This window comes from Felis catus, chromosome B2 (assembly GCF_018350175.1).
Source record: "Felis catus isolate Fca126 chromosome B2, F.catus_Fca126_mat1.0, whole genome shotgun sequence".
Lineage (NCBI taxonomy): Eukaryota > Metazoa > Chordata > Mammalia > Carnivora > Felidae > Felis > Felis catus.
In genome coordinates, this window is record NC_058372.1 from 32018033 (window position 1) to 32130756 (window position 112724).

Below are 112724 nucleotides of genomic sequence, written 5' to 3' on the forward strand. Positions count from 1 at the left end.
AGCTGAATCGCCCAGCTTGAGATCCAGGATTTAAAGACCAAAGGGAAAGCAGGAAAGTGGCTCGAGAGTAAGGCATGTTGGTAGACTCCAACGGGACCCACCGTAGTGTTTGGAAGGAGGATAATTTTTTCTCACTGCAAGAAGCTAGTTTCCATAGCTGGAAAGACAAGAGGGAGGGAAGTGGGGAGCGCTGCCAGAACCCCCGAGCTGGACATCTCGGCCGCCTCCCAAAGAAGGCGGACAGGACCAGGGACTACAGTTCCCAGGAGTGAGCGAGCCGATGCCCGCTGCGCCGCGGGCTGAGTGGAGGGAGGGCCGCGCGGGAGGTGTAGTTCTGTGCCTGTCCAGGCAGCGGCCCAGAGCTGAGGGGTGGGGGCGTCAAGTGAAGCCATCGCTGGCTCCGGGCCTCGAGTTCCGCGAGCGAGCCGGGCCCCAAGTCTGGGCGGGGGACGGGGTGCTCGGCTGCGCGCCGGGTCTCGGGCACTGCGGGGGTCGGGGAGGAGGACCGGCCTCCCCAGGAGTAACTGATGCTCCTTCTACCCCCTTCAGCCTCTCTGCCCCTCACTTCCTGTTTCCGTTGCCCTTCGCGCCCCCACCCGACCCGCCCCAAATTCCTGCGGCTCGCTCAGTTCTCCGCCCCGCTGGCAAAGAAGTCAGCCTCTCGATCTGATCCACAGACCCGAGGGCATCCCAGCCCACGCTTGGGATTTCTCTTTTCCCCTGGTCCCTAACACCTTCAATACCGACTGAGGGGCACCTCGAGCCCCAGCAAGTCTCGCAGACCTGATGGCCTGGAGCTCACCCCCAGAGCCCTCTCGCCCTGCAGAAATAGACAACACCCACTTCACCCCTGTAGGAGCCTCTTTCTGTGCCCGCTCCCCGGAACCCCTGATCTTGGCTCCTCTCCTCTCCAACCGCAGGTATCCAGCGGCTGGGGAGCTCCCGGGACGGTGGGTGGGGCGGGAGGAGAGGTGGGCGTTGTTCCTGAAGTTTCGAAGAGAGACAGAAACTGATGCGGAGGAGTCGGGAAGGATGGAAGGATACCGAGGTGGAAGTTGATGCGTATGTAATGAACCCGGCTTCTCCTCTGGTTCCAGGCGCTACCAGGAGCGTCAGCGCAGCCTCACGTTGCTCATTCCCTCGCAGCCTCTTCGGTCTCTGTTCCCCCGCCCTCTTGCTGAACTCTGGAACAGCCAGCTGCCCCTGGCCCCTGTATCTCCCTTCCTATGGCTTCTCTGTCCCTCCGCGGCTCCCCAGTCAACACCACCCCACCCTCCCCTTCTGTCCACTTCTCACATTTCGACCCCTGTCTCCTCTCTGCTGCCTCCATGACTGAACTTTGAAGATGTGCCTGTTTATTTGGGTGACATCATATGGGAGACCTAGCAAACTGTTGCCCTAGGTAAATCTCCTTCACCCACGCAGGCAGGAAAGAATAACTACCCTACTTGACCAGGTGGTCTCCCTCCCCAGTGCTGGGAGAAGGAGGTGTTGTGGGGTGGGGGTTAGTTCAGATTCTGTTGCACCTCTAGCTTCCCTGCGTTAGTTCCCCAAATCTTTCAGCCTCTCTCAATTAAGCCTGCATATATAGATTAGGCAAAGCAAGAGATACAAAGTATACAAAAAAGCAATGGACTGTTTTGTTGAGGAACAACATACCTGCAGGAGGGTAACTAACAATGCAAAGGAGCAAGACAGAGAAAGAAAGGTTACTAGAGTCGGAGAGACCTGGGACGAAATCTTCACCCCGCCACTTAAACTGAGGGTGCTAACACATAAAACTCTGTAGGTGGGGCCATTGTGTTCTAACAAACCTTCCATGTGATTCTGATGTGCACCAAGGCAAAGAACCACTGCTGTAGGTGCTCCATGAGATGTTAGCTTTGTCCTTATAGGGTGAACGGCAAATGTCCCTCGAAGGGGCTCCATACCTCTGGAGCAGGGGGATCACTGGGAGCCTGTAGGGTGGTTAGGAAGGGCCTCACGGGGGAGGTGGGACCAGGCCAGCCAGGATCAATGAGAAGGGAAGAAGAAAGTCTTGGGTGGGGGAAGGGGTGGGGGGTGAGGGGGGAAACCTCTCTCTCTGTCTCTCTCTCTCTCTCTCATTTCTCTCTTTCTCTCTGTTACGCATCCACCTCCCCCCTTTTTCCTCGCCCAGGCTTCTCAGTCCCCAAACCGTGGCAGGTCGTGTGTCTGAGTGCAGAAAAACTTAGAACTCCTTCAGGTACAAGTGTCCCAAGGACGTCTTCAGTGCGTGCCTTGCCCCCCCAGTGTTGTCAAGCCCCAACACAAGCACTTCCTGTCCTGTTATCTCTACTTATTTCATGAAATTGTTTTCTTCATGTCCTCTTCTTGTGCTGGGAAGCTGTTTCTTGTGCTGGGAACGCTGGGAAGCGTCCCCTCCCCATGGTGCCTCTGGCCCCAGCCTGGCACTGAGGAGGGTGCTGTTATTATTTATTTGTCATTCACCTATTTATTTATTTATTTTTATTATTTTTTTTATTTATTTATGTTCATTCATGAGAGAGGGCGTGCCAAACAGTGTGAGCGGGGAAGGGGCAGAGAGAGAGGGAGAGACACAGAAACTGACACAGGCTCCAGCCTCTGAGCTATCAGCACGAGCTATTGATTCGAGGCTCAAACTCACGAACCGTGAGATCGTGACCTGAGCCGAAGTCGGACACTTGACTGAGCCACCCAGGCACCCCTACCATTCACCCTTTTAGAAGGTTCTGTTGGGGGAGTTGCTGCCTTGGGCAACACTTGCAGTAAGTTTATTGTTACCATTCACGTTAAAGGAAAAGGTAGACCTTAGTACTTGGGTTAACTCCCCCCTAAGTATACCCTTTAGAATTTGGCAGATTTCTCCCCATGATGTGTCAGAGAGGCTGATTATTGACACATAAAAGAAGCAAGGAAAGAACCTTTAGAGGCAAAAGGATCACTTGGGGGACTGCTGGTCAGTTTCACCTTTTCAGGAAGTGTGTACTGAGTCCACACCACCTGTCAGGGGCTGTTCTGGGACCTGGGTCTTACAAACAGGCATCCTATGATGTAGCCCCTGCCTTTGAAAAATTTGACGTAGAGGTGTTCATGGCGAGCATGTCAATACTGAATCCACCTCTAGTCTGATCAGTTGTATCCGTTAAAATATGTCTCAAGTCTGTCCCTTCTTGTCCATCCTTCCACCTCCCTGTTCCAGCCACCATCTGGACCATCTGGCTCCCCTCTGAATCACGGCAATAGCTGGAGAGGCTGGGAATGGCCTTCGAGAATACAAGCCCGCATACCTGTTAGGCCTTTTTGAAATGCAAATCCGATTGTTTCGGGCACCCTGCTTAAACCCATTCAGTGCTTTCCCATTGATTTTAGGTTAAAGACACAAGTCCTTAACCTGGCCTCGAAGGCCCTGCCTACTGTGATCCTGCGGGCCTTTCCGGACTCCTCTCCCACCACATTTCCACTCAGTCTGAAGACTCCACTTCCTGTCCGCTTTGCACTTCCTCCCGCAGACAGCCTTTGTGCAGGCTAGGCCCTCAGGCCTGAAAGGCTCTTCCTCCCATTTCTCTTTCAGCTAGCTCCTCTTCATTCCTCAGATCTCAGCTCCTCTGCCAATCCTCAGGAAAACTACCCTGACCTTCCTTCCTGGGTCAAATCCCCCTCTTCTGAGCCCCCACACCAAGGTGTACCTTTCCTCTGAGGCACTTGGCATAGTTGCAGTTCCGTGTTTGTTCATTATTTGATGGATGTCTGTCTCCCTGGAAGATGTAAGTGCTCTGAGGGCAGGGATCATGTCTGCAGATGCTCGCTCTTGTCATATTCAGGGGACCTCGAACTGGACACTCCATAAATATTGAGTTGAAATATTGGTTTAATGGATGCCTGCGTGCCAGGATCTGGAGTAGGGGGCTACATATTTCAGAATCTCAGAGAGGATTGTTTGAGGCCACGATTCTCCCTCCAGCAATGCAGCCCGGGAGTTCCATATGCCATTTTCTTAACACCATCACTTCCTCCATACTTCCTAGCATCATTCATCCCCACAGTCCCGGCTTCATCCCAGGCTTTCTCCATCTTGCCCATGAGACCCTTTCCTTTTAACTTTGTAATCCCCTTTTCTGGTCTTGCCTCATTGACTGCAGAAGGCAGCATGGAATAATGTGGCAACAGCCCAGGATTCAGAACCGTACTGTGTTCAAAAGTATTAGTGGTGTGGCCTTTCTCAGGCTCTTGAACCACTCTGAACCCAAGCTTTGTTATCTATAAAATGAGAACAGAATCAAGCAAGATGGAGGAATTAAAAATCTAAATGTACCATCACCTAGAAATACTGGATAAAATATGGGGGGAAAGTAAACATGACTGAGTTTTCAAAAGAAAAATAAAATCCCAAGTTCTAGAAATGAAGAGAAAACTGAAAGCCAGAGGATAAGCTGACCATGGTTGCTAGAAGGGGACTGGGAGAGAATTGGTTCTATTAACTTAGAAATGTTTTACCAGCCACCCAAGGATGGGAGAGGAGGTTTTGGTCCTGAAGAGGTAGGGAAATTAGATGAACAGCGGCCAAAGCTGACTCAGAAGAAACAGAAAACCTGAACAGATCTATAAATTCTAATAAATTGAATGAGAAGTTAACACACACACACACACACACACACACACACATTTTACAGATGTATTATTCTGCCAACTCTTTTTTTTTTAATTTTTTTTCAACGTTTATTTATTTTTGGGACAGAGAGAGACAGAGCATGAACGGGGGAGGGGCAGAGAGAGAGGGAGACACAGAATCGGAAACAGGCTCCAGGCTCCGAGCCTGACGCGGGGCTCGAACTCACAGACCGCGAGATCATGACCTGGCTGAAGTCGGACGCTTAACCGACTGCACCACCCAGGCGCCCCTCTTTTTTTTTTTTAAAGTAAACTCTACGCCTAATGTGAAACTCACGATCTTGAAATCAAGAATCACAAGCTCTACAGACTGAGCCACCCAGACATCCCTATTTTGCCAACTCTTACAAACCATTTGTTTATTTATAATACGTCTGTCCCAGACGATGAAGAGGGACAGTCACACTTATAAAATTAAAATCCTGAATAAAATATTAGCAAACTGAATCTGGCAGAATCCGTGCAAGTGTGTGTGCGTGTGTGTGTGTGTGTGTGTGTGTGTGAGACCAAGAAGGGTTTATTGCAGGAACACAGGGATGGTGTACTTTAAAAATCTATTAATGAAAAAGAAAGAAAGAAAGAAAGAAAGAAAGAAAGAGAAAAAAGAAAGAACAAAGAAACAAAGAAAGAAAGATATTTACAACTGGATGTAGTAAAAGGAAAAAAATGGGAGCACCTGGGTGGTTCAAGAGTCAGTTAAGAATCAGCTCAAGCGGGGCACTTGGGTGGCTCAGTCTGTTGAGCGTCCGACTTTGCTCAGGTCATGATCTCACGGTTCATGAGTTCGAGCCCCACATCAGGCTCTGTGCTGACAGAGTCTGGAGCCTGCTTCAGATCTGTGTCCCTCTCTCTCTTTCTCTCTGCTCCTCCCCTGCTCACGTTCTGTCTCTCTCTCTCTCTCAAAACTAAATAAATGTTTTAAAAAATTTTTTTAAAAAAAGAATCAGCTCAAGAGTCAGTTAAGCATCCAACTCTTGATTTCCACTCAGGTCATGATCTCACAGTTTCATGTGTTTGAGCCCTGTGTGGGCTTTGAGCTGAGAGTAAGAAACCTGCCTGCAATTCTCCCTCTGCCCTGCTCCTCCCCAGCTCATACTCTCTCTGTCTCTCCCAAAATAAATAAATAAACTTTATAATAAATAAATAAATAGGAAAAAATGATTGTCCCAGTAGCTTCAGAGAACACACTGGATGAAGTTTAACACTAATTCATTATTTTTTTTTTTTAAAAAAAATCCAGTTAACTAAGATGAGAAAATAACTTCCAAAGTCAAGACAAGGATAATGCTTTTTACTGTTTGTATTCAACTTGTTCTAGGGAGTCTGACCTGGCACAATAAGAAAACAAAGAAATAAAGCCATCACTACACATAGATACTTGATTAGTGACAAAGAAAATTTATGAAAACCCACAAATAATTAGAACTAATACACCCCTTTCTGGGGACAAGATTAATATGCAAATATCAATATGCCTATATTACAACAACAAATAGAAGATTTTGTTTTTAAAAATTGCCATTTGGGGACACCTGCTTGGCTCAGCCAGTTAAGCCTCTGGCTCTTGGTTTCAGCTCAGGTTATGATTTCGTGAGTTCGAGCCATGTGTTGGGCTCCACTCTGGCAGTGGGAGTCTGCCTGGAATTCTCTCTCTCTCCCTCTCTCTCTGCCCCTCCCCCACTCAGCACTCGCAAGTTCTCTCAAAATAAATCAATTTTTTTAAAAGAGAGAAAAAGTCATTTGTAATAACAATGAAGACTATAGAATACTTAGAAATAAATACAACATGATTTTTATGGAGAAAATGATAAAACCTGATTGGAGAACATTTTGAAAAGAAGACAAAAAATGACAGAGAGATATTCCATGCTCAAGAAGAGGCAAATTCGATATAAAGTTGGCAACTTTTCTCAAATATACAAATTTCAGTATAATTCTAATCAAAACCCCACCAATATATTTTACGGAACTTGACAAACTGTTCTTAACATTTTTATAAAGAAGTAAATGGCCAAGAAAAGCCAATACAAGTTTGAAGTGGAAGAATACCAGGGTGCTAGCCTTACCACATATCACAACTTTACTATAAAACCAGAGTGATTAAAGCAGTGTAGTCCTGGCACATGGGCAAATAACTAGACCACTGTTACAGACTAGAACTTCTTGGAATTAGACCTTTAAAGACATGTGAACTTGGCATATGACAAAAGTGATGTACAATCGGTGGAAAAGGATGGACTGTCTGTTAAATTGTCTCGGGGCAGGGGCGCCTGGGTGGCGCAGTCGGTTAAGCGTCCAACTTCAGCCAGGTCACGATCTCGCGGTCCGGGAGTTCAAGCCCCGCGTCGGGCTCTGGGCTGATGGCTCAGAGCCTGGAGCCTGTTTCCGATTCTGTGTCTCCCTCTCTCTCTGGCCCTCCCCCGTTCATGCTCTGTCTCTCTCTGTCCCAAAAATAAATAAAAAAACGTTGAAAAAAAAAAATTAAAAGTGCCTGCCTCCTGACATTGCAGAGAATGTTAAGTAAGTTACTGGCAAGTGCTTGGAACATTTCCTAACTTAGACTAAGTACTCTAGAAGTTTGTTCTTGTTGACAACGATGATGTTAGAGTTCTTAACTATCACCTCCAGCTGCATATAATTTCTTTTTTAATCTCAAGTTTTAAAATCTCATAAGAACCGCATTTGGCAATGAAAGTGCCCAGTATCTGAGATGACCCAAACGCTGCCTTCAAGGACCTAAATTAAGGACTGCAAACTCCCATTTCTGTGAAGGCCAGGCAGGTAATGTGCCAAGTGCCAGGGTAAGGTTATCTGGGGAGGCAGCAGCTCCTGGTCAGGTGCTGCCACGAAGGAATTCGGAGCCAGCATTACCACATTTAAAGCTTTTTTTTTTTTTTTATGAAAAGCTATAAATCCCAATTTTTCTGTAAAATTTCTCAATTTTTAAGTGTTATAATTTATTCAAAAGAATAATAAAAGCACATTGTGAACCAAATGAAATACTTGAGTGGGCTGTCAGTTTCTGAGCTGTGAGACGGAGGCTGGCACAGAGACAGATGTATGAGCGGGTCTTAAAACTACAGTGTAATTAGAGCTACAATAAAGGTGAGTGACAGAGTGCCATGGGAGTGGGGGGGGAGGGCGGGGTTGAAGATGGCAGCAGATTCTTTGTGACTCCTCCCATTAAGATGTATAGTCTGTCTCCCCTTCCCTTGAATCTGGCTTGGCCTTGTGACCTGTTCTGGCCAACAGAATGTGGCGGAAGTGAATGTGTAACTTCTGAGGTCGGGCCTTATGAGATCTGCAGCTTCCACTTTTGCCACTTGGAGCATGCCTCCTTGGACCCCAGTCACCATGCTGTGAGGAAGCCCAAGCAGCCCACTGAGAGACCCACAGGAAGCAGAACCAAGGTCCACAGATGCTGGCAGTGGCTGAGCCCCAGCTGGCAGCCAGTGTCAACTGCTTGCCAAACGATTGAGGCTCTTTTGAAACATCCAACCACCCCACCATCCCAGCCGACACTAACTGAAGCAGAACTGCCCAGTCAACCCGCAGAATTGTGAGATGCAATGCATTTCTGCCAACACGCTACATATTAGGGTGGCTTGTTGAGCAGCAGTAGATAACCCAAACAGGCAGCATTAGAAAACAGAGGTCTCAGGGCACCTGGGTGGCTCAGTCTGTTGAGCATCTGACTCTTGGTTTCAACTCAGGTCATGATCTCACAGTTCGTGGGTTCGAGCCGTGCATCGGGCTCTGTGCTGATGGGGCAGAGCCTGCTTGGGAGTCTCTCTCGCCCTCTTTCTCTTTGCCCCTCCCACACTCTCTCTCTAAAAAATAAATAAACTTTAAAAATAATAAATAAAATAAGAGGAAAGAAAAAAAAAGAAAAAAGATGTCTCATTCTACCTAGAAGAATCAAAGATGGCTTCATAGTATTTGAGAGTTGAGCTCATTCTTGAAAAAAGGCATGTGTTGGCTTGTGTGTGTGTGTGTGTGTGTGTGTGTGTGTGGAGGGGGAGTGGACAGTATGTAGTAAACTTTCCAGATAGAGGAAGAAGCACGCACACAGCATGGACAATGAAAAGTAGGACATAATTAAGAATCCCTAGTAAGTCAGTGTTGTGATTGAAGCACAAAGTACAAAGATGGGAGGGAAGGGAGACAACAATCTTTAACATTTATTGACCACTTACTACGTGCCAGGCACAGTGACAGATGATTCACAAAATCCTATAAATCATGAACCTTTACAACATCCCTGTCTCATTTTGTACAGGAGAAGGTTGCAATCCAGAGTAACTTGCCAAATATCACAGAGCCAAGAAATGGCAGAGCCGAGGTTTAAAGCCACTCTGTAAAACCTGTGCTCTTTCCACCATATTGTGAGGACATTACGGTTTCACAGAGGAAGTCAGATCCTGAAGGGCCTTGCGTGCGAAGTGAACAAGTCGAGTATTTTACCTGAAGGGGAGGGGCAGCCACTAAGGAACTGAGTAGGAGAGTGAGAGGTTCTGGTCTTCACGTCAGAGGCCGGGAGGAGCTTGGGCCAAAGAGGGACTGGCAAACTAGAAGTCAGAGGACCAGTAAGGAGACATCTTCAAAGGCCTGGGGGGGGGGGGGGGCCCTGAGCAGTGCTGCCTTCCCTCCTCGTGGGGACTAGCACAGGCCACCTGCGGCTGGCCAAGTGGCTAAGATTGGGAGTCGGGTTCAGGGGCAGAACTAGGATGAAGACTGTCTTTGAAGCACATAGAGCACTAGAGTCACAACCCAGTAGGGGAAACTGAGTCAGACCCTGGAATCCAAAAGTCCAGAGATGAGATTTAGGTTGGAGCCCTAGGCCCGAGAGTTAGGAGCTGGAAAGAAGCAAGATTAAGGGAGTAAGTCAAGAACGACCAGGGGAGGTCCTGAGCAGAGACTGCAAAGCCCAGGGAGCGTTTGTGATTCACCCATGAAGACAGTGGACATATGGTGCCCGGAGCTGGAGAAAGGCCAGAGGTAGGTAGGCAGGGAGTGGCAGCAGGGTTGCTAAAATAATGATATGGTGATGAGCTAGACAGTAAAATTGCTAGGACTTGCTTATTAGAATGGGAGGTGGGGCGGGGAAGGCAAGAAAGAGTGTGATCTGGGGATCCTTCCAGGTTTCTGGCTTGGGCAACTGTGTGGTTGGTGATTCTGTCTACGAAACCAGGGATAATGAAGAAGGAGTGGGTTTGGGAGAAGAGACAAGTTTCAAATTAACGAATATTTGGTGCTTGCTCAATAAGTTTAAATTGAAACATTAATTTTAAGCAACTGGGACATTCAGTTGGAGAGATTCATGAGACAGATACCGGGGAGTGAAGGTCAAGGGAGCAATCTGGGCTAAAAATACACATTGCAGAGTCACCAGCATAGCGATGGGTACGAGAGTGACTAAGATAAGTGTACAGATGAGGAGAGAAGGGAGCCTGGACCAAGTCATGGAAAGTAGCCTGAGAAAGACCAGGCAGAGAGGCAGGAGGCCAGATGAGAGGGAGAGAGAGAAAGAGAGTGGTTTCACAAAAGCCAGCAGAGAAAAGAACTTCAAAGGGCAGTCAGCAAGGTCAAATGCTCCTGGGAAGAAAAGCAAAGCAAAGATGAAAAATGTCCAGTAGGGGCACCTGGGTGGCTCAGCACCTGACTTTGGCTCAGGTCATGATCTCGAGGTTTGTGAGTTCGAGCCCCGCATCAGGCTCTGTGCTGACAGCTGGGATTCTGTCTCCCCTCTCTCTGCCCCTCCCTGGTGCGCTCTCTCTCTCTCTCTCAAAAATAAATAAACATTAAAAAATTTTTTAAAAAGAAAAATTTCCATTGGATGTGGCAAAAAGAAGGTCTAACTGTGTTACCCTAGTGAGAGCAGGTTCAATGGGGGAGGGAGGGAGGGAGGGAAAGGGAACGACGGTGAATTGAGGAGGTTGCATGACTTATCCATGTTGTTTAACAAAGTACTCAAATCTTAGTGGCTTACAACAGCAATAACCATACTTTATCCCATGGATTCTGCAGTTAGGAATGTGGGCAGGGCACAGGTGGGGCCACCTGTCTCTGCCCTACAATGTCTGGGGACTGTGCTAGAAGTGACTCCATGTCTGGGAGCTGGTACTGGCGGTTGATTGCAACCTTAGACGAAACTGTTGCCTGCAACCAGTGATGCCTGGGTTCCTGGGGAGCAAGCCTTCTGAGGGAAAGAGAGAGAACCCCAGACATTTGGGGGGCCTGCGTACAGACTACAAATAAGGAATATGAAGTTGCAGGGATTTAATCTCCCCATTCAGCTTGTGGATTTGATAAAAAATGAGCGAGAAAATGACTTCATGAAATCTACAACTTGAACACATAAAATTCACACAACTTCATATTCTTTGTCGGTTTAGTTATGGGTCAAAACAATGAAGATACATGTGGCCTCCATTTGTACGCTTTTCTCAGGTTTCGAAAACTTCAGTAGATTGCTTCCTTGAAGATCCCCATTTTTCTTTGAGTTCCACATTCATAGTTTCTACTTCTATCATGATTTGAGTGCGTGCTCATTCTCAGTGATTTATAATTAGACAATAAAATAGGGGCATCTGGGTGGCTCAGTCGGTTAAGCATCTGACTCTTGATTTGGGGTCAGGTCATGATCTCACGATCTGTGAATTCAGGCCCCGCACTGGGCTCCATGCTGATGGGGCAGAGTCTGCTTGAGATTCTGTCTCCCTCTCTCTCTGCCCCTCCCCTGCTTATTCTCTATCTCTCTCTCTCAAAATAAATGATAAATCAACATTTGAAAAACTAAAAATTATATAGTATAGTATAGCCAATGTTTAAAAAAATTAAATGTATTTTTACCAAAATATGTAAATGTAAATGTAAAAAAAAACCCTTAAAATTATTTATTTATTTATTTATTTTGAGAGAAAGAGAATGCAAGCAGGGGAGGGGTAGAGAGAGAGGGGGGAGAGAGAGAATCCCAAGCAAGCGCCACACTGTTAGCACAAGCCATACGTGGGATTCGATCCCAGGAACTGTGAGATCATGAGAGCCGAAATCAAGAGTCAGACGCTTAACAACTGACCTACCCAGGTGGCCCCTAAAATCATTGTAGTAGATGTCATAAAAGTTATTTTCTTCTAAAATATTCAAAATTATGTATTGAAAAGGGTAACATTAAAATTATAACTCATAAGTATTAATATGCTAAACCAAACTAATTTAAGTAAAGCTTTTTTGCTGACTTTAAAAATCCTTATTACATATTTTTATAGAAATTAAACTATTCATAATCCAGTATTCAATGTTCATCCACTTACTAAATAGAAAATCAATATCATACTTCACAAAAGTTATGTCTAGACCTACATGCAGACACATTTAGCAGTAATAATAATTTAAAATTGCAAGATATTGGGGCGCCTGGGTGGCGCAGTCGGTTAAGCGTCCGACTTCAGCCAGGTCACGATCTCACGGTCCGTGGGTTCGAGCCCCGCGTCAGGCTCTGGGCTGATGGCTCAGAGACTGGAGCCTGTTTCCGATTCTGTGTCTCCCTCTCTCTCTGCCCCTCCCCCGTTCATGCTCTGTCTCTCTCTGTCCCAAAAATAAATAAACGTTGAAAAAAAATTTAAAAAATATAAATAAATAAAATAAAATTGCAAGATATTCCTCAATTGTCATTTGCAACTATTGGGAATGCAGCACCGCGTAGATCATACATCAATACCTCCAGAACACAAAGAGAAGCAGGAAAAATGGACATTCAGCACTACTGGGAAATGATACTTTATTATGCTACATGAGAGGTAATATTTTTTAATGTTATTTATTTTTGAGACAGAGAGTGCGCGCAAAGGAGGGGGAGAGAGTGAGAGAGACAGAGAGAGAGAGAGAGAGAGAGAGAGAGAGAAAATCTGAAGCAGGCTCCGAGCCGTCAGCGCAGAGCCCCATGTGGGACTCGAACCCACAAACCATGAGATCGTGACCTGAACCGAACTGGGATACTTAACCGACTGAGCCACCAGGTGCCCCGAGAGGTACTATTTGACGAATTAATTAAGTTGCATTTGCTCTTGTCTAAGTGCTTCCAACACTTAAATCCTCCCGACACACCTCCGAATCTGGCAGAGGCACAGCCTAAACTTTCACAGAATTCGTTGTAGTCACCTTTTGTTTCCAGGATACAGGGCAAGAGATTGCAGAAGCCTCTCCCTGGGGCCCAGACAGTGTTAATTATGAGAGCGCACGTTCAGAGTTGCAGGTTGTGCTGCGCCAGCACTGAAGGCCAGATCCCAAGTGCCTGGGTGTCATTTAATAAGTGTTGTATGTGGTAAGTGAGTCCCCCTAAAGTACGTGAGCCAGGGCAAGGACCTCGTGGTCCAGATTTAATGGTGATACTGTTGGTGGGGGGAGACCATGGTTCAGTTTCAAATATGCTAAGTTTGGGGTACCTTTGAGACATCCACGTAGGGATGCCATGTGCGCAGCCAGATACAGAAGTCTGGGGATCGGAGGAAAGACACAGATTTGAGAGTGATCAGCTGATAGCAACTGAAGCCATGGGTCAGGTGTGATGGGTCCCCTGGAGGGAGAGTGTAGCATGAGAAGAAGAAGGGTTTGGGACTCACTGTCCTTGACGAACCCCAGCACGGCCAGACAGCACAAGATAAGCCCACAAAGAAGCAAGGAGTAGCCAGAGGGAGAGGAAGAAGGCCAGAGGAGTGCTCAGTCCTGGAAGCCAAAGCGTTTCAAGAAAGACTTGGTCAACACAGTTGACTACCGGTGGGAGTCCAAGCAGGGAAAAAACTTAAAAAAATGGATTTAATGACAGAAAGCCAATGGCAAAAGCAGTTGAGCGGCACAGGACAGCTGGATGCCCACCTGAAAGGGCTGAAGAGTGAGTGGAAGTGAAGGAATAAGGGATTTTCCCCCAACTTTTTATCATGACAAGTTGCAAACATACAGAAAAGTTGAAACTATAGCACAATTATCATTTGTGCATCTGCCACTTTACTTAGACTTAACAATCACCATTTACACGTACATACAGATATTTACGTATTTATATATATTCTTGAACCAGGTGAAAATCCAGGAAATCACGATGTTTCACACTTTACTATAATACTTCAGCATACGGGGACTTTCTCCTACGTAACCACAATGCCATCGTTACAGTAAGAGAATAACCATTGGTCCCTAATACCATCTGATAATGCAAAATATACTCAAATTTCACCCAGGTTTATGTATTTTTCCAAACCAGTATGCAATCAAGGCACACACAACGCTGTGTGTGAGAGTCAGGCAGGAGAAGGAGAGGTGCAGAAAACAGGGGTGTCCGGGCGGCTTAGTCGGTTGAACATCCGACTTTGGCTCAGGTCATGATGTCATGGTTCGTGAGTTCGAGCTCCATATCAGGCTTGTTGCTGTCAGCGCCTAGCCCACTTTGGATCTTCTGTCCCCCTCTCTCTCTGCCCTGCTCACGCACACACACACACACACACACACACACACACACACATTCTCCCTCTCTCTCTCTCAAAAATAAATAAACATTTAAAAATTAAAAAACCAAGTGGGGGGCTCCTGGGTGGCTCAGTCCGACTTTGGCTCAGGTCATGATCTCGCGGTTTGCGAGTTCGAGCCTGGCGTCGGGCTCTGTGCTGACAGCTCAGAGCCTGGAGCCTGCTTCGGATTCAGGGTCTCCTCCTCTCTCTGTCCCTCTCATGCTCATGCTCTGTCTCTCAATAATAAGTAAACGTTAAAAAAATTAAAAATTAAAAAAAAAAAGAGCTGCAGGGAACAGTGGGAAGAGGGAAGGTGGAGGAGTGGTTTGGTTTCTTCAAAGTGAGAGGCTGAAGATTTAGGAGGGGAAAGGGGCTGCAGAACACTGTAGAGAGACTGGCCTCGGATGGGAGAAAGGCAGCCCCCTCTACTCAAGTGGTTCTCAAAGTGAGGGCCCTAGGCCAGCAGCAAGCAACAATCATCATCTGGGAACTAGTTAGAGATGAAAATTCTAGCCCTCCCACCCAAACTAATGAATCGGAAACACGTAGTTTAACACATGCTCCAGGAACTCCTGGCACACACAAAATTGGAGAACTGTTGCTCTAACGAGAGGAACACGGAGGTGGTGTAAATTTGGTCACCAGGGTTGAGGGAGTTCACCTCTGAAGGCTTCGGTTTCCTCTGTGACATAAGTGAGATCATCAACTGAGAGTGAGGTGAGACAGAGAGAAGAGCTTCAGAGGTTCCAGGATGAGGGAGCTTAAAGTAACAACTGACCAGCATGATGTGGTTGGGTCACTAAGGAATTCTGGGGCCTCTTTTAGGGTTGGTGGCCATGAATAAGGAGCGGTAACTATTTCCTGGAGTGGAGACTTCCTCCAACGCTTTTTGGCTCTCAGAGTCAAATCCTGAAGGAAACAGATCACTGAGCTCATCTAGGGGGAGCACTCGGTATATGTGCTGCCGAAGCGAGCACTAGGGGGAGCACTCGGCCAGATAGGGTGAAAGGATGGAGGGGCAAGGAAGTCTGGGACACTGTCAAGGCAGTTGTTGAAATGAACAAGCCACGCGGCTGACACTGGGTAGGAGGGGCTGATGGGTTGGAAGGAGGGAAATATCACCACCCTCGAGGTACCGGCAGACTGAAAAAGGGTGGTGAGGGGGTCGACAGAGTGATGGGTGGAAGGTTCAGAGATGGTGCTGAGGCAGGCAGGCTGCTTGAATGAGGGATTCTCAAAGAGGGGGGGCTTCAGAGGACAAAGTCCAGGGGATGGCCAAGCTGGCTGGCTTTTAGTGCAGAAGGTCCTGGGACGAAGTCACCAAATTGTTGAGAGGCCAGGTGGGGACTGGGCCCTCCGTGTGGACGAGAGGGGAAGACACAGTCCGCCTCTCCGAGAGAGGCAAGGACTTCTGGCAGGTGGCAGACGGTGGCAAAGAGGAAGGAAGAAGGCAATTTAGCCTAATGGCCAAACAACTCAATACTGGGGACCGGAGGAGGTGTAGTCTGGAGGCAGCAATCTGGAGCAAGGAAAGCACCCTCCTCTGTAAGAAAACAAACAGCTCTCATTTCAGAGGGCTGCAGAGGAGGTAGTGCCCCCAGGGGAGAGTTCCATTTCAGTGAAAGCCGGGAAGTGAAGGAGCAGTTAAGGGTGTGAGGAGGTCTGCAGTTTATTCGAGGGCATGAGGGTAGCTTAGGGAGGGGGCAAGTGGAGGGCCGGTTAAGGACCAGAGTACAGAGGGTCTGGGGACGACAATGCAGTAGAGTCGGTGGGCTAGGGCATTTACATTTCCACTAGCAAAGGATCAAAACAGGGATAGGAGGGGAGGCAGGCTGGATTTCATTTAGTCTCTTGGAAGCTATAAAAAAGTGATTAAGGATGTGGCCTCTAAGGGCGCCTGGCTGCTTTAGTGTGAAGAGCGTGCGACTCTTGATCTCGGGGTCGTGAGTTCGAGCCCCACGTTGGGTGTAGAGGGGACTCAAAATTAAATAAACAGACTTAAAAAAAATAATAAGGATGTGGCCTCTAGAGCAGAGCCGCCCGCATTCAAATCCCAGCCTTGTCATGTTCCAGCTAACCCTAACCCTTGGACAAGGTCTCTGGGCCTCCATTTCCTCTTCCATAAAATGGAGGTGACAACAGTACCTGCCTCACAGTGCCTGCCGTGATCGTTAAATGACTTCGTGTGTTAAACGTTTGGGACAGAATCTGGGTAGCTGCCCCACATACACTTGGCGGTGGCTCCCAGACCTGGCAGAACAGCCTCTTTGCTCACTTGGACCCTGCCCCTGCACCAGGTGGAAAACATGAGTGGCAACCACGTGGATGGGAAGGGGGAGTTTCACGAGCAGTTGTGAATGCAAGAATTATACGGAGACGCCAAGATCCCGGTGGAAAAATGGAAGCTTTCAGGTTGCAAGCCAGCTGACACCGCCTATCACTGGGATCTGGATAAGGAGCCTTCACTCCCTAAGGTCACGGGAGGTTAGATTGCTACACATCAGGCCACTTATGGCTTCTCTAATGATGACACATCTAGCTCTCCTGCAAGTGTCCAAGGTATCGATGCTAAGGATGCGGAGGAACTCCTGCAAAGAAAAACCCCAAACCCACAGATCCCCAAAGAAGGGAGCTAAGAGAAAGGAAGAATCAAGATAGTTTCAGGTTGAGGAAGATAGGAATACAAATGTATTTTATCTTACAGTGGATGGGCTTATACAGCTTTTCCAAATCCTGCATTATTATGAGAGATCCTCAGAAGGATTCAAGGTCAAGCTTTACAAAGATAACCAAAAAAGTCTTACAGGAGATGGGCTTTGCTGTTACTTCAAGATCCTTACTTGGAGAGGGATCTGCAAACCTCGCATTAAATAAAGATGAGATTAGAGACTACAAAGTTCATGTCAGGGTTGCAAAGTTTCAAGCTGAAGGAAGAATATGATGTCTCAAAAAAGTGCAGAGGCTACAAGAAGACATCCTTACGCACCACGATTAGAGCAGCTCAGACGAGGTGTCTGCTCTTTGTAGGTCCTGGGTGAGGCCCTGTGGCTACAGGTCCAAGAATGAGAGAAAACTCAGAAACAAAAAATGGAGACAGTGACACTTCCAGGTAAAATGATGAGAAGTGTTCTGAAAGCAAAGGAGGAAAAAGGAGCTTGGAACCAGGGAGGATTTCAAAAGTCCAGAGATTTCTTGAAGGACAGGACACATCTGGAGATGAGGAACAGAAATCATGCAGTGGCAAAAGCAATTGCCAAGGGGCTCAAGCACAGGGGCGCAGGGAAGAGCTGGTGACAATGCCCACAGATGCTAAGTTTGTAGAACTTATACTGGACTATTAATGAGGCCAACGACTGATCCCTGTCCTGTCCTGATCCTGTCCCTGCCCCTGAGGGAGGCCCTCCACAGGGTTCTGGGATATACATGGGAGGGACAACATCTTCTCAGGTCTTCTCTGTGCAGATATGGGGATCTCCTACCTCCTGAACTAATAGCTCCAGGGGTGACCTATCCGTGTTTCCTTCAAGGAGCTGCTGCTCCCCGTCTCCTATAGGTGGTCTATATTGAGGATCTGCAGGAACCCGATGAGAGCCCTGGATCTGAACACTCCATGAACATCTCTGTAGCTGTGTCCTGATTTCTCTCACCACACCCCACCTCTCAGCAGCAGTGTCTGACTCTGATCAAGATCCTGAACTGAAAGTTGAACCCGGATCCTAATTCCATTTTAAAGACAATAGGATACTGCATTTCCGCAAAGTCATGACTCCTTCCCTTCCCCAAAACCAATTCAATATATAGCCAAAACATGTTAAAATATACAAAACAGAATTTGACAAAATGAAATGGAAAAAAAGCCCCAGAAAATTCCACATTCATAGTGAGGGACTCTGGCATACCTTCCTCAATGACTGATGGGGGAAAAAAAAAACACAAGGTAAAATCAGTAAGGATATAGAACATTTGAAGGACACAATCAACAACTTGATCTATTTGACAAATACAAGACACTTCCCCCAGCAGCAAAAGAATCCACATTCTTTTGTAAAATTTTGTTTACTAAAAATTACCCCATGCTATGTCACAGAACAAGCTTCAAAAAAATGTCAAAGGATTAAAACCATTCAGTGTATGTTTTCCAGAAGGTAGAAATCAAGAATAAAATAAGAAAATACTGAACTGCTCAGATATCAAGCCATATACTCCTAAATAACCCTTGGGTTATGGAAGACACCACAATAGAAATTAGAACATCTTTGGAGCTGAATAACAATAGAAAGAGACAAAGGATTTTGTGAGCCACAAGTAAACAGTGTTTAGAGGGAAAGTTATAGAATTACGACCATATATTAGAAAAGGAGACAAGGCTGGCAACCAATGATTCGAATTCATCTTAACAACGAAAAAAAAAGGCTAGCGTATCAAGCTCAAACACAGCAAATAGAAGAAATAATAAAGTGATGGCATGAATAAAATAGAAATAGCAATGCTCAATGAAGAAATTCAACAAAGTGAGGAGGAAAAAGCAGTGCCTTATACAGAGCAAGCATTTGATACGTGGCAGTCACATTACTGTCACTCAAGAAGGGTGGACACTGGGCTCACAGACAGATGGCTTGGACGCTCACCCTGGAGTAGAGTGGTCCAAAAGCTTGCAGACCCCACCCTGAGTGGAGTGAGATGAGATTTGGGATGGGGAGATTGAGGAAGTAAATGCAGTCTTTTCAAAAGCCTGTGTGTGTGTGTGTGTGTGTGTGTGTGTGTGTGTGTGTGTAAACAGAACACCGTTAAACTCCTGCATACCAAGCAGGATGAAGTGCAAGGAGATAGCACCACAAGGAGGAGTATTTTGTCACTAACAATGTTGTAGAATTGCTGTGGCACGGGAACAATAAAAAGTTGGTTTCAGTATCGTCTTAAAATGTTCTACAGACAACACACCCTCTTGCTGCCTGCCCTGGGGCAACCCTCCCTCTGCTCTGCCGTCAGTAAGCTGCAGCCCGGATGACCCATGTGAGTAAACGGTCCACTCCTCCACCAGAATGGGAGCCCTATGGGAAGCCATGGCAAGTGAGGGTTATTTTGCACACGACGGCAGAGTTTTGAGCAGCATAGCTTTGTACAAGAGAGGTGTTTCCTATATAGTTGATGAATGAATGATTGAACGGTGTAATAATGAAGACAAGAAAATATGGGCGCTTTGTTTAAACGTGAAGAAAACCTTCCCAATTACTGATGTTGTAAAAGAATGCAAAACCAGGAAACTATAACCATCTCATGAGAGCTCAAGGAGTTGTTAACCTTCTTGTTTGGAACCCCTTTGGCTATAATGATGAAGTCAATGGAGGGTAAACTGCATAAAATAAAATACATAGGATTACAAAAGAAAACAATTGTACTGAAACACAGGCATCAAAATAAAAAATCAAAGGTGTGATGGATACTAAGATTTAGTGTAGGTCTAATCACTATCGTAACTACGAAGTAACAATGAGCACACATGACATTTTGAAATTTCTGCAACTAGAAGGTGACAAGGTGACATAAAAATGACTGTGATGTCTATTGATAACAGTCACAGGTACTGCTAATTCTGCTGTGGTGGGTTGCCTACATTTATCATTGGAGGAAATGTTAAGCTGCAGCTCGAGGTTAGAGAAAATAAAATGTAATTTTTCCTGATCCTCATTCACAGAGCCTTAAGGATCTTGGTTAAGAGCCCTGCATTTGAACCAGGGATGTTTCAGCAGAAAGGGAGCCGGGCCAGGAGAACATGTTGCTCTCTGCCCGTGAGCCTTGTGACCCTTAGTCCCTGCTACTTAGATCCTGTAACTGTCCTGGCTTCTGTCTTTTCCAAAGCCTGCCTGTTCACTTTTTCCTTCACTTCTGTAAATATCCTTCCAATAACTTACTCTAACTTCTTAATTTGTTGCTTCTCCACAGATAGCTACTTCCTCAGCCCCATGACTCCCAGCCTGGAGTCATGGAACAAGAAGTGAATGTGGGCAGAGAAGGTTCAAACCACTGAGGGGCTGGGTGGTGCTGGACTCAACTTATTCAAGCATGAGAAACAGGAACAGCATCCTCTCACAGGGCAGGTGTGTGGATTTCAGTGAGACGAAATATCTGCTCCTATGAGATCAAGGACTTTGATTTATTCTCTGTTGAATCCTATCAGTGCCTATCACAGAACACAGAAGGGGGTCAATAAATATACCTTGGCTTAACGGGTGTATCTGAATCTGAAAACACTTGAGAAACTCCAAAATGTAACATGTATTGCTGTATCCATTATTCCCAGGATGAAGAGAACAGATTCCTATTCTTCCCCTCAAAGTTTTGTGTTGGTCTTGCTTTCTCCTTCTTTCCTTGAATCTTTGCCCTAAGTCTCTGTTGGAATCCAGCTAATTTGCCTTCTGACTGATTTCCTGAAATTAAAAAAAAAAAGCCACCCTTCTTAAGTGGAGGGAGGATGGGTCAATAATAGGATGGGGAGAAGTCAGAGTGGCCAAAATGAACAAATCAGGAGACTATAGATGCTGGAGAGGATGTGGAGAAACGGGAACCCTCTTGCACTGCTGGTGGGAATGCAAATTGGTGCAGCCACTCTGGAAAACAGTGTGGAGGTTCCTCAAAAAATTAAAAATAGACCTACCCTATGACCCAGCAATAGCATTGCTAGGAATTTACCCAAGGGATACAAGAGTACGGACGCATAGGGGCACTTGTACCCCAATGTTTATAGCAGCACTCTCAACAATAGCCAAATTATGGAAAGAGCCTAAATGTCCATCAACTGATAAATGGATAAAGAAATTGTGGTTTATATACACAATGGAGTACTACATGGCAATGAGAAAGAACGAAATATGGCCCTTTGTAGCAACGTGGATGGAACTGGAGAGTGTGATGCTAAGTGAAATAAGCCATACAGAGAAAGACAGATACCACATGTTTTTACTCTTATGTGGATCCTGAGAAACTTAACAGAAACCCATGGGGGGAGGGGAAGGAAAAAAAAAAAAGAGGTTAGAGTGGGAGAGAGCCAAAGCATAAGAGACTCTTAAAAACTGAGAACAAACTGAGGGTTGATGGGGGGTGGGAGGGAGGAGAGGGTGGGTGACGGGTATTGAGGAGGGCACCTTTTGGGATGAGCACTGGGTGTTGTATGGAAACCAATTTGACAATAAATTTCATATATTGAAAAAAAATAATACGATGGGGAGAAAGAAGGATGTCCTTTATTTCTTTTGTCCTTCCTCATTCAGTGGTCCGGAAATTGATGCCGAGATGAGCATGCCCATCTTGCACAGAAACAGAGCTGTGAAACACTAAGTAAATGTTTCTCTGAGAGCCCAATTAAGAAATAACTCAGGGCAAACCGAGGGTACAGTGGTAGAGAAATAGAGGGAAATGATATTTCTTTAAAGGACAGAGATCCCTGAGCAGTGTTGGAGAAACGCAAGGGGCATTGATGTTCATCAGAAGTTGAGTTTCAGCCTGGGGGTCACAAGGTTCTATCTAAGCCAAAAGGCTTGGGTGCCTGGCTGGCTCAGTCGAGCATGCGACTCTTGATCTCTGGGTTGTAGGTTCTGCGTGTACAGATTACTAAAAAAAACAAAAACAAAAACAAAAACAAAAACCTTTTGGGATGCCTGAGTTCACTCAGGTCATGATCTCAGGGTTTAGTAAGCTAGAGTCCCTCATCCGGCTCTGCAGCATGGAGTCTGCTTGGGATTCTCTCTCCCTCTTTCTGCCCCTCTCCAGGTCATGCTCTCTCTCAAAATAAATAAATAAACTTACAAAAAAAAAACACTTTAATGTTTATTTATTTTTGACAGAAAGAGAGAAAGAGACAGAGCATGAGCGGGGGAGGGGCAGAAAGAGAGGGAGACACAGAATCCGAAGCAGGCTCCAGGCTCTCAGCTGTCAGCACAGAGCCGGACGCGGGGCTGGATCTCACGAACCTCCAGATCATGACTTGAATCGAAGTCAGACGCTTAACCGACTGAGACACCTAGGCGCCCCCCGCTCCCCGCCAAAAAAAAAAAAAAAAAAAAGAAAAAAACTTTAAAAAGGGCGGGGCGGGGTGTAGGCTGAAGGAAAACTCTCAGTTGCTTCAGTGTGAAGGGAGCATGAGAAAAGCTTCCTAGTCTTCTTCAGCAAGACGAGGCATCAGAGCCTGTGAACTGGGAACGACCCCATCTCCTGGTCGATGCTGCCCCCTGGAGGTCGATGTGGATGTCGCGGCTCCCTTTCACGCAGTTATGTCTCCTCATCCGGGTCCCGAGAGACTGTTGGATGAGCGTTCTTATGGATTCTCCCGGCGAGTTCCATGTCCCCGAAAACTATGTGCATACCTCCGGGTTCCCTCATCAAGGGTCTCCTCATACTACAGCACTGCCCCTCAGTGAGCCCTGCAAAATAACGCGCTTACCGCTCGTCTGAATATTTGGGTTCGGAGATGGATAGAAGTGGTCTGTAGTGCGCGAAATCAAAGTGCCTGCCTGCACAGCCCTTGTCCCATCCGAACATTAGTTGACTTTCGATGCAGTCTCCTGTCTTGGAGGCAGTCCCCCTCGACCCTTTCTCTGGGAACCCGCTGTTTTGTCAAAGCGGCCTGTGCCTCCCCTGTCCCAAGTCCCAGACCCTGAGCGAACCTCCTTCTGTGCCCCTCACGCTGAGGCTGCAGTCAGATCAAATGTGATGAACATCTGGATCCGCTAAGGTTGAGAGCTAAAAGTGGGGAGGGTGTAGGTGGGCGAGGAATGAGAAGTGGGAAAGGAAGGCGGAGGGACAGAGTTCCGGGGGAGAGCTTGCGGGCCCCTCTGAGCCCAGCACACCACCACCACCGCCTAGCACGCGGCAGGCCTCAGGGAATGTGTGGGGCAGAGTCAGGCAGGGTAAACCTGGAAGCACGCCGAGAGCAGGGAGCAAGGGGCGGAGGCGCCGGGTGAGGTCAGTTAAGGACACTGCCCTGGTTCCGCCTCTGAAGCATCTGGGCCAATCAGGAGACGCCGACAGTCCCCCCAAATCACCCCGTCCCCGCCGCACTTTAGCCTCGGGCGCCCAGGCTCTCAAAGCAGTGAGGAGGCAGCTTTGATGTCCGGCTTCCAATCACAGTGCGGCTCTCGGAGATGGGGCGGAACCCAAAGAAGGCGGGAGCGAGAGAAGGCACACCATCCGCCACGCCCCCACCCCGCAGCAGCCAACCCAGAGAGTCTGCCAGGCGGTACAGTTCCTACTCGGCCAACCCGCACGCCTACCTTTCTCTCCACCTCCCGCGCCCTGGGCGGTTAAGGACCCAGCCTTCAGACTCTGGCGGCGCCTTCCAGGAACCCCCCACCCCGCCCCTGCCTTGGCAGGCCGGGCCCGCATCCAGAAGGCCTAAGCGGGAAGCAGAAATCATTTTCCTTCCATCACTCGCTGGCACCTGGGAAGGAATCCTCAGGCTATAAGGGGAGGAGGAAACATCCTCAATTACCATCCCTCCCACCCCTAGTCTGTCTGTGCCTTACCCCTTAGGACTTGAAGGCGCCTCCGAGTCTCTCCTACCTAGTCTGAGTTCAAACGAGGTGTATAGGTGGGAAGCAGCAGGAAGGCTCCAAGTCAAACATAGAAATGGATGAGACAGACACACTGCAGACCTGTCCTACACCTGCCTCAGTGGTGTAGGTGCTACAGCCCTCCATCAAGGGTTGTGCCAGCCAGAACCAGAGGAGCTCAAAAGCTGATGTTCAAGGAAAGGAGACAGTCCCAGGGTCAGTTTGGGGGCAGGGATGCAAGGAGAGACCGTAGTGGGGAACCAAGGCAGCCGTAGGACAGTGCCGGAGGCTGCACAGCCATGTTCCCAGCACCTGATGTATTGGCCATCTTAAACAGGGGCCACCTTCCTCCACCAGGCTGGTTACTCATGAAATAGTTCCTGCCTAAAACCAATGCCACCACTTCTTTGGCCTGAAGCAGTTAAGAGTCTATTATCTGGGGGGGCGCCTGGGTGGTTTAGTTGGTTAGGCATCCAACTTTGGCTCAGGTCATGATCTCACAGTTGGTGAGTTCGAGTCCCGTCGGGCTCTGTTGACAGCTGGGAGCCTGGAGCCTGCTTCAGATTCTGTGTCTCCCTCTCTCTCTCTGCCCTTCCCCTGCCTGCACTCTGTCTCCATATCAAAAGTAAATAAACGTTAAAAAATTAAAAAAAAAAAAAAAGTTTACTACCAGTACCCCTTCCTTATGGACACCCATCAGAAGGGAGGTAAGCCCAGGAGGTAGCCTGAGAGGAAAGGTGACCCTGGAACAGAGATGGGGCCACTTGAAGGCCCAAGGAGGAAAGAGGAAGGAAATGGGAAAGGTGTGTTACGTCATATTAAATATTTATTGTTTTCTGCAAACTGACCTTGGAGTAACTCTCAAGCCAGGAGGGGATTGGTTAGTGTTCAAGTTGCTGAGATCTTAGGTCAAAAAGCCATAGAAAAGGGGCACCTCGGTGGCTCAGTCATGTTCTCTTGGTTCGTGAGTTCAAACCCTGCATCAGGTTGCTGCTGTCAGTGCACAGCCCGCTTGGATCCTCTGTCCCCCCACCTCTGCCCCTCCCACACTTACACTCTCTCAAAAATAAATATTAAAAGAAAAAAAAAGCTACAAAAAACAAAACACTGGGGGTGGGGCCAGGGGAGAAGAATCAATGACTTGGAGGCAGTTTCACCTTGCCATCAATTCCAAGAGCTGGGGCTTTTGTGACTCAGGACATGGTGACAAGAGTTGAGTAAACCAGAGACCAAGGCAGTGAAGGTTTTACTGGGGAAAGAAAACTTGGGTGTATGTGTGTGGGGGAAGGATGGCGAATGAAATAGGGAAAATGATAAAGGTGTTTTGGAAGGCCAGGGGGAAGTGGTCCTGGGAACCTGAAAACAAGGAAATTCAGCTTATCCTGATAAGGCAGGGTCCGGGGAATGAAGGCAGGGTGAGGCATGTCAAGGACCTGGGAGGCAGAGGGAGAACTGGAAAGGAAACCCCAGGTGAAGAAGAGTCTGGGATAGGGTCCATGGAGAAGGCCGGTGGATCCCAGGGTCCGAGACATCAGAAGTTGGGCTTGTGCTTCTTGAGCTCCACCATTAGATGATGAATGTTGATGAGCTCAGCCCTGGCAGGGAGAGCTCGGAGCTGGGGCTGAGAGAGCACACGGTGGAACCGATGATAGAGCTGGATCAGCTGGGTCAAAGCTCCCTGGTCAGAGAAAGTCATGGAAGGATCATGTAGGGTGGTGAAGATGATGTTAGGAATCAGGCTAGGGCTCATCCAGAATTCTGGGCATGCTGGTAGTTGACGATCAAGGGTCACTTGGATGATGCGAGCCCAGGGAAAAAACTAGTGACAGAGTGGGGCAAAGTGAGGGCTGGGAGTTGTAAGTCACCTGGATGATACTGGTCCCATTTCTGAAGTTGGTGAAACTCCGCATTACATCCTGACTCAGAGACTCCACTGATGATTTCCAGGAACTACCAAAGCCACGGATCAGCTGAGTAACCCGGGCTGATGGCAGGAGGAAAGAGAGAGGGTGTCAGAGAAGAACTTGGCTAGGGTGATCTTTGTCCCAAAGTCCTCCCCCAGGCACAGCCTTCCTCGGCATCCAACCCCATTTTCCTACTCTACCCTCCTCATGGGATCTGCACCCTCTCATTTTTCTTTTCCACTCACCTTACCACTGAACCCACCACTACCACATCATCCTCATACCTTCTTCCCCTCGAAGCCGCTCAGCCTGTCCACGCTCAATCAAAGCCTCCGCTTCCTTCACAAATGCCACCAGACCTCCAAAAGGGGGAGACAGCAACTCTTCAATGAATTCCTGTAGAAATACACATATACACAGGGTCAAGGGGCCCTGGTGTCAGCACCTTTCCTTGCGGATCATGACTGACCGGGTCCTCAGAACACTCCCAGAGCAAGTTATATACTTTAAGACACCACTGGTCTCAGGGGTAGGGGAAATCTCCAAGGATCCCCTTCTTCAAAAACAAAAACCAAAAAACTAAACTGGAGCTGGAAGCAGAGTAATAATAAATTGGGGTCAGGGCCGGAACCAGAGGGGTGGGCGGCTGGGAGAGGCAAGGCTACCAGAAGGCAAATGGCCATAGCAAGTCTGCTATCTGGAAACGGAGGGAGTCTGATGGCAGACTCAGGTGGAGAAGCAGAGCCTGGGTCTCTCATGAGAACCTCAAAGAGGTACTGATGTAGATCTAAGTGGATTGCGTCTTTCAGCTATTACAAAGGCAGAGACAAATCCTCTTGAAAGAAAACATCCTCAGGGTGCCTGGGTGGCTCAGTCAGTTGAGCTTCCGACACTTGATTTCGGCTCAGGTCATGATCTCAGGGGCATGGGCATCAAGCCCTGCATCAGGCTCCATGCTGAGTGTGGAGCCTGCTTAAGATTCTCTCTCTCTCCCTCTGCCCCTCTCCCCAGCTCATGTGTTCCCTCTCCTCTCTCTCTCTCAATCTCAAAAAAATAATTAATTAAAAAATAAAATTACTGAAAAAAGAAAAATATCCTCAATCCCATTTTAGGCCCATATGACTCTCCCTGATCATAAGATCAGGCAATCAACTCAAAGATCATCAGACACATAAGAAAGGAAAAACTACCATAAGAATCAGTATAGGTAGTAAGCAATGGACTTAGACCTGCAAAGATTGCCAACATCAGAACTATCAGATACACAGTGGTTGTGCATTCTGTATGAAACATTCAAAGAAGCTAAAAATAGAGACACAAAGATGACCACTCAACAAGATTAGGAATGGGCTGGTGAGGTGGCCCCCGATTCTAAACTTTTTTTTTTTTAATTTTTTTTTAACGTTTATTTATTTTTTTGAGACAGAGAGAGACAGAGCATGAACAGGGGAGGAGCAGAGAGAGAGGGAGACACAGAATCCGAAGCAGGCTCCAGGCTCTGAGCTGTCAGCACAGAGCCCGACACGGGGCTCGAACTCACGGACCGTGAGATCATGACCTGAGCCGAAGTCAGACGCTTAACCGACCAAGCCACCCAGGCACCCTCCGATTCTAAACTTTTAAGAATTTAGATAAAATAAGCTAAAACTATGTAAAGCAAAATTTGATAGAACTACAGTAAAAAAGTGACAAGTCTACAAATTTCAAAGCATCTCTTTCAACTACTGATAAGTACACGCAAAAAAAAAAAAATCATTAAAGATGTAGATAATTTGAACAATACAATTAAAAAGCTTGATCTCCACACTGAGCAATTACAGAATACACATCCTTCTCAACCATGCATGGAGCATTTATAAAAGTTGATCATGTACTAGGCCACAAGTGAATCTAAACAAATTTCCAAAACTCAGTACCAAAAAACCCCACATTCTCTACCCACAATGTAATTAAGTTAGACATTAATTAAAAAAAAAAAAAAAAACCTTTGATAAATAAGAAAACCAGTTTTGGAAATTTTAAAATACTCCTCCAAAAATCTCATGGACCTAAAGAAGAAATAATTGAAATATTAAAATTCTTAGAACTGACTTATTTCAAAAATGCTACATATTCAAACCTACAGAATTCAATAAAAGTGGTACTTTGAGGGAATTTCATTGTTTTAAATCTTCAGAAATGCTTTTGTTGGCAAGTTCTATGAAAACTTTCAAGGAAGAGATCATTTCAACCTTAAACTCTTTCAGAATAGAAAGAAAGAAGGCATATTTCCTTTCTACCTCCTCCTCCGAATCCAGTATGACTCTGGTACCAAAACCATACAAAGACAGTACAAGGAAAGAAAATCAATGGCCAGTATCACCTATGGACAAAGAAACAAAAATTCTAAATGAATTAGATCAAATCCAGAATGGTTTAACATTCTTGTTTTTTTTTTTAATTTTTTAACGTTTATTTATTTTTGAGAGACAGAATGCAAACAGGGGAGGGGCAGAGAGAGGGGGGAGACACAGAATCCGAAGCAGGCTCCAGGCTCCAAGCTGTCAGCACAGAGCCCGATGTGGGGCTCAAACTCACAAACCGTGAGATCATGACCTGAGCTGAAGTTGGACGCTTAACCAACTGAGCCACTCAGGTGCCCTTAACATTCTTTTCTTTTTTTTTTCCTTAAGTTTTTTTTAATGTTTATTTATTTTTGAGAGAGAGAGAGAGAGAGAGAGCACGAGCATGAGTGGTGGAGGGGCAGAGAGAGAGGGAGACACAGATCCAAGGCAGGCTCCAGGTTCTGAGCTGTCAGCACAGAGTCCGACATGGGGTTTGAACTCACGAACTGTGAGATTTATGACCTGAGCCGAAGTTGGACACTTAACCAACCAAGCCACCCAGAAGCCTCTGGCAAGGTTTAACATTCTAAAGTCTACAAATGTCATAAACCATAAAACTGATAAAGAAGAAAAACCATGTAATTACCTCAACCACTGCAGAAAAAGCATACGTTCTTGATTAAAAATTCAACACCCATTCATGCTTTTAATAAACAGTAACTTCTGGCCTACTGTAAATTAAACACCAAAGTGTTGGTGAGGATGTAGAGAAAAATGAACCCTCGTGCACTGTTGGTAGAAATGCAAACTGGTGCAGCCACTGTGGAAAACAGTACGGAGGGTCCTCAAAAAATTAAAAATAGAATTACTATATGATCCAGTAATTCCACTACTGGGTATTTACCCAAAGAAAACAAAAACACTAATTTGAAAAGATAATATGCACCCCTATATTTATCGCAGCCTTATTTACAACAGCCAAGATATGGAAATAACCAAAGTGTCCATCAACAGATGAAAGGACAAGGAATATACAATGGAATATCAGCCATAAAAACAAATGAAATCCTGCCATTTGCAATAACATGGAAGGACCCTGAATGTATAATGCTAGCTGAAATAAGTCAGTCAGAAAAAGGCAAATACCATATGTGATTTCACACATATGTGGAACTTAAGAAACAAAACAAAGTCAAAAAAAGAGACAAACCAAAAAGTAGACTCTTAGACACAGAGAACAAACGTGGTTGCCAGAGGGATGGAGAGTAGGGGGAAGGGTGAAATAGATTAAGGAAGTTCAAAGTACACTTATCTTGATGAGCACTGAGACATGTATTGAATCGTTATATTGTACACCTGAAACTAATATAACACTGTATGTTAGTTATGCTTGAATTTTTAAAAATGAAGTAATTATTGATAGGTAATGAAAAACTAGTAATGATAATAACTCTTGGCATGCTAGGGATTGAAAGGAATTTTCTCAACCTGAGAAAGGGTAACTATAAAAAGCCTACAGCAATGTTACCCTTAATGGGGAAATGATGAAAACATTCCTTTTAAAACTAAGAAAAGATAAGGGTTCTCACTGTCATCACTTCTACTCAACTATTCAGCTTTGTGTGGAGGTACTAGCCAGTACAGGAGGAGAATAAAGACATAAGAAATTAAAGATTTAAGGATTAGGAAGGAATAACTAAAACTGTCATATCTACATAGAAACACGCACACACTACCTCCAGAAATGTTTAGAAATAAAAAGTTAAGGAGGTGGCTTTGTATATGGTTGATACACAAAAATCAATAGCATTTCTTTTTTGTTTAAATACATTTTTAAGTTTATTTATTTATTTGTCTATTTATTTAGAGAGAGAGCATGTGCACGTGAGCAAGGGAGGGACAGAGTGAGAGAGAGCATCCCAAACAGGCTCCACACTGTCAGCACAGAGCTCCATGTGAGGCTCCAGCCCACAAACCAGGAGATCACGTGAGCCGAAATCAAGAGTCAGACACTTGGGGCACCTGGGTGGCTCAGTCGGTTAAGCGTCTGACTTCGGCTCAAGTCATGATCTGGAGGTTCGTGAGATCCAGCCCTGCGTCGGGCTCTGTGCTGACAGCTGAAAGCCTGGAGCCTGCTTTGGATTCTGTGTCTCCCTCTCTCTCTGCCTCTCCCCTGCTCGTGCTCTGTCTCTCAAAAATAAATAAACATTAAAAAAAAGAGTGTGACACTTACCCAACTGAGCCACCCAGGCACCCTCAAGAGCATTTCTACACGGCAATTCAAACAACAAGAAAATTTCTTTTAAAAATGATAATATTTAAGTAACAAGTTTATTTAAAAGGCAAATTCTAAAAGAATAGATCAGGAAGTCTGAACAATTTGAAAGGAAAAAAGTTAGCAATTATTCCTAGTACTCCTAGTAATTATTCCTGAATGTGGGTTTATTCCTAATAGGAATAACTACAGTAACAACTCCCAGTACACTAGGGATTGAAAGGAATTTTCTTCAACGTTTATTTATTTTTGGGACAGAGAGAGACAGAGCATGAACGGGGGAGGAGCAGAGAGAGAGGGAGACACAGAATCGGAAACAGGCTCCAGGCTCTGAGCCATCAGCCCAGAGCCTGACGCGGGGCTCGAACTCACGGACTGCGAGATCGTGACCTGGCTGAAGTCGGACGCTTAACCGACTGCGCCACCCAGGCGCCCCGAAAGGAATTTTCTTAACCTGATAAAGGGCATTTACAAAAACACAGCAGCATTATTCCTAATGGGAAAGTGATGAAAGCATTCCTTTTAAAATCAGGAACAGGACAGGGGTTCTCACTATTGCACACTATTCAATTGTTCAACATTGTCAGAGAGGTCCTAGCCAGAACAGTAAAAGATCAAAGATGTAAGAAATTAAACACAGAGAATTAGGATTTATTTACTCCTAGTAGGATGAAATCTATATATTACACCTACCTAGGAATAACTGACAAAAGATCTGCAATGTCTTTGTGTTGAAAATTATAAAAGGTTATGAAAGGACATTAAAGACAGGGCGCCTGGGTGGCTCAGTTGGTTGAGCGTCCAACTCTTGATTTCGGTGCAGGTCATGGTCTCACAGTTTGTGAGATCAAGCCCTGCAATGGGCTCTGCACTAGCAGCTTGGAGCCAGCTTGGAATTCTCTCTCTCCTTTCTCTCTGCCCCTCCCTTGCTTTCTGTCTCTCTCTGTCTCTCAAAATAAATAAACACTAAAAACAAAAAGTTAAAAAAAAAAAAGACATTAAAGAATATCCTGAAAAATGGGGAGCCCATGTTCATGGATGAGACGTTTCAATACCATAACTATCAATTCTTCCAAACTGATTCAAATTGATCAGTGCAATTCCAATCAAAATCCTTAACGGACTTTTTTAAATGTCAAAATTTACAAGCTGACTGTAAAATTTATATGAAAAATCAAGAGGTCAACACTACTCAACATACTCCTAAAAAAGGTAGAATTTGTGTAATAATATAGCATAATATTTGCATAATCATAGAGCATGTTTGCATCGTTATAAAGCACAATTAAAACTGCATTGCAGGTTAGACAAATTGATCAGTGGAATAGAATAGACAGGCAAGGGGTGCCTGGATGGCACAAGTCAGTTAAGCGGCAGACTCTTGATTTGGGCTCAGGTCATGATCTCGTGATTTGTGAGATCAAGCCCCGTGCTGGGCTCTGTGCTGACAGTGCAGAGCCTGCTTGGGATTCTCTCTCTGCCCCTTCTCTGCTTTCTCTCTCTCAAAATAAAAAAAAAAAAAAAAACATAAAAAAAAAAAAAAGAACAGAGACAAAGACACATTTTGCTATCTGACAGAAGCACACTGTGTATGGAGAAAGAAAGGGATTTTCTATAGTTCTGGTTCCATCATTTTCTATACATAAAATATTAAATTAGATTCCTACCTCACATCATACACAAAATCAATTCCAGGTAAATTTAGGGCTTAAATGTAAAAACCAAAATTCTACATTAACAGGAAAATGTAGTATAATATTTTTCTGACCCTGGGATAATGTAAGATTTCTTTTTTTTTTTTTTTTTTTCAAATTTTTTTTCAACGTTTTTTATTTATTTTTGGGACAGAGAGAGACAGAGCATGAACGGGGGAGGGGCAGAGAGAGAGGGAGACACAGAATCGGAAACAGGCTCCAGTCTCTGAGCCATCAGCCCAGAGCCTGACGCGGGGCTCGAACTCACAGACCGCGAGATCGTGACCTGGCTGAAGTCGGACGCTTAACCGACTGTGCCACCCAGGCGCCCCTCTTTTTTTTTTTTTTTTTTTTTTTTAAGTAGACTTCACACCCAGCACAGAGCCCAGTGTGGGGCTTGACTCATGACCCCAAGATCAAGACCTGAGCTGAGATCAAGAGTTGGACGCTTAAACGACTGAGCCACCCAGGCGCCCCAACATTTCTAACAAGACAGAAAAATAAAGATCAGTAAAGTCAATCATATTAAAATTAAGATTAATTTTAAGACAATTAAGACAATTAAGATGGACAATTAAGATGTCCATCTTAAGACAACATAAAAAAAAATAAAAAGGTAAAACACCGAAAAATATCTACAAACTATATGATCAAAACATTGGTTTCATAAATAAAATTAATACAAAAAAAAACTTTTATAAATCGAAAAATACACAGGGGCTCCTGGGTGGCTCAGAGTCAGGTTGTGAGTTTGAGCCCCACACTGGGTGTAGAGCCAACTTCAAAAAAGAAAATAAATAAAAAACAAAAACTTTAGGGGAGCCTGGGTGGCTCAGTCAGTTAAGCGTCTGACTTCGGCTCAGGTCATGATCTCGCAGTTTGTGAGTTCAAGCCCCGCGTCGGGCTCTGTGCTGACAGCTCAGAGCCTGGAGCCTGTTTCAGATTCTGTGTCTCCCTCTCTCTCTCTGACCCTCCCCCATTCATGCTGTCTCTGTCTCAAAAAATAAATAAACGTTAAAAAAATTAAAAAAAAAAAAAAAAAAACTTTAAAAAAACAAAACTAAATAATTATTGCCTTACCATACATATATATATGTGTGTGTATGTGTATATACGTATATATATATATTTTTTTTTCTTTCTGTTATGTATTTTTAATTTTTTTTTTCCAATGTTTATTTATTTTTGGGACAGAGAGAGACAGAGCATGAACGGGGGAGGGGCAGAGAGCGAGGGAGACACAGAGTCGGAAACAGGCTGCAGGCTCTGAGCCATCAGCCCAGAGCCTGACGTGGGGCTCGAACTCACGGACCGCAAGATCGTGACCTGGTTGAAGTCCGACGCTTAACCGACTGCGCCACCCAGGCGCCCCTGTTACGTATTTTTAAAAGCAAAAACATGGTAAACACAACATATAGGTCAAGGGGAGACTGTGAGAAGTGAGGAAATGGAGTGAGGAAGAATTCAGTGTTTGATGCTGGTTATTGCCAAGGCACGTAGTGGCTTCAGGAGCACGTATATTATAAAAAAAAAATACAAAAGAAAATAAAGCTGACCAATAGTTGCAAGTCTGTGTACCTAAAATACTTTAACTGCCACATCCTACACACACACACACACACACACACAGAACTGAAAACAGCACACAAGACCATCCTTTCTTCTTCCCCACACCCCTACCTGCGTCCGAGCATTGAGCAGCTGCTGGAAACTCTCAACCTCTTTGCTGTCATCTGCAGCCCGCTCCTAAGGGACGACAAAGGGAAATCTCAAGTGTGGGGAGAAGCAGCCCTTCACTTCAGGATATCCCCTTCCTTCCTCATTTACTGTACTTGGCCAGGCACTGTGCCAGACGCCAAGAATAAAACATGGAACAAAACCAACATCATGTCTGTCCTCAGGGAGCTAACAGAGCAGTGGGGGAAGCCAAACTCTCCGGGTGGGGAGGAAGGGAGAAGCAGTGTCTGTACCATCAGCACACCCAGCATCATGTCGTAGTTGTTGATCAGGAACACCAGCTGCTCCTTCCTTGAGGAGAACTCAGCTGCCACTCGGAGGACAAAATTCTCCACTTCCACCTGGAAAAGTCAGAAGAAGGAGGTGACACAAGTGGAGGCAAGGGCGCACGGCCCTCCTCACACTCAGGTGGCTGCGGCAGCTGGGCTGCTGGGAAGGCTGTCCTGCCCGCCCTCACCTGTAGCTGTCCCAGCAGCTGCATCGTCCGCTCGTTGGGAATTGTCTGATTGATGCTGACAAGAGCAGAGGAGAATTCTGCATATCGGCGTGTGATCTTGGGGAGACAAAGTAGGAAGAAAATTCACACCAACCCCCTGCCCCTGGGAGCTGGCCAATTAACCTTTATGACTCCTACTTCCCATCCCTCTAACCAACAGTGCCCAGCTCACCCTGAGTTCACGCGCACTCCTACACTGCCCCCTCACACAGTGTGCCCAAATATCCAGCCAGGCCCACAACACAACTGGACACCTGGCCAACCCCACAGTGAAGCTAAGAGCCCTGCCTTTCAGAACCCCTTTGTTACCCTTGTCCTGTCTTACATAGTGGGGCCGAGTATCCAGCCCCCCAAGGCGCTGAGGGTCAGTGCTTCGGACACTCTGGACGTTCATCTCCAGGATCAGCTCAAACCGTGGCCAGAGCAAGGCAAGCACCTGCTCCCAGTACCTGCAGGCTTAATCAGAATCAGAGATCAGCTGGCAAGAAACAGGGGGGTCGTGAGGAGCAGTGGGTCATGTATGGAATTGTTGAATGACCATATTGTGCACCTGACACTAACAGAATGCTATATGTTAGCTAACTGGAATTAAAATAAAAACTTAAGAAGTCAGTAAGAAATGGGGGGGGGGGGGGGGGGGAGGCAGGGGAAGAGTTTCTGTGGGGGGGAACCCAATTAACAGCTGATGGCTGGTGGAAGCAGGACTGGTATGAAAGGTGAATCAGAAAGCAGTACTATCTCCAGGCAGATGAATGGGAGTAAGAATCAGGTATCAGGTCAGTAGCAGTCCAAAGGTCAGGGCAGGGTCATGTAAGACTATGGGTTCAAGGGCAGTGGGCATCAAGGACCAGAACTCAGTGACCTGTCCAGGGCAGGAACATCCCTCTTCGCTGCAATGTTGCGGAATCGGAGAACAATGTGGATACAGAGAAAAACAGCAATGGCATCGTAGCAGTCAGTGAGATAGGACTCCAGGTGTTTCTATGATTCAGGAACAAACAGAAGATTGGAAAAGAATGTTACTGTGTCATTCCCAGCGGCTATGGACAAACGCATGTGCTCCTATGGGGAGGTGGCACTGGAAGGGAGGGAGAGGTGTGATCTCTCAGGAAATGCTCCCTCCTTCCCCGTCCACTGGCCACTCACATGGTCCTGCTGCCTTGCCCATCAGGATCTATGATCACAAGCCCATCACAGCAGAATTCAGGGCTGAGCACTATTTCGGGGGCCCCTCTGTTTTCAGATGTTACTGCCTGAATGTGGGTCAGTAGTAGGGGTAACCTCAGGACCCCAAGCTTTGAGGGTTTCATATACTCTGCGAGTACGAGGTATAGACATTTTAGAATAAGGAAATCCTGGTTTCAGTAACACCACAGCTAGGACTCCACTAAGGTGTTAAAGAGGACTGAGGACAAAGAGGTCTAAGGGCACAGGAGCTGGGGATCTCACCAGGGTCATGCTGAGTGTACGGCCCATGACAGCATTGAAGAGCTCGTGCGCAGCTGAGCCAGACACAACAAAGAATTCACAGATGAAAAGATATTCACGGCAGGAATTGTCTAGGAGGGCATAGTGCTGGCTGCGGAAGAGGGCCTCGAAGGGATACTAGGATGGGAGGGGTAAAGAAGAGAAACAGAAGGGATGGATCCCAACACTGACTCCCCAGAGACAGAGCTGGAAAACCATTGAGTCTGGGTAATGAGAGCTCAGGAGGCCTTTCCCATCTGACCCAAGTGCAGACTGAGAAAGAGCAACCTGAATGTGTACTGAAAGGAGGAGGGGGGACAAGGGGCACAAGAGAAGAACCTACCCCCACCTGCCGTTTTTATGCGTGCATTCACCTCCACAACCTGCCTCATGACATGTCACGCCCCTCAGACAGTCTCTCCCTCTATATGCCCCAAAGTCAACAGTCTTAACCCTCCTCACATCACAGAACGCTCGGGTGACCTGAGAAGGCCACTCCCAGTTCTAAGGAAATTGATACAGGGACCTACAGCATGGGTGGCTTTGCCCAGTCTGGCCTCCCCCACCCAAGGCTCAGCGTCCCCTCGTGACAGACTCTTGTTCCTTCTCCTACCCTCTGTTCTCCCCGCTGTGCAGTGTGGGGCACCAGGATGGGGGCCTCCAGTTCAGTGGGGGAGATGACAGAGCCACGAGTCCCCAGGGTGAAGATGGTGTTCCTGCTGCGGAGGGAAGGCTTCGAGAAGAATCGTGAAGGGTCAGGGAAAATAATAAGATCACAACTGTGACAGACTCAGAGACCCAGTGCCTTCAGGGACTGGAGGCAGCTAGACACAGCCTAGATGTCCTTCCTTCCCAGTACCAGGACCTCACTCTACCTGATACTTGTGAATAGGCTTCAGAGAGCTTCTATCCTCCCTGATACCATATGCAAAACCATGTGTCAAAATGATGTGTGCCTTTTTCTGGGGAGGAAGGCCACAGCCTTCATCACATTCTCAAAGGTTTTGGTTACAAAGAAAAAGGCAAGAAGCAATGCCTTTGAGGCTGAGCTGGAAGTACCCTCCCTGTCAAGGGCTAGTATGTGGGTTTCTCAGGTCTAGGATATCTTTCTTTGCTGTGTCTTCCACGCCCATTAGATCATCCTTCTCAGCCACTTCCTCGTACTAGAAAAAAGAGAAAAGAGAACTGATAACCATCTCTTCCTATAGTGATAAAAAATTTTTGTCTACTGTCCAGCCTTGCCCAGAGGTGGTCCCTCTTCCCAGCCCACGTTCCTAGGAATGCCTCTCTCCCTGGCCTCACCTGCACTTTCATGAGCCGCCCCAGGTAAGAGCGATAATAAGACAGGTAGATCTTGCTCAGTGTTTCCACATATTCATCCCTGATCTCCTTTGCTGTTGCTCGTTCATTGCCCAGTAGAAACTGATAGAAGAACCTGGAGGGGCCAGGGATGAGTCAGTATCCCTGCCTCCCCAAGAAAGCAGACACTACAATGGGCTGCTCAATACTTCAGAGGCCATCCTGAGCCCTTCCTTCAGGTGGTGACCTGTATTTCAGCAGTGCCGTCTGGGGGATCTGATAGTTGGTCATTGGTTTTCTGAAGGAATAAATCTTCTGCAGGATGAATTCTCGGATCTTCGTCACTGCCTAGACACGGGGAACCAAACACAGGGCATGAAGCTGCAACCTTATTACTGTTCAGGAAGTGGTGGGGGAAGTACCAAATGTTAAATACTGGAGGATGAAGGGTAGAGAATACCTCTTCAGTATTTCTTTAAATTTTCAGGGGAAGCCAGAGACGTGAGGATGAGGTCTGCCAGGTAAAGGTAGGGTGAAGTTTTGGGGAAAAGCTACAATGAGCGCTGCCAGGGAAATCTAAGTTGAAGGTGTCAGGAAGAGTATTATCATCTCTGGGCTATCATCCCCATCTCTCACCTTGACCCGGAGCCGGTCGAGTATGCCTCTGACATCTGCACAGGCCGCTGTGCCTCTAGCCTCCTGCTCTCGGACTGCAGCTGCCTTGGCATCCAGTTCCTGTAGCTGTTCCAGGAACCTGGGCTCTGTCACTGGGGCCTCCAGAATTGCCCTGGGTAGCAGGGATGGGTGGAAGGGGTTAGGAGGGAGACCCAGACATTCCTAGATCCCAAACCGTATCCCTTATATCCACCGTCTCCTCTCCCTTCTCACACTGTATCACGTAGTCAGGATACATGCACAAAGTTCCTGGAACCTCTCCCCCTGCTCCCATGCCCATAAGCCTTGAAACTGCTCACTACATGCCTGACCCTGGATGATTCCTAATCTTGGATGCCTAACGCATGCATCAAGATTGAAAGGGCTGTCAACCCACCCAACAGTTTCTGGAAGGCACCTGATGACATGAAGCCAGGAGACCCACGTGATAAGTAAGGTAGGTCACCCCAGCCCATCTACCTGCTACAGACATTGTGACTCTTCAAACTGGCAACTCACGTGATCAGAGCAGAGGGCACTATCAGACCATCGACAAGTTCCCCAAGTTTCCCCCGAACTGCCTGGCGGTTTCGAAGCCGAATGTTCATGGCTCCTGACTGTTCCTGCAGTGTCCGGATCTCAGAGCTGATAGAGCTGAGGTCACTCTGAAAAGCTCCCAACATCTGCTCCATGCGCTGGGGGGAGGACAGAGATGTTGCTGGAGCACCACAGGGTAGGTAGGGGACAAATGGGCCACCTAAGTTTATTGAAGTCTTCAGTATCAGTCCATGAGGGTAGCAGGTGATGAGGTAAAAAGCACCCCAAAGGTCACTGGCAAGCAACATTAGTTATGGCAGTAACAACAAGAAAGGCTGCTGAGGTCACCCTGAAAATGAATCTAACTATCCCCATCTGAGGCTGATGACCTAAAGAATGGCACCAGACACCGTGATCTGGTTCAGGGTTATTAGGGATCACAGGTCATGGTTACTAACCTCAAGAACAGCATCGCAGGCTGTAATCTGGTTGTGCAGAGATGCTATGTTCTCACTCTCTTGGATATCTGACCCACAAAAAGTCAAGGGGCCTCGCCATAAAGTTGGAGATTCTCAGACCTGCAGGACCTCTCCAGTTTCTCCCTGAGATGACAGAAACTTCAGAGACAAGATGTCAGCCCCCACCCCCACCCCAGGCTGCCTGCACCATACTCCACAAAATCCCTATTTTAATAACATCACCCATTTTCTCTACTGGAGGATACAATCCCGAATGGACTTCTGCTCAATCTGCTGTAGCTCCAGCTCAACCTGCTTTGAATAGTGTCGGAGATCCACGCCCTGGGAGAACAGAAACATGGCAGCTTAGGAGAAAGTCACAGTGAAGGGACACTGGGACAGAATCAACACAGGACTAGAGAATAAGACACCAGGGTAACATTATAAGTCCAAGAGACTGTTTCCTTTTTTAATTATTTGAAGGGAGGGTAAGTGGAGGGGCAGATCAGTATAGCCGAAAGCCTCACCGTTTTAAGAGCTTCCTTTACTAATTCATCCTCCAGATTTGCCTGAATGTGAACTGGAAATAGAAGTTTATCGTAAGGGTCCAGCTCCACAGCTCCCTCTCCCCCAACTGAACATCTGTCCACCAATCCCAGCCTTATTATTTCCAGCCCCCTTGCTTCTCAGATCCTCATAAGCAGTCTGCATCCACCTCTATCACTTACCATCCACTTCATCCAGGATGAATTCATCAGAGGAGATGTCCAACTCTCCAAGTTGCAATGGCTCCTGAAGACCAGGACCACCCCCCTGGAGAGGGACAGGTTAATGGGAAAGGACACAGGAAGAACATAGGGAGAACAAATATAATGGGATAATCCGCAAACCTTCATGGCATGGTGGGAGAGGGGAGAGGAGGACGGGCCGGAGTTTACTAGGGAGCCATACGTACTGAGTCAAAAAATTCCAAGAGTTTCACATTGTACCCAATCTACTACTTGGGGCTTATAGGTAGGGAATACGACAAAGAAACAGGCAACCCACGGAGAGTAGAGGTGTCCCAATGGGAAAAATCAGGAGTTGCAGAGGACAGATCAAAACTTACAGTTGAATGCAGGCTTTTCCAGACTCCTGCTATCTCAAGTGTTCTATCAACAATCCCTCTGGGGAGCACCAGCCTTTCTAGAAACGTCAGCTAACACATAGCTTTTACCTGCGTGCCAGGTGCCACCCTTCATATACTCATTCATCTCACCATAATAACCAACAATCTATATGGTACGTCTTATTATTTCGTTCACTTTACATGTGTATAAAGCACGACCGAGAGACTGGTTAACTTGCCCCAAGACACACAGCGTGTAAGTGGCAAAACTGGAACTGGAACCCAATCTGACTAGAGAAGCCATGTTCTTAACCTTTACACTACACTGCTTCTCCATCCTGCCCCCAAATCTGGAAATTAATTGAAATTGTGCCTCTGGGAAATTGACTCTTGGCCACTCTGTTTCCGGCTCAGACTCAAGTCGGGTCCCAAGGAGGGGGTATGGAAAGCCAAACAGGTAGCATCATCGGTAGCAGTCGGGCTCCCACCCTTGTGCCTAAACCCAGCCCAGGCCTTTCTGACTCGAGGACGACCGGACAAGACTCCGTAAGAGAAAGAGCCCCGCGTTCTCACCAGCGGGCCCTCCTCCTCCTCCATATCTGAGGCCCCAGCCCGCAACATCAGCTCTCGGGCAGCTGCCGCCATGGTCGCAGCGGCGGCCATTCCGCGCAGCCTCACTTCCGGCAGCTGTCAGTCGCCGAGTCCGTCCCTGGAGTGGAACTACAAATTCTAGAAGGTCTTGAGGAGCGCGAAATCGTTCCCAGATATTTGAATTAAGTTGTTTGACTCCAACCTTCCCTCTTCAGCCCTAACCACTTCACCCAACTGAAAACGGGAATTGGAAGTCTTAAGCACTATTCCATCCCGGAACCTTTGCCGCTCTCACACCAAAGAACTTTACGAATTGTAAAGGGAGGCAGCACCGGAAGTTGTAGCCATCAATAGCGACTCCCAGAAGTCGACTAGGCTCTGGCACAATTTCCTGAAGCGCTCCTGCAAGATAGCTCCGCCTCTTCCGTCTGGTAGCTATATAAGGGTACGACGTCACTTCCGTTCTCTCTTCCACAGGAGGCCTACACGCCGCCGCTGGGGCCGCCGCCATGGTAAGCTTGGGGTTAGTGGCGGGATCTGGCGACATCGGAACTGGGACACAGAAAGTCTGCTATTAGGAGGCCGGAAATGGCCTATTCTCCGGGTTCGTAACTTTCTGTGCGAGTCTTTGGATGGCGCCCCCCGGGGAAGAATAACTAAAGACATCTGGGGAGTGGGCCAAAGGAAGAGTCCCTCCCAGAGCGCTCGAAAGCGGCGAAAAGGTTGGGCGTGAATGGGGACCTCCAGTGTCTGCCACTCAGAGTGTACTTTTGGGAACGGGCAGAAGACCTCCCCCCTCCTAAAGGTTGCGTTTTCCTGGGCCTGAACACTTCATGTCCTGTTGTCTGCAGCACTGAGGAGAGTTTGTTGTGAGAAAACTGAAGGGGGGGGAGGGGGTCGTTGCTCCCTGTGTGACAAGCTTAACGTTACTGTTTGATAGTAGTTCATTCGTGATGTCTGGTTTCTCCCCCAATCTCTGTCAGTCTCTAGTAATCCCTGAGAAGTTCCAGCACATTTTGCGAGTACTCAACACCAATATCGATGGGCGGCGGAAGATAGCCTTTGCCATCACTGCAATTAAGGTAAAGTAGAGTAAGGAATGGAGACTGAAAAATGATACTTAGGTTAAGACAGCTGTAAGTGAGGCAGGGTTGAAGAAACACACGTCCCAACTAGCTGGGTAAAAACAAAAGAATGGTTAAAAGAGTGATTAATTCCCCTAATCCCTGGCCACATTCACCCCAGAAGGTAAGTAAAGAAAGCCAGAGAACAGTCTGAGTAGAAGCCAAGATAATTTTAGGGGAAAGGGAGTGGGTTCCTTTGTCTACCAGAATTCACTAAAATTTTACTGGACCATCAGCCATGATCCTCTTGTGAGGTTTGTTCTAAATTTGGTTTCTGATTCCTACAGGAGTGCATCATAACAGCAGCCATCACTGTGGGAATACATACACCCTAGAAATTGTATAATTGCACATTGGGGGGGGTGGGGGGTACATAGAAATGCCAACAGATTCCCAGCATGAAGAAACCAATAGTTGGGAAGTAGGAGGGTGTCACTACATCATGAGCAGGTTGTTTAACTCTGATGCCAGAGGTGAATGAAACGCATTTCCTGTTTCTGTTGATGGGAACAAGTGTTTGGTTCATTCTGTGAATTAGGTCAGGGAGCACAGGCTTGGATGATTCCCTTCACCAACCTGATGAATTGGCCTTCCAGATGGAGACATTATTCTATTGTAGTTTTTGGCCCGTACGTATAATTGTGGAATGGCTGAGTGTGTTTTCTCCCCTTCTGTGGACATCATGGGGGCGGGTATAGTCCCTGTCTTGCTCACAATCCCCTGCTTCTGGTGCATAATTGGTGTATTTATGCAGTGTTAGGGAATGGATCCAGGATACTGTAGCCTGGTTTCAAAAAATTTAAAGGAGACAAATACAAAATAACTTGTTAATTTAGAATTGTATATCCTAGCTTTGATTCATCACATCAAATTCCTTTGCTTTTTCATGTTATACTGCAGGAAGCACAGCTTTCGTTTTTTCTTAAACGGTGTATAAAAAGATTGCTTTCTTTGGTTATTATGTGAAACTAGTAAGATGGTGTAAAATATAGTACCCTTTTCAAGCGTTGTTATGAGGCTAAAATGGGATAGTGAATACAGACAGGCACAGCATACAGATGTATATGGCAGGCTCAGTTCCAGGCAATAAAGTGAGTCAAATGAATCTTTTGGTTTCTTGTTGCATATGCAAGTTATATTTACACTGTAGTCAATATTAAGTGTGTAGGATTATGTCTAAAAAAATGTGTGTACCTTGATTTAAAAATACTTTATTGCTGGAAGAAATGCTAATCATGAGTTTTCAAGGAGTCATAATCACAGATCACTATAATGACTATAATATTTAACTAAAAAGTGAAATATTGTGAGAATTACCAAAATGTGACACCAGCACAATGCTTTTAGGAAAATGGCACCGATAGATTCGTTTGACACAGAATTTGCCATAAGCCTTCATTGTGTAAAAGAACAAAAACCACAATATCTGCACAGTGCAATGAAATGAGATGTGCCTGTATAAAAGATGGTGATGGCTAATGGAATGCTTGTGTTAATCCCTTTCTCTCTGCCTCTTTGAAATTAACTGGTTTTGTATTTACTTTCATTAAATATGTGTTTGTAGTCCACTTAACAATTTAACCAAAGGACTTAAAGGTAATTTGTGAATTTTGTAATAAGTCTTATTACACTTTGCTTATCACTGGGAAAGGTTATTCCTAGAGATAGACGATACAGAGGTTTTTGCTAATTGTGTGGAGAGCCAGCAAATGCACCTAGCTCTTTGCTGAGAGAACTAAAGCTTGGAGAAGATCTTTTCTAAGGATCCATAATTGGGGGGGGGGGGTTAATAATTAGAAACTGGAAGAAAGTGGAGGCTGGGTATGAGGGATTCCTCAAAAAAAAAAAAAGGTAAGATTAATTGGATGGGGAAGGATGAAGAATGGAAACTGACTCAAGCAGAAGAGGATATTGAGAAATAATACAGACCTTATCAGATTATTGTATACCAACGATCCTTTCCTAATTGTTTCGTTTCCACTTGAAGACTTTTGCTGTGTCTATTTAAGGTTCTCTGGTTTTCTGCCTTTCCTCTAAATCAGGGGGATACTGCCATCTGTGGGTTACTTGGAAACCTGGGAAGTAACCCACTGGCCATGTTTGAAGAATTCAGGTCCTGTCCCATGAGTAACACCGCATTAAATACTTTCTGAGAGTAATATTAATTTGGTGCCAACTCTTCTATTATATGGTCTAGGCCATTGGGCTACAAATAATGAGTGATGGTTCCTTGAGTATACTCTTCTGGATGGAGAAAACAGAGGTGGTCTCCTTGGCTGAGAAAGGGGGATCTAGGGTCCTAACTTAGGAAGTTGGCGAGTTTGTATCAGTCTGCAAACAGGGCTTTCAAAAATTTTAGCTTAACAGCAACTTTTTAACTTGATTATGGAAAAATTTTAACATTGAAAAGTAGAGGGCAGGAAATTACTAGCCCCTATGAATATCGTCTAAAAATATGAACTCTTGTTTCATCTACACTCTTCCCTATCATTTTAAAGTAAACCTCAGACATACTATTTTATCTGTAAATCTTTTATTTTTTTCACATTTATCTGTTTCGAGGGAGAGAGAATGCCAAACAGGCTCTGCACTGTCAGCGCAGAACCCTATGCGGGGCTTGAACCCACAGACTATAAGATCATGACCTGAGCCGGAAGTCAAGTTGGACGCTTAACTGAGCCACCCAGGCACCCCTATCTGTAAATGAGAGGCTTAGACCTTAATATCTTCTGATAATTTGATATTCCAGGTCATTTCTTACAGAGAGGAAATAAGTCTTCGTTTCCTGGGGCAACTGAAACAAGCTACTTCTTGGCTTAAACCAACAGAAAACTTATTCCTATAGTTCTGGAGGCCAAACATCCAAAATCAAGGTGTGAGCTCCCTCAGAAGGCTCTAGGAATCAATCTTCTGGTGGTTGCCAACAGTCCTTGCTATTTCTTGTCTTGTAGCTGTGTCGCTCTTCTTATTACATGGCCTTTGCTCTTCGTCTTCTCTTTTTGTGAGGATACTAGTCATTGGATTCAGGGCCTGCACTAATCTGGTCTAACCTCATTTTAACTAAGTATATTTGGAATGACCGTTTTTCCAGATAAGGTCACATTCTAGGTGGACATACAGTGGAGTGAGGGGAGGGGCACTATTCAACCTGGTACACCATCCTTCACCATTCAGGTGCAAGTTTGGGTGGCAAAGTACCCGTGTTGATGCCGGCACAATGCCACCAGTGTGTTAGTTTTCTTGAGTTTGGTTTGGGTGGTTAGCTCCCTGTGGCCTGCTCATCTCTGAGCACAGACCATCAAGTTTGTGATCTTAGAAAACTAATCATTGCGATGAGGTGACCTGCCCAAAGGACTATGGCCCTTAGAGACCCAGAGCACCACAATCCCACCCCTTGATCAACCCTATTACCCCAAAAGTCCTTACTCTTGCTGCTGCATCCACGTTGAGAGCCAAGCCTTTGGTCCTCCACAATGCAGAGACTAGAAGGTACCATTCTTGGGTGCTGCTGCAGTGTCTTAAGAGCCATCACTTGATGAATGTATGTGTTGAGCAGTATGAAAAGATGTGCTTTCTTTTGGACCCGCTCCTGAATAAAACCTTTTCTGTTTAATGGTTAGGCTTTGTATCTAAAAAAGTATAGTGCAGTGGGTGGTTGAAGGCTGAATAGTGGGGCTTACAAACAATAAAAAAAAAAAAAAAAAATCAGACTCAACCCCAAATTACAAAACCTCTCCTCAGGGTGTAGGGCGAAGATATGCTCATGTGGTGTTGAGGAAAGCAGACATCGATCTCACCAAGAGGGCAGGAGAGCTCACTGAGGATGAGGTGAGGACAAGGAAGGGGGTGCTGTGGGCTGGGCCTGCCTTGGAAGGGAGGCCATCTGTATCTGACCTTTGTCCTGCTTGACAGGTAGAACGTGTGATCACCATTATGCAGAATCCACGCCAGTATAAGATCCCAGACTGGTTTTTGAACAGACAAAAGGATGTGAAGGATGGAAAATACAGCCAGGTGTGTATTGAAATGGGAGAGATTAGAGAAAGGCAGGGTGTCCCCTTAGAATTAGTCCTAGGAGGTCAGTGGGTAAAACGTTGCTCTTCCAAATCCAGGTCCTGGCCAATGGTCTGGATAACAAACTCCGTGAAGACCTGGAACGACTGAAAAAGATTCGGGCCCACAGAGGGCTGCGCCACTTCTGGGGGTGAGTGGGGTGGGAGTCTCCTCTCCCTGCCTGCCCCTAGACTCCCAGAGGTTTCTCATGCCCCCCAAGTGTTTCCTTTATGTTGTGTATGACCTGTGACCTTTCTCTCTTCTCACCTGCAGACTTCGTGTCCGAGGCCAGCACACCAAGACCACAGGCCGCAGGGGCCGCACCGTGGGTGTGTCCAAGAAGAAATAAATCTGTAGACCTTGTCTGTTAATAAATAGTTTATACACCTAAGTCTTCTTTGTATGTAGTTCTCTCCTTTATTCTGGGGACACTGATCCGGAAAGCTACCACAGTGGGCCCTTTGGGTGTTTCTCCTCTCAGTTGATGGCCTCACTCAGCTACCCAAACCAGGTGCCCTGGGTCTAGGGTAAAGCAATGGCGTTGCTACTCCCCGTCCTACCAGAAGTGGCGCGCCCTCTTTGGTTCCCACCCTCTAAGGTGTGAGGTAGAGAAAACACTCGGCCTAGAGGGGGAGCCTAAGCCAATTTCAAGACAGCCAAGGCTCTCGGGTTAGCGCGTGGGGCGGTGTGGCAAGTGTGAGCACCACAGGTCTTGACCAAACCTAGGTTTCTTAAGGAAAAAAAGAAGTAGCGCGCGGGGACCCGGAGAGTTGTGAGCTTCCCCTACCGAGGCAACCCTATAAACCGCTGACCCGGAAGAGCTGGGCTCCGCAGCAGAGCGAGGGGGCGCTTGCGTACTTGGGGAGGGAGGCCGCGGCTGGTAGGCTGCCCCGCGCCCGCCTCTGCGTACGAGGCACACAGATCCCAATCCCATTCGCGGTCGCACAGAAGCCCCGCCACCGGTATTTCGCTTGCCTCTACCCTTCCGGGAAGGCGGTGTGCACGCGCCACTACACTCTCCGAGGGAGGAGGGCGGGAACCAGCCGCCACCGCGGGTGGAGGAGGGGCGACTGGCGCTGTGGCGAAACCCCGCCATGGAGCCGAGCTTTGGGACGGCGGGGCCCCGACAAGGTAACCTCCCCGCAGCTCCGGCTATGCTACCCCACACCCCCCGCGGCCGCGCCGCCTCCTGGGCTTAGGCGCCCCCACCCCGCTCCCGGCGCCGGTACTGGCCGCGCGCTCCATCCCAGGCGTGGCCGGTTACGGACCCAGATCACGGAGATCTGGGGCTTCCGCACTCTAACCGCCCCCATCTTTCCCTCTAGGTCCCTTCTGATTACGCCACACCATGCCCCTCAGCCTCTTCCGGCGCCTTCTCCTTGCTGCCCTGATGCTGGTGATTATTTGGACCCTTTTCGGGCCCTCAGGCATCGGGGAGGAGCTGCTGAGCCTCTCACTGGCCTCCCTGCTCCCGGCGCCGGCGTCCCCCGGGCCGCCCCTGGCCCTGCCCCGCCTCCTGATCCCCAATGAGGAGGCATGTGGGGGTCCCGGCGCCCCACCCTTCCTGCTCATACTGGTGTGCACGGCCCCAGAGAACCTGAACCAAAGAGACGCCATTCGGGCTTCGTGGGGCGGGCTGCGCGAAGCCCGAGGGCTCAGGGTGCAGACACTCTTTCTGCTGGGAGAGCCAAGTTTGCGGCATCCCACCAGGGAATCCCACGAGATCGACCTGGCACGAGAGGCAGCGACTCGGGGAGACATCTTGCAGGCGGCTTTCCGGGACTCTTACCGGAACCTTACTCTCAAGACTCTCATCGGGCTGAGTTGGGCATACAAACATTGCTCCATGGCCCGCTACATCCTCAAGACGGATGATGACGTGTTTGTCAACGTCCCTGAACTGGTATCGGAGCTGGTTCGGCGAGGGGGCCGTTGGGAACAATGGGAGAAAAGCATGAAGCCTCCAAGAGAGAATAAGTTTGAAGATGAAGAGTGGGAAGAAAGGTCCATCTTCAGGGGCCAGCCAATGCCTCTTTTGTACCTGGGCCGCGTGCACTGGCGGGTGCACCCCTCTCGGACACCAGGGAGCAAACACCAGGTATCAGAGGAGCAGTGGCCTCCCACCTGGGGCCCCTTTCCACCCTATGCCTCTGGCACAGGGTATGTGCTGTCAGCTTCTGCCGTGCAGCTCATCCTGAAAGTGGCCAGCCGGGCACCCCCTCTACCACTGGAAGATGTCTTTGTGGGGGTAAGTGCCCGACGAGGAGGCCTTACCCCAACCCATTGTGTCAAGCTGGCTGGGGCCACCCACTACCCCCTGGACCGGTGCTGCTATGGGAAATTCCTGCTGACATCCCACAGGTTGGACCCCTGGAAGATGCAGGAGGCCTGGAAGCTAGTGGGAGGCTCTGAGGGAGAAAAGACTGCACCCTTCTGCTCCTGGCTCCAGGGAGTCTTGGGCATCCTGCGGTGTCGGGTAATAGCCTGGCTTCACAGCTGACAGTGTCTGGGGCCACAGCAGAGTGAGGAGCTCAGGGTCTAGCCAGCACCCCTCACAGCCGTCTCTCGCCCAGGCCCACGGCAGGGGCCCTAGCTGGCTACAGATGGCCACTTTCCGCTATCAGATGCTCAGTCTATCACTGAAGATAGAGAAATCGAGGGGCCTGGCCTGCCAGCCCCAAAGATGGTCACCAGGAAGAGCAAAACAATGCTGGGGTTGTTCTCTCCAGCCATAGGAGAGGGGCACAAGCTCCTCAATAAACTTGTCTCTCTACCGCTTCGAGTACAGCGTGGTCGTCACCAGGAGTCCAAGAACACATACCCGGGGAGCCTGGAGGCTGCCAGACCATGCTGGATGGGAAGGACCTCTCCAGGGACATGGGAAAGAGAGGAGGAAGGGCCCTAAAGAACAAGGCTAAGGCTATAGTGACGAGATATGAGGTGGGGGTAGAAGCAGGACACCGTGACCCCTCAGATCCTAGAGTAGTCCCACGCTGGGCACAGGGAGGGGAACAGGTCCTGAGAATGATCTAGACACATTATCCAAAAAAACCCCACCTTCTTTAATCCCAACCCAGCCCAGGAGCCAGCTGTCTCTACCCAGCTGGGGAAGAGGCATACTGCCCCCTCCTTATTCCAAGGAATAGGGTCATTTCCCCATGGGCAGTCGTGGGGGAAAGTGTTGCTCTCAGTCCATCCTTGGGCACGGCTCAGCGCAGAAATCTGTCCAGGGCAGATGGTCGGGCCCTCGTGGGCTTGGCCTTCTTCTCTTGCTTCTGCGGCTGCTGCTCAAGGCTCTGTCGGACTTTATCCTGGGTGGTGAGAAGGCGGCAAGGTGAGAAGTGGCAGGCTGGCAAGGGCAGAGGCCCACGGGACGCCTGGTCCACCCCCCCAGTGATCATTTACCCGGTGCTCCTCATCCATGACCTTCCTCTTCCTCTTCACCAGGCTTGCTGTAGAACTGCGGCCCTTCTGCTTTGGCTTTGGCTGGAAAGGAGCCTTGGCCTCGGGGTCGTAGCCCTAAGAGAGGAGACAAGGGTAAAATCCATAAGAGCCTCAGAGACCAGGAACCGTGGCAGTACCATGTGCTGTGCCATACTTCTGGGGACATGGCACGGGGGAGGCTGTGAAGGGGGGAAGGGCCTGGGCACTTGGGCCTGATTCATACCAGCCTCTCTATCCGCTCCTTCTTTTCTTGCTCCAAAGAGATGACATCAACCTCTGCCAGGGCTCGTGGGTCCAGACAAATGAGCTCTGCAGGTACCTGGAGGTGTCACGGAGGGACAGGAATGGGTAAGGAACCACAGGAGCCACAGGAGGATGATCCAAAGAGGGACAGAAGCCAGGGGGCTGCTGAATCCCACTCTTCCCAAGACCCCTGGGGCCATGGGGAGCTTTTCCTACCCCCAGCCCAAACCACATGCAGGTACATGCTCACCTTCTCCAGCAGGGCCTTCACCTCCCACTCCTGGCGCTGCTTTTGGCTCCTGTAAGGATTACTCTCCAGGCCGTCAAAGTTGGGCTCAGCAGCCCCTAGAAAGAGGGAGAAGCATGGAGCTATAAACAGAACCAAGTCCAGCCGCTCCAGCCCAAGCCCTTTTGCTCCTGGCTATCACAAGCCAACCCACACTTCCATCCAGAGTTCATTCACTGGACCCCATCCTCTGGCCCACTCACCAGGTACCAGCATGCTGGTGATGCCCCCAGTGTGCCCCACCCCCAGCACATCTTCAAAGGGGCAGAAGTGAAGGCCATGCACGTGGCCTGAGAGCCGGTGGGTGAGGTAAGGCTGCTCCAGGGAGGGCAGGCTGGCCTTGCCCTGCCCCGCCCATATGTTGACCACGTCACCCATGCCTGCAGCCAGCAGTCCCCGCTGGGAAAAGACCAGGTGCCCTGCTCCCTGGGGCAGGGTCCGAGCACTCAGAGGCTGGAATGTCCCTCGTAAATCAAAGATCTTCAGCTGGTGGTCCAGGCCAGAGGTGGCCATGTACCTGGTAGAGATGGGGAGGTCAATTAATCTGCAGTGTGGGCTTACTGTGCAGGTCTATAGCCAAGTGCAAGCATAAAGTCTCGGTGGGGAGAAACAATTTTTATTTCCCTTTTCCAGATGAGGAAACTGAAGCTCAGAGGAAGATAATCAAGTAAGAGTGAATGGTAGGTACAGCTAGAATTCAAGTCCAGCCTGTCTCTTTAGTGTCTCTTCTCCTGCTTTTTTTGTTTTAATATTTTAACGTTTATTCATTTTTGAGAGACAGAATGTGAGGGGGGAGGGGCAGAGAGAGGGAGATACAGAGCTCTGTCAGCACAGAGCCCAATGCGGGGCTCAACCTCACAGACCATCATGACCTGAGCTAAAGTCAGACACTTAACTGAGCCACCCAAGCGCCCCATTAGTGTCTGCTGTCTTAATCAAAGGGACAGTGCACACACCCATCTGTACCTAAATGAGATGTTCCACTGTACCCACAGGGAGTACAGTGGCTCAGCAAAGAGAAGGATCAACAGCAGTGATCAGGGAGGACCTCTAGGAGCTGTTCTAGGTCATTCTCAAGAAACATAGCAAGTACAAATGAATTAATATCAGAGTATGGAGATGGTGAAATGGAAGCAGAGGTCTGTTTTTGGGATCAGTGGGAAATGTCAGGAGGATCACAAGGGGACAAACAGCAGGGGCTCTTTAAACTCAGACTGAGGACCCAGAGTCCCCAGCACTGCTCTCCAGCAATGACAGACCACAACTGAAAGATTGTGAGGACCTGAGAAAACCTTAGGAAGTAATGAAGTAATAAGCTAGGAGGCCCTGCCCCACCCCCCTTTTCCTGGAAAAAGGGAGGGCAATCCTCTCAAGGAATCGTGCACTGTAGTTTGTTTTCCAAGGTTGGAGTTTCTATGTTCATGATGTTCCTCAGAGAGGGAGGCTAAAGGGCGACCAGCCAGGCCAGGGTATGTAAGTTTGCTAAGGGGCCACAGACTCTCTTTTTAGCCTTGGCTGTGAGCCAAAGAAGAGGGTACCAAAGGACTCCTATGAAAGGGACTAGCCTAGTGATGGGGCTGAATAGAGGCCCAGCTGGACACTTCTCCTCACAAGACAATCGGCCCCAGCTGCATCAGATGGAAAGACCATCAATGCAAACCAGGAATTACGGAGGGCTCCTGGGACACAGGTCATACCCTTCAGTCAACCCACAATTCAAGGGAACATACTGGCTTCTCTCCCCACACATACCTGCCTTTGGGATCCCTTGCACAAATACCAGCCCACTGACCAGAGGGCATCCAGGCTACACTACCATGCTACTAACCCTGCAGAAAACAGTCTAGTTCTAAGAGTCCCATCCAGTCCTAATGCCAGCTTCCAGAATGCCTCGAGGAAGCCAGTAAGCCTCATCTTGAGCCCCTGTGGCTTATCTGAGGTGCTCTTGAGAAGGACCAGAGATTAAGCAGAGTTGGGCCAAGATCAAGGACCAGAGCTGTACTCAAGGTGTTGACCAAATCTCAGGAAACTACGTGATTAGGCCTCGGGCACAGCAGCAGCTGACCAAAGCAGTCTAGGGAAGGCAAACGACAACATAGGTTCAATGGCCCACAGAAAGCATTCTCCTAAAGCCAAACTGGCACAAATACAGAGTAAAAATGGTTGAAGCATATCTCTCGGCCCCTAAGGTACAACTACGGGAGGGCAAGGGGGTCTGAGCATCTGGAAAGTTTTTATAAGTTGGGGACTACTGGGCTATTCCTTTTCCAGACTTTTAAAAAAAAAAATTTTTTTTTAACGTTTATTTTTGAGAGAGCATGCAAGCATGCAACTGGAGGGGCAGAGACAGACAGAGACACAGAATCCAAAGCAGGCTCCAGGGTCTGAGCTGTCAGCACAGACCCTGATGCGGGGCTCGAACTTGCAAATTGTGAGATCATGACCTGAGCTAGGGTCAGACGCTTAGTGACTGAACCACCTAGGTGGCACCCCTCCCCCCCCCTTTTTTTTACAGACTTTCTTTGAAACCATTTGAAAATAAAGTGATGGAGTTCACATTTCATGTACAAGATTCCGGAGCAGCAGTGTAAAAGAAGGAAAGCAGATTAGTCTGCCAGCAGCACCCGGGACTTGCCAGCAGGAGGAACAATCAGAGGCTGGAAAGTGTCTGTGAATATCACATGTGTTCAATAGGAGGCAGCAAGAATGGACAGAAATGGACCTCAGAGAGGCCCTTGAGGGGAAAGCAGCCAGGACCTCAAAGGGGAGCATGGGCAGTAATGAAAGGATGCCACCAAAACAAGCAGTAGAGCCTGGGCACCCAGAAAGCACCCAATCAACAGCAATTTGGTTCCTGCCCTTACTGACGGCTGAAGATCACAGGGCAATGGAGCTAGCTGGAGGTGTCCAGTCAAATTCTGGGTGACTGGAAAGTGTGGCAGAAAAGGAGCAAGCCTGGAGGAACTCTGGAGAGTGGGGTGACCTATCCCGCGATGGACACATTAAATCTGGGGCAACAGAAGACAACTTAGTAGGAACTAAGCGTGTCTCCTGGCTAATCGTTTCCGTCAACCACAGTCCCGTTTCTGAACATAAAGTAGAATACTGCCCCATGACAGGCTCAACAGCCCATTCACCCTTGTACCCCCAGAACCTCAGCACAGAGCCTAGTCCGCAGCAGGTGCCCAGTGAGTGCCTGACAATGAAAGGAATTAAGAGGAACATCCACTGGTCCCATTAGAGGGAACTCATGCGGAAAACAGTACACCAGGTCCACACATATGTACGCATCAGACAGCACAGCTGGGCAGCTGCAAACTCTCAGGAGAGGTAGCAATTCGAAGCAGGCCCCCTACTCCTACCCCTCACATCACCAGCCAGAACTCAAGAGAACGATCATCTTCAAGGATGCCAGTGGTGAAAGCCAGTGCTCCGTACTCCCTGGGCACCACGCTAAACCCTACAGGCTTTAACTCGTGTTGACACGGGCCGCCTGTGACAGCCTATGAACTAAGCCCAGGGCTTGGCAAACTACAGCCCATGCACCAAACAAATCCAGCCCACCACCTGCTTCTGTACAGCCCTGGAGCTCCAAATGGTTTTTACATTTTTAAGTAGTAGGAAAAAATAAAAAATCTTTTGAAACAGGTGAAAGTTACAGGAGATTCAAATTTCAGTGTCTGCAAAGTAAGTTTTACTGGAGCACAACCACATGCTTTCATTGGCTTCTTCTGGGGCTGCTTCTGCACCACAAGAGCACAGGAGAGTGGTCAACACCAACACCACATATGGCATCTCATCTCTGCACCACTGTGGGCACACCACAACTCACAAGGACACCATTATAACTGGACAAGGTTTCAAGCGCCACCTATCTCACGATCTGTGTGAAAGAGGTTTTCAAAGACAAATAGGTAAAATCTCTTCCCAGATCAATGCTAACAAGCATTTGCAAATGAGTTTGATGATTTAGAATACTGTAACTTTTAACCTTAACTGAGCAAAATGTTATCCTCAAAAAGAGGAATCCAGTTCTTCCCATCAAACCTGTATTACAAAAATGCTATATTCAATTATTATATTCTAAGTTTTATTGCCTAAAAATTTGTGACGCTTTGTTTTCTCTTAAGTACCTACATAACATGCTCGAATTTCCCTCTAGGCTAGCAAAACCTAAAGTCTTTCTATTTGGCTCTTTACAGAAAAAGCTTCCTGCCGCTTGAGCTAGATACTCATCCCCACTCTTGGGGTGATGAAAGAGTGTGTGGCACACAGAGGTTATGGAGTGTGCCCATGCTTACGTGGCCCATCAGTGGCTAACACCAGGATTTAAACCTGGGCAGCTTGACTGCAAGTCTATGCTCCTAAAGGCATACTGCTTTCTATACTCTTCTACCCAGCGGCGACCTCCCCAACACCTCATGACCAAACAAGTGACTTACGTGCCTGTAGAATCTACTGCCACAGCCCGGACCCCTCCACGATGACAGAGAATCTTTGCCAGTGGCTCCTTCATGGCTGGACTCCATAAGGACACAGTCCCTGGATGTGAGAGAAGAGGAGCTGAAGTTATCAACAGGCGCTAAGGGGATTATACCTGGGAAAGATGGGGTCTCAAGGCCAACAGGTATCAAGAGAGAGGAATAGGGGCTATCTAAAGGGATGTGCAAAGTGCAAATATAGAAGCAAAGCAGGTCAGGATGATCAAAGAGTCAAAGCTCAGTTAGAGACCAACCGTTGCTGTGTCCGAGATGGATAACGGCATTGTAAGGGTTCTTAGTCATGACATCCAGCCGTCCAGCCCGAGCATTCAGAGCTGCCACGATCTTTCCCACTGACACATCCAGGTAGGTCAGAAACCCTGTCTCTGACTGAGAGAAAGAGAGAGATCAAAATGAGTCCTGATTGCCCTCTGTCCTTCTAGTGGGATCCCAGAGAAGAAGCAGTCTTCTCAAGGGCTGCCGCCCAGTCCCCGTGTTCCATTGCCACTCACGGCCGTGGCCAGAAGGAAGTGAAAAGGCAGGAACTCAAGCCGCGTGACACGGTCACAGCGGCGGATACAGTGGAGCTCGATGCCCTGGTTGTCATAAATGTGAAGCCAACGATTCTGAGCGACGGCAAACAGTGCCTCTGAATGCAGAAACCTGGGAGGAAGGCAAGAGTGGTTCAGTGGGATGGGCTCAAGGGACCGTCATTCAATCGAGAATGGGATGCCTCGCCCCCCCCCACTGACCGGATGTCCCGCACTGCCTCCATGACGTTGATCTCGCACATGAGCCTCTTTGTTACCCAGTCAAGGGTGGCCACATGACCCCGGCGCCCTCCAAAAGCCAGGTGTCTGTTAGAGGTGGGGAACAGGCAGTGTCAGTGCAGGGAAGCACCGTGACTCAGACCATCTGAGGTATGCCCCACACCAGCCCCACCTCTCCAATGAGACATTTTACATGCTCAACCTCACATGCAAGCAAATCACAGGACCACCCCCCCCTCCCCCAACCACCATCATCGGCCTAAACATACACTGGCCTGGCTGAGGTGAACATGGCTGAAGTGTTTAAGCAGATGCAACCATATCCTAGTTCAAGAGTCACTGACATCCAGCCTTACCTTCCAGTTCGGGAGTAATTCAGTCTGTAGGGTCCAAACTGCCGCAAGTTCAAATCAAAGTGCTAGGAAAGGGAATATCATTAAAAAAAGGGGGGGGGGGGAGAGAGAGAGAGAGAGAGAGAGAGAGAAAGAAAGTCAAGAAATAACTGGCTCCTTTCAATAATTCCCTCTTGTAGTCCCCACTTCCGTCTTGCTCTGCACCACCAATGTAGCCAGTAGCCCCTTTTCCAATCTCAGACTCACCTTGGCTGCACTTGCAATATCCACAGCCTCCACAATGTCCACCTGGCGTATCTTTGCCGTGTCCTCCCCATCCTCCCCTTCCAGAAACCTAGAGTGAGTATTAGCAGTAAAACTTCCTAATATGAAGTGGGTGTACCAGCGTGAAAATGATAAGGGACAGCCCCATAAAGCAGGGCCTGGGGAGGCCCACACGAGAGTCCACTTACCCGGGTTCCTCAGCCAGAAGCAGCTCAGAGCGAGCAGCTTTAATGCTTATTTCCTGTTCCTCAGCTTCAGCCACTTCAAGTCGGCTTCGGGTTTTGGATTTCGAATGCGGCAGCTATAATATCGTTGGTGGCGGAGAGGTGAGAGAAGAACTGGACATTATGTAGGATTCCGCGAGAGCCACACAGCCCCCCTCCATTCCCACTCATATACTCTCGGGCTGCAACCCTTCCCCACTCTCTGGCTGGTCCTCACCTTTTTGGATTTGTCAATGCGACAGAACTTCTGAGCCACCTCCACAGGGACGGGGGCAGGGCCTGGAAATGGATCCTGGGCCTGGGGAAGGAGGTAATAATTAGAAGACAGGCTAGGGCTGACCCCCAACCCTCGCACGCATAAAGTACAAGGCGACTTGCCCCACCACCTTATCAGGTCCCAGGCTCACCCCGGACAAACTCCGCTGAGGCTCCGGATTCCTCCGCTCTCGGGGTTTCTTCGGGAGCTGAGGCTTTCTGGAGAACCGAGACTTTTTTGGGATGTTAGTGTTCTTTGGCCTCTGGTGGCGGAGCTCACGATTCCTTTTCTTGTTACCAGGGGGCCCCGGAGAAGCTCCGGCAGCGGTCAGAGTGGTTTCTTCCTCCCAGTACCTCCGGGGTTTCTACGGGCAGAGCAGGAGCTCTTAACACTCCGCAGCCCGCGCCGCGTCCCGCCCCCCGCGACCCCACAGCTAAAAACTTCTCTTCCACCCCAGGGAGGTCTCTACCTTCTTCTTGGCCTGAAGTCTGTTCTTCTTGGGCGGGACATCTCTGCTCGGTTTGGGGACTGTCTCCATCTAGCCCACCCGAACGACGATCCACGTGCAAAACTCCTCTCAGCTGTCCCACAGTCGGCTTGGAAACTCCCGGAAGTCGGCCGGCCCTCATCCAATCAGCGCCGTACCAGATCTGAAGCTTTCTAAGCGCCATCTTAAATGAGGGCTCTTGCGTGCGCGCTCTCTCCCTCGCGCTCGCGCTCTCGCTCTCGCTCTCGCTCTCGCTCTCGCTCTCGCTGTCTCTCTCTGTCTCTGTCTCTGTCTCTGTCTCTCTCTCTCTCTCTCTCTCTCTCTCTCTCTCTCTCTCTCTCTCTCTCTCTCTCTCGGGGCGGGGCTGGCGTTGGCCCCGCCATCTGGAGCAGCAGCTTATGCCCGAGTAATGAATGAAAGGTAGTCTGAGGCTGAGGCCCAAGAAACAATAGTTTCTCTTTCCGGCTTCGTTTCCCCATCTTGCCTAAACCTTCCCGAGTCCAGTCTTTTTTGGCGGAACACCATTCATTAAACCTGCCCAAACTACAGTTCCCGACATGCGTAGGAGGACAACTTCCGGCACCCTCTTTTCCCAGCATCCTTTGTTTACTTCCAGGTTTAGTAATAGTGAAGGGAGAACGTGAGTAGGGCTGGGTTACGGTTGAGGGGTTTGGGGGTCTTAGCCTCAGCCGCCTCCCCCTGGGACCGGGATAGAGTGGCTCTGCGGGACGGGGAGAGGCTGCGGCGCCCCGGGAGGGTGTCTCTCAACAGTGCTGTCATTTCCGCAGGCCAGGCCAGAAAGGGGAGCTTGAGTACCTCCCAGAGTGAGACCCTGCGCCCCTCTCCCGCTCCCCGCAGGCCTTCGTCCCCGCCATGGCTGAGCTAATCCAGAAGAAGCTACAGGGAGAAGTGGAGAAATATCAGCAGCTACAGAAGGGTAAGGGAGCAGGGTCGGTGTGGCCTCGCCCCAATCCCTTCACTCACAGTCCAGAGCCAAACTAAGATAATGTTTCTGCCCGAGTCCCTGCGGGCAGCTCCTTCCCCCATCTCAGTGTTCTTCCCCACCCACTGACCAGCCGCCTCGTCCTTGCCTACTTCCTCAGCTCCATTTTGTTCTCTCCAGCATTGGGGTCAGGCGGCACATTTGATGTTGCTAATCAAACCTTTCCCCCCCAACCCCCAGACTTGAGTAAATCCATGTCAGGGCGGCAGAAGCTTGAGGCGCAACTAACAGAAAATAATATTGTGAAGGAGGTGAGAGAGGGATTTGCGGGGCGGGGTGGGGGGGGGGGCGGCGAGGAAGGACCTATACTGGCAGTGATTGATCATTTATGTCCCATCCCTCCACCAGGAACTGGCCCTGCTAGATGGGTCCAACGTGGTCTTTAAACTTCTGGGTCCTGTGCTGGTCAAACAGGAGCTGGGAGAGGCTCGCGCCACAGTGGGGAAGAGGCTGGACTATATCACAGCTGAAATGTGAGTCTTTCTTCCACCAGCCTGCAATGCACCCGACAGGGCTGGGGGAGAGGTGTTCCAAAACCATTATAGTGTAGCTCCAGAGTACCCCCCTCCCCCCGGTTGTCCAGTTCCTCCAAACCCTCCCCCAGATCTCAAAGTTACTCCCCATCAATCTCTTCCTTGCTTTCATCACCTTCCTTAGTAAGTCCCATTAATTTCTCCTTATTTGCTTGTCTCTCTTGCCTCTCTTCAGTAAGCGATATGAATCACAGCTCCGCGACCTCGAACGGCAGTCAGAGCAACAGAGGGAGACCCTGGCTCAGCTGCAGCAGGAGTTCCAGCGGGCCCAGGCAGCCAAGGCAGGGGCTTCTGGGAAGGCCTGACCCCGTGGTGGGGGGAGGGGGAGGGGAGGGAATGAGGCAGCTCTAGGGTCTATACTGTAGCTAATAAAATGTGAAAACACCTGGCTGTTTTCTGACCAGCCACTTCTGTCATAATTGTCTCCCATCCGTCCCCCGGGCCCCTTTCACTTTATATATACACCACCTATATTACTCCCTCAGGTCCCAAATTCTTGTAACTGGAATCTCTCTGTGGCAGAGTAATCCTTTCTTCTTTCTTGAGAGTAAAATCTGAAATGTCTCAAACCTACTTCTTGCCTGTATGTGCAACGCTGAATTCTCCCTTATCTTGGGTGGCAAACCCCTTTAAGAAACACGGGAAGGGAAGGGCATTTGCATCACAACAGTTGTTGGGAATGTCAGTTCAATTGCCGGACTCACAGTAATCTAAACTGAGACCGCAGGGTGAAATGTGGTGACCCTCCTTGCTATGATTTCTTGCCATCTTCCAAATAGCCCTGGCATCTCTCGTCAGTCTCTTTCTGGAATGTGTTTGAATGTAGCTTAGACGGATTTGAAATCCCAACATGGAATGCTCCAAGTTTAGACAGTATCCACAGAGTTGTTCTTCCTTTTCTTTGTCCTAAAATTGTTTCTTACAAATTTTCAACCGGGGGTTGTCCTTCATATGGATCACTTTAATTGAGTGGGTGGTACTTGACATGGGTCTGTGACAACTGCGGAGAAAAACTTAAGAGCAAATAAAAGGACTGGGGTGGAGGGGTTGCTGGGGAGCAATTTCCTCACAAAAACTTGTGAGGAAACTGTTTTCACCAACACCTCACTTTCAGCAATGGGATAGAAATGGGGAGAAAACAATGGCCTCCTTCTTGTTACTTGGCGTCTACCTTCAGCCAACTCTCTACCCCCACTCCCAGCAGCTAGACCATACACACTGCAACGACAAGGGAGTAGAATTTACGTAGTGTTTTGGTTTATTATCTTAGTGTTGTCACAGTGACAGGAAACCCCACAGTAGGAAAAAGAACTCCTACTAGAACCTACTTCTTGCCATCCCCTCTCCCCAGGGCTCAGAGCCTCTAGGCTTTTCTTCTCTCCCTCCTTGCAGGCCTTTCCTTGGCCCTTGGCATGCTAGCATGTGGCCAGGAATCAGAAACCGATTCCATTTTCTACCACTAGCTGTGTGCCGCATTCATGGAAAGTAGGGAGCTACACACAGGTATCCAACTTGGTTACCAAGATTACCAGTTCCCCCAAAGCTGAATCTCTCAGCCGTCTGGTAAACCAGTGGCACTTCACTGCCCCAGGGTGGTTGGCCACCTTTCTGGGTTTCTTCCCAGTGCAATATGACTGCCACCTTTCAGGATGGCTACCCACATCTGCTATGGCCACCATGAGTTCTGTTGTGCCAGCAGGGCTTCCTCCTCAGAACAGTGCCCGGGCAATCTTCCTCCCTGTGGCCTTGATCCTGGGAAAGGAACCCCCTCCTCCCTCACTTGGGGGAGTTCCTGAGGCAGAGGGGCTGCTGGTGAGACCCAGTGTAGCAAGAGAGGGCCTTCGCCGCTGCCGTAGGAGGAAATCGTGCGAAGCTCCATCCATAGCGTAGAAGACGTTAGCCGAGGGTGGGATGGTCAGCTCTGTGTGTTCAGAGAGGGAGTGTCGAGAACAAACATGGTCATTCCCCCCACAACCACCTGGCTGTGGACGCCTTCCCACTGCTGGGCATCCCTCTCCGCCCAAATCTGACTTCCTTCATGGCCTCTCACCTCGCTCCCCCGGTAGCAGCTGCACTAGCTCATACTCCGAAGCCACTGCAGAATCACGATTGTTTTTTTTAAGGACACGACTGATGACACTCGGAGCCTTGTCCTGGCTTGTCACCTGGCAGGACAGAGACCAAAAGGACAATAAATTGGCCATCACCTCTGCTTTCTAGCCTTTCAGTTCTAACCACTGATCCCAACCAAAAATGGTTACCGGTGTCAAACACTTTAGAATGAACAGGGAAACCCTATACGGTGGTTCCCTGTACCGCACAAGCCTATACTCCATGGTGTCCAGTGAAATAGGGCTGCTTCCCTATGACAAAACTGCTGTTGGTTCTGAAAATCTAATATGGCCACCAAAATTCAAGGTGCAGCAGCTAATGCAAAGTAGCCTTTAAAATAAAACAGCTGCCATAACCTTGGGGAGCCTGGGTGACTCAGTCAGTTAAGCATCCGACTCCTGGTTTCAGCTCAGGTCATGATCTCACGGCTCTTGAGATCAAGCCCCGAGCTGGGCTCCGCACTGACAGCATGGAGCCTGCTCGGGATGCCCTCTCTCTCTCCCTCTCTCTCCCTCCCTCCCTCTGTCCCTTCCCCACTTATGTGCGCACACTCTCTCTGTCCCTCTCAAGGTAAATAAACAAACTTAAAAAAATAAGAAAACAGCTGCCATAACCAAAGGTCAGAATTAAAACTAGAATCATCCTCTTCTTGGCTATTCAAACCTAAGACAACACCTGTAGCCCCACAAGGCATCATCCTTCACCCCTACCCCCAGCCCACAGCTTCCTCACCAAGATGCTCTTGTAGACACTACCATCTTCCCCCAGCTCCATCTGGACTCGGATGATTCGGCAATCAGAGGCCCCTGGCCCAGGCCCCCCTCCCCCACATCCAGTCCCCCTGGAGGCCCCCTCTGCACCCCCACTGAGTGGGGAGCCACAGGAGGCGGAGCGGCGGTGACCTCGAGAAGGCCTGGGAGAGGACGCTGGGGGAGAGAGGTGGCTGGGGTCAGCCGGACTGTGCAAAGATGGAGTGCTTTCCAGGGCAGAGTCCAGAGATGAGACAGACGGCCACTTCATGTGCTGGGGACAAACAACATGGGGGACTGGCATGAAGGCAGAGAAGTCAAGCAAGAAACATTCACAAGGGCAGGTTCAGTGTTGAGTCAGAGGTCAACAGGAACAGGGCTCACCTGGGCCAGCCGCGTCAGCAGAGGGGCAGGGGCTCCAGGTACGTCACCTCCCCCGACGCTGGGCCGGTCCCAGGAGACAAGAGGGGTGGGACCTCCAACAGAGCCCAGAACCCTGGAGTGGCAAGAGACGGGGAGGGTCAGAAGAAGAAGGACTCTTCTCCCAAGTAGCTTCCCCAAGATGCTACCCCCCTACCCGCGGACTCCCTCACTCTGTCCACTGTGAGATGACCAGCGTTGGCCGAAGCACCCGTGGGGCAGGAGGGTCACTGGTACCAGGTGGCTCCACCTCACAGGACACTCGATGGCTATGAAGGGGGGGAAATGGGCAGAAGTCAGGACGTGACACACCGATCCCCACACTCAACCCCAGCCCTGGAGTCCCAACCTTGCCCAGCCAGTCACCTCTGAGCCTCTGTCAGTGGCCGGAGCCCCTGTAGCCACCGCTGAATATCAGGGTCAGGTCGGAGGTCATAGCCACGACATTCGTTCTGGAGCCGCCGCAGTTCCGAAAGGACAGCAAACTCCTAGGAAGGAGCCCACAGTCTGCAGGAGCCAAAACTCAGGGACCCCCGACTTTCCCCATCTCCCTCCCCTTCCTGGGACATGACTAGAGATGTCTAGCATCTGGCCCATGCACTCCCCTCACCTTCCTCCGCTTGTCAAAATTGATGTATCCGTTCTGCAAAAATAATGGGGATGGGGTGAAGCCCAACCCTGCCACAGAGAGACTACCCCTTTCCAAGCACATACACATCCACATTCAACTCACACACACTTCGTTCACTAGGCCTCTGACTCCTCCGTCCTTTCCCTGGCTCCCCCTCACTTCCGTCATGCCCTAAGCCCCCTACTTTACCCTTGAAATTGAATGGTCACAGGTAGAAAGGGTGTCCATTTCATAGATGAGAAAATCAGGGCTCAGAGAGAATGAGGAACTTGCCCAAGATCTCAATGTTTGTTTATTTAACAAATGCTACATATGCTTACACTTAGGGCATGTTCTAAGCACTTGCCAAACATTAATTCACTTAATCCTCATAATAACAGACTGACATAGACACTGTCACTGGTTTCCTGTTTACAGATCACTAGGCACAAAGAAGTCAAGCAACTTGCCCAAGTAACAGAACCAGAATTCTGGCAATCTGGCTCGAGCCCTGGAGTTCAAGCGCTAACACCCCACGGCACCTTTCTGGAAGGTCTGTCTGGCCCTGAGGCCCATTTGTTCCCTCATCACAATGCACACATTAACACACACACCACCGACCTCCAGCTCATCCTTGGAGGCTGCATCCAGCATCACCAGGTCCTTCAAGAAGGTGCCAAGATATGGGACCACACCCTGAGGTCAGAGGTCAGGATTAGACCCCCCGCCCCTGATCTGAGGGCTCTCCATTGCTCTGCACTTTCCTATCCCATTGTCTTGAAGGACAAATTTAATTCCCCCACCCCGCTATGCCTCCCCTCTATATCCCTCAGTCTGCTGCCCCCCACACACTCCTTACTCCTTCACAACCACCCCCCAACTGGTCACTCACCCCACCCCGGGAGCCAGACCTCGGGGCCTTCTTGGAATTTGGCTCCAGAGAGGGCTGCAGCTTCGCCTCCTGGGCCGGGGGGAGGGAGGGGACAGAACGAGGAGATATAGGTGTGGCACGTGTGGCACAGGGAGCAGGGGTGGCTGGGAACACCAGGGAATAGGGCCTCACCTGCAGGAGGAGCTCCCGGCTCTGGGAATAATTATCCTCCTCGGAGAAAATCTGGCAGAGGCTGGAGAAGACTCTGAGGCTGTCCCTGAGGGGTGGAAGGCAGCAACCTTGAGGATGGGCCAGGCTCACCCCCACGCCTCTTCCCAGCCCTCAGCTCCAGACCGGTGCCCCATCCTCCCCACCTGGCTGCTTCCCCCCAGGCTGCTCGAAGCCTGTGGATGGGGCTGGACTGCAGGGCCGACACAACAGCATAAACCGAAGAGAAGTTTCGGAGCAGACGACACTCCTGTGGGGGTCACAGAGGCAGGCCACAGCTTTGGGGCCTCTCTCTCAACACCAGGGTCCCCAACGAGGCCAAGCCTCTCTCTTACCTCTGCCACACGGATCCACTTCTCCAGGAGCCGAGCCCTCTGGGGAGGACGGAGTGGCCGAATGGTCACCTCTCCAGGCCCCTCTCCAGTTGAGGTAGCCCCCAGGACAGAGCTGACCACAGCCCCTGCCACCTTGTTGAACTGTGTGACAGTAGCTCTGACGGATGGGCAGAGGTGGGAATGTCCTGGCCGGTCTCTATGACCCCACAGGCTCCCCAGGCACTGAGAGGGGACCAGATTGAGAAACAGCTCCTGCAGGGCAGAGGTCAGAGGTTAAGGTTCATAGTCAAGCGAGGTCAGCCTTCCAATATCAAAGGTGTGAGGATCTCAGGTGGCCAAGGAACCAAAGGGGCACAGGGTGTGAAGGGTAACAATCAAGGGGAAAGGGAGAAAGGTCAAAACTGAGTGGACAGAGGAAGCTGGGAGCTGGATCAGGAAGGGTTGGAAGCAAGGAAAGGATCTGGAGTGAGGGAGAGGTTAGTAAGGGGGCGGGGGGGGGGTTGGGGGTCAGAGGTCAGGGTCTCACCGCATCTAGCAGGGTCAGCTGTTCGGCCAAGTGGTCAGCGAGGAACACCAGGACATCCGTGGGGTCAGCAGGGGGGTCGCCGGGGAGGGCCAGGGACTTAGGAAGGTCTGGGGCCTGGGGGTCCACCCGGGACCGGAGGTTGCGGATGAGGTCAGCGCTGCCCCCCCCAACACCCTCCCCTGCTGCATACCCTGTCCGAAGCAAGAAGCTCTCAAGCCGGTCAAGCTGACCCTTGACCTCAGAGCCAAAATCCTCAGGGTGAGAGGCCAGCCAGGTTGACAGGACAGAGATGGCTACCCTGGGAGAAGGGGAAGCAGCCAGGGGTCAGGTATCAAGCTGCAGCTCAGCCAGAGGGAACTATGAGGTTAACAGTCGGGGTCACTCACCCTATTGTCCTCTCTAGTTCATCAGTAGGATGAGATTCAAGAGCTTCCAGCCTGGAAGAAGAGATTCTATCTGCCCATTTTTTCCCAACCCCCAGTGGCTTTGACTACTTTGGTGGGATTTTCTGGCTTTAGAAAGCCAGATACCATCTTGGTCCCTTATGACCCTGACCTGTCAGCCACAAGCCCTAGCAGGGCAGGCGTGGAGGTGAAGGCCCGGTGGGTGGCCAGGAAAGCTGATGTGAAGGTCACGTCAGCCCCTGATGTCCGAGCATCCAGCAAGTGTCTGACCAGGGCCTCCAGAGTGCCAGCTCGGAGCCTTCGAGAGGAACGCGGGGGAGGCGTTGGGGCCTGTTGGAGACAGAAGGACAATTACTGACCCTTTTTTCACCTTTGCCCCTAGATCTCTGGGGAAAATCCCAGACCTAGGAGATGGTCCAGGCTCGTCATATGAGATTCAGAGAGGGCAAAAGACTTGATCTAAGTCACATAGCAGAGTCCAGGTCTCTAGACCTCCAACTTAGCACTCTGGCCAAAAAGTTGGCCAGAGGAAAGGGGGCTGGGTGGTGATGATGGGTCAGAGGTGAGAAGCCAAAGTCAGGATCTCACCAGGGGATCAAGAGGCCGATACTGGCGGCTTGTGACAGTAAAGATGGCACCATCCTCCTCCTCATCCCAGACAGACACAGGGGCCTGGAGGAGCAAGGAAGGGGAAGTCAGACAATCCCACACCACCCCCCACAGGCCCCAGCCCTCACCCCCAGGCCCTACTCCTCCCTCTGTACCCCTCACCTGTGGTGGCGGGGGACAGTACCAGCGAGTGCGAGGGGTGGGGGGGGCTGGTGACCCCAGGTCTCCCCCACTGGGGCCCAGACAGCCCCCCCCAAGCCGCCTCAGGGCCCGGTGGAGTCGAGGGGGTGGCAGTGGGGAGGTGGGTGGGATGCACGAACCCTGGGCCTGGAGACCGCTGTGGCCCTTTCCCCCCAGAGCTGAACCCCAACACAGCACAGAAGCAAGGTGCAAGGGGAAGCGAGAGAGGCAGAAAGCCAGAGGCAGAGACCTTGAGAAGCTGGAACCTCAGTCACAGGCACAGCCGCAAGCTCCGCCCTCCCCCCCCTCCCCCGCAGGAACTGACCGAGCCCTAAGAGATAGTCCTTCCCCTTAGCCCCCTTCCCCCTGGTCCCTCAATGCTGGAGACCCCCTCGAGGTGGCGGCGCAAATCCCAGTACAGGAAGGAGAAGGGGAAGTTGGGATGATTGGGGGGGAGGGGGGGCGCAGACTCAGAGTCACGTGGCCCCAGCCCCTCCCCCAACCGATCCCGAAAAACCAGCCCTGCCAGTCACCCTGCCCTCACCCAGTCTCTGGACCCAGGAGTCCAGGGCCTTGGGGCCCCGAATCCAATTTCTGGCCCCTCCTGAGGCCCCGAATCCTGCTTCTGGCCACCACCATTAGTCCCGGAGGAAAGCTGGTTACCCCCCCACACACACTCAATCTGGGATCTTTCCTCCAAAGTCGGAGAACCTGGGCTTCCCGCCTCCACTCATTGCCCAGCAGGAGAGGGGGAGGGGTCACAAAATCGAAGGGTTCCCTCCCAATCCCAGAGTCAGAGGAGTCGGTTACTGTGGAAACAAACCCCTCCCCGCCAAACAAAAACAAGGAGGGAGACAGGGACCAAGACACAATGCCCAAAGAGGCAGGCACACTCTGGCATAAGCTGGTAGAGCGTGAGACCCGCAGGACAGAGAGCCAGACGCTCTGGCAGTAACAGGGAAGGTTCCTGCGGGCAGGTCCTGAGTCACACTGCCACAGAGAACCACAGAAATTCCGGGACTCCCCGCAGCGGGGAGACAGGCAGCCACCCAGCAAGAGGCGCGGAAATTACTGAGGCTGAGGGAAAGAGATGAAGGGACACACACACACCAGAGAAAGGTGGAGAGTCTCCGAAATTTATACCTCCCCGACTTCCCACCACCCGCGTCTCACCTCGTCTTCTTCCTCCTCCTCCTCTTCCTCCTGCCCCCCGCCCACGCCCTGGCCACTTGGGCCCCCACCCTCTTCGGGGTCTCGGCTCCGGAAGCTGCTCAGCACGACTCCCCCGGGGGGGCTCGTGTCCCAAAGCAGCCGCAGGGGCCGCGGGAGCATGGCCGAGTGAAGGAATCAGCGGGGTCGGGCCATGGGGGCGCCTGGGGAGAAACGGAGGGGGGGGGCAGGTGGAGAGTCAGGTTGGCGCGGGGGATCGGGGAGGAGAGGGATGCGGGTGGGTGCCTAGGTAACCGTATGGAGGTCCGGGGGGGGCAACATAGGAGTGGAATATGGGGGGCCCTGGTGCATTTGGGGGATGAGGGGGTCACGAGTACGGGAACGGGCAGGGTCACAGGGTGTTCTGGCTCTGACCTGCTCGGGAATGGTGGGAGCAGCGCGGGTCCCGGGCCGCTGTTCCCGTCGGTCTCCAGTCCCCAAACGAGTCCCTGGACCGAGTCCCCTCCTCGGCTTTTCCGCACCCCCGTTACCCCCCCGCCAGGCTCCCGGGCCCTCCCGCCCTTTCCGCTCCCCCCCACGTCCGCCCGCTCCGACAGCAGGAGCCAAAAAGGGAAGGAAGTGAGGACAGGAGCCAGGGTTGCGGACTAGGGGAGCCCTGGATGCCCAGCGGCCAGAACCCAGGAGCCCGGGTCCCCAGCTCCGCTGTGCTCGGGACCCCCTACTCGGGGATCCTGGAGCCCTCTTCGCCCCACACTTAATTGGAATGGATGCCGGTCTCCAGCTCCCGAGGGAGGACAGGGGCCGGATTTGACATTCCCCTCCCCACTACACAACGCCGAGGCTAAAACAACCGTGGGAAGCGCTTTAGGTGGAGAGGGATTGGTTACTCCACCCCGCGGGGTTACACTCCCCACCCACACCCACGCGCGTAGCGGACCGGAATCCACTCCGCGTTTTCCGAAGAGCGCTGGGTTCCGGCCCTCTCGCAAGGGGGCGGAGCAGGAAGTCGACATATCCGGTTCCAGATTCGACACTCCCGGGTTTCCGGCGCTCGGCGCTGGTATCTGCGCTCCCTTCTGCCCACCCCCAGTGCACTTTGCTAGAGGGCGTCCTCCCCGCCTTGGGTGGCGCCCGACCCCGAACTGTTCCGGAGGATCGGGTGTCGCCAAAACGTTTGAGAGGTCGGGGAGATTGGCAGGAACCAGAAGTGACTGTAAGAGTCTGTGCTTGCAGAGGGGACCCGTGGGGTGGAAGGAGACGCGGTGTTGGGAGCATCAGAGTATAACTTTATTCCAGCGGCCTGGCCGACTGTCCTGCCCCTCGGACGTCCCTAGGCCAAGCCGCCGCTTCCTTCGTCCAGTAGTTACCTGACCCAACACTTGCTGTTCAATACTTAGGATGTAAAAAAGACTAATTTCTTCTGATGAGCGCCCTCCAGTGGGCGCCCGGCCCTGTGCCGCAGCGGGGACACAGCAGTGGACAGACAGGCACGTCCTTGCCTTTGAGGAGCCGACGGTCCGGAAAGGGAGACAGGCATTTAACAACGACTCGTACAATCACTTAAATACAACTGATGAACCGCACAGGAGGAACACGCAGCTGTCTGAGGGAATAACGAGGCTGTCCTGGAGCCCAGAGAGGGCGAGGGCAGAACAGACAAAGGGAACAGACCAGGGAAGGTGGGAGCCGTTGGAGAAAAGGAATAGCCATCGGTGTGGTGAACACTGAGGGGAGGGCTGGAGGGCAGAGGTGGGGTTGAAGAGGCAAGCAGTGGCTCCAACGTGGGAGATGCACAGGCCAGGACAAGAACGGATTTAGCTTCTAGAGCACTGGTTCCCCAAATGTGACGCCTGTCCCAGTGGTCCTGGAGACTGTTTCAGTGGGTTTATGAAATTAAGGCTATTCATAACAATACTAAGATGTTACTTGCCTTTTTCATTCTCATTCTCTAAAAACAATGTACTGTGGAGTTTTCCAGCAGCTGAGTATTGACCTCATCGTCCTCACAGCTAATGGAATGCGTGCTTATGTGTTCTTGTGTTAAATTTTTCTCAGTTTTAAGTTCTAGTATCATTAATATCTAGTTTATAACCCACATAAGCAAAGGTCCTTTAGAGTTCCTGACCGTTTTTAAGTGGTCCGGAGATGAAAAACAACAACAACAAAAATCGAGAACCACTGCCTTAGAGCTCTAAGAAGGGAAATGCTATAGATTTGTGTCCTTTAAAAAAAGCATTCCAGCCGCTCCTTGGAGAGAGAGAGGTTGGAGGGAGCATGAGCAGATGATGGTGTACTATTTGGTGGAGCTAGTACAGTAGCTCAAACCAGAGATGACGGCAGCTTCCCCAGGATGGTGGTGAGTGTTCTCACTGGGCTTTCTGGAAGAGAAATAAAAAGGAGGTGAGGAATGCCGGATTTTAGGAAGTGACATGAAATGCTCATGATCAGTCCAGAGATAAATGCACCATCATGGGCACAGAGGGTGGCAGAAGAATGGGGCTCACAGTTTCAGGGGGTTTTCTGCCTGGCAGATACTGCCAAGGGCTTTTGCTTAATCCTCCCAACAGCCTTCAGAGACTCTGCTGTCTATACAGTAGCCACCATCCACATGTGTCTCTTGAACATTTGAAATGTGCCTAGTCTGAAAGAGTATTATTAAAATTAATTTTAGGGGCGCCTGGGTGGCTCAGTCAGTTAAGCATCTGACTTCGGCTCAGGTCATGATCTCGTGGTTCGTGAGTTCGAGCCCCACGTTGGGCTCTGTGCTGGCAGCTCAGAGCCTGGAGCCTGCTTCGGCTTCTGTGTCTCCCTTCTCTCTCTCTACCCAACCCCCAATTTGTACGTGTGCACATGCTCTCTCTCTCTCTCAAAATTAATCGCTTAAAAAAATTAATTTTACCAGGTTTTTTTTTTTTTGATGTTTTTTGTTTTTTGGGTTTTTTTTTTTTTTTGCTTTTCTTTAAGTAGGCTTCATGCCCAGTGTGCAGCCCAATGCAGGACTTGAACTCAAAACCTTGAGATCAAGACCTGAGCTGAGATCAAGAGTCAGCCGCTTAACTGACCGAACCACCCAGGTGCACCTCCTTACCTTTTTGATGTGGCTGCTAGATTATTTAAATGTACATATGTGGCTTGTATCATATTTCTGTTGGACAGTGCTGCCTAAGTAATTTTTTTTTTTTTTAACCCTCACACCCAAGGAAACGGAGGTGTTGGTTAAGTGGAATATTCAAAGTGGCAGGAGTCAACCCAGGTGTGTGTGAATTCCAAGTTCAGGTTCTGCCCGCCATGCCAGTGGAAGCCAGAGCCTTCCTCTACCAGTGAGGAGTTGCAGGGAGGGTCTCAAATGAAAAGGGAAAGAAAAGAAGAGGAGAGCTATTACCTTCTCCTTTGAATCCTTCGAAGTACACATGTAGGCAGCTGTGGAGAGAGATTGAGAAGGGATGGGATGGGGGAGTGAGGGATGGGATGGGATGGGGGAGATGAGATTGAGAGGGATAGGTGTCAGGCTTCTGGGAGTAGGCAGGGACTGTCATGGGCACAGTGGGGGTCAGGGTCTAGGTGGGACTCACACTCACCAGCCCAGCCCAGTGCTTTGATGAGCCCGAGGAGGAGAAAGGCAGACAGGAAGAGGCCCACACCATCCTCCAGGGTGGGCCCAGACAGACCTGGCAGGTAGAAGGGAGAAAAGTGAACCCCTTAGTATCTTCTCGGGGCGCCCGCCCCCTCCCCTGTCCCCCTTTCCCTGCCCCCCCCCTCCCTGCTCCAGTCACTCCATCCTCCTCCTGGCTCTTACCTGCCACCTCCAGGGTGACCTCTGCGCTGCGCCCCAAGGCCGGCAGGGTGGGGTGGTGGACACGACAGGCATAGCGTGACCCATGATGCTCGGCAGTTATGGGGACCGGCTTCAGGTGCGCGGAGAGGCTGACGGTGCCGTCTGAGTGGTGGAGCAGGGCAGAGAGCCACTTCTGCCCCTCAGCCTTCTGAAAGCTGCCCTCTGGGCCACCTCGGAGCTCCCACTCCACTTCCAGACCCTCAGAGGGATAGAAGTGGGACACGAGGCATTGCAACTGGGGGGGTGCCTCCCCCCGGGTAGCCCATACAAGAGGTGCAGGTGTCAGGGATACTTTGGGTGGCTCTGGGGAGAAAACATGAAAGGAGCATGGGGGCAATCAATCCACATTGTCCTCCCATGGCTTCCCCCAAACTGGGTTTGAGTTTTTCTCTCCTAGGATGGGGAACCCGCTGTCTCCCCACTGGTGCTTCAGAGGGATTCCCACGCTAAAACCCTCAATCCCAGGGACGCCTCTTCCTCAGATTTGGGAACCTTTATCCCAGTCACTCAGATTCCCAGGGACTTCCACCATTGCCCCTCTGAAGCCCAGGGACCCCAATCTACCTCCCATCACTCGCCCAGCACCCTCTTCTCCCCTAGCCCTCTTCCATCATGATGTCCCCATAATGCCAGTGCCCATCCTTTACCCGTGGGGACCCCTGGACCCCAACTCACTCTGTACAGCAAGCTCCAGAGCGACCTGCCCTTGCAGGTATGGCAGGTGTACAGTGGCCAGATAGGTGCCCTCCTGGAAGGGCTGCACTGCAGGCAGCCAGAGGGTCCCATTTCCAGTCCACGGACCCCACGGCTCATCATCATCCCAAGCAGCAAATGCCACTGCCCCCTCTTGGGCAGGTGGCATTTGCTCACTCAGCCCAGGCGTTGCAGCCAGGAGTAGGTGCCCTTTGCCCAGGTGCTGGCGTCGCCACTCCAGCCCAAAGGGAGGGGGACCTGGGGCCAGAGATGTAGCGGCCTCAGAGGTGGGGGGCGTGTAGGCAAACTTCAAGTCCAGCAGAGCATCTTGTCCCAGTCGGATCCGAGAGGTGGGGGTGTGGGTGAGGACAGTCAGCACAGCTGGGGAAGATGGGGAGAGGAGGGAGGGGAAAGGGCATGAGGGAGAGAAAAAGAAAGGGAAAAATAGACAAATAGAGTTATAGGGAAGATACAACTAGAATTCACCCAGCCCTCAGAGAACACCTCCTTTTCTGATTCCATCTTCTAGTCCTCCCTGCAAATCCCCTTTGTTCTGGGACTGGATGGGACCCAAAGTAGCTGAGAGTGAGCAGATACAGCTAGAGATGAATAGGGGCAGGGAGTGGGGACAGTCCTTGAAGGCTGGGCTGAGCACACAGCCCACTCAGTGGGCTCTGAGAGCACTTCTGACACAGCCTGAACCAGCCCAGTCCCCATGCACCACCCTTCAAGAGCCTTTAGGCTTTAAAGAGCTTTTGAGGCCTTAAAGCCTTAAAGCTCACTCTTGTCACTAGTGAAGACTGTGAAGACTCAGGATGTCAATCCTATGGTGCCGTACAGAGTACTTTTTGACTGCTATTTATATGGTCCTGTAGACCAGTTGTTTCACTTTTCCGTGGCTCAGCTGAATCTCTTAAGTGGGAATAATGATGATGATCACAGTGCCTATCTTACGGGGTTGTAGTGAAGGTTAAATCATATAATGCCTCTTGCTACCCGGAATTATTCATTTCCTGATTCTGGATAACAAAGGCACCTATATATGAAAGGCACTTAGAACGGTACCCAGAATACAGTAAGTCTACCAAAGTGTTTGCTGTGGTTACACTTGACCATCAGCCAGACCAACCAAACGTGCCCCAACTCGACAGCATCTCTCCCCATCAACATTCCCTCCCCCTGCTCCAATGCCCATTCTCTCTGCCTTGATGAATGATCACCACCAGCCCCACACCTGCCCCCCCCCCACTCCCCATGCTAAAGGGCTTGGAGTCACTAAGACTCCATCCTCTCTAATGCTTTCACTCAACTAATATTTATTGAGTACCTGTGATGTTCAAGGCAGAGGACTGAGCAGTGACAGGCAGTCCCTGCCTTCAGATTTCTTACAGTCTAGTAAGGGAAACGATGAGTAAATTGCCAAACATAACATACTGTGTACTATCCCAACCAGGCCCTAATTCTGTCTTCCAAATAGACCTCACTTGTTTCCAACTCAAGTTCTCACCAACATACATTTGGACAATTACAGCCTCCTCTCGGGCCTTCCTATCCTTGGTGTCTCTCTTCTTCGATTCATCATCCACACTGGAGCCACACAGTGTCGCTACAATTCTGATCCAGTCACTTGCCTGTTTAAAAAACCCAGCTGCCTAGGAAGCCAGCAACTAAAGGCACAGGCTGAAGCTAAATGGCCCAGGCTTCATTCCTGGCCTAGCTTCTTACAAGCTGTTCTTGGACAAGTTACCAAAGTGCTCTGTCTCAGATTTCTTCATCTGTGACATGGAGATGATATCAGTACCTAGTTCTTATGGCTGTTGAGAGGAATAAATGGGATCATGTCTATAAAATGCTTAGAATAAGACCTGGCCATAGAAAATGCTCAGTGAATGTCAGGTGTTACTATTTTCATTACTGTTGTCGTCATCATCACCACAGACTTGCTGGGTATCTCGAAGAAATCATTTAATCTATATTCTTCTCATTAGTCCAGTGATCTGATCCTTGCCTACTTTTGTAAGAATTAAGTTTAAAAAAGCCTGGCTTTTGGGACAATGGCGCACACACTTCTGATGGTTCACTATCACTTATAAAGCCCAGATCTCAGGGTACTTGATAATCCACCTGCCAACCCATCTGTCCAGACTTCTCTTGCACCCTAAGGACCGGCTCTAGAGAATCCCTTTCTTGTGACTAGTAGAAATTCTAATCAGGCCGCCTGGGTGGCTCAGTTGATTAAGCGTCTGACTTCGGCTCAGGTCATGATCTCACAACTCGTGAGTTCGAGCCCCGCGTCGGGCTCTGTGCTGACAGCTCAGAGCCTGAGCCCGTTTCAGATTCTGTGTCTCCCTCTTTCTCTGTCCCTCCCCCACCTCTCAAAAATAAACATTTTTAAGGGGCGCCTGGGTGGTGCAGTCGGTTAAGCGTCTGACTTCAGCCAGGTCACGGTCTCGCGGTCCGGGAGTTCGAGCCCCGCGTCGGGCTCTGGGCTGATGGCTCAGAGCCTGGAGCCTGTTTCCGATTCTGTGTCTCCCTCTCTCTCTGCCCCTCCCCCGTTCATGCTCTGTCTCTCTCTGTCCCAAAAATAAATAAACGTTGAAAAAAAATAAATAAATAAAATCAATGCATAGAAATTGGTTGCATTTAAAAAAAAAAAGAAAAAAAATAAACATTTTTAAAAAAAATTTTTTAAAAAGAAAGAAACTCTAATCATTGGGCCATTCTTTGCTATGGTCATAGGTTCCTTTGGTTTATAATGTCCTTCCCCATTTTCTCCCAAACATCTAAATACTTCATGTCCCACAAGGTCAGGTCCACTGCTACCTCCTCCCAGGATGTTTGGGTCCTTCCCATAAAAGTCCTCTTTCTTCTCTTGTGATTATGCAATTTTTAATCCTAGTTTCTGAGCACTACAAGGTTAAACTTCTCTCAATGTTATGGGAGTTTTTGTTGAATAAATTAAAAATAAAGTAGGTAATTCACTTAGTTTATTAAAATCCAAAAACAGACTCTTGAATTGTCAAAAACCCATACGATTTTAATAAACAAAATCTGAAGGTTTTACAGGTTAACCCTGAAGCTAACAGTGCTCTTTAATATGGGTTGATGGAGGGGCACCTGGGTGGCTCAGTTGGTTGAGTGTCCAACTCTTGGTTTGGGCTCAGGTCATGATCTCACGGTTTGGGGGGTTCAAGCCCCACACCGGGCTCTGCGCTGGCAGTGCGGAGCCTGTTGAGGATTCCTTCTCTCCCTCTCTGCCCCTCCCCTGCTCTCTCTCACTAAATAAATAAATAAACTTTAAAATGGGTTGATGGAGCAATTTTAGACCTGCATCCTACAAACTGGACTCTGAAAAATACAAATGGAAATTTGTACCTGTTTTTATGGCTTGTATTACATAGGTTTTTGCTTTGCTGTTAATAAAGTGAATGGTAACAACTATTATAAAGTATTACAGAAAAAAATTTAAATCCAAACCTAATCAAGTGACACGATGAAGAAATACTTGGCCAAATACAGAATGTAGGAAATTCTACAGAACAAGTGACAAACCAGTACCATTTGGGGGGCTGGGGGGAGCACTTATAGAATAAAAGAGACAAGAGACAAAACTGTTGTGGACTGAATGCCTGTGATATGCGCCCCACCCCACCCCCCAAGTTCATTGTTGAAGCCTTCCTGGCCAGTGTGACTAAACTGTTGACTCTTGAACAACACAAGTTTGAACTGTGAGGGTCCACTTATATGCAGGGTTTTGGGGTTTTTTTTTTTACAGTACAATACTATAAATGTATTTTCTTTATGATTTTCTTTTTTTTTTTTTCTAATGTTTATTCATTTTTAAGAGAGAGAGAGACAGAGCACAAGCAGGGGAGGGCCAGAGAGAGTGGGAGACACAGAATCCGAAGCAGGCTCCAGGCTCCCAAGTCATCAGCACAGAGCCCAGCGTGGGGCTGGAACCCACAAACCGCGAGATCATGACCTGAGTCAAAGTCGGACGCTTAACCGACTGAGCCACCCAGGCGCCCCTATGATTAATTTTCTTAATAATATTTTTTCTTTAGCTTACTGTAAACATACAGTATGTAATACATATAACAAAACATATGTTAATCATTGTTTACATTATCAGTAAGATTTTCAGTCAACAGTAAGCTATGAATGGTTAAGTTTTGGGAAAGTCAAGTACACAGAGATTTTCGACTGCTGGGGGCGGGGTCAGCGCCTATAGCCACCCCCCACCCCCAATACACACAGTTGTTCAGAGTAAGCTGTATTTGGAGATAGGGGCTGTGAAGAGGTGATAATGGTTAAATGGGATCATTAACATAGGGCCCTAACCTGATATGCTGGTGTCCTTTTAAGAAAAGGAAGCAACACCAGAGCTCACTTTCTCTCCTCCATGAGGACACAACCAGAAGTGGCCATCTGCAACCACAAGGAGAGAGCTCTCATCAGACACCAACCCTGCGAACACCTTAATCTTAGACTTGATCTCAGACTTCTAGCCTCCAGAACTGTGGGAAAATAAATATTAAGACATCTATTCTGTGATATTTTGTTAAAGCAACCCAAGTAGATGCAACAACCAAATATGATATATAGAACTGTTTTTGACCCTGATTCAAGCAAACCAGCTGTAAAATAACATCACTAAGACAACTGGGAAAATTTTAATATGGGCTAGGAATTAACTGATATTAAGGAATTATTGTGTGGTTTGTTTATGACAATGTTTCTTTTTTTAAGTTTATTTATTTATTTTGAGAGACAGAGTACGAGCAGCAGAGGAACAGAGGGAGATGGAGAGACAGAATCCCAGGCAGGCTCTGAGCTGTCGGCGCAGAGACCTATGTGGGGCTCGGTCTCACGAACAGTGAGATCATGACCTGAGCCTAGATCAAGAGTCAGAAGCTTAACCAACTGAGCCACCCAGGTACCCCAATGGTTTTCTGAATTTTTTTTTTAACGTTAATTTATTTTTGAGACAGAGAGAGACAGAGTATGAATGGGGGAGGGTCAGAGAGAGAGGGAGACACAGAATCTGAAGCAGGCTCCGGGCTCTGAGCTGTCAGCACAGAGCCCGACACGGGGCTCGAACTCACAGACTGAGATCATGACCCGAGCTGAAGTCGGATGCTCAACCGACTGAGCCACTCAGGTGCCCCTGTAAATTCTTTTTAAGTCCTTATTTGATAAAGATGCTTACTGAAGTAACTAGGAGTAAAATCATATGGTGCCTGGTATATATATACTTTAAAACACCAAAAAAAGAAAATAGGTGGGGGGAGAATTGGTGGAACAACGATATCTACACAGATGGGTGATGGGCCTATGGGGGTTCATTATACCACTCTCTCTACTTTTATAGGTCTTTGAAATTTCCCATAACAATTGTTTTATTGTTTTTTTTAAAATTTTTTTTAACGTTTATTTATTTTTTTTGAGACAGAGAGAGACAGAGCATGAACAGGGGAGGGGCAGAGAGAGAGGGAGACACAGAATCTGAAACAGGCTCCAGGCTCTGAGCTGTCAGCACAGAGCCCGACGCGGGGCTCGAACTCACGGACCGTGAGATCATGACCTGAGCCGAAGTCGGATGCTTAACCGACCAAGCCACCCAGGCGCCCCACAATTGTTTTTTAAAAAATGAGAATTAAATACCATACACACAAACTGCGTTAGGACAGTGTATTTGTCAACAAACATTTTGAAGTATTTGATAAGAAATACTGTCTAAATGTGTATTAGCAAAATTACCAATGATCTGTGACACTAGAAAGATTCATTTTAAATTTTACGTTAAGACAACAACTTTCATTTTCTTAAATCCCTAATCAAGCAGAAATGCTTGAAAAGGAAGACTGAGCACAGCAACTAGTTTTTACCCCCAGGGGTCTGTGAGAAGCAGAGAATTGTCCCACCTGGGCGCTCTCATGGCTCCCTATCTGTACTACTCTAATGGCCCAAATTGCTTTCTATTCTACATTACAATTACCCATGACAAACCTGCTGAGAACCTTCTAGAGAGCAGAATCTACATCTGATCACCTTTTTTTTTTTTTTCCCCAGAGAGAGAGAGGAGAGAGAGAGAGAGAGAGAGAGAGAGAGAGAGCGCACACACAAGTGGAAGGGGCAGAGAAGAGAGGGAGACAAACAGGGTCCTGCAGAGCCTGACCCAGGGCTCAAACTCAGGAACCCTGAGATCATGACCTGAGTGGAAATCAAGAGTCAGCAGCTTAACTGAGTGAGCCACCCAGGTGCCCCCTGATCGTGTTCTTGACTCTTAAAAATGTCCAGGGCTACCCCAAGATTCTGACTTAATTCTCCTGGAGTGGTAGGATTCAGTGTATTTTATTATTTTTTTAAGTTTATTTATTTATTTTGAGAGAGTGAGTGAGCTCTGGTACATGAATGAGGGAGGGGCAGAGAGAGAGAGAGAGAGAGAGAGAAAATCCTCTCCTCGGGCCGGAACTCACCAACCATGAGATCATGACCTGAGCCTAAAGCAAGAGGCTAACACAACCGACTGAGCCACCTAGGCGTCCCTATATTCAGTACATTTTAGAAACTTCCAACAGGACTCTTACTTGCAGCCTGGACTGAGAACCACTGGGCCCTAATTTATCCTTGGTGCTAATAAATATTGAACCAGTGAATACATTAACAAAGTGATATGATAGTCACATGATAGTCACAACAGAAAGGCGGATAGGAAACAGCATCCACATTTTACAGTTGGAAAAACAGACTCAGAGAAAAAGTATGTTGTCACCCTCACCTCAGTGAAGCCAGAAGCCCTGGGAAATACTCCTTGCCACTGGAGAGAGCTACTATCCCCACAAGGAGCAGTTTGCCTCTGCCCCTACCTAGGGTGGGTCCTGGGAGCTAAGAACAGAAGTGTAGGCAGAGGTGATTAGGCAGTTGCTGAGTCCCTTTCCCTGGTCCTGTAGGTGATTCACTTTCAGGGAGGAGGGTAGCAGGAAAACTGTCCTGGGGAAGGGAAGGGAGGGTACAGCCCTCAGCTGGGGTTTATCTGCTGGTTGGGCTGTGTCATTTACAAACAATGGCACAAGGGAAGCCTGGCTGGCTCAGTCCAAAGAGCAAATGGCTTTTGATCTCAGGGTCTTGAGTTCGAGCCCCAGGCTGAGCGTAGAGATTACTTATACATACATACATACATACATACATACATACATACATACATACATAAAATTTAAATCAACTTTAAACTTTAAAAAAAAGTCGCACAAGATTGAGGGAAGCCAATGACTACTCATATCCTACCCACCTTCTGCTGCGAGAAAGGTGAGCTCCTAGATACCCAGTTGATTGTTTTTATCTGCCCACTTCCTTCTCATGCCTCCTCTCGGCAAAGTGCCAGACCCCTGGGCGTCAAAACCGCGTTGCACCATGCACAGAAATGGGTCTTTGCAGTGGAAACCATGAGGTCTCCTGCCCTGTCTCTTCCTCCAAGTCCACCATTTGGTGACCACAGAATCAGCGCATCCTCACGAACTATAGGAAAGGGGCAGTCAGAAAATGTCAACGCTCTAGATAGCAAGAACCTTTGTTTTGCTAAGTGCAGAAGTTCCGGATGTGGGCACGGATGGGGCTTGAACCCTGGTTTTTGAAACAGAGTGAAACGCAAGATAAAGATCCAGGAGGAGAGGAGAAAAAAAATTTCCTGCTTCTGAGCCCCTCCCAAACCCCATTCCCTTACAAGTTACTCAACGTCCAGTGTAGGCAAAGTCAGCCACTCTTCCCAAAGCTCTGCCCCTGGGAACTCCACGAAGCCCCACCCCCAAACCGCAGGTTGTGGGTGGTTGTTTTCAACTGGGCAGGAGCTAGAATAAGCTGTTAGCGGTAGATTGTTTAATCTTAGCCGAACCGCCTTGCTTTACAAGTAAGGAAACTAAGCCCCAATTAGTTCCAATTAAGTTACACAGAGCGAGTCACAGGCAGATCTAGACCCTTAGAATCTACCCGTTCACCTCTACTTCCCCGTCCCAGCTACCTGTTACCATGGTGATGAGATTAGGTTCCGGCTGAGGCTCGGACTCTGGTCTCAGGAAGCTGGAGAGACTTAAGATCGGGCTGGACACGCTGACCATGAGCCAAGTCCCATCCAGGGCCCGAGGGCAGCTCTGCTCCGGGGTCAAGCCACTGGCCCAATTCGCTGAGGCAGGGAGCGGGAGGTAGCGGCTCATCTCGCAGTGTGGCGCAGGGGCGTCCGAGGGGTACCGCCTGAAGGCAGCCTGCAGGGCTCCCGCGGGGTCTGTGAGCGCGGACAAGGGAATTGCTGCTGTAGTCACCACCAGGAACGCGACGGGGAGGGCAGCGTCCAGGGAATTCCAAATGCACAAACTACCCAGTAGTGAGAGATTTACAGGTAATCCAGGCTCATTTTACAAGGGGAAACTGAGGCCTGAGGTCACAGTGCGACCTAAAGAGGAGGGGGTTTCGGTGGAAGTGGGAGTTGAAGGCGAGTCCGGGATGACTCACCGCGCACTTTGAGGTAGAGCTCGGGTTCGAGGTCCGGCCGGGGAGGTAGTCTCCCTGGGCCCTGGCGTAGCAGCAGTGCGGCGGGTTTCTTGGTCAGGCGGCCCCCGCCCGCGTCCTCCACCATCCAGCACTCTATCACCGCGGGTCCCGCCGAGACGGCGGTCACCAAGCCTGGAGGAGAGGGGCGCGAGTGAGGGAGCGGTCCAGAGGTCAGGCGACCCTCGTCCCGCACCCCCGCGTCTGGCGCGTGGTGGGTCACCTCCCTCCGCCTCTTCCCTGTTCTTGAGCAGAGTCTCGGGGTTCGCTCACCCAAAGCCACGGAGAGGAGCAGAGACAGGGGCTTCATGGCGCAGCGATCTGCTCAGCTCTGAAACCTCCACTTCTCCCTTTCACTTTCATTTTCCTTGAAAGGCCGGCTGGAGAGTCGCCGGAAATCCCCTCTGGTTGGGTGAGGCCACGTGGGAGACAGGTGCTTTCCGCACTGGCCAGGCACAGATCCCGGAACACTATCTCCAGTTCTGATCTGGGGACCTCAGCCCCGCCCCGCCCCGCCCCTCCCTCTTGGACCACACAGCACCACCCACTTCCAGAAACCCTCCCCAACCCTAGGCTCCCCCTCGGTGCCCTCCTTCCAGAAACTACTTCCTAGAGAACCGTTACTCCGCTTTCCCCAACCTGCTTCGGATCCCCAGCAAACACATAGGGCCTGTTGGCAAGCCAAGTGAAATGACCAATAAATATTTTAATCACCATTTTAAAAAAAATAAGATTTAAAATAAAAACCTTGTATTCTTACAACTTATATTCCCTCCTTGTCTTCACTCCCTCCTCAATGAGAATCCAGTTGGAGGTCCCCCAAGGAGAGATAGGAGGGATTAGGGTGGAAATAAAGGGCACGTCCTTAGCGGGGTGGGGTAGGTTCTAGGACAAGGGTGGGGCTCAAAACCTGGTCCCCACAACAACACAAACACAGACTTCAGGTACAGACTACAACCACCTGACCCTTGACCCTGTGACTCCAGGATGCTCCATAGCCCCTTTCCCTCCCCCCACCACCATATGCGCCCTAGTCTGGAGCTGAGGGAAAGGAAGGACTTAGTTCCAGGGATACTTTGTGGGAGAGGGGCTGAGGGATGGAATGGGGTGGCCGATGGTGCAACATTGTTCCCCCTCCAAAATATATACAAGTCCGGTAGAGATAAGGAAGACAGTAAGCGTGGTGGGAGATCACCTGAGGGCCACAGCGCCCCTGGCTGGTGCTCCCGGTTTCCTCTTCCCCCAAAGCTGCCTCCAGGAGCCCCCCTTCAGTTTGTTCCTCCTCCTCCACCAAAGCCCATCTCCACCTTGTGGACACTGGGTGGGGACCAGACCCTTCGGCTGGACTGGGGCGTGGCCCCACTCGCCTCGTCGCCGCTGCCCCCACCCACTCCAGGAGACTCTCTCTTGGGCGGCAGGGCTGGCCCAGCGGGCCCTCCGGGTCCGGGTCCGCCCCCGCCCAGGCGGTGCCGGCGCTCACAGTGTCCCCGGTGGCGCATGAAGCTGTCTCGCCACATGAACTTCTTGGCGCAGACGCCACACTCATAGGGTTTCAGACCTGTGTGTGTCTTCATGTGCTCCGTCAGGTGGTGCTTCATCTTAAACTTTTTGTTGCACACGGGGCAGTCAAAGGGCCGCAGGTTGAGGTGCATGTTCACATGCCGATCTCGCATGCTCTTGTGGGAGAAGGCCTTCCCACAGTGGCACAAAAAGATCTTATTCCCATCCCCACTGCCTGCCCCTCCAGGGGTCCCTCCAGCACCAGCCGGCATGCCCAGGCTCCCTGCTGAGGTGCCCCCCAGGGTCACCGCCCCGTGTTCAGCTTGGTTCCCTGGTGGCTGGCCTGGGGCCTGTGAGGAGGAGGAGGAGGAGGAGGATGAAGACGATGGGAAGACCAGGATCTGGTTGCCCTGCATGTCCAAGGGAAGCAGGGGCCTCGGAGGGTGGGAGGGGGCATAGGAGGAAGGGGTTGGCCCCCCAGAATCATCAAGCCCCGCCCCAGGACCCCCACCCTCATAGGAGCCAAAGTCATTGGAGGACTCACAGAAATTGACCTGCTCCTCTCCCTTGTCCGGAGGCTCAGTCAGGGTCCGGACATCACTTATGCTAAGGGTAGCCTCTGGTCCTCCAGCCTCGGGAACCCTGGAGCCACCCCCGAGCTCTTCATCTTCATCATCCTCACAGGTCAACACCAGGTCTTCCTCCTCCTCATCCTCTTCCAGATCTGGGTCTTGGGGAACGAGGGGTGCTGGTGCTGGGCTGGTTCCACCCCGCTTCACATATACCCAGTGTTTCTGTGGCATGATGCTGGGGGGTGCATAGGTGGGCCGCCGGAGCCCACCCCCAGGGACCACAGCACCTCTCCCATCCCCATCATCGCAGAGCTCATCTGCCTCCAGCAGCAGCTTCCCAGAGGTAGCCCCGCCACTGCCAACCACAGGGGCTGGGAATACAGGGCCACCTCCTCGACGTTCCCCACTGCCCACTGCAGAAGCTGCAAATGCCTCTTGGGAAGAAGATGAGAAATCAGTGGACTCTCGGGGGCTGAAGTAGTTGCTGCTGCTGGGGGACTGATTCTCACTGGCTCGGCTGGAGGCATGGGAGCGCACAGAGCCCATGGTGGCAGGGGCCACAGTGGCCCCACTCCCTGATGGGACCCCAGCACCAGGGACAGTGGCAGAAGTGGCAGCAGCAGTGGTGATGGTGGTGGTGGTGGCTGAGGCCCGGCCTTCGCGGAGGAGTTCAGTGCACTTATCCACGATGTGCCACATTTGGAGCACCGACCCCACTGTGAGGAAGTTGACAATGTCAGCAGCAGCCATGCTGAGGCGACCAGTGTAAGCGGAAGCCAAGACAGTCTCGAAGGCGCCCGGGTCCATGACGCTGGGCAGAGAGATGGAGGTCATGCCCTTGAGTAAAACCTGGTCGTGGAAGTAAGGGGAGGAGGCAGCCAGGACAGCACGATGAGCCCTGAACTCCCGGCCCTGCACTCGGATGGACACATCGCAGAGCTGGCCCTGTAGCCGCTGCTGATTGAGGGACTCCAGAAGGGCACTGGTCACCTCAGGGAAGGACACGTGGACCACTGCAGCTGCAGGCAGGGGCAGTGGGGGTGGGGCCAGTGACAGAGGCAGGGGGAGTGCTGCCCCACTGGGAGAGAGAGGAGATGGCTCCATGGCGTGGAGGGAGGGGGTACCCCCCCAGCCACAGGAACAAGGGAAGGAGGAGGGCGGCCGGGGGGGTCTCTGGGAAGAAAAAGAGAGAAGAATGATAACATCTCATAATAACACAGCCCTTCCCTCTACAGTTTAAAAACATGTTCATACCCTTTATCCGAGTAATTCCCCACAACACTGTAAGGTAGGTATTCCTCTCAACCCCATTTGACAGATGAGGAAACTGAGGCTCGGAAAGATTACGAGATTATCCAAGGTCACAGAGCCAGTAAGTGGCAGTGCCAGGAAACACAGATGTCCTGACTCCTAATCCAGTGCTCTTTCCTTGGAGATTAGAGAAATAAGGTGTTCTTGGGGAGTGGGGTGCCTCCCCTCGGAATTTCCCATTTGCCTGAAAGCCTGAATTTCCAAAATTTACCTTACTGGTGTTTTGCAACCTTTTCTTAGGAGGGGGGCAAGTCTGTTCCTGTACCGAAAACCATCCCTCCCTCCATGTCTTTTTAGGCTATGCCCTCCCCCCCCCAGCTCTGTCGGGAGCAAGGGCCCCTTTGCCCCTCAGCTTACCTCTAGCCCCGCCCCTTCAAGGCACGCCCCTTGGCCCTTTCGGCCCCGCCTCTTCAAGGCCCACCCCCGTGGCCCTCTCGGCCCCGCCCCTTGCCTACCCCCGCCCACACAGGACCCCGCCCCCCTCTGCTCCGCCCCAAGCGCTACTTCGACCTCCTCTCCCACCCGGAAGGCGCCCCCCAACCCCGCGCGTCCCCGCTTACCGGGCCGCGCGCCCCCGGGCCCCCCCGCCCCTCACTCGGCGGCCAGAGCCGCAGCCTGGGCCCCTCCCGCCGCCATCTTGCGCCGACTCCCTCCGCCCTCCGCCTCCGCTCCGCCTCCCGCCCCTCCGGCTTTAAAGGCACAGACGGGTACCCCGCCCGTGCCTCTGGGCACTACTCGGCCGACTAGACCACTTCTCCTTTAAAGAACAGCCGTCTCATTCCACCTTAAAGGTACCAGGTCTCTTCCTCTGCTGAAAACGCAGGACTTGGTGTTTCGGCCGAAGCGCTCATTCCCCTTTAATTCTGTAAGCCTGCCCTTCCCATTGGCGAAGGGTTTTGGCCGTCGCTGCTTAGGCTCCGCCCCTGAGCTGTGGCCATTAGCAGGTTTGCGGGATCTAATCGCCCTGCTCTCCCAGCTTCAGACAGTCCCCCTGAAACCCCGCCCCCTTCCTCCGGGTCTGGATTGGCCAAATAACCTGGAGTCGGCCCCTGATTGGCCTTTTTACTCCAACCGCTCGAAGTGAGAAAGTAAAGCACATTCGGGAGGCTGGAACACATTTCTTTTTCTTTTTTTCTTTCTTTCTTTCTTCTTTCTTTTTAGTGCCTGGCAGAGGGCAAGCGGAAGGCCTGAAGCCGAGGGAACTCAAAGAGAGGCAGGCTAAGGACAGGCTACAAAGGACAGCTCCAGGGGTAGTCCAGGCCCAGGCTAACCTTGAACCAGAGAATAGCCGGTGCCAATCGGCTGTGAGAGTAGAACAAGGAAAAGGAAAAGACAGAGAGAGATACAATAAGAAAAGAACTTTATTGTTTATTAATGTTTCTGTGTAAAACTTAAGGTTTTGTTTTTTTGTTTTTTTTTTTTTTAAAGAAACACCACCAAAAGGGGATTAGCCCAGTCAATCCCTTCCTCAGTCATCTGTTTCCCACCATCCTCCAAATACTATTCCAAAACATTTTGGAGGCAGGGAGTGGGGGGTAGAGGCAGCTAATCAGAGTCTGAGAGCACGATGATCTCCTCTGGATCGCACTGTGTGGCCACACTCATCTGCAGGGAGTGAGAGACAGAGTCAGAAAGAGACGTCTGGAATATAGGGGTAAAAGAAGCAAAGGGAAGGATTTCTCAGAGATTAAAAACTGGGGTTAGAAAAAAGGTCGAGAGAGGATGTGGTGGGTGCAAAATTCAGATGGAGTGCCTGAAACTGAACAGACAATGAAAGACAAGTCAGGAAACAACTGCCTCCCCCTCTTACCTTGTAAGTACCAGGCCGGGAGGGTTGTGAATGGGGGGCTTGGGACAACTGGGCTGGAGATGGGCTACAGAGGGAGCTGGTCACCAGGCCATGGCTAGGAGAGTCCACTCTTGTCGAGGAATCAGCAACTGGGGCCATAGAAGTCAAGGGAGAAGGTGGGCTGGGCAGGGTAGATACCTTCTTCCCATTCTTCTCATGCACTGCCCTTTGCCTTTCTACATAGCTAGGGACAGAAACACAAATATGTGGAGGGGTATGAAGAGCCTGAGGCCGGAGGGGAATCATCCAGTCTCTTCCCAGCAGACCCAGTTCCTCAATACTCTCAGAAAGCCCCTTGCAATCTGTCCTTGGCCTCCCTCTTCTCCTCCTTGTCATTGTTACCTGTTTCCTAATGACCCTGCTCCAGTTTGCTTCTCCTTCCGGGATTTCTTGCACGGGGGACAGGAATCTCCCCAGGTGTGAGGAGACACACCTCCATTGAAGGAAGTGGAGGTGACCATGGCTGCTCCATTCTCCAAGACAGTGGTGAGGGGGTCCTCTGATTGCTTCCTGGAAGAAGAAACGTCCCTCTCCTCAGGGGAAGGAGTGGTATCCAGGGGCAAGGCTTCGATCTCGAGCTCAAAGAGCTGAGACATGGGGCTCTCTTCCTCCAGGGGTAACTCCTCAAGGTGTTCTCCGTTGCTTTCAGCATCTATGCTGGAGGGGGCCAAGGCGTCTTCTGACAGTGAAGATGGTGACATTATGAGTCCTTTGTTCTGCTGCTCCCCCACAGACTTGCTGATCCCTCTGCTAGATTCCAGGTTTTTTTCAGCGGAGATCTGCTGCAGTGGGGACATAGGGCTCTTGTCTCCATCCTGACCTGGAAAAGAAGAAAAGAGGGGAGAGGCAGCATGAGAACTAAGGGAAAGAATACTGCTGAGAGTGAGAGGAGGGAGGGAAGGGTCTCAAACAGGTGGTTCACATCCAAAAGAGTAGAGGGAACCGACACATGAGGGGACTGTTTCCTTGACATACCTGCTTCCTCCTCCTCCTCCTCCTCCTCCTCTTCATCGTCCCCCTGACCTTCCTGCATCTGTTCGAGATCCTCCTCTTCTTCAGAATCTGTGGCCTCCTCCTCTTCTTCTTCCTCTTCCTCTTCTTCCTCCTCTTCCTCTTCTTCCTCTTCCTCATCACTTTCCTCATCTTCTTCGTCATCTGTCTCAGCCTTGGAGGTGGTAGGGCATTCCTGGGACACCATTCCACTAGGGCCCTGGGGGACAAAGGAATTTCTCTAAGGAATCCCTTGTCCCAGAGGGTCTGGTTCTCGGGTTCCTTCTGCACTTTTCCCAGTCAGTCACCCTAAACTCCCTGCTAGCTAGTGCAGGGGAAGGACAAGGTCTGTCTGAAGGGTTTATCCCTTCCATACCTCACCAGAATCCAAGGAGGCTTTGGGGGAGTCTGCAGAGTGGGAAGAGGTGGCTTGGGGAAGCCGAGCCCTTCTCTTCTGTCTCTCGCCCTCCTCACTCTTGTCTTGCATCATTGCATATTTGGAGATGACCTCATCCAGCCGGCTCATAGCCAAGCTCCGGTTTTCTCGCAGGCGCCGGGCTAGGGCGGGATCTGACAGTGCAGGGTCAATGCCTACGTGGGAAGATATAAAGTCAGAGTACTCAGCCCAAACCCTAGAAGAAGGGACAAGAGAGATCCCCCCTCCACCAAACATCTGACATATAAGGGTTGTTGACAGGCATCTCACTAATCCCTACCTGGCCTATAGTCATCTGTGAGGTGACAGCCAAAGTTGTAGATGAGATCAAGGTGGCGTCGTTCCTGTAACCTGATGCCCACATCTCGGAAGGCATCCTGAGCCATGAGCTGGAGCTGCTGTCGTGGGAGGCCGAGGCTGTGCCTAGCAGCTGCCTTCTCCACAGCCCGCAGTACATCTCCATAGTCAGGGAAGGTATCAGGCCCTGGTTTGTTGATGAGCCGCTCAATGCGCCTGTTAACCTCTGGGTAGCGGGTGCCACGGTAGGGGATGCGCTGTTCTATGACACGGCCCGTCAGTGAAGAGCAGTCTTTGAGTTCACACAGCCGCCCAAAGAGGCGGATCAGCTTACGCTTCAACCTTGCCTCCTGCAGGTATGTGGAGTCTGGGTCATCCAACTCTGAGAGATCCAACTCCTTTTCCTGCAGCCGCCGGATCTCAGCCACATAGAGCGCTAGCAGCTGCTCCAAGCGCTGGATCTGCCGCCGGGAACCACGGGTCCTTGGGGCCTCAGAGGCAGTGGTCTCGGCATTTGTGGGGTCCGAGGAGGGGTCTGTGGGAGGGTTATTCCCAGAGGGTTCACTAGAGGTGGTGGCAGCAGGGGCCAGGTTCAGCTTCTTCTTGGCTGAATGGGCCTTGAGAACAGTGCAGAGCTCATTAATGTAGACATAGAGCTTAGCTGGCCGGCTCTGGGCCCGAGATAGGACCCGAGAGAGGATGTTGCAGAACTCCGCCGAGGCCAAAAACAGAGAGTGGGCACGCTGCTGCCGGTTATAGAGGAATGGGACCACCTCAGGGTGGTCTGCTGTCTGCGTCTTACACAGCTCAAGGAACTAGAGGATTCAGGGGAAGAGGTAGGGGGAAAGAGACAAGGGGAGGGGTTGAGAGAAAGAAGGCGAGGTGGGGTTAGTGGGGAAGAAAGGACAGGAGGGCCAGTCAGCCATCCCCCTCCCTGGGGTACAAGAATCTTCTCCCCTAAAGCTCACCTCTTCAAACAGCTTCTCATTCTCCAACTTGTAGCATTTCTTGCCGCCAGAACTACTGCTTCCTCCAGCCCCATGGGGCTGAGAGGAGCCAGGGGCTTCTGGCCGGGGTGAGGCCGGATTGGGGGGTGGGTGGGAGGGACCTGGCTGAGCAGCTGCTTCATCTTCGTCATCATCATCCAGCACGATGATGCTGTTAGCGGTGGCCATGGGGGATCAAATCCCCCGGAGGGAGGAGGTGTTGGGGATTTCGGAACTCCTGCTGGAAGGGGATGGGGCCTCAGAAAGAGCCCCTCCAGCACAGCCCATCCCTCATCTCACACACTTTCCAATCTTCTTGGGTTTCAGTAACACCCAGCCCTGCCCAACAGTGTCCTCAACTGCCTGTCTTCCAGCAACTGTTAGTACCATATGCTTTTCTGGCCCTTTGCATAAGGAAGCCCCAAACCACCTGAAACCCTTAAGTCCCCACCCCCAGCTCCACCCCTCTTGTCGATATCCAAGCTTTCTTTCTGTTTCATTGCCCCACTTCTCAGACATTCATTTCCCCAATTCTCATACTTGCCAAGTTGATTCTTCCAACCCCTGGACCGCCTCCCACATTGCACTCCAGATTCCCTCGACGTTCCCTCGCAGATACCACACCCCCGGCAGCACCACCTCCTGAGCCTTCCCCGTTTCGCTCTCAAACACGTCAAATCCACACCCTCATCCCATCCTGAAGGATCACCCCCAACTCCTAGACACTCTGAGGTGAAGGAGGTTCCCTCCCAATAATCCATTCCCCTTTCTCCTCCTTGAATTATCTTCATACTCCGCCCTCCGACGGGGCTCCTTAAACCGGGGCGTCAGGTTGGAGAGATCTCACCTCAATCCCCTCCCTCTTACCCCACCCGAATTTCCCCCATTCTCTCTCTGTGACCTGTAACCGATTGTGAGCCCAGCAGTGAGCTGTCCCGATTCCTCTCAAATCCCAACCTGGCGTCTGACCCCTTCCTCTAGATGAGCTTCCCGCCAAGTCCCCCTCCCCCAGTTCGGCCCCCGGCCACCCCACTCCCCTTCAGGGATAGGAAGGAAGGTACCATAGCTTGTCCCTCAGACTCAGCGCCCGGAACTCCCCAATACCTCTCCCTCGACATTCCCGCCCCCGCCTTCGCTCCCCACACCGTCCGGCCCCCACCTCAGAAACGGTCTCTCGAGGCGACCCTCGCTGCTGATCTCAGAACCTCGCATGGTTCCCTCCGCCTTCCTTCCCCCTCCCACCGCAGGCCCTTCTCTGGACCGGAAGCCGCCGAGTTTCCGCCTACAGCCACATAAGCGCGGCCATATTGTCGTACGGCGCCCGGACCACGCCTCACCCTGCGGCAGGAAGTGGTGGTAGACCCGCCCCCATCTCCAGTGACGCCCACACAGTCTGCGGCTCCCTTTCCTGTGACCAGTAGGGGGCGCTGTTGCCTCCTCAGGGCGTCCCAAACTACCTGGGGGCCGCCATCTTGCCGTACGGTATTGGCTACGCCCGGACTAGGGCGCGCCGCCGGCAGAGCTCTTTTCACCCGGTGCTTCTGCGACTCAGCCAATTAGAAACTTCCTGCATCCGGCCCAACCGCCGGCGGGTCGCGTGCGGGAAGGACTGAGCCACCTTTCCAAGTGGGGAAGGGGGAACGGAACAGGAGAGCCAAGGGATTGGGCCCTCCAAGACTACGCAAGGGTGCAGGAAAGAACGAGCGTCTCTTAAGAGGGAAAAAAGCCCTTTTCCTTCCGCTGGGCCGTTGACCAGCCTTCCGGCGCTGCTTTCCTACCTGCCCGGTACCCTTTCCACGGTTTAATCGACTGAGCCTGCCCCTTCCCTTTTACCGGCTGCCCGCTCCCTTGCCGCTGTCCAGCAGCTACTATTACTTCCAGGTGTCTATATCTCCCAACCGTGAAATCATAACAAATGCGTACAGATGAGCACAATGAGCTATACAAATGTGTTCTTACTATTACCGCTATTGTTATTGATTCCTCTCTAAGCGCCTCCATGGAACTAATGACCAACCAAGTAGGTGGGAGCTAGGTGGTTCTCCGTTCTTTTCTGGAGAGGGTCCCCCAAAGTGCAGGCGGTGATGACCTGGAGGCCGAGCTTTGTCCAGGAGCTCCAGGGCCTTAGGACGGCGATATGGGGGTAGGGGTGGGGGGCCGTGAGAAGAATCTGTGCAGATTGCCGCTGTGAGGGCTGGCAGACGAAGTGAGACTCGTAAAATACCTTGGGTCTCGACTCGTCCCTTTCTCTTCCTCTGGGGAAACTGAGGAAAGAACGAAGAGAGAAGAAACTGACTTCGACGCCCGCCTCGCCCGCACCCCCTACCTCACTCAACTTTAGGGAGGCTGGAAGGACTCGTGGAGGCCAGGGTGGGTCCAGATGTGAACTTATGGGGAAGCCAGAACAGTTAACACGGAGATTCCCATCCCCTGCATCCTTTGGCTTTCTACAAGTGGTGACCATCTTGCCACTATTAGGACGCGGAGGTTCTTAGATCCTTAAGCCCTCACTGTACCAGAGCCTCAAACCTGCCCTTCCATTAAAGAATCCCACACCATCTAAGCCTATAGTCTTCAAATTAGGGAACATGAAAATTCCCTCAAAGGGTACTCGGCCTTAGGAGACGATAAGGATTTAATTTCTAGATCCTCAACTTTCGCAAGATTGTTCTTACTGAGTAAATGCTTGCAGTTGAGGTTCTCCTTCTTCCCGGTCCCTTTAATAATCGACTTCCTCATCTCTTAAACAAACAAACAAACAAAACCCAAAAAGGTATGCGGGCATACCTCATTTTATTGTGCCTCACAGATACTGTAGTTGTGTGTGTGTGTGTGTGTGTGTGTGTGTGTGTGTGTGTTTACCAATTGAAGGTTTGTGGCAGCCTTGGGTTGAGCAAGTCTATCGGCACGGTTTTTTTTTTTCCTTTTTTTTAAAGATTTTATTTTATTTTATTTTTAATATTTATTTATTTTTGAGACAGAGAGAGACAGAGCATGAGCAGGGGAGGGGCAGAGAGAGAGGGAGACAGAATCCAAGGCAGGCTCCAGGCTCTGAGCTGTCAGCACAGAGCCTGACGCGGGGCTCGAACTCACGAACCACAAGATCATGACCTGAGCTGAATTTGGACACTCAACCAACTGAGCCACCCAGGCTCCCCTAAAGATTTTATTTTTAAGGAATCTCTACACCCAACGTGGGGCTTGAACCCAAAACCCCAGGATCAAGAGTCACATGCTGTACTGACTGAGCCAGCCAGGTGCTCCTGCTGACACCCTTTTTCTAACAGCATTTGTTCATTTCGTGGTTCAGTGCCATATTTTGGTAAGTACTGCAATATTTCAAACTTTTTTGTTATTTTTACTTTTGTCATGGTAATCTGTGATCAGTTACTATTATAACTGTTTGGGGGTAACACAAATGACACCCATATAAAGACAGTGAACTTAATAAATACCGTGTGTGTGTGCTGACTGTTCCACTGACCAGCTGTTCCCCATCTCTCTCCCTCTCCTCAGCCTTCCCTATTCTCTGAGACACAAGGATATTGAAATTAATAACCCTGCAATGGCCTCTAAGTGTTTAAGTGAAAGAAAGAGTCACATGTCTCTCACTTTAAATCAAAAGCTAGGGGTGCCGGGGTGGCTCACTGGGTTAAGTGTACAATTTCGGCTCAGGTCATGATCTTGTGGTTTGTGGGTTTGAGCCCTGCATCCGACTCTATGCCGACAGGTTAGAGCCTGGAGCCTGCTTCTGATTCTGTGTCTCCCTCTCTCTCTCTCCCCCTCCCCTGCTCTCTCTCTCTCTCTCTCTCTCTCTCAGAAATAAACATTAAAAAAGATCAATCCGTCAAAAGCTAGAAATGATTAAGCGTAGGAAGGAAGGCATGTTGAAAGCTGAGACAAGCCGAAAGCTAGACCTCTTGTGCCAGACAGGCTGTGACTGCAAAGGAAATGGTCTTGAAGGAAATTAAAAGTGCTACTCCAGGGGCGCCTGGGTGGCTCAGTCAGTTGAGCGTCCGACTTCGGCTCAGGTCATGATCTCACAGTTCGTGGGTTCGAGCCCCGCATCAGGCTCTGTGCTGTCCGCTTGCTCAGAGCCTGGAGACTGCTTCAGATTCTGTGTCTCCTACTCTCTCTGCCCCTCCCCCGTTCACGCTTTGTCTCACTCTGTTTCTCAAAAATAAATGTAAAAAAAAAAAGTGCTACTCCAGTGAACACATGAATCATAAGAAAGCAGCACGGACTTACTGATGATATGGAAGATGCTTGGGGGGTCTAGATAGAAGATCAAACCAGCCACAACATTCTCTCAAAGACCTTAACTCTCTTCAATTACGTGAAGGCTGAGAGGCTGCAGAAGAAAACTTGGAAGCTTGCAGTGGTTGGTTCATGAGGTATAAAGAAAGAAGCCATCTTCCCAACATAAAAAAGCAAGGTGAAGCAGCAGATGCTGACGTAGAAGCTGCAGCAAGTTATCTGGCAGACCTAGCTAAGATAATTAACAAAAGTGGCTACACCAAACAACAGATATTCGGTGTAGATGAAACAGTCTTCTCCTGAAAGAAGATACTATCTGGGGCTTTCATAACTAGAGAGGAGAAGTCAGTGCCTGGCTTCAAAGCTTCAAATGACAGGCTTACTCTCTTGCTAAGGGCTAAAGCAGCTGGTGACATTAAGTTGAAGCCAATGCTCATTTGCCATTCCAAAAATCCTAGGGCCCTTAAGAATTATGCTAAATTTACTCTGCCCGTGATCTATAAATGGAACAACAAAGCCTGGATGACAGCACGTCTGTTGACAACATAGTTACTGCTAAGCCCTACTTTGAGACCTACTGCTCAGAAAGAAAGATTCCTTTCTGGGGGCACCTGGGTGGCTCAGTCGGTTGGATGTCCGGCTCTTGATCTGGGCTCAGGTTGTGATCTCACTGTTTGCGAACTCAAGCGCCACGTCGGGCTCTGTGCTGACAGTGCAGAGCCTGCTTGGGATTCTCTCCCTCTCTCTCTCTCTGCACCTCCCCCCAAATAAATAAACTTTAAAAAAAAATTCCTTTCTTTTACTGCTCATTGATAATGCACCTGGTCATCCAAGAGCTCTGATAAAGATATACAATGAGATGAATGTTGTTTTCATGCCTGCCAACACAGCATCCATTCTGAAGACCGTGGATCAAGGAGTAATTTCGGCTTTCAGGTCTTATTATTTAAGAAATACATTTCATAAAGCTGTCGTTGGTATACACAGTGATTCCTCTAATGGATTTAGGTGAAGTAAACTGAAAACCTTCTCAAAAGGATCCACCAATGTAGATGTATTAGGAACATTTGTGGTTCATGGGAAGAGGACAAAATGTTAATATTAATAAGAGTCTGAAAGAAGTTGACTCTAACTCTCACGGATGACTTTGAGAGGTTCAAGACTTCAGTGGAGGAAGTGACTTCAGATGTGACCGAATTGGCTGCAATCTCAAGATAAAACTTCAAAAGATGAGGAGTTGCTTCTTATGGATGAGCACAGAAAGTGGCTTCTTGAAATGAAATCTACTCCTGGTGAAGATGCTATTAAGATCATTGAAATGACAACAAAGGATTTAAGGTATTACGTAAAACTTAGTTGATAAGGCAGCAGCAGGGTTTGAGAAGACTGACTTCAATTTTGAAAGTTCTGCTGTGGGTAAAATGCTATCAACCAGCATCGCATGCTACAGAGAAATCGTTTGTGAAAAGAAGAGTCGATTGATGCAGCAAACCTCATTGTTGTCTTATTTTAAGAAATTGGCACAGCCATCCCAACCTTCAGCAACCACCACCCTGATCAGTCAGCAGCCACCAGCATCTAGGGAAGACCCTTCCCCAGCGAAAAGATTAAAACTCCCTGAAAGCTCAGATGATGTTTAGCATTTTTAGCAGTATTAAGTTTATTTATTTATGTTGAGAGAGCGAGCATGTGCATGCAAGTTGGAGAAGGGGAGAGAGAGGGAGAGAGAGAGAACCCCAGAGGGGCTCCGAACCCATAAACCATACTGAGCTGAAGTCAGGTTCTCAGCTGACTGAGCCACCCAGGCACCCCAGCAATAAAGTATTTTTAAGTTAAGGTATGTATGTTGGGTTTTTTTAAACACATAATGCTATCGTGCACTTAATGGACTACAGTATCACGTAAACATAACCTTTATATGCACTGGAAAAGCAAAAAAGCTCCTTTGACTTTCTTTATTGCGATATTCGCTTTATTGTGGTCATCTGGAACAGAACCTGCATTATCTCTAAGATATGCCTGTGGTCGTCAATCATGAAATCTGGGGCTAATCTTGTCTTAAAGGGACATGTAGCCTATTTCTTTCATCAAGGTACCATAAACACCACCTCTCTTGTCTCATTAAACATGTACTTTCAATTTTTAATCATTTAAAAACTGTGTGCAATCTTGATGCTATTTAAATCAGTTCTGTTCTCATAATAATTATAATGATAACAGAGAAGAAAATTTTTTTAAAAAATTTTTTTTATGTTTATTTATTTTTGAGACAGAGAGAGACAGAGCATGAACGGGGGAGGGTCAGAGAGAGGGAGACACAGAATCTGAAACAGGCTCCAGGCTCTGAGCTGTCAGCACAGGGCCTGACGACGCGGGGCTCAAACTCACGGGCTGTGAAATCATGACCTGAGCCGAAGTCGGCCGCTTAACCGACTGAGCCACCCAGGCGCCCCGAGAAGAAAAATTTTTAAAAACTTTGCTGTCTATAGTCACAACAAAGAAAAACATTTTTCATCTCAATTAATATGTATATGCAAGAAAATATGATTGATTGGTCAGTAAAAGACTTTCAAGTATAAAAGTATAAAATTGTCTGTGGAGAAGTGGACTGGTAATAGCTGTTCAAGGGGGAAAAAAGTCGCGAAAGAAGGAAGAGAATAATCCTGTAGTTATGAGTTTGTTTGTTTATTTTAAAATGTGAATGCTTTCCTTTTTTCTTTTTTTAAAGTTTTTTAAAAATGTGTATTTATTTTTGAAGGGGAGAGACACAGAGCATGAGCCCGTAAGGGGCAGGGAAAGAGGGAGACACAGAATCTCTGTCAGCACAGAGCCCGACATGGGCCTCGAACTCACCAACCATGAGATCATGACCTGAGCCAAAGTGTGACAACTGAGCCACCCAGACGCCCCTATTTTCCTTTACAAAAAAATGTTTATTTTGAAAGAGAGCACATGCATGAATGGGAGAGGGTCAGAGAGAGAAGAGGACAGAGGATCCACGCTGACAGCAGAGCCTGCCTTGGGGCTCGAACCCAAGAACCGGAGATCACGACCGGAGCTAAAGTCGGGCGCTTCACCGACTGAGCCACCCAGGTTCCCCAAGATGTGAATATCTGCAATCGGCCAGAAAGTCCATCCTTGAAACAATTTTCATTTATGATGAAAAACTGTAGATGATTACTTAAGCATATGTGAGAAGTACAAACCTTTTCAAAAAATTTTCCCAGAGTATAGGTGCAAAAATTTTAAGACAGCTGTGCAAGTGTCCCCTCCACAGCCCCCTACATTCTATTTCCCTCTTGTCCCCACCTCTCACCTCTGTCGCAGGGGAAGACAATGTTTATAGGAAAGGTGGTCACAATTCCAGCTCCTCCTCCTTCTGAGGTGTTCTCAGGAGCCAGTCCCCAAACTTTGCCCACGGTAGCAGCCACAGCAGCTTATAAACAGCCTCCAGTGTCAGTAGCATCAGGAAGAGGACCAGGAAGATAAAGAAGGCCTTGTCCAAGGCCCGACGCAGGGGACCTCTGGGAGGACAAGGACGCCTGGCAAACGCCAGGAACACATCCTCCTCAGCCACATCACCTTCCTCCTCCGCCATACTAACTCACAGCTGACAGCTGACTGGATCAGCGGGGCTGGGATGGGAGCCCTTGCTCAGCAACACCGGGATTAAGGGGCATGGCAGCAGCAAGCCCTGAACCTGCTTGGGTTGACCCTAATTCCCCCATCAAAGACAGAAAGGCGGCAATCGTATAACCATCCCGTGCAATGTGAAAGGTCTGGACTAAGTGATTCCTAAAGTCTGTCCACCTTTACTGCAACTGTGTCTTCGCAACACGGAGCCAGGCGAGCTGGAACGACTGCTGGAGTCATTCTGGGTCTCCAGGTTCAAGGCCCCACGTCTTTCGCCCCTACAGACAGAGGGTGAGCAATTGTAGCTGATGTGCCACCGTGAGCCGCTGTCAGCCCATTCCAGCTTTACCTTGGGTGGTGGGAGGAGGCCTGGGGGAAGGGCTCTCGGGGTCTATAGAAAGAGAAAGATCGTGATTGGTCAGCGGAGCCAGAGTGTGTAGTTGGGACTTAAGTGATGGCGCGATAATATGGGAGAGGGGTGGTGATTGGAGTTGTCGGCTGGGAGTGTCCTCCAGGAGGCTGTCGTTGGGGCAAGGGTTGAAGGCCTCTTCTTGGCCCTGTTCCCTAGGCACTGGCCCCAAGGCCCATGTGGAGACCTGAGGACCCCCTGGGATAAGTGGGGCAGTACTGGGGTAGGGTAGCCAGTGGAGGGAGCAATGTATGGTTGTGGACCTCATGCATAGAGCCTTTAGGATCTCTTACCTAAACTTCATTTTGACCTAATAGGAAGACCTTGCTCACCCCCAAAAAGGTACAAACGATGCCACGATTTTGTTTAGAGCCAACTTCTGTTATTGTTTGCTGTCGCCACAAGAGGGTTGCTCTAAGAGTCAAAAAACCTAGATGGAGTCAAACTAATCACCTAGGACTTGTGTTAATTAAACAAGGCGGCCATTAGGCTGCATTAGCAAACCCAAATCTAAGCCTGTAAATTCCCCAAGGTTTGGAAATCAAAATGCTGAAGACAATCACAGTCAACGAGGCTTTAAGCTATAGCCAGACAAATAATTGCTTTTCTTTGCTTCTGGACTTTATCTGTATAAGTCTTTCCCCTGGCTCCTGTCTGCAGAATGTGCCTAAGCGCTTTTGGTTTGGTGCTACCCCATTCAAATCCGTTCATTCATTCATTCATTCATTCAGAGAGAAGGAGAGAGAGAGAGTGTGCATACAAGTTGGGGAGGGGCAGAGAGAAGGAAACAGAGGATCTGAAGCAGGCTCTGTGCTAACAGCAGAGAGCTGATTCGAGACTTGAACTCACAAACCATGAGATCGTGACCTGAACTGAAGTCGGTCGCTCAACTGACTGAGCCACCCAGGCTCCCCTCAAATCCATTTTTACTCAAATAAACACTTTGAATTTTTAATATGCCTCAGTTTATCTATTACCTGTTTGTGAGTGTCATCTTGAGGAAGTCACTGAACTTTTTTTATAAAACTGAGAAATCTCTTGCTTCACAAAATTGTTATAAGGGACAAATAAAATAAGGGGTTTGTTTTGTTTTTGTTTGTAAATTGTGAAGTGCTATATTAACATAACATTAATTTCTGATACCCTCACTTATGTCTCAGACAAGTTTACAATAAGTCTACACAAACACCTTTTCTTTTTCAAATTTTAATTTAAATTCTAGTTAGTTAATATTATAGCACAATATTGGACTCAGAAGTAGAATTCAGTAATTTATCACTTACATACAACACCCAGTGCTCATCATAACAAGTGCCCTCCTTAATACCCATCACCCATTTAGCCCATCAACCTCCCTCCATCAACCCTCAGTTTGTTCTCTATTGTTAAGAGTCGCTTGGGGCACATGGGTGGCTCAATTGTTTGAGCATCCAACCCTTGCTTTTGGCTCAGGTCATGATCCCAGAGTCGTGGGATCCAGCTCCACATCAGGCTCCACACCTGTGGAGCCTATTTGGAATCCTCTCTCTCTCTCTCTCTCTCTCTCTCTGTCTCTCTCTCTCTCTCTCTCTCTCTCTCTCTCTCCCCCCTCTGCCCCTCTCCCCCACTCTCTCTCTAAAATAAAAAATTAAAACAAATATTCTCTCTATCCTTCTGCCCCTCTCCCTCACTCACAGCCTCTCTGTCTCACACTAAAAAACAAAACAAAACAAAACAAACAAACAAAAAAACCCCAATCTCTTATGGTTTGCTTCCTCTCTCTTTTTCCCCGTTCCCTATGTTCATCTGTTTTGTTTCTTAAATTCCACATATGAGTGGAATCATATGGTATTTGTCCTTCTCTGACTTATTTTGCTTAGCATAATACATTCTAGCTCCATCCATGTCATTGCAAATGGCAAGAGTTCATTCTTTTTGATGACTGAGTAATATTCCATCATATATATACCACATCTTCTTTATCCATTCATCAGTTGATGGACATTTGGGCTGTTTCCATAGTTTGTCTATTGTTGGGGGGCCTGGGTGGTTCAGTCAGTTAAGCGCCTTGATTTCAACTCAGGTCATGATCTCACATTCATGAGATCGACCTGGAGTTGGTCTCTGTGTTAACAGCTCAGAGCCTGCTTGGGATTCTCTTTCTCCCTCTCTCTCTCTGTCCCTCCCCCTCATGCTCATGCTCTCTCTCTCACTCTCTCAAAATAAAGAAGAAAGAAACATAAAAAAAAAAAAACACTGTGCACAGTTTTGCTATTGTTGATAACGGTGCTATAAACATCAGGGTACATGTACTGCTTCAAATTTGTATTTTTGTATCATAGGGTAGTTCTATTTTTAACATTTTGAGGAATGAACCTCTATACTGTTTTCTGGAGTGGCTGCACCAGTTTGCATTCCCACCAACAGTGTAAGAGGGTTCCCCTTTCTCCACATCTGCACCAACATCTGTTGTTTCCTGTGTTGTTAATTTTAGCCATCGTGATGGGTGTGAGGTGGTATCTCACCATGGTTTTGATTTGTATTTCCCTGATGATGAGGCTATACAAACACCTTTATCTTTCCTTCTACATGATAGGTTTAGCACCAAGGTCTTGTGCAATATATAAACCCAGCACCTCAATGGATTTTTTTTTAATTTTGAAATAATTTCAAATTTACAGAAAACATTTAAGAATGGTATCAAGAAGGGGCACCTGGGTGGCTCAGTTGGTTAAACATCTGACTCTTAATCTCAGCTCAGGTCTTAATCTCAGATTATGAGTTCTAGCCCCACTTTGGGCTCTGTGCTGGGCATGAAGCCTACTTAAAAAAAAAAAAAAAGAATGGTATCAAAAACTCTGATATCTTTTTCACCCTAATTCCCCCATTCTACATGTGGATATATGTGCTCATTTCTCTCAACCCCAATATAACTATCTGTTAGGGGTTGCATTTTGACACATAAAATTCATATATTGAAGTCCTAATCCTCAGTGTCTTAAGAATGTGACTTTATTGGGCAAAAGACGTGACTAGACACTTCTCCAAAGAAGACATCCAGATGGCCAGCTGACACATGAAAAAATGCTCAACAACACTCATCGTCAGGGAAATACAAATCAAAACCACAATGAGATACCACCTCACACCTGTCAGAATGGCAAACATTAGCAACTCAGGCAACAACAGCTGTTGGCGAGGATGTGGAAAGAGAGGATCTCTTTTGCATTGTTGGTGGGAATGCAAGCTGGTGCAGCCACTCTGGAAAACAGTACAGAGGTTCCTCAAAAGATTAAAAATAGAACTACCCTACAACCCAGCAATTGCACTACTAGGCATTTATCCAAGGGATACAGATATGCTGTTTCAAAGGGGCATATGCACCCCAATGTTTATAGCAGCACTGTCAACAATAGCCAAAGTATGGAAAGAGCCCAAATGTCCATCGATGGATGAATGGATAAAGAAGATGTGGTGTATATATACAATGGAGTATTACTCGGCAATCAAAAAGAATGAAATCTTGCCATTTGCAACTACGTGGATGGAACTGGAGGGTATTATGCTAAGTTAAATCAGTCAGAGAAATACAAAAATCATATGACTTCACTCGTATGAGGACTTTAAGACACAGAACAGATGAACACAAGGGAAGGGAAGCAAAAATAATATAAGAACAGGGAGGGGGATAAAACATAAGAGACTCTTAAATATGGAGAACAAACAGAGGTTTACTGGAGGGGTTGTGGGAGGGGGGAGGGGCTAAATGGGTAAGGGACATTAAGGAATCTACTCCTGAAATCATTGTTGCACTAGATGCTAACTAGCTTGCATGTAAATTTAAAAATTTTAATTTAATAAAAAAAGAATGCGACCTTATTTGGCAATAAGGTCATTGCAGATGTAATTGGATTAATTAAGATGAGGTCATATTGCAGTAAAGTGTACTCCTAATCCAATATGACTAATGTCATTACAAAAAGGGGAAATTTGGACCCAGATCTGCGTACAATGAGAATACCATGTGTACATGGAGGCAGAGATACGGTTGATGTGTCTACAAGCCAAGGAATGCCAAAGATTGCCAGCAAACCACCAGAATCTAGGGGAGAGGCATGGAATAGACTTTTCTCTCATATCATCATTCAGAAAGAACCAAGCCTGCCAACACTATGACTTTGGACTTCTGCCTTCAGAACTGTGAGACAATAAATTTCTATTGTTAAAGCCACCCAGTCTGTTACAACAGTCCTAGCAAACTAATACACTATTCTAAACAGCAAATCGACACCACTATTAAAATCACAGATACCTTTCCAATTTCACCAATAATATATCTGCCCTTTTTGATCCAGGATTACATATTGCATTTGGTTGTCACATATCTACAGTCTCCTTTAATCTGGGTAGTTCCTTTGTCTTGCCTTGGCTTTCAGGAATCAGTTTTAAAGAGCACAAGCTTTTTACTTTCTGCAAGATGGCCTTCAACCTAAGTGCATGTAAAGGCAAAAGGAAAGTGATGTTGTGTCCTTTCAAGTGCATGACATTAGGAAGTGCAGGAGGTGAACCCATATACAGTTCGGCAGGTTTCTCCTCCATAAAGTCAGCACTTGTCCCTTTGTAATTCTTAAGTCTCTGCTACGTCATCAAATCTCCATCTATTTGCCTTAGCATCGATTGATAACCTCCCTTGGAATAACCACCATGATAATGTTTATTAAATATTGATCTTTAATTCCACCATTCCTTCTTCAGCTTTTAGTCAACAATCTACTATAAGAGAGAGCATTACCTTCTCCCTCATTTATTCATTTATTTATATCATATGGACTCATGGATTTCTTTTACTCAATGAACTGTAACGCATTACTATCATATTTATTGTCTGGACTTGTGGGTTTCTATTTTACTTAATGAATTATAATCAGTTACTATAATTATTGTTTTGATGCACAAAGGATCCCAAATTTGGTAAATGAAATATCCTTTCAAGCTGGATCCTGTGTCCTTTTGAGATGTTCTCAACATTATTTGAGCACTTCCTTCCTTTCCTTTTTTGCTTTTTAAACAATTTTTTAATGTTTATTTATTTTTGAGAGAGAGAGAGACAGAGCGTGAGTGGGGGAGGAGCAGAGAGAGAGGGAGAGAGAGAGGGAGAATCTGAAGCAGGCTCCAGGCTCCAAGCTGTCAGCACAAATCCTAATGTGGGGCTCAAACCCAGAAACCATGAGATCATGACCTGAGCCCAAGTCTGACACTTAACCAACTGAGACACCCAGGCACCCTGAGCACTTCCTTACTTTCTGGTACAAGAGGTGATCTAGGCTGAATTTGTACTTCTCCTGCCTCTGCCCAGGAATCAACTATTTCTTCTGGCTTCTTCTAACAGGATGGTATTTGGAAACCAAGATCTGGGTACTAGATATACTCATTACTACAGGGATGCCATTGTTTCTAGCCCCTGACAGCAAACCAAGCTAGGAAATATATGAACATATATATATGTACACACACACACACACACACACACACACACACACACTGTTCCAGTTACTGTTGCTGCCTAACATAACTAAAACTTAGTGGTGTAAAACAACCATTTTATTATGCTTATGGAATGATGTCAATAATTCAGGAAGGACACAGTAAAGACAGCTTGTCTTTGCTCAACAATGTCTGGATCCTCAGTTGGGAAGATTTGAAAGCTGGAGATGACTTAACTGCTAAGGTGGAATCATCTGGAGGCATCTTCTGGCAGTTGATGTTAGCTGTCAGCTAGATCTGTGGAGCCGGTGGCCAGAGCACCTACACATGTCCTCTCCATGTAGCCTGGGCTGCTTCATGGCATGGTAACCTCTGGGTAGTTAAAATTCTTACGTGGTGTTCATGGCTCAAAGGCAAATGTTGCAGTGAAAAGGGCAGAAGGCACATCACCTTTCAGATCTAACCTCAGAAATCATGCAGCATGACTTCATTGCTTTTTATTGGCTACAAGAGAGCCACAAGCCTGTTCAGATTTATAAGGAAGAGATATGGACCTCATAAATCCACCTCTTGATGGAAGAAATGGAAAGAATTCAAGAGAGTGTGGTAGGTGAATAAGAGGAGAGCAAGAACACAGCCAGCCCTTTCCAAGAATGTTGCCCTGAGAGGAAAGAGAAAGATGCAGCATAATGTAGAAGGAAACATGGGATCAAGAGGAAGGATTTTTTTAAAGATTTTATTTTTTAAGTAAACTCTACACCCAACAAGGAGCTCAAACTCATGACCCCAAGATCAAGAGTTGCATGCTCCTCTGACTTAGCCAGCCTGGCACCCTAAGAGGAAGAATATTTTTAATAGTATATTCTGATATTTTGATATGCTTATAGGAATGACTAAGTAGGGAGAGAGGAGACTAGGGAGTAAAGTGGCAACTGTAGGAATGGTATCCTTGAGTGAGTGGGTCTGGGATTCAATGGCCACAAGTAAAAGAGGTGGCCTTAGATAGACTATTACATTTGTGGTGTCTGGAGGGAAGACAAAGTCTAAGGGCAAAAGTGTAGATAGGTGGGGAGGTGTAATGGGAGGTGGAGAAAGTTCTCCACCTTTCAGTGAACTAGGAAGTAACACAATCAGAAGGGCACCAGGAGGTTAATTTGAGGAAAGGTGTAGACATTTGCAGGATCCCAGTGCAAGAGTAAAAATGGATGCTTACATATCATAGGTCTAATTTTTTTGAAGTCACTAACCAAGCTAATGAACTGTTAAGTATGTTCTTTATTCATACCTTGAGAAATCTACCTTTATAACAAAATAAAAAAATATGTGCAAAGCAACACAACTGGAAGAACATCAAAATGACTATATTTAATCATTTAATCATTATCACGTGTATCTAAGTATTCTATTGGTGGATAACATATGGTTGGATGAGTAATAAATATATGCATTATTTAAAAATTAATAAAATATTAATTTTATAAATGAATTTTATTTATCTTTATTTTAGCAAAGTCGCTATGTTGTTATAATAAAGATTTTCAAATAATCTGTGTTCTATTGATGGTAATGGGCTAAAGAATTTAAAAGTTAACACAACTCAGGGCACCTGGGTGGCTCAGTTGGTTAAGCGTCTAACTTCGGCTTAGGTCATGATCTCACAGTTCGTGGGTTTGAACCCTGCATCAGGCTCTGCGCTGACAGTGCAGAAGCTGCTTGGGATTCTCTCTCTCTCTCTCTCTCTCTCTCTCTCTCATTTCCCCTACCCGACTTGTTTTCTCTCTCTCTCTGTCTCCCCTTCAAAAATACACAAATAAACTTAAAAAAAAGTCAAATGCAACTGTATTCAAACTTCACATAATTTGAATATATTTGCATACAGTATTTGCATACAGATGTAAAATGAAGTTAACCTAAAATTAAAATTATACTCATGCTTTCAAATATTATTTGTCTAAGTTTAAATCATCTATTAAAACTAAAATTTAAAATGCAAGTTATACTAAATATTTTGTTTTATTATTTTTTTAATGTTTATTTTTGAGAGAGAGAGAGACTGAGCATGAGCAGGGGAGGGGCAGAAAGAGAGGGAGACACAGAATCCAAAGCAGGCTCCAGGCTCTGAGCTGTCAGCATAGCTCAATGTGGTGCTCCAACCCACCAACCTCGAGATCATGACCTGAGCCAAAGTCAAATGCTTAACCAACTGAGCCACCCAGACACCCCCTAAATAAATATTTTAAATTATTATAAAAAGGTGGTGCTTTGTTTATTTATTTATTTGAGAGAGAGAGAGGGAGAGAGAGTGGACAAGCTGGGGAGAGGGGCAGAGGAAGAGAGAGAGAGAGAGAGAGAGAGAGAGAGAGAGAGAGAATGTTAAGCAGGCTCCACACTCAGCACAGAACCCGATGCAGGGCTTGATCCCACAAGCCTGGCATCATGGCCTGAGCTGAAATCAAGGGTCGGATGCTCAGCCAACTGAGCCAACCAGGCACCCCAGAAAGATGGTATTTTAAATTTTAACTTTTTGAGATTATAGTTAAGCCTTCTTAAATATTTTTATAAAAATAAAGCTATATGTAATTCAGGTGTTGGCTATTGATTTAGTTGCCAGTATAACTTCATATGTCATGCTTGTTATACATAAATATATTCACAAATCTAAGAGTAATATAAATTGTTTAGGACAGGAAAATGTTCCTCAGCCACCATGGTACAACTGTGGCCCTACCTACCGGGAAATGAGACATCATTATGTAAGAAAGCATTGCTTTCATAACTGACTGGGAGAGAATATTTGACAAATTGATTAATTTGTATTTTCTATTACCTAATCACTATCACTGCTAAATTGTCCCTGCATTCTAAACAAGGGTCCATCTCTAGAGTCGGCAACGGGGCACAGCCCATAAATCTTCACAGCATTTGGTTACCATCACCTTTTGTTTCAATGATAGAAGATAAGAGGTATGGAAACGCATTTCCTTGGGACCTGATTAGTGTTTAGTTTTGGTTTTGTTTTTTTGGAGAGAGAGAGAGCATGAGCAGGGTAGAGGGGCAGAGGGAGAGAGAGAGAGACAGAGAGAGAGAGAGAGAGAGAGAGAGAGAGAGAGAGAGAGAGAGAGAATCTCAACCAGGCTCCACACTCTGCACAAAGCCCCACAGACAGCTCAATCCCATGACCCTGGAATCAAGACCTGTGCTGAGGGGCACCTGGGTGACTCAGTAAGTTAAGCATCAGACTTCAGCCCAGGTCATGAACTCACGGTTTGTGAGTTCGAGCCCCGCGTCAGGCTCAGTGCTGACAGCTCGGAACCTGGAGCCTGCTCTGGATTCTGTGTCTCCCTCTCTGCCCCTCCGCAGCTCGCTGTCTGTCTCTCTCTCACTCTCTCAAAAATAAAAAAAAAATTGAAAAAATTTTCTTAAAGATGTGAGCTGAAATCAAGAGCCAGGACTGCTCAACTGACCGAGCCATCCAAGTGCCCCAGGACCTGAATAGTGTAAATTTTAAAGGAAGATGTTTAGACTTCTGGTCACGCTGTGTATAGTAGGCAGCCTTCTACAATGGCTCCAGGTGATCTCCACCTCCTGATATTCATGCCTTTGTGCAATCTCCTCCCTTTGAGTGTGGACTACATCTAATGACTTGCTTGTAAGGGATTGAATATGGCAAAAGTGATGGGATGTTACTTCCTTTTCTTCTTCTTTTTCTTCTTCTTCTTCTTCTTCTTCTTCTTCTTCTTCTTCTTTTTACAATGAACTAACTATGGCCACTTTTATTAATGGTAAATTACTACATATGCCCTTTCCCACCTCCCACCTTCACCCTGCCCAACCCTCCCAAATTAACAAGAAAAAGAGCAAATATTCAGTAGTGTACCAACAGCAGCAGTATTTCTCTTTTCGAAGAGATCATGTGCCTATAGTTTCAAAGGGCCACAATATACTCCAGATTTTGTTGACAAGTATTTCTGGATTGCATGATAAGCCTTTCCACCATTTGCGGGGCCTGAATGGAATATTATCTTCCACCGTATGGCTCTGGCTTCTTAGGATCATGTGGATTCTGAAGTCACCGATCTTACCTAGATCACCCCAGGATCCAACACAGGAAATATCTGCTTCTCACATCTCAAGAAAAATGGAAATAAATCATCCACATGAGCTGCACTGAAGCAAATATCTTTCAACATAATCCGAATGGCCACATCCAGGGAATGAGACTGCATGATCAAATTTCTTTTTTTTTTTATTTTAAATTTATTTATTTATTTTAATTCAAATTAGTTAACACACAGTATAGTATTGGTTTCAGGAGTAGAACCCAGTGATTCATCCCCTGTATATAACACCCAGTGTTCATCCCAACAAGTGTCTTCCTTAATGCCCATCACCCATTTAGCCCGTCCTCCCACCCAACACCCCTCCAGCAACCTTCAGTTTGCTCTCTGTACTTAAGAGTCTCTCATGGTTTGCCATGGTTTATAATTTCTAAAACTTAGGAAAGCTTGGTGGAAGAGATGAGCATCAAGTCCATAATCAGCACCCAGTTTCTGAATTTCCTCCCTCTTGTAAAACTTGTATAAGACTTTCTTTATATCATTCTTGTCCAAAGGGGGGTTTAGCTCAGCCCGACATCACCATCTGTGCCATCTGCGCGCTGGGACCCTCAGGTTTCACGCTGACTGCCACCAACAAGGATGTGGTCTGAGCCGTGGAGCCTCCTGAGGCAGGGAAGGAGGCCCAGACAACAGCAGATAGGTGCCCCAGAGCCCCAGGAAGGGGTTCAATGCGGGCATGAAGGCAGAGCAGTCTGCTGCCCAGTGGCCAGACAGGAGCCTCGCTGGGAGTAGATCCCATAAGGGGCACACGTGGGGAAGGACATCCAGGCCGCAGGCCTTAAAGGAGGCTGGCTGAAGCAGCCTGGGGCTGGGCCTGAGGTGTCACTTCTAAGATTAATTTATTAAAAAAAACCATGACTTTCATCTTGCTGACACTCTCCCTGTTGCTGGCTTTGATGAAGCAAGCTGCCATGTTGGGGGGGCTCACATGGCAAGAAACTGCCCTCCTCTGGGCAACAGCCAACAAGAAACTGATATCTCAAGTCCAATAACCTTTGAGGAACTAAATCCTGCCAACAACTGTCGGGGTGAGCTTAGAAAGAGATCCTTCCCTAGATGAACCTTTAGACGAGATCATTGGCAACACCTTGATTGCAGCTTTGTGAGAGACCCTGAAACAGAGCTGAAGCTAAGCTTCTCCCAGATTTCTGACCCCCAGAAGCCATGAGTAAATATGTGTGCTGTTTTGGGTCACTAGGTTTTGGGGTAATTTCTTTTCTAAGTTTATTTACTTATTTTGAGAGAGAAAGAGCAGGGTAGGGGATAAAGAGACAGAGAGAGAGAGAGAATCCCAAGTAGGCTCAGCACTGTCAGTGTAGAGCCTGATGCAGGGCTTGATCCTGCAACAGTGAGATCATGACTTGAGCCGATATCAAGAGTCTTGTGCTTAACCGACTGAGCCACCCAGGTGTCCTGGGGTAATTTCTCATACAGTAATAGATAACTAATATGCTGTGCCAGAACTAAGTGTCAGATCCTTAATAACAAAGAAACCCATATATTTTTTTCCAAACTTACTCCTTTTGTGTTATGACTCGTGGGGCCCTCTTGAATGTGGATCTCAAGCCAGAGTCCCTTCTTGCATGGCTAAAAATCAGTAGTAGGATTAGTCTATCAGTCTTCACATTTTTTTGCTTGCCTGTTTCCTAAAAACATTTTGGAAAACTATGTAACCTCTTCCACATTTTTTACCCTATATCTAATTGTTTTCCCTGTGAATTTATTAAAAAAATTTTTTAATGTTTATTTATATTTGAGAGAGAAAGACAGAGCACGAGCAGGAAAGGGCAGAGACAGAAGGAGACACAGAATCTGAAGCAGGCTCCAGGCTCTGAGCTGTCAGCACAGAGCCCGATGCAGGGCTTGAACTCAAGCCGTGAGATCATGACCTGAGCCAAAGTTGAATGCTTAACTGAATGAGCCACCCAAGCGCCCTTCCCTGTGAATTTAAATAACTACAAAAAGTATAAAAATTCTGATGTCTTATAAATGTTGACATTGTAAAACAAAGCTGTTTATATTACTCTTTTAAGTGTATAATAGAATATAAATGCCATCATTATTTGATATTCAACGTCAGCCTTTTAGAAAAAGTACAAATAGGGGGGCACCTGGTTGGCTCAGGCGGTTAAGGGTCACACTCTTTTTTTTTTTTTTTTTTTTGATGTTTATTCATTCCTGAGAGGGAGAGACAGAGCACAAGCAGGGAAAGGGCAGAGAGAAAGGGAGACACAGAACCTGAAGCAGATTCCAGGCTCTGAGCTGTCAGCACAGAGCCCAACGCAGCGGTTGAACTCAGGGACTGTGAGGTCATGACCTGAGCCAAAGTCGGATGCTTAACTGACTGAGCCACCCAGGCACCCCATTAAGCATCCCACTCTTGATTTGGGCCATGATCTCAGCTCAGGTCATGATCTCACTAATGTTAGATGGAGCCCCATGTCAGGCTCCCTGCTGGGTGTGGAGCCTACTTGGGATTCTCTCTCTTTCTCTCTCTCTTTCTGTCTCCCTCCCTAACCCTCCCCCCATTTCAACAAAATTAAAATTAAATTAAATTTAAAAAGATATGAATGGAACAACTGGCTGGCTTAGCAGGTAGAGATGTGGCTCTTGATCTTGGGGTCATGAGTGCAAGCCCCATGTTGGGTATGGAACCTATTTTTATTTTTTATTAAAAAATTTTTTTAAGTTTATTTATTTATTTTGAGAGAGAGCACGTGAGGGCATGAGCAGGGGAGGGGCAGAGAGAGAGAGGGATAGAGAGAGAATCCCAAGCAGGTCCCACACTGCCATTGATGAGCCCAACACAGGGCTTGAACTCACGAACCGTGAGATCATGACTTGAGTCGAAATCAAGAGTCAGACACTTAACCGACTGAGCCACCCGAGAGCCCCAGGAGCCTACTTTTTAAAAAATGTTTTTAAAAATGAAAGGAATAAACTCTCTTTCCACAGTTGGATATTTTACATAATTTTTTCTCCTTGAATTCATATTTCATTCACTTTCACCACAGAATTTTATCTTAATTTAATGGATTTTATATCTGAGAGTCTCTCTATATTTCTCTGCAACAAAAAATTGTTTTTTAAGATTGGTTCCTTTTAATTTCTTTTAACCATAATACTGTAAATGTTTCAATTTTTCTTCCGGATTGAACTATTAGCAGTAGCACAAACTGATAAAAATCACATAAGTATATTATAAAACTTGATAATTATTAAATATTAATCTAAAATGTTATCCAAAATGCATCTATTAATGAGTTTTCAACGAGTTCATGTATCACTGAATCACATTGCTGGAATGAGGCAGCACTAATTATCAATTCTTTTTCTATTTATTCTTTTGTTATTAGAGTAAGGGCTGAGAGTCCTTATTTACATAAATAAGTAAAAGGGAATGGAAATCCTTTTATTATAGCAATAACACTCACTTCTTTGAACTCCTTCTGAATTATATGCCAAAAATCACATAATGAGCTATCATTAAAAGTATTTTTAATGATATTCTAGCTGACAACTCAATTACATTCTATTTTAATTCTGTTGAAAGCCAAGAATTGGAAACCACCTGAATTGTTAAAGGGTTCATTACTCAATCATTAAAGTCATTTACGTTCGAAAACAATATTTCAAGTACTCCAAACTGTACTTTTGTTTGACAACCCAGATGTTTTCACACTTCCCTACCTTGAGAGAATGGTTTAGAGGCAATGATAAAAGAGGAAGAAGAGGGAAAAGAGAATCTGCAGAACAGTTCTCAGGCAAGCCAGTTTTAGGTAAGAGAACATACAGCAATAGGGAACGCAAAAATGGATACCTTCTTAACTGGCCTTGTCCTCATACCCCTTGTAAGGTCTTTGTGTACTCCTTGGAGTCCAAATACTCTAGGGTGAAGACCACTGGACTGGGGAAGCACAATATGATTATCAACCAGCACTGAGGTCTATTGGAGGCTTGTGATAAATTCAAAGTGAGATCAGCCAGCAAAGTTGTGTGGTTTTCATTCCCTTTGGAAATGTTCAGCCACATGAGTACAATGGCAGCGTTGGTAGAGTTAGGGCTTTGCCAAAAATGCGGGGAAAAAATAAAGTAGAAAAGGAATTGAGGCCATATCCAAAGGGAACATCAGTATTATTGGTGGAGGCCAGATGGGAAAGTGAGTGCTAAAATTTCTATGTTTTTTTTTTTTTTTAAACCAAACTCTATACCTTCACCGTGGGGCTGGAGCTCATGATCCCAAGATCAATAATTGCATGCTCTATGGATGGAGCCAGCCAGATGCTCCTAAAATTTTCAGTTCTTAAGGATGGGCTGTCCTAGGATTGTAAAGTGAGAAGAGAATCCAAGACCAAGTTTTGGACAGCTCCAGTATTCAATGTCAAGATAAAGAAGGCAATGGTGACCAAAGACAATCAGAGAGGTGAGAGGGGGATTAAAAATATGTTGGGTCATGTAGGACAAGGGACAAGTGTCCCAATAAAGTAGAAGTCCATTTGCCATCTGCTGTTGGAAACCGAGTACAAGGAGGTCTGGAAAGTCCACTGGGTTTGGTTATATGGAAGGCATTGGGGAATTTAGAGTAAGAGGCAGAAGCCCAGCTGGAGTAGGTTGTGGGAAACGAGTGGGAGATGGGGGATGGAAGCAGTCAATGCTAACAACTCTTACTGGGATGTGAAAAAGAGGACAATGGGGTTTTCTTTCTCTTTGTCTTTTATTTGTTTCTATTATAATATTTATTTGTTGGTTTTTCTCTCCTTTATCTGTGTCCTTTCTCAAAACTGTAATCTAAGCTTTGTGAGGGCAGGAACCAACCCTGTCATGTCCAGTCTGTGCAGTATACAGGATGCTTGGAAATATCTTTTAATGGATTAATGAATGAACCAATGGCAAATAAAAGGTTTAAAAATGTAATCCTTTCCCAGACAAAGGCATATCTTGATCCAAGGACAAATTCTAGCTTCATTTTTTTGACTACAAAGGCAATTTTAAGCTCATTTGGTTAAATCTTGAGAATCGGATGTTCAAGTTTCTCTCTCCTCATGCCCCAAACTTCCCTGAAGGAAAGGAATGAAAAAGACAAAGGCTTATAGGGACAAAGAAGATAGGAGAAGCCAACTTTTTAGAAATCGGAAACCTGATAAGAGCTGAAAGAGGGGTGATAATTGACTTTGCCAACCTGGGAAAGCAAAACCCTGAGGTAAGAGAAATAGATCTGGATAACATGAAACAAGCTGATTCCTGAGACAGAACTTCAGGAAGATACAGGAATTGAGGCCCCAGTTCCCTTTGAAAGCAGACATACAATGGGAAGAAAGATTAAAAGTTTTTGATGAAGCAGAGTTAGTTCTCCCCACAGTTCGGAACCAGACAACCCCCCAGGCCAGCACATCATGCTGGGAAAAGATTGGGGAAAGTCAAACTGGACAGATTCTGGTCTTGGGGACACCAGGCTCTGCTGAGAGCAGAGATGAGGCTCCACACTTCTGAAGTCTGTATCCTAAGCAGTAAACCCTTCAGCTCCCTCTTCCCAGATGCTTCCCAGAAGGTTGGCAACTTTTACCCCACAGGAGTCTGAATCTCTAAGGAAACTGACCCCCTCAAGAAAAAAATACCTACAGATATTAACATTTAGGGGTTATTCAAATTTTTTAAAAATCTGGGTTGTCTCTCAACTGCCCTATAGTGAAGGCTACTAGTTCCCACTGAGGTAGCAGGGTGGCTTACTGGCTTGTTGGTGGCTCTATCTTAAGTGAGTGTTCAGTTAAGGAACACAGGATATTCGAGGAAGACTCTGAACAAAAACAACAAACCAAAATAAAAAGTAAAAATAACATAAAGGAAACAGACAGAAGAGGAAAACGTCACATAAACTATAACAAACTTACTCATAGATAAGACTGCGTATATATGAAAAAAAGAACAGGATGCTATTAAAAAAAAACCAGCAAATTGCCATAAGAAGATCAATAGTATGTAAGAAATAACAGTATGTGAGAAAAACTTAAGGCCAATTTTAAGATCCAAATTTTATTTTGTTTTTAACTAGGCTTCACACCCAGCATAGAGCCCACTGTGAGGCTTGAACTCATGACCTTGAGATTAAGACCTGAGCTGAGATCAAGAGTCTGATGCTTAACCAACTGAGCCACCCAGGCACCCCTGGATTTTACTTTTTATGGCAGGAAGAAGCTACTAGCATTTAAAAAGTAACAGTTGTGGGGCACCTGGCTGGATCAGTTGGTAGAGTGTTCAATTCTTGATCTCAGAGTTGTGAGTTTGAGCCCCATGTGGGGTGTAGAGATTACTTTAAAAATAAAATCTTTAGGGGTACCTGGGTGACTCAGTAGGTTAAGCCACTTTTGAATTTGGCTGAGGTCATGATCTCACAGCTCATGGATTCAAGCCCCACATCAAACCTGGGTGGCTCAGTCGGTTAAGCATCCAACTCTTGGTTTCGGCTCAGCTCATGATCTCCATGGTTTGTGGGTTCAAGCCCCACATCAGGCTCCATGCAGATAGCACAGAGCCTGCTTAGGATTCTCTCTCCCTCTCTCTTTCTGCCCCTCCCCTGCGCATGCTCTCTCCCTCAAAACAAATAAATTAACTTAAATAAAATAAAATCTTCTAAAAAATTAATTAATTTAAAAATGTTGCCCCATGTTGGGCTCTGTGCTGACAGCGTGAAGCCTGCTTGGGGTTCTCTCGCTCCTTCTCTCTCCTCTCTCTGCCTCTCCCCTGCATGAGCACACTCTCTCTTTCTCAAAGTAAATAAATAAATATTAAAAAAAATAAGGGGTGCCTGGTTGGCTCAGTTGGTTAAGTGTCTGATTTCGGCTCAGGTCATGATCTCACCGTTTGTGAGTTCAAGCCCCGCATCAGGCTCTGTGCTGACAGCTCAGAGCCTGGAGCCCGCTTCAGATTCTATGTCTTCCTCTCTCTCTGCCCCTCTCCCACTCATACTCTGTGCCTTGCTCTCAAAAATAAATAAAAACATTTAAAAAACATTTTTTAATATATAAAATAATAGTTGTCCTCATTGTATTTAGCTCAAACAACAAACAAATGGCATTTATCCTCTTTTTTTTTTCTCTTGAAAATGAGAGTCTCTAAAGAAAAGAATGCATATTTCTCTTGAAAAATGACTGTCCTGTTTGTCCTGGCTATTTTTAGGTATTATACTGATTTGACATTGCAGTTAATTAACAAAAGAATCTTTCCTGTTGGATAGATACCACGTGCGCAAAATCCCAAAGGAAGAAAGGTGCATCTCCTGTTTTCCCCAGTCCCACAACCACCCAGGTCACCTCCCGGGAACCAAACTGTTATACTGGTTTCTCCTACCTCTTTCCAGATAAGGCAGTCAATTTACTGTGAAGTCAATGATGCTTTGGCATCAGAGATCCTTATTGCTCAGGACCCTTCCCAGGCCCTGAACCCAATTTTGATTTGTACTTTTTGTATTCATTTTCTTTTTTAAGTTTATTTATTTTGAGAGCGAGAGAAATGGAGAGAGAGTACAAGAAGGTGAGGGGCAGAGAGAGAGAGGGAGAGAGAGAATCCCAAGCAGGCCCCATGCTGTTAGCATGGAGCCCGTTATGGGGCTGGAACCCATAAACCATTAGATCACGATCTGAGCTGAAACCAAGAGTCAGACACTGAACCGAGGGAGCCATCCAGGCGCCCCTATATTCATTTGCTAAAAAGGGCCACCAGAATGGTACAAGTTTCAGGACTTCCCAACCCTGGATCTGCTAGAGATAGTGTCTTCATATACAAACATGTAGTCATACATACCCTTTAAAACATGTAAATGGGGGCCACCTGGATGGCTCA

General features: G+C 48.3%; 10 protein-coding genes across 23 annotated transcripts; 3 read left to right on the forward strand and 7 right to left on the reverse strand.

The window, feature by feature from the left end:
* Window positions 1–24527: 24527 nt before the first annotated feature.
* On the reverse strand, window positions 24528–40544 carry VPS52 (VPS52 subunit of GARP complex). 2 transcript variants are annotated; one of them, XM_003986005.5, is made up of 20 exons: window positions 40246–40541; window positions 39293–39377; window positions 39092–39144; window positions 38831–38906; window positions 38565–38632; window positions 38089–38264; window positions 37552–37702; window positions 37163–37263; window positions 36919–37051; window positions 36722–36779; window positions 36230–36363; window positions 35599–35754; window positions 35012–35130; window positions 34475–34598; window positions 34111–34206; window positions 33887–33994; window positions 33597–33662; window positions 25908–26019; window positions 25585–25703; window positions 24528–25397 (listed from the first exon to the last, which is right to left on the reverse strand). In XM_003986005.5, exons 1-20 carry the CDS (start codon window positions 40333–40335, stop codon window positions 25251–25253), a joined length of 2172 nt encoding a protein of 723 aa, XP_003986054.1. In that variant the 5' UTR covers window positions 40336–40541; the 3' UTR covers window positions 24528–25250. The 2 variants fall into 2 exon arrangements, with proteins under 2 accessions (XP_003986054.1, XP_044913320.1); XM_045057385.1 differs by lacking the exon at window positions 35599–35754 and having other exon boundaries at window positions 40246–40544.
* Window positions 40313–45831, forward strand: RPS18 (ribosomal protein S18). 2 transcript variants are annotated; one of them, XM_023253824.1, is made up of 6 exons: window positions 40313–40318; window positions 41247–41345; window positions 45129–45215; window positions 45300–45401; window positions 45500–45591; window positions 45714–45831. In XM_023253824.1, exons 1-6 carry the CDS (start codon window positions 40316–40318, stop codon window positions 45787–45789), a joined length of 459 nt encoding a protein of 152 aa, XP_023109592.1. In that variant the 5' UTR covers window positions 40313–40315; the 3' UTR covers window positions 45790–45831. The 2 variants fall into 2 exon arrangements, with proteins under 2 accessions (XP_023109592.1, XP_023109591.1); XM_023253823.2 differs by lacking the exon at window positions 40313–40318 and adding an exon at window positions 40638–40775.
* A 149-nt stretch (window positions 45832–45980) lies between these two features.
* B3GALT4 (beta-1,3-galactosyltransferase 4) lies at window positions 45981–48215 on the forward strand. 2 transcript variants are annotated; one of them, XM_023253830.2, is made up of 2 exons: window positions 45981–46402; window positions 46766–48215. In XM_023253830.2, exon 2 carries the CDS (start codon window positions 46789–46791, stop codon window positions 47938–47940), a length of 1152 nt encoding a protein of 383 aa, XP_023109598.1. In that variant the 5' UTR covers window positions 45981–46402; window positions 46766–46788; the 3' UTR covers window positions 47941–48215. The 2 variants fall into 2 exon arrangements, with proteins under 2 accessions (XP_023109598.1, XP_003986057.1); XM_003986008.6 differs by lacking the exon at window positions 45981–46402 and adding an exon at window positions 46409–46571.
* Window positions 48216–48481: 266 nt separating this feature from the next.
* WDR46 (WD repeat domain 46) lies at window positions 48482–56452 on the reverse strand. 2 transcript variants are annotated; one of them, XM_003986009.5, is made up of 15 exons: window positions 56231–56452; window positions 55913–56125; window positions 55723–55803; window positions 55470–55582; window positions 55264–55351; window positions 55021–55082; window positions 54647–54751; window positions 54407–54557; window positions 54149–54284; window positions 53856–53955; window positions 49617–49930; window positions 49378–49472; window positions 49108–49203; window positions 48846–48959; window positions 48482–48751 (listed from the first exon to the last, which is right to left on the reverse strand). In XM_003986009.5, the coding sequence occupies exons 1-15, from the start codon at window positions 56297–56299 to the stop codon at window positions 48650–48652; spliced, it is 1839 nt and encodes a 612-aa protein (XP_003986058.1). In that variant the 5' UTR covers window positions 56300–56452; the 3' UTR covers window positions 48482–48649. The 2 variants fall into 2 exon arrangements, with proteins under 2 accessions (XP_003986058.1, XP_044913322.1); XM_045057387.1 differs by lacking the exon at window positions 49617–49930 and having other exon boundaries at window positions 53860–53955.
* Window positions 56453–56525: 73 nt separating this feature from the next.
* PFDN6 (prefoldin subunit 6) lies at window positions 56526–58357 on the forward strand. 4 transcript variants are annotated; one of them, XM_023253832.2, is made up of 5 exons: window positions 56526–56668; window positions 57037–57185; window positions 57432–57502; window positions 57600–57724; window positions 57960–58357. In XM_023253832.2, the coding sequence occupies exons 2-5, from the start codon at window positions 57122–57124 to the stop codon at window positions 58087–58089; spliced, it is 390 nt and encodes a 129-aa protein (XP_023109600.1). In that variant the 5' UTR covers window positions 56526–56668; window positions 57037–57121; the 3' UTR covers window positions 58090–58357. The 4 variants fall into 4 exon arrangements, with proteins under 4 accessions (XP_023109600.1, XP_023109601.1, XP_023109602.1 ...); XM_023253833.2 differs by having other exon boundaries at window positions 56529–56668; window positions 57107–57185; XM_023253834.2 differs by lacking the exon at window positions 56526–56668 and adding an exon at window positions 56684–56888 and having other exon boundaries at window positions 57107–57185.
* Window positions 58358–59019: 662 nt separating this feature from the next.
* RGL2 (ral guanine nucleotide dissociation stimulator like 2) lies at window positions 59020–66553 on the reverse strand. Its single transcript, XM_023253797.2, has 18 exons — window positions 66413–66553; window positions 66002–66201; window positions 64628–64711; window positions 64191–64369; window positions 64022–64072; window positions 63636–63933; window positions 63110–63361; window positions 62921–63024; window positions 62739–62823; window positions 62568–62636; window positions 62297–62371; window positions 61676–61708; window positions 61432–61553; window positions 61239–61334; window positions 61030–61141; window positions 60629–60919; window positions 59835–59949; window positions 59020–59705 (listed from the first exon to the last, which is right to left on the reverse strand). The coding sequence occupies exons 2-18, from the start codon at window positions 66158–66160 to the stop codon at window positions 59494–59496; spliced, it is 2337 nt and encodes a 778-aa protein (XP_023109565.1). The 5' UTR covers window positions 66161–66201; window positions 66413–66553; the 3' UTR covers window positions 59020–59493.
* A 710-nt stretch (window positions 66554–67263) lies between these two features.
* LOC101091023 (TAP binding protein) lies at window positions 67264–79545 on the reverse strand. 2 transcript variants are annotated; one of them, XM_003986020.6, is made up of 8 exons: window positions 79341–79543; window positions 79032–79202; window positions 78544–78804; window positions 70509–70907; window positions 69795–70136; window positions 69577–69666; window positions 69381–69418; window positions 67264–68376 (listed from the first exon to the last, which is right to left on the reverse strand). In XM_003986020.6, exons 1-8 carry the CDS (start codon window positions 79375–79377, stop codon window positions 68365–68367), a joined length of 1350 nt encoding a protein of 449 aa, XP_003986069.2. In that variant the 5' UTR covers window positions 79378–79543; the 3' UTR covers window positions 67264–68364. The 2 variants fall into 2 exon arrangements, with proteins under 2 accessions (XP_003986069.2, XP_019686013.2); XM_019830454.3 differs by lacking the exon at window positions 69381–69418 and having other exon boundaries at window positions 79341–79545.
* A 208-nt stretch (window positions 79546–79753) lies between these two features.
* ZBTB22 (zinc finger and BTB domain containing 22) lies at window positions 79754–83459 on the reverse strand. 2 transcript variants are annotated; one of them, XM_045057386.1, is made up of 2 exons: window positions 83235–83459; window positions 79754–82312 (listed from the first exon to the last, which is right to left on the reverse strand). In XM_045057386.1, the coding sequence occupies exon 2, from the start codon at window positions 82241–82243 to the stop codon at window positions 80336–80338; it is 1908 nt and encodes a 635-aa protein (XP_044913321.1). In that variant the 5' UTR covers window positions 82244–82312; window positions 83235–83459; the 3' UTR covers window positions 79754–80335. The 2 variants fall into 2 exon arrangements, with proteins under 2 accessions (XP_044913321.1, XP_004001583.3); XM_004001534.4 differs by lacking the exon at window positions 83235–83459 and adding an exon at window positions 83011–83138.
* Window positions 83460–83793: 334 nt separating this feature from the next.
* DAXX (death domain associated protein) lies at window positions 83794–88321 on the reverse strand. 3 transcript variants are annotated; one of them, XM_019830458.2, is made up of 8 exons: window positions 88168–88321; window positions 86991–87246; window positions 86006–86837; window positions 85666–85880; window positions 85275–85509; window positions 84642–85119; window positions 84261–84483; window positions 83794–84055 (listed from the first exon to the last, which is right to left on the reverse strand). In XM_019830458.2, the coding sequence occupies exons 2-8, from the start codon at window positions 87195–87197 to the stop codon at window positions 83996–83998; spliced, it is 2250 nt and encodes a 749-aa protein (XP_019686017.2). In that variant the 5' UTR covers window positions 87198–87246; window positions 88168–88321; the 3' UTR covers window positions 83794–83995. The 3 variants fall into 3 exon arrangements, with proteins under 3 accessions (XP_019686017.2, XP_006931682.2, XP_023109568.2); XM_006931620.4 differs by having other exon boundaries at window positions 86991–87249; window positions 88168–88316; XM_023253800.2 differs by lacking the exon at window positions 88168–88321 and adding an exon at window positions 88070–88128 and having other exon boundaries at window positions 86991–87249.
* A 704-nt stretch (window positions 88322–89025) lies between these two features.
* SMIM40 (small integral membrane protein 40) lies at window positions 89026–94897 on the reverse strand. Of its 3 annotated transcripts, none has more exons than XM_045057391.1 (2): window positions 94582–94897; window positions 89026–89272 (listed from the first exon to the last, which is right to left on the reverse strand). In XM_045057391.1, exon 1 carries the CDS (start codon window positions 94861–94863, stop codon window positions 94621–94623), a length of 243 nt encoding a protein of 80 aa, XP_044913326.1. In that variant the 5' UTR covers window positions 94864–94897; the 3' UTR covers window positions 89026–89272; window positions 94582–94620. The 3 variants fall into 3 exon arrangements, with proteins under 3 accessions (XP_044913326.1, XP_044913327.1, XP_044913324.1); XM_045057392.1 differs by lacking the exon at window positions 89026–89272 and adding an exon at window positions 94278–94402; XM_045057389.1 differs by lacking the exon at window positions 89026–89272 and adding an exon at window positions 94327–94378.
* Between the last annotated feature and the right edge of the window lie 17827 nt (window positions 94898–112724).

Excerpts from the sequence above, each read along its gene's own strand:
- WDR46 (XM_003986009.5), bottom strand. The coding sequence starts at position 56,299 with ATGGAGACAGTCCCCAAACCGAGCAGAGATGTCCCGCCCAAGAAGAAC. Across the intron at positions 54,752-55,020 it reads AATTACTCCCGAACTGGAAG|ACACCTGGCTTTTGGAGGGC; the intron begins GTAAGGCTGGAT and ends CACCTCTAACAG. Across the intron at positions 48,752-48,845 it reads TCATGGATGAGGAGCACCGG|GATAAAGTCCGACAGAGCCT; the intron begins GTAAATGATCAC and ends CTCACCACCCAG.
- ZBTB22 (XM_045057386.1), bottom strand. The coding sequence starts at position 82,243 with ATGGAGCCATCTCCTCTCTCTCCCAGTGGGGCAGCACTCCCCCTGCCT.
- DAXX (XM_019830458.2), bottom strand. The coding sequence starts at position 87,197 with ATGGCCACCGCTAACAGCATCATCGTGCTGGATGATGATGACGAAGAT. Across the intron at positions 86,838-86,990 it reads ATGAGAAGCTGTTTGAAGAG|TTCCTTGAGCTGTGTAAGAC; the intron begins GTGAGCTTTAGG and ends TGAATCCTCTAG. Across the intron at positions 85,510-85,665 it reads CCTCCTTGGATTCTGGTGAG|GGCCCTAGTGGAATGGTGTC; the intron begins GTATGGAAGGGA and ends TTTGTCCCCCAG.
- RPS18 (XM_023253824.1), top strand. Across the intron at positions 45,216-45,299 it reads GAGAGCTCACTGAGGATGAG|GTAGAACGTGTGATCACCAT; the intron begins GTGAGGACAAGG and ends CCTGCTTGACAG. Across the intron at positions 45,402-45,499 it reads AGGATGGAAAATACAGCCAG|GTCCTGGCCAATGGTCTGGA; the intron begins GTGTGTATTGAA and ends TTCCAAATCCAG.
- RGL2 (XM_023253797.2), bottom strand. The coding sequence starts at position 66,160 with ATGCTCCCGCGGCCCCTGCGGCTGCTTTGGGACACGAGCCCCCCCGGG. Across the intron at positions 64,073-64,190 it reads CTAGGGCTTGTGGCTGACAG|GCTGGAAGCTCTTGAATCTC; the intron begins GTCAGGGTCATA and ends CTCTTCTTCCAG. Across the intron at positions 61,554-61,675 it reads ATTTTGACAAGCGGAGGAAG|GAGTTTGCTGTCCTTTCGGA; the intron begins GTGAGGGGAGTG and ends GCTCCTTCCTAG.
- SMIM40 (XM_045057391.1), bottom strand. The coding sequence starts at position 94,863 with ATGGCGGAGGAGGAAGGTGATGTGGCTGAGGAGGATGTGTTCCTGGCG.
- VPS52 (XM_003986005.5), bottom strand. The coding sequence starts at position 40,335 with ATGGCCGCCGCTGCGACCATGGCGGCAGCTGCCCGAGAGCTGATGTTG. Across the intron at positions 39,378-40,245 it reads AGGAGGAGGAGGGCCCGCTG|GGGGGTGGTCCTGGTCTTCA; the intron begins GTGAGAACGCGG and ends GTCCCTCTCCAG. Across the intron at positions 35,131-35,598 it reads GTACACTCAGCATGACCCTG|AAACACCTGGAGTCCTATCT; the intron begins GTGAGATCCCCA and ends CCTGAATCATAG.
- B3GALT4 (XM_023253830.2), top strand. The coding sequence starts at position 46,789 with ATGCCCCTCAGCCTCTTCCGGCGCCTTCTCCTTGCTGCCCTGATGCTG.
- PFDN6 (XM_023253832.2), top strand. The coding sequence starts at position 57,122 with ATGGCTGAGCTAATCCAGAAGAAGCTACAGGGAGAAGTGGAGAAATAT. Across the intron at positions 57,186-57,431 it reads ATATCAGCAGCTACAGAAGG|ACTTGAGTAAATCCATGTCA; the intron begins GTAAGGGAGCAG and ends CCCAACCCCCAG. Across the intron at positions 57,503-57,599 it reads AAAATAATATTGTGAAGGAG|GAACTGGCCCTGCTAGATGG; the intron begins GTGAGAGAGGGA and ends TCCCTCCACCAG.
- LOC101091023 (XM_019830454.3), bottom strand. The coding sequence starts at position 79,377 with ATGAAGCCCCTGTCTCTGCTCCTCTCCGTGGCTTTGG. Across the intron at positions 78,805-79,031 it reads GCTCTACCTCAAAGTGCGCG|ACCCCGCGGGAGCCCTGCAG; the intron begins GTGAGTCATCCC and ends CCGCGCTCACAG. Across the intron at positions 68,377-69,576 it reads CAAAGCACTGGGCTGGGCTG|AAAGCCCAGTGAGAACACTC; the intron begins GTGAGTGTGAGT and ends TTTCTCTTCCAG.